Source organism: Chelonia mydas, chromosome 9, assembly GCF_015237465.2.
Source record: "Chelonia mydas isolate rCheMyd1 chromosome 9, rCheMyd1.pri.v2, whole genome shotgun sequence".
Lineage (NCBI taxonomy): Eukaryota > Metazoa > Chordata > Testudines > Cheloniidae > Chelonia > Chelonia mydas.
In genome coordinates, this window is record NC_057855.1 from 30,353,253 (window position 1) to 30,497,431 (window position 144,179).

Consider the following 144,179-nt stretch of genomic DNA (forward strand, 5'->3'; position numbering starts at 1 on the left):
ATGTGTGTCAGGCCACATAGACAGGGTCAGTATCAGATCTGGCATTCAGACACTGGAGCTCCTGCTTTGTAATCTTGGCTGAGATCAGAGATGTGTCTTAGCCCTACCCGCTGATACTTGTCTCTCTTTGGCCTTCTGCCTGACAAAGCCTACCATCAACAAATGAGGTCCCCACGCTAGATCTATTAATGCTCCACACCCAAATGCTATCAACTCAGGACTTCAGATCGATCTCTCTCTCTCTAAAATAAACAGATAAGTTTTATCCCAGGAGACTTGAGAGGAGGAGGTGAAGAGAAAACGAGATCCTTGTGTGTACACTTTAATTCCGAGAGGTGCTAAGATGTCAGTGTGATGGGAGTTGTAGAAGAACCTAGAAACCAAGATGGTCAAAAACATGGGGGAGGGGTGAAAAGGAGATGGGAAAAGGGGGAGATTTTTAGCACAAATTTTCATTCACTCCATTTTTCTGTCAAAAGTTTTGGAAATTTTATGACCAGCTCTATGATAGCTATATAGATAGTCATCTCCTGTACTGTCTGGAAAAACAGAGGAGTGATTCACACCAAGAACAAAGTATTTTAATATGATGTGATGTCACACAATGTCTATCATGTCAATTCCTCTCCTCCTCCCTTACCCAAGTCGTTGACAGTCTACAGTTCATTTGAGAAATTAGGCCAATTGTTTAGAATCTTGGTGCAGTAGTCTTATTACGTATTCCCTTTTCTTCTACCATGATCATTTGTGTATTATAGCCCAGTTATGGCTATTGTGACAGGGTTGGGCCTGATGGCTACAGAAGAATAATAGAAGGCAGATATATTAGCCCCAGGCTAGTAGGTCCCTTTTCCCTGGGTAAGGTAACAGGGAAGGTTCCAGAACAATCAGGAGACAATTAAGACAGGTTGATTAGAACACCTGCAGCCAATCAAGAAGCTGCTAGAATCAATTAAGGCAGGCTAATCAGGGCACCTGGGTTTTAAAAAGGAGCTCACTTCAGTTTGTGGTGCGTGTGTGTGAGGAGCTGGGAGCAAGAGGCACTAGGAGCTTAGAGTGAGAACACGGACTGTTGGAGGACTGAGGTGTACAAGCATTATCAGACATCAGGAGGAAGGTTCTATGGTGAGGATAAAGAAGGTGTTGGGAGGAGGCCATGGGGAAGTAGCCCAGGGAGTTGTAGCTGTCGCACAGCTGTTCCAGGAAGCACTCTAGACAGCTGCATTCCACAGGGACCTGGGCTGGAACCCAGAGTAGAGGGCGGGCCCAGATTCCCCCCAAATCCTCCCAACACCTGGTCAGACGCAGGAGTCATCCACCTGGACTGTGGGTTCAGGGAAACAACCAAGCTGAGGGCTGCCGTGAAGCTCCAAGGCGAGCAAATCTGCCAACAAGTGCAAGACCCACCAAGGTAGAGGAGGAACTTTGTCACACTATTTAGGAATTTTGCAATTGTCACTATATTTCACCCAATTGGCACTCATGATTTTATGGCGATAGTGGGGATAAACCCTCCTGCTCCAAAAGCAATGACCCTACCACTCAAACTTAAAGAAAACTCCTTAGTTCTAGGGCTATGCCTGCACTGAACAGTTAACCCAGGTCTCAGCACCCAGGTTATACTAGCCTGGGTGTGAGCATCCCCTACAGCACCCTATCTGTGTTACTCTAGCCTCATTTTTACTGCACTTGCCTGTGTGTTTCTGGAGGTATGTCCCATGGTTCTTTGTCTCTAGAATTCTTTCCCAGTCACTTGTGTCAGTTGTGGGAGAAGTTATCGGTCCTTCACTGGGAATTGCAGGAAGGCGTTGTGCACTAGCAGAATTCAAGTGACTTTGCCTGTGTCCATCCTCACTAAAGAATGGGTAGGTTGCAGCCAGATTTCTAACACTTTCCTCTATACACTCCTGAGTAAGCTAGCCTGGGCTTAAAGCACTGCCATAACCAGTCAGAAGTTATTCCTGTGCTCATGGTAGGGGGGTTAAGGCTAAACCAGGGTAAGAGCCTGGTTTAACTATGGAGTGTAGACGGACCCTAGCTATAAGAGGGCCTATAAAGAAGTGCAGTTCTGATTCCATCTAGTAGAAGGCAATACATATATACAGCCAGTTCATGGCAATGCAGCTAATGCCTAAAGAGACTCATCCAAAAGAGGGCTCAGACTTTTTATTAGCTTGCAGCACTCTTCTGTTTCCATCTTGTTTAATAATCCTTCAGAAAGAGTTTGAAACCCTTGACAAACCAATTCAAGCATGCAGAGCAAAACATTTGATGACCAGATGGCCCACGGTCTCATACTTCAGCATCCATATGTTTCAAATGTATTTGCAGATTGTTGTTAACAGACTTGTGGTTTAAACTCACATGGATCCTGCTTGGCAGGAAGAGGCCTTACAGATGATGACAATCTCCGTATTGCTGTAGAATGTATTGTAATGGAGATTATGCTGATTTGCTGCATAATACTGCAAAGTAGCAAAAGATTTCTCAGTTATCTGTGATGTACTGTTGAGGAAAAACTGTTTTTCTTTAAAGAAATGAGACAGCCTTGGAACACTATAATTTAATCTCAACTCTAATTTAATGAGTGCTTTCAGACTCAAATTATTATGATTAAATCTGGTTCTTCTGGCTGAAAACACTGGATACTTTGAGGAATTAATTATACTGAAAAATAACAATAAACCCAATGCCTGCCAGTATTGATGATCCCTTTGTAGCTTGGAGAAAAGATGCCACCTATGTTGAAGCAAAAATGACTACCATCCCTAATCACAGTGCAAAGTCATGTTAGAAATCTGAGCCATTTAGATTTCTGTGTGGATGACAGAGGAGTTAAGGATAAAACCCAGATAAGAGCCCAAGTTAATTTTGCAGTTACAAACCCTTCCAGTATCCGGGTCTATGAAACACACAGAGGTGCAAGTTCTGATTCCATTCAGTAGGAGGCAGTACACAAAGACAGCCAGTTCATTGCACTATTAAGTTACTTTCTGTGCAGGACTGAACATTATGCTGTCAAAGCATCATGATTTGAAGGAAGGTGATTTTAAATGTCATTAAATCACAATGGAAAAATCCTTTTTAACAAAATGGAATACTTGAAAAGCTGCCTAAAACTTAATTAGAATAAAGGAGCATATCTGGATACAAATTAGAGGACAAGATTTGTTTGAATTATATAGCTCTTATGTTTGATAGTTTGATTAATTTCTTCCTTTTTATTTTTCATAGTGTCAATTACATTTTGATCAAAATTACAGCAAATTTAATTTACACTGGTCTGAGATCAGAATGTGATGGATTGCCTCTGTAGCCTGTAATATCACAACAGTGATGGAATAGCCAATGGAGCTATGCAGAAGTAAATAATGTCACTTAAACAACATCTTAGCCTCAGGGTTAATCAGAAAAGACGACGGAAATAGCTGGGAAATGTGTTAAGAACAAAGCTGACATGTCTGCCATAGCAGGCGTGCCATTGGGCAGCTGGAGGAACACATAAAAGGGGATGACCGAAAGAATCCCTCTGATGAGAGGCACCTATGGGGGAAAAGTGTGGGACTTAAAGAGGACCTGCAAAGAGTCCCACCATAGACTGGAATGACAAGCCTTATTTGTGCTCTAAGCAATGTCTGACAGCACAGGAAAGATGCAGATTCAGGCTATTGTGCATCTTCGGGGGATGGGATATTCTTGGTCATTGGACCTCAACTCTGGAATACTCTTCTCTCTCATCATGTGGTCCTCCAGATCCTGGATTTGGTGACCTTCAAGTCAGGTTACAAAAATCATTTTTTCCCAAGTTAATTTTGGGCAGACTGGGTGGATTGACTAGGGTTTGGGGAGCAGTTGGTTTCAGTGGGTGTCGCAATCCCTTTCACCTAATATTTGATAATGATTAGAGAGTATACTGATCACTGGATGGCAATTTTCATACATCAAAAATCATTTTCATGACATTTACATGAATAAAGTTGTTGATACAAATTAATAAAAAGACATGGCTTAAACTCAGGAGCCTTTTCTGTATCACATTGTTAATTTATACTGGAAATTTGCAATATGTTTCCACTGCATTCAGGGAACAGTAGAGGAGTTATTAATTGTAAATTCCCATTCACGGTACTGAAATATTCTATTGCAGAAAGCTGCTTCAAGAATTTTTTAGTAATGCTAACAAATATTTGGCCAACCAAAGTAACTCAGGCCTAAATTCAAATATGGCCGATGTTTCCTACACTATAAAGGCCGCACAATTAAAAATATTATTCACCATTCTCTGAGATTTAAGACACATGATCAAATCTAATCCCTAGTCATTTCTCTTTGGTTGACAAACATTCTGCAAGCAATAATTAGAAAGTCAATACTATAACATTCTTGTACTTCCATTGCAGTACTTTTACTTCGTATACACTGAACCATTCTCTTCTCAATATTCATTTCTGTGCAATACGAATACCTGAAAGAGTGCTTTCCGACACAGGAATTTGGCACGTAATCAGCTACTGCCCTTCTACAATATCACGCATTTCAGTTCTCCTCATTGCACATCAACACATCCAGAAAGCAAGGACGTTAGTATTTTAGTTCTTACCTGATTTTTTCCACCTTACTTCAAACCACATACTATTATTTGAAGTGTGTCAATATCTTGCCTGTCTTCTTCGTGGGATTTGTGCTTTGGAAGTTTGGGCTTGTATTAAAGCTGGTCATAGATTTTCCATCAAAATTGCTTTTTTGACAAAAAATTTAAAACAAATAATTTTTTCTCAATAAGTATCTGCTTTCTGCAGTTTGATTTTTCATAAAAGAAGAGACTTACCCAAGAATTGAAATAGGATTTAGAAGTACCGTCATGGTGCCCTGTGAGAGCTGTAGTTCAGTCACCTCATCCCCATTCTCTTCAATAGATTGGGCTCCCCAGTCAGGCTACATCTCCCGTGATGCAACTGCCTCCCTTTACTATTGAGAGGGACCATGGCACATGATGAGAAACGTAGTATGACCAGGGAATCTGGCCTACAAAGAATGGGAGAATAAGGCAGCTGAGCTACAATCAGTATTGCCAAAACAAAATAATTTCAGTTTTCAGCCAAAATATACAGTAACTCCTCACTTAAAATCATCCCAGTTAACGTTGTTTCATTGCTGATCTATTAGGGAACACGCTCGTTTAAAGTTGTGCAGTGCTCCCTTAGAACATCGTTTGGCAGCTGCCTGCTTTGTCCACTGCTTACAGGAAGAGCAGCCCATTGCAGCTAGCTGGTGGGGGCTTGGAATCAGGGTGGACCGGCAGCCCCCCATCAGCTCCCCACTCCCCTAAGTTCCCTGTGCAGCAGCCGCCTAGCAGGCTACCAATTGCCGGCAGTTCAGCTGTCCCTCCCCACCACTGCCACGTGCTGCTCCTGCTCTCTGCCTTGGAGCTGCTCTCCAGAGCCTCCTGCTTGCGCGGGGGGAGGGTGGGGAGGAAGGGAAGAGGCAGGAGAGGGGGGGCTAATGTCAGGGTGTCCCCTCCCCCTGCTCCTGCACCCCGCTTATCCCATCTCCATAGAGCAGGGGGGACGGACGACAGGGCTCAGGATGGAGTGAGCTTCCTGGCAGGCTGCAGTCTCAGCTTGCTGATTAACTTAACAAGGCAGTGTACTTAAGAGTGGGTCAGCGTACTTAAAGGGCAAATGTGCATCTCTCTCTCTCTCTCAAACACACACACACACACACACACACAGGGTGTGTCTCTCTGTCTGCCATGCTATCTCCCCTCCCTCCATTCGTGCTGCCTTGTAGAGTGTGAGGCTACATTAACAATGAGTTAACTCTTGAGGGATCAGCCAATTGCTAGTTCATCATTTAGCAGAAAGGCATTCCCTGGGAAATATCCCACCCTCTGACTTCACCACCTCAACCAAGCTTCATGATCATCATCGCTGTGTACAGTATTAAATTGTTTATTTAAAACTTATACTCTGTGTGTGTGTGTGTGTGGGGGGGGGGGGTCTTTTGTCTGGCAAAAAAAAATTCCTAACCCCCCATTTACATAAATTCTTATGGGGAAATTGGATTCACTTAACATCGTTTCGCTTAAAGTCGCATTTTTCAGGAACATTTTTCATTTACATTTTTCACTGAAACATATAAACTGTATGTACAGATTACAGTACATTCCTTTGTGTGTGTGCACATGCGTGCATGTGATTTTCTTTATACAGTTCTTTTATGTATTAAACTATTCAAGGCCTTTGCAAAACAAGAGATTGCATTTACTAAATGGCATCTGTCTGGAAATTGTATCTCCTGGTAGAACACAGCAATATTGAGAAAATTAACCAAGTGAACCCTCACCTTGTTTATGTTTCATCTAATTAGGCTTATAATTATAACAATGACATGCTGTCATAATTAGGCTGGCTTCTGGCTTTACCCTTGCTCTATCCAGAATGGCTTTCTGGTCACTATTTTAAACATGGTAGTAGACCATATATACACCTATAAATAAAAAATGTCCAGTTATGGGAGTTACTTCACTATTGGCTGATGTAGCTGTCCCAGTAGAGTAGCTAGAGTGCTTGTAGAACTAATTTCTTTATTCTGTAGAATAGAACTACTTTAGCTAGAAGTATATGGAAGATATAGCAGGCCAAAACCTTGGGGGTTCATTGAGGTTTTTAATCTGCAGCCCTGTGTAGAGTGCAGAAGAACACTGGCGAGATCGTGCCACTGTAAGGAAATCTCTCAGGGTACTGTTCTCCTTGTGCATAGAGGCCAAAGAAGAGTGTGCAATCTATTCCTTCTATGAGGTTGGAGAAGTTGCTTCTTGTCAGTACGCTGGCCTCACTCCAACAGCTGGTACGGGTGTCGATGGAAACAATGACCTTGCTTCCAACTGCTGCTGCCTTCTCCAGATTCTGGATGGACTGCTGTTGTGTGCAACTTCTACACAGTCATCTTGGGGTGGTTAGGGAGACTTCTGGATTACCCCAGAGCCACTGTGCCCATTCTGGTGCTGGTCACAATCTATCGCTTCGCATAGTGAATACCTGGGTGCCAGGTGAGGCACTGTGGAGGTTCTCAGAGCCACAATCTGTCCCTCAATGTTTCAAACAGCCTAACCTTAGGGTTGGACTATTTTTTTTTAAAACAGAAATTGTACATCACAACGCATATTCTTCAAATATCTGTGGCAAGAACAACTTTGTTTCAATTAAAAACACCTCTAAGCAATCACTTCTTGATAAATGTCATCCTTGTTATGGAATTAGTGCAATATTTATCAAGATGAGTCTTATTTGCATATATGTCCTTAATTACATTTGCATATGCATCACTCTAATTAGCCCACTTGCTTAAATATTGAATTATATAACTGATACGTGCACACCTTTTAAAAAAGTTACATGGCTGGTACAATTTGTAATTAACTCTCCTTTCATGTGGACCGACAGGTCTATATTTTCATTTCACTGACATGGGAAATAAGGTGGACTAACTGTGAGGATCAGGAATAGGATTGTGCAAAAACCCAAAACCAGGACGTGGCAGCCAGAATGCTTCACTGGGCATACACTAAAGCACCTGCCACGCCCTTTGAAAAGGCGTATTCCTAAGCCCAGTGCTGACTTTGGCTTTCTAAAAAGAATCTTTTAGGAGACGTTTTACATAAATGCAGCTAATCCCCCATCCCACATTGAGAGGAGAAAAAGCAGACTCTTTCCCCCTCTCCTATCTTTCTTTCTCTTCTCTCTTTCCTCCTGCATTCCTCTTCCCCCTAGCCACAAATCATCTCCACCATCTGTTTAGCCAGGATTGAAACATGGTCCCCGACTCCCCAATATCAGACCAAAGGACTTGGGTTTCTTTCAGTTCAAAATCTGAGCCCTTTTGCTCTTTTGCTGGATTGTACAAAATACTGGGGAAAGACCATAAGTAAACCTTACTGGCCAAATGGGTGTAAATTACTCAGAAGAAATTTGCCAACTCGAGAACTGGCTGAATACTGTGTCAATAGATGTTATCATTTATTCAATCAGTGTCACAATTCTTTGAATAAAGCATTGGACAAATGTTATTCAATCAGCCATAGTGTCCTTGGCCCATGACTCTGCAAACCTACCTTTTACAAAGTAGGAGGCAAATGGCAGGTGAAAAGTTAACATTGCAGGGCCTGATGAGGGAGCATATAATTTTCCACCATCCAGATGGAGTGGTTCGTGTTGGTCTGGCTTAAGAAGGAGCATGTGCCATCCCTTCATAGTCCTTGATTGGTATTATGTACTTCTGTACCAGATACGGACTGGCTACAGAGCTTATAATACACACCAGATGTGTTCATCATAAGATCCTTTAATACTCTGCCAGGTACGGCTTAGGAGAGCTTATATCAACTATTTTACACACAGTGCCTCCTAGTGGTGGAACAGTATAATAAAGTTTAGAGTTCCATTACATCTCCCCCTTTAAGTTCTATGTTTCTACCACTTACAATATTTATACTAGCACACTATCTTTGAAGTTCAGTACAGATCAGTCTGTTAACTATATCTGAATCATACTGATTTTCTAATTACACACCCTGAACACACAAAAACTTGGTCATCTGTCTGTCCATTAGTTTTGATGACTGGCTGTGGCCACTTTGGAAACCTTGAATCTTCTTCTTATTCTGCATCCATCTGTAGAGTTTGCTATGTTGATTGTTCTTTCTGAACAACAAACTGTAGATGCCAATGGTTCCCGTTGAACTCTCCACTGTTGGCTTCGATCACAAATGATCAGGGCCCCAAATTATTTTTCTTTGTGACAGCTGGAGTCTCCATCCAATTTGACGTGAACCTGGTTACCAGGTTCTAGGCCCAGAAGTTCTCTAACTGAATGACATCTGTTGTAAAAGTATTCATAAGCTCTTTTAGGCTTTTTATCCGATTTGGCTACTCTCTTCATGTCTGGCAACTTTGGAGACAGAACTATTGTTCCCACTTTAGAAAAGAATCTGAGGTGTGTTCCCATTAGAAGTTGTGCTGTACTAGCAGTAGCTTTTATTGGTGTTTATCTGACTCAGAAGAGCAAGGAATGGATCTCCCTGCTGTAGGATTTTCTTGGCTGTCTGTACAGTTCTCTCAGTCTCTCTATTTGCTTGTGGATAATGCAAGCTGCTAGTAAATTTTGTTTGGAATGACAAATTCTGCTGCGGCGAATTGTGGCCTGTTGCCTGTCACTAGTTGTTCTGGAATTCCAAAATTAGCAAAATTGCACATCAGTTTCTCAATAACACTGCAACACGTTGTGTCTTTCAAGTACCTTATTTCTATATACCTGGAAAAATAGCCCACTGTTACCAAGCAATGATGTCCTCTGAATTTGCATAAGTCTTCAGCTAGTTTCTTCCCGGGTCTGTCAGCTAGAGATGTTTGCACACTGCATGATTCAGCATTGGCTCAAGTTGATTTGTAAATCGATCTCCTTTCCAATGTCCAATAATCATCAAATCCTCCATGGAGTTCTTCCACCTTTCTCACTAGGCCCACCATGGCTGCCACACAGGGCTGTCCCTAGCCATTTTGGTGCCTCCGTGGCTGGGGGAGGGAGGGCTGGCCCCAGACCATGGGGGGCAGGAGGAAAAAACTGCCCTCTAGCAGGAGCCACCAGAGTGAAGCGGGTTGGGGCTGGGTCGCTCCACTTACCACCACTGGTGAGTGCAGGCCCAACCCCTGCTGCACTCCTCAGAGGAGTGGGGGGCGGGGCTGGGGCGGAGCAGCGGTGGGAAGAGGCGGGGCTGGGGTGGAGCAGGGGTGGGGGCCATGGGGAAGAGGCGGAGCAGGGGCTGGAGCAGCACCAAAATTTCCTGGTGCCCTACGCAGCTGCATACTTTGCATATGGTTAGGGACGGCCCTGCTGCCACACTGCAGCTGAGAACACTGTTGGTCTTTGATCACATTCTCTCTGAATACATAGCTTTTGTCTTTGTAAGTGGTTTCTGTGGTGAACTGGCCAGTGCAGTTCTGAATACCTCCAGGGCTAGTCAGAGCTGTATCAGGTGATTTCAACTCTGGGAGGGTTCAAGGTGATTTTAAGTCCCTTCTGAGATGACTGACACATCAGCTCCTGAGTGAAGTTTAAAGTAAAAAATCTTACCACAAATATTCAGTTTCACACTCCAGGCAGGTTCTGTGTAATCACAAGGATAGATCCCAGAACAAAGGCTCTTGATTGTATGTAATATGAGTCAACTCCCTGCCTGCTTTGGTGAGGCAAGCAGCTGCAAAATGTCCATATTTCATGAATGTATTACACAGTGTGCCACTGGCTGGATAAGCAACATCTCCTGGGATATGACTTTTTCCACATACTGTGCACGTAGGCTGGAATCTGTCCCTCTTAGCCTGGGGGTTCTCACTCCTTGCCTCAGGGGTTTTCTGAAAATGACTTAACATTCAAGTGTCTGTTTACAGTTTGTAGCCTAGTTTCAGGTTTTTCAAGTTTGTCAAGTTGTTCTAGGTTTTTCTGTTTCACCAGTTCAGACTGTTTTGCAGGGAGCTGCACGGCCAGCATTTGGGGCAGGCGCAGTGTGCAAAGCCCCCTAGCTGCCCCTATGCACAGAAGCCAAAAGGTGGGGATATGCCGCTGCTTCCAGGAGCCGCACGGGGCCGGTGCTGACCAGAGCCAACAGGGTCCCTTTTCAACTGGGCGTTCCGGTCAAAAACCGGACACCTGGCAACCCTAGCAGGAGAGCATTCGGCCCTGGCTACACATACTACATATATAAATGAGGTAGAAGGATCAGTTGGATAGTCTTTTCTATACAGTATCATGTGCTTTGTTTATATATTACTGATTACATACTACTGCATTTTAGTTTACTTGATCAAACTGTTGATCAGCACAGCTTTTCTTCCCTATCTATAAGCATAGGGTTCTGGTCTTACAAAAAATCCATTCCTCCAAATAACATCCCTGGGATGTGACAGTGTTCCACTGACAAACTGTAATTGTTAGTTTTCAAAAACAAGAGGCAACCACACACCTGTTAGCCCTCCACCATACCCATCTGCCAGTCATGCTGTTACGGTAAATTAGAATCTTAGTCTCAGTCTCTTGCATCTAATCTGACCATAGGTGAAGCAGGCAAAGATCAGATGTCCACAAGGAGGAAAAAGCAAAATGCCTAGCAAGAGAAATAGTGGTTTTATCATGTGACCCGGAATCGCTCCAGAAAATCATGTGCCAGAAAACAAACAAACAAAAAAGTACTGAGGAGGTTATAAATTATAACAGATCAGGACTATTAACCAATATATGTATGGGTATGTGTGTAGCACATTTGAAATACATGATGGTGTTGTATAAACATTTTATTAGCATGGGTTTGGAATGGCAGCATTATTCACAAGGGTCAGTATAGCACTACAGCATCATGAATTTTATATATGCAACATATTTTATAGAAAAACGATTTCAGAAATCTCTTTCATACAGAGTTTTGGATTTTATTAGTTATGGATCAACCATAAGCTCTGGCCTTCCACATGTGCTGAGTTACTTCCTTAGAGAAACTGGCCATACTTCTTGGCCTGCCTCTCTTTTAGGCCTTTACTCCAGACTTTCCATAGACTTCAGCTTCTCCCTAGAGAACCCACTGGCAAGCTCTTGCTAATGGAGCTAAGCTAGTTCCTATAGGTCCTACCCAGACATTGTTACCTCCTTATTGCAGCCACCCCGACACTTCCAGCCTCTTCCCTGAGTCTCTCCCAGTTAAGGAAAGAATAGTTTGCATTTATACCCCTTCATCTCAGGCCTACAATCCCCTGATCTGGAAGGAAATTAGCCACAGATGGGACCTGGGACATGAACCCCTCTTGAAGGCCAAGTTCACTGTTAAAATACAACTACATACTGGCAGCGACGTACAGGGTATGTGTCCACACTGTATGTAGCTACACGCAACAGTGAAAGGCTCAGGCAGTGGGACACTACACTTCAAAAAATAGTTATACAGGGAGGCCCTGCTTGGGTGTGCAGAAAGCCATGTACTCTACACACCTGAACCCTTAGGGTATGTTTTTATTCTATTCACTAAGCTGTGCCTCACCATCTACACTGCTATTTATACCCATACAAGGGGAGTGTGCAGCATATGTACTCTACATGGTGCCGTAAGGAGTCTGCAGTGTAGACATCTCCTTTGATGATGTTATCACCTGTGGGTGAATACTAATGCTACCTACCTCTCGCATAGCATTTTTCATCGATAGATCCAAAGCGTTTCACAATCTTTAATGCGTTTATCCTCATAACGATCCAATGAGGTAGGGAAGTTTCATTATTCCCATTTTTACAGATGGGAAACTGAGGCATAGAAAGACTATGTGACTAGATCAAAGGTCACACAGAAAGTCTGTGGTGGAGAAGGAAAGCAAACCCAGGTCTTCCAAGCCCTACACTAGTGCCCTAACTCCTGGACCATTCTTCATTGTCTATCTTGCAGCTCAGACCAATGTAACGTGTTCCACACCAGGGACAAGGGGCAGGAGAGAGAAGAAACCACCCCTGCAAATTAAACCTGTTCAGTGTTTGAAATCTGCTTAAACCCAGCAGAGATGGATTCTCCAGCAGAGTGCATGTGAGGCAAATTGCATAACAACTGCAGTTTGTCACATGGTTCCACAGTGATGTCCCCCAGGTTGCATAGATACGCCCTGTCCCAGAGCAGCTGAGCAGGGCCACCTCCCTGCTTTTTCCCCCAGATGTGACCAATTCCAAATAATTGGGCGTCTGTGGAGTCTGGCTGTAGGTGATAAGAGGTTAATGCAGCACTCCCTGATTTTATGGCATAGAGCAATATTTAGCTCTTCAATAAAAATGAAGAAAGAAAGAAGCTATATCATGTGTCCCTTGGGGAAAAAATGAGACTGAACAACATGATTCCATTCTTTGTTTCACAAAATGAGGGGCTTGATTGCATTTACTTACTGCTTAATCTTCCAGATGCTTCAGTGGGGAGTGGATAGGAATAAGACCTTACTGTAGCTCAGTGGGGAATCCCAGATGCATCAGAATTCTACAGCATCTGGACCCGTGGAGTAAACACATCAGATCACAGTGTAATTTAATACTGAGGCTGTAGAAAGCCAGAATGGTTTTAGATGAGAATATAAATGCAGAATCACAAAAACTTGCTTAGGATTCCAAATAGGAAGTACAGCCAAAGCTGAAGACTAACAGCTAGATTCACTGGGCTTTGGATTTGAAGATACTGGGCCAGCATATAGAAGAAATAAAGGACAACAGGCAGATAGAGAATCTCTTTCTAAAAATTCTTATATTTTAACCATGTGGAAAAGCTAAATTCATAATAAGCAGATTTAAGTATGTTTACTTAAATTTGTGATTAGATCAGCTTGAATTAATTGAGGTACAATGTTAGAGCAAAAATCACCTGCATTATTTATTGTAAGGCATGTGATCCCCTAATACAAACTTAAAATAAACTCACATACGAAACAAACATTATAATTAGATGTTATTGAATAATATTCATGAAGCTTGACCATTCGTCAATTATTTGTGCATTCTTCCCAACCATTTGCCAGATATATAGACGGTGGAATGATTTTCGTCAAATACATTATACAGTATATACATGTATGTGTGTGTTAATATTTTAGGATTTTTTCTGACTATTCAACCAACTCAAATTCAAAACATTATCAAGATTATGACTTATACTGACAAATACAAGAAAATGCAGGCCAAAGAAAGAAATTTACCAAGTCATCCAATATACAGGCCAAATGTGTTGAAATCTAAATAGTCAGCTCTCATTATATGTTTCGTGGTGATTAAGTTGATAAGGAATTGGTGGGAAATCTGATACATTTCTATTGTATTTCCTTGCTTTCGTAGGTTCACATTCACACTATAGCTACTTTAATGGAAGTTTCAGGAGTCTAAAGCAAGTTTAAAAAAAAAAAAAACTTTAACAACCATTACAGCATTTAATACATTCTTATTCTAAATCTCTTTAACTCCATGTCACTCTACAGATGACCACTGAGCACTGTAAGTTCAATTGGTACAGGGTTCACTATAAATCTAATTGGTATCCTGGATGATGTAGTAGACTTTAATGTTTGGAGGCTCATAAATTGCATAAGGGATTTATTGCATTGAGGAACAATAGAAAATAACTTCACTATTCTCTCTTTGACCACTTGTTTGCTTCTTTGAAAACCTACAATCAGTTATATGCTTCAGCAGGATAGGTTGAAACAGATGCAATATAATAAAATAAAGGTAAACAGATTAATTTTAATAACATACAATGCTGTATGTTATGGCTCATTAAACTATATTCATTACCAAGCTGGATCCATAGAAAGTTTCCTAGAGTTTTAACAATGTACCAGATGTCAGATGTTTTGTTCCGTCAGAAGCTGTTATCCTTTAGCCACTAGACATTTAGCACCAAACCTGGCTTAATAAACAAATGAATCTGGTGCTACCCACCAATATTTCTCATGAATGTTTGTCAGCATTAAATCATCAGAGAATAGGCTCTGTTTCATGATGCAACAGCAGAGGTTTTGTAAGATAAAGGAGAGCACTGGCAGCATTGTTTGAAAGCATATATAATTTATCTTGCAGCATGAACATCTCTAGACAGTATTAACAAAGCCAAATTCTAGCCTCATTTATACCAGTGCATCAGTAGGGATATATTAGTGTAACAGAGTTGAATTTTGCTTTCCATCTTTTACATTCATAAACATTAAAGTGCATGAAAACAGAAACTGGCAATAATGAACAACCCTCATGGAAACATTTGTTAAATCTTTAGTGACGCTTGGTGTGATGCAACTTGATTTTTTTTTTTTTTTTTTAAAGACTTGACTACCCTCAGTATTCTTGAAATCAAATTCTGATACTAGAACTGTTGTCCCAAGAATGGCTCTATCATTCTCAATGTGATTCCATTCCAGGTTTGGATTCAATATAAAATAAAATTGTGTTGTAAGCAGCAATGTCTTTCTTATATTTTAAATTACTCTACTGCATATTCAGACATTTGGTAGTAATGTGTTACAGCCAAGGCTTGGATTTGTCAATGGTGCTAAACAATTACAATGATAAACTCCTAATGGCTAACTTTATTTTTAACAGCACCTTGGGAAAAATGGAAAAGGACTGTTGATCTAAATCATTTAGGGTAGTATTTTCAAGAGAGTTTCTTATTGGCCTAACTCTGTTCCTCTGCCCCTATTAAAGTCAATGGGAACAGAGCTAAGGTAGCACAGGGTACTTCTAAAATCCTACCCTTAAATATGAAATTAGATATGCATGGAGGGAACTGTTATTTTAATAAACTATGAATACCATCATAGAGAACGTATTATATGGCTGAATTCTCAACTTAGGGTGTAGTCAATACATACAAACCAGTCAAGCTCTGCTTTCACAGAGATGGAGGTTGGGCTTAGTTTACATAGTATTACAGGCCATAGCAACTGCAGATGGTCACATATAGTCAAATTTTCTGTGCATCAGGGCTGGATGATCCTAAGGATGGTCAATCCTAGTTTAGAAGGGTAGGAGGGTACTCAGACCAATTCCTTGAGCAACTTCTGAGAGTGCTGATGTGGGAGGAAACCAGGCATATGGCTAACCCACTTACGTAGAAGTTCTATGCAGAGCCTCCTCACTTGCCTCTAACTAGGGGTCGTAACAGTAACCCCTGTGTGGCTATTGCAAAGGGTAGAGATGAGACCAAGATCAGAGACTTCCTCATTCATCTCATAATTGCTGGGAGTGGGTATTTTCAGTCCAAAGGATCCTGGACCCTTCTGAGGCGGACAGCTTCATTCCAGAGCTGTGGTATCTTTCAGGAACTCTTTCTGACGGGTCAGTATCCCCAGAAAACAAACAGAGGGAACTTACTTGCTCCTTCCCCTATGTGGAACTGGCCCACCATCTCTGTGCTGATATGTCAAGCTGATGTCCCCCTTCTTAGGAGCTGGTCGAGTAGAGTCATGAATTCCACTCCTTATGATAGAGCAGTCTCCTCTACCCCTTCAGATTTGTGTGCTAAGAGTGTGGGGCATGGCAGACCACAGAATAAAGACCTTCCTAAGCATCTTTGGCTGGAGACTAGAAACTTGTTTGGTGTTCAATATGGTGTTCACATTCCTTCGTTAGTACTTTCCAAAGGAACTGCCACACATTGTTAATGAATCCAATAGTCACTTCAACAGTCTCCACATTAGCTTAAATAGCTCATTGAGTCTATCTATACAAACAATTGATCATCTGGAATCCTATTCCATTGTTTGTGGCTGCACTAATGATTTTAGACTTTCCCCAATTTCCATTGAAAAGATTTGTGAAGTGCTCCTGCATATCAATCTTAATAAAAGCCCAAAAGCTGATACCTAGAACCTAAGCTACTTACATTAGCTGCCAAAGCCAATCCCAGTCCCATTTCCTGATTATACAGCTTTTCTCTTGTGACTGGTGAATCACTTTCATTTTAGAAGTGATCCAAGATCACTCCATTATATCAATGTGGGATTAAATTCAATCAGAATCAATGTGACCCTGATTCAGTTCTGTTGGTGCCTCCTACATTCTGAGGCGATGAGAGGTCATTACACTTTGTATTGGTGTTAAAACATCCTATAAAGTTTGAGAACTCAACATTCTACTACTTTTGTCTTTTTTCATGTTTCGAAGGATAAATTTATGGCAATAAACTAGCATCAGTATACTGCAGTGTAGTGTCTCAGGTTATCGACAGACTTCCTGAAAAAATGCATTAAAATTCAGGGTCAAATTTTGGCCTCAGTTATACTTGGATAAATCCAAAGAAGCCAATATGCTTCCTCTGAATTTGCATGGATTTACTCTGGAATTATAGGAGCATACCATTGCTTGGATCACTATTATGGGAAGTAAATCAGGTTTAATGCCTCCACACAAGGTAAACATTTGCATAGCAGTAATTCCTGAAGTCCTATCCCAGCATTCGATGGGACTCATGTAACACTTTTTTTTGTTTGTTTTTTATTTTGGGGGGCAAATTCTTATTTGGTTACTACACATTTCTGATTAGAAACTTGGATGAAATCTTCCAAGGATTTTACATACTGCAGTTTCTATTGATCTGACGAAGCATTTGATACAGCAGTTCATCAGCTTCTTCCACAAAAGTTTACCTAAGGATCTTTACTAACCATTTATTTAAATAGCTTGGATTCAAGACTACCTTATTGAATAATGTCTAAAACCCACCACGTATAATTGCAGGTCAGATCTTATATCAAGAGCTAAGCCTGGAACCATTATTTTTCTCAGTTTTTCCTTGTAGCACCCTACTCCACTATACAAATGCATACACGCCCCTTTAACCTATCACATCAAGTTAATCTCTCATCCTCTCTTTCAAGGCCATGCACTCTCCATCCCAGCTTACATCTTCAGATCTTGCTTCTTCTCCATACCACCCTCACCTTCTTCATTCTACCAGCAATACCAGCCCCACCCTGCTTCCTTTCTCTGCTCCTACAGTCATACCTTCTTTCATGCTACTACCCATGCAGTGACCTAAAATATCAGTGCACCAAAGTCTCGGCCTCTCCTTCCCAAGCATTCACTTCCATGAAACTCACAAACACTAACCTATGACAGTCAAATGCCTTCTTCAACCCAATGTTATGTAAGGAAAGAAATCATTTTAAAACCCCTCTAAGTTAACACTTTATGGTCTTCCCATGCCTCTTGTCTTATTTTTGTTTAAGTTCTTCAACACAGGAATTATTTATTTGTGTCTCATTCAGTGCTGAGCATGTCATCAGTGCTTGATAATTAATCATTGGATTGAGGCCAAATCCAGGGAATTAGCACTCTGCTGAGTAGTGCACTGTCTGCTGGGTATCTCATTCTGGAGACGAGGGCAAAGGAATCTGCTCCAAGGCTATGGAGCAGAGACTAGCTGCTCCTTAGAGGCTACTTCACCCCAGTGTTTGAAGCTGCACTATACAGTCTTACTGCTGTTACATCATGGACTGAAAACCTGGAGCATGTACATGTAAGTGAAAATGCATGCAAATAATACCTTATTTTACTAATGTTCCCCTTCTCTTATCGGAGGCATCATCCATCCTTCAAACAGACCTTAATAGAATTTGGATTTATTATTAATTATTATTATTATACAGACTTACAGGGCTGGCCTTATGGGTGGGAGATCTGGGGGCCCGCCAGGGTTGTCATGGTGGTGGGGTTCACTGTAGTCAAGAGGCAAGGAGTGGAGTGAGCTGGAAATGCAAGGCCATGGAAGGGAGCTCAGGGCAATGGAGGGAGAGGAGGCAATGGGGCCCGGAGGCGAGGAGGGAGTTTGGAGCCCAGGAAGGTAGCAAGGGCCTTGGTGCCAAAACACAAGTTCGCCCAGGGTGCCATTTTCCCTAAGGCCAGCCCTGCAGATTTATTTGTTTTGAATTCTTTTCTAGCCAAAACTATGTTTCAAATTCCCAGATATTTGCATTATTTCTTCTATTCATAACATAATATTGGAAAAAAACAACTGTTCAGGAATATGAGACTACCTCAGTCTAGGAATGTTAGTTACAACATTTTCCAAATTTCTCAATCCAAGCACTGCCCAAGTGCCTAAGATAGGAAAGACATTCTCAAATGGTTGCTCCTTCTTCGCACTGAAAAAAAAAGATAAAATATTTCATACAGCACCTACAATGGTGATTTTTACCAGCTGGATATTTTATATAAGAAGATTTGAAGTCTTTAGTATGATTATAATTCCTACTCCTAGGATATATATGATAAAAATAATTGATTGAGCCCTTCTTTTACAGCCATTTCCACTGGCTTATATTAGAACTTAAATTCTCTCTCTTTTCCTGGACTGATCAGCCTGACCATTCCTATATCTAATGGTCTTCTGACTCCTTTCCATATAAAACTGAGAAAAAGGAGAAAAATATAGCAGGTTTTGTTTCAGCACCTGTTAGCTGGCACAAATTAGCAGCTCTTCTTAAAATATCACTAGTGTAGTGCTATTTAAAAAAATAAGAAGTGTATAGAGATTTACAAGGACCTGTTTATTGCTACCAACTTATCGCAAAGCTAAAGCTGTGTATAGACACACATATTTGTCATATGCATAACATATATGTGTATTTACATAGGGCTAAATTATGATAGTCTTGCTAATAATGAGTACCACCTTACTACAAAAGTATTCCCATTGATTTACTTGGGCTAAATATGGTGCAAGGTCCTATTCAATGTGAGTAAGAATATCATATCATCCATAGCGTATGTGCTACACAGTTACTATGGTCCTCAGGGCCAGGATCCTCCTGAAAATTAAGTAATAAGGATTCAACTGGTAAGAAAAAAATTAAAATACATTTTCCGCAAGTGGTTGTACGTGTTGATATGTAAAAACTGCACTGATTGAGTCAGAAGTATAGATTTCAAAGGCAGGAGGGGGCCATTATGATCTAGTCTGATTTCCTGTACACCATAAAATTTCCCCACTGATTCTTGCATCAAACCTAACAACTTGCGGTGGAGCGAAAGCATATATTTTAGAAAGACATCTAGGCTTGATATAGAGATTCAAGTGATGGAGAATCCATCATGTGCTGTTGGTAATTTATTCTAATGTTTAATTGGAAGGTTAGTCACTCTTCACTGAGGTGAAAGTGCTCTCTCTTCTCTTATGTCTGCATTACATTAAAAACAAAAATGGCATTAGGAAAAAAAAGAAGGATCAGAAATTCTAGGAGTCCAAATAAGATCCATATGCAGTGGTCCCCTCCACATACAAAACCGATCTGACTTGTATGAGAAACGTTCAACTGTCTTTGTGCCAGCATCGCCACAGTGGACATTTCCTGGGGATAGGCCAGGCGATGAAAGGATATGTAAATAAATAGCAATACCACCACCACTTAGCTCTTATATAGCGCTATTTTCATCAACAGAGCTCAGAGGTCAGTCTCGTTATCCCCAGTTTACAGATGGGGAAACAGGCACAGGATGTGAAGTGACTTGCCCAAGGTCACCCAGTAGGCCAGTGGAAGAGCTGGGAATAGAACTCAGTCCCAGTCCAGTACTCTATTCTCTAGGCCACACATTGTCCCCAAATGGGTTGATGAAGTTCCTCTCTGGCGGTATTAATTTTGAGTCCCCTGCAATCCACAGACTGAGGACTGCCCTTTAAGGGGATTACGAAGGCAGCTGAAGCTCAGGGGATGTGCTTGTTAGTAGGGCTCTGTTGAAGCCACACTGCAAGGGAACTGTTGTGAGAGGGTGCTGTTGGAATAGAGTTGGTGCAGAATCATAGGGCCTCCATACACATGGCTCTGTCCTTCCACTGGCCTCCCAGGTTCGAAAACGATCTGGGGGGGAGGGAGGGTTGTGGGTCAGCCACAGAGTTGAAGATGACAGAGAAACACGCAAGCCCACCACCTGAATGAACCTGTGGGGCACATTTCCATGTGGAAAACCTGTCAGATGTCTTCACCCTTCATCCCATCCTGGGTGTGAGGGAGGAGGAGTCCTCTCTATTTTGCTTTTTTACATGGTCTTTAATCTACTGTAGCAGATTCTTTATTGCCATGGAAACAAAACCATTGTAATAACCTTACATCATTTTAGCCCTCAATTGAGGAAACAGTTCTAAAGATCCTTTTGTGCCACAATTTGTTAAACAGTCCTGACTTACGCAAATAAATTTATTTTATTGCTCAGTAAATGTGCTGTTTAATATTAATGGTCATTCATGAGAAACAGTAACTCTTTCAGTGCCACATGACTCCAGTGACATTGTATCTGTACTTACATGTGGGGCACATGCTCTAACAAAGCAAAGCTGCAGAGTGATATGACCCAGTATTTTATCTGGCAGTGAAGACAATCATGTCAAAGAAAAAGTTAATGGAATTTTTGAACTTAGAAACAATTCTCCAATCTGAACACTCAGATAATATATTGGAAACCCATCATATGGTATTTTCAGTGCAAATACATTTTCCTAACGTAAAATATTCTAAATAGTTTTTGTATAGTTGGCATGCTGTGAAGTCTTCACAGATATGCCTGATTACAGCCATGGAACAAGCAGGTTACCTCAGGCAACAGCATTCCTTTCTGCACAAGATTATTCCTGTTGTTCAGGGCCTTACTATTGCAACATAGGAACTGCCATAGTGGATCAGATCCAATGTCCATCTAGTCCAGTATCCTGTCTGACACTGGCCAGCACCAGATGCTTCAGAAGGAGGAGTGGGAATCTTGCAGTGGGCAGATGCAAAAAAGTTCACACAGAACAACATTGATCGATCATTTATGACTGACATTTTTTTTTGTCTGCTCAGTTGTCATGTTAAAATAAATCAATATGGGTGAAATCCTGGCTCAGTGAAGTCAATGGCAAAACTCCCATGGACTTCAACGGGACCTGGATTTTACCCTATAAGTCTCAGCTATAAGATAATTACCAAGTTCAGGAGATCAAACAGCCTCCTCCCACATGGAAAGCTGTGAGGGGACATTTTACAAGCAAGTCTCTGGAAATAATCATGGAGCTTCCCTCATGGAAATTCCCTCTTGTCCCATTAGGAGAGTGATTGAGTCACCTACAGAAAATCAGCCTCCCCACCATGATCCATGGGAACCCAAGGCCATCTGTATGGAGACCTCTTAGCTGTTCTGGGGTCCAGTGGCTTCCTCCAAAGCTCCCACAATGTACTTCCAATGACTGTACCCTGGAGTCAGTCTCTCTGGCCATAGCTTCCCCTGCATCCACACAAGCATTTCCAATCTCAGATTGCAGTAACTTTTCCATGTGAGCTCCATGAGATTAGAAGAGGGACAGTGTGAATCCCCCATACCTGGTTCTGCCACCAAACTATCCCCTCTAATGCCCTGGCCCATCCCGACTCCAGACTTTTTGCAGACCCTGGATCACATGTGAAGGGCTCCATCAGGTCTGGGGATGGGAAATGGTGCCACAGAGGCACACAGTGCCACTGTTCAGTGTGCAGAAAGGGATATGATGGCATGGAGGGGCCCTCTATGTGGAGACCTGGGGGGAAATGATCAGGGCTGGGCCAGTATAGTCTGTGAGCTACTAAGTACGCTATTTTTAATCCAGGTGACCTGCTTTGCTTCTGTATAGTCTGCAGAAGTGCATTAGCTTAAGTAATCTGCTCTACTTAAACAGAGTTAACACAGAGAAACACAGACTAAAACCAGTTTCACAAACGAGAGCGGTTTACACAATAAGCTACAGGTGCACTTTCAGTGTGCCACAAAAATCTTTTCAATGGCTTTGTATTCTAGGCACCAGAGTCTGGAAGTCTGATAGTCTGATATTGATCCAATTATGGTGGCAAGGTAGTAACAACTCACAAAACCAATTCAGCCTTACCTAGGGATCTCCGTTTCAATAATATCAATGAATTATATTGACATTTCAACTGAAGGAAAAGACTCCTGTGGCAAAGTTACCACCCCAACACACCCCTCCTCGCTGGATCTGCCATTGTGTAGATCTGATTTAACATAAGTAACTTGCCTCATTTCTTAATGGCCTTGACTGGAAAGGTGAATGGAAGCTCAAGTTGCAAATAGGGGCTGAATGAGCAGTATACAGGAGTCAGGATGTCTGTACTAGCTAAGATAAGCAGGAACACCCTCATGCAAGGGACAATGGACAAGAAAAATGTGGAACATAAAGATCAGATTCTACATGAAAAGCACATGGATGGAGCATGCTGCACAGCGACTGGTTCCTGGAAAGTAACCATGCCAATCATGAAGCGTCTGATGCAATGTATAGTTAAGAACGTAATGTGTAGATGTATATAAAGGAAGTGTTTTTCAGTTTAACTTTGCACGTGTGGTACACCTTATACCCACCCTGTAGGCTAGTCTGATCAACTCAGCATAGCTTTGCTCTGTGCCAAATAAAGGAACCTGAGTGATTAAATCTGGAGTCGACCTGAGTTTTTTGGATCCCAGAGAACTGGATGAAGAGTTTACCAGAACTGGACACGGTGTTCTGAATAAGCCAAGTGGAAAAGGTCTTTGAGAGAATCCCAACACATTGCATCACCCTTGCCTCAGTTTTCCCCACTGTGTGTTGGCCAGCTCCAGCTACAAGAGAATTCTGGCTCTCTAGCTAGACCACTTTGCAGAGTCCTGCTCCTTCTGGGGCAACAGAGTCCTTTACAAAAGTCCAACAGAAACAGAACGAAAAACTAAGCCTTCAGCCCAGGTAGGCTCATATGGCAGCCACCTTGTCACAGGTGTGCCTCTACTGCTTTAGACTGTCCTGCCTACCCACAGGCTTCTGTGCCTTGATTAACCCCACAACTGGCACATTCCTCTCCTCACTCAGGGTGTGAAGCTGCTCGTCAGGGCCCCCGTCTCCAGTCCAGCTTCCAGCTCACCCCAGAGAATCTTGCCTGCTCTGTTTCTCAGGCTACTTTCCCAGACAGCAGGAACACTCCACATCCTCCCCTCTCCATCTGGGTTCACCAAGCTCTTTGGGGAGGGGGAAGCTCCTAGCCGGGCATTATCTCTACTTAGGCCTAGCAAACCCACCAGATGCACCTAGGCTGGTTAATTAGCCCAAACTAACCCTTTTCAGGGTCTGTGGAGGGGTAAACACCCCACCACAACTCCAACAGAAATAATGTAAGTAGGTGAAACAGAAAACCTGTATTTCCCTTATTACAGTCTCAGTTTTCCTGAGACCTGGTGCTGAGAGCTTCCTGCCAGATCCTGGGTACCATCTCATTTCACTGAAAGCACTAAGCACTGTTGTCATAAATATAAAGGGAAGGGTAAACACCTTTAAAATCCCTCCTGGCCAGAGGAAAAACCTTTTCACCTGTAAAGGGTTAAGAAGCCAAGATAACCTCGCTGGCACCTGACCAAAATGACCAATGAGGAGACAAAATATTTTTCAAAGCTGGAGGGAGAAACAAAGGTTCTCTTTGTCTGTGTGTTGTTTTTGCCAGGAACAGAAAAGGAATGGAGTCTTAGAACTTAGTAAGTAATCTAGCTAGATATGCGTTAGATTCTATTTTGTTTAAATGGCTGATAAAATAAGCTGTGCTTAATGGAATGTATATTCCTGTTTGTGTCTTTTTGTAACTTAAGGTTTTGCCTAGAGGGATTCTCTATGTTTTGAATCTGATTACCCTGTAAGGTATTTACCATCCTGATTTTACAGAGGTGATTCTTTTACTTTTTCTTCAATTAAAGTTCTTTTTAAGAATCTGATTGCTTTTTCATTGTTCTTAAGATCCAAGAGTTTGGGTCTGTGTTCACCTATGCAAATTGGTGAGGATTTTTATCAAGCCTTCCCCAGGAAAGGGGGTGTACGGTTTGGGAGGATTTTGGGGGGAAAGACGTTTCCAAGCTGGCTCTTTCCCTATTATATATTTGTTAGACGATTGGTGGTGGCAGCAATAAAGTCCAAGGGCAAAAGGTAAAATAGTTTGTACCTTGGGGAAATTTTAACCTAAACTGGTAAAAATAAGCTTAGCGGGTCTTTCATGCAGGTCCCCACATCTGTACCCTAGAGTTCAGAGTGGGGAAGGAACCTTGACAGCTGTTCAGGCTTAGGACTCAGAGCCTCCTGTCCTAGCAGCGAACTATGGCACCCCCCTAGTATCTAGTGCACCACAGGTTAGAAGAGTCTATTGAGATGACTAAACAGCTGCTGGCAGACTTGTAGGTTACGTATTTGCATTCAAGCCCATTTCTGTATTCTAGGTGAATTAACACAAAAAAACAATTTTAAGAGCAACATAAACTGACCCCCAGCAACGCAGGGATAAGGAGCTAATGTTGAAAGCTGCTAGTCTGTTAGAAATAAGGGAGAATTCAATCACAGCACTATCTAAAAAAGTAATTCCAAACACATGTTGTCCTTGAAAACTCTTCTTGCTGTTAATGAATTATCATGTAGTTTCCCCAACCTCAAATGAAGCCTAATTTTCATAATTCACACATGATGAAAGCCTTGTAAAATCACTAGAGAGGAAAAAACTAATTTGCATCCTATTGCAACTTAATGTCATTTAATATCCCATACCTTTCTGGCCAAGATGTACTGAACAGTTTGTAAGTAATTGTATGCTGGCAGCACACTGTGCTCAACAGGGTGTGAATGGAAATTGTATAACCGCCTTGCTGATCAGTGAACAATAATTTTAAGCATGCCAAGAAGATTATGAAAATCAAACCAGACACTAATATCACTAATCAGAAGTTTGGACCCAATTCTGATCTCAGTTACACCAGTGTAGATCAGCAGTAACTTTAGTCAGAATCTATCATTTGGTTTCATCAACATTCCATATATCCCCCTTCACCAGCACCCCAGTGTACTTTCAATAAGGTGTTTGCTTTGCATACTGAACCCTTGACCTGAATTTACTTAGCTAATTAGCACATGGGTGCCATGGCAGAAGCAGGTATCACACAGAGTTCAGTACTTGTGCAGCTCTGATTATCCTTTCTTATTATAAACCACACTATCCTTTGTTATGTTCATCCACTGAAAAGTGACAGAGCCTGACTTCAGATTTTGAATTTGATATGATGAGGACAGCGTAACATGGAAAAGTGTTCTGGGAACATGCACTCTCTTCATTTCAAAGGATGGAGGCCTGCTGCATTTAATTAAGGTATAACTGACCTACATTGACCCAGGGAGTACTGACGAGATCTATTGATGGCATGCGATGGTTTAAATTGGATCTAGGTAGAAACAAAAATGGTGCTCAAATATTTTTGCAAATAAAAGCATTGCATTTGATTTGTTACAATTCATGGGGTGAGAGTATTTTTTTATTTGAGAATATTTGTGAGGATCACTGACTGTTCATTTAATTTCATGCTAATTTGTCCAATTGTTTATTATTATTTGTCCAAAAGTCCATTGTTTATTATTTCTCAGTCTGCTTAAAAACTTTGTCATCCAATCAGGGAGCAGATGTAACATCATCATGTGACTTGGTCACTGAAAACACAACAAATGACAAATGGATAAAGTAAACATTTTGTAAACAATTTTGACTTTATCAATTTAGATATTGTTGGAAAATACTTATGAACAACAAATACACTGGCAAAAAATAATAGGGAATGGAATCTAATGCACAGGACAGGGAATTACTTCATCTCCAGTCTGTGCGTGGATGAGAGGCTCAGTTGTCACCCATCAATAATTCTAAGTCCACCAATTGGAATCTTACTCCTTCTCCAGGACAAACCATTCACTTTCTTTCACAGAGTGAAACAGCCATATTTAGTTCAACTGTATCAATTAGCTTGTGCCCCTGCAACAAGACCTACATAGTTACTTCAAAGTCCAAAAAGCATCCAGTCAACTCAATGAGTCACTAAATTCCCTGGTTCCCTGACATGCAGTGCCATACCACACCCACACACTACCTAGATAATAATTTGCCTATATGGATCAGAGGGTGAGATAATTATGGCAGTGAGAGCAGAGCAGGAAGAAACACCCACTTCTGGACAGTACTAGCTACACTCTGCCACTCACAAACCAATCCCAGCTCCTTTTAAAAGACCCTGGCATGGAGCAATGGAAACCCCTTAGGGATGCAAAGGGATTTCACTGGCCAGTGGGTGCTGAAGTACCACCCCAAGAGCGGGTTCACCTGTTTGTCTCTGTCCCACAATCCAGAGCTGGTTGGGTGGCACCCCTTATTAAGGTGTTAACCCTTTTCATTTCCAAATCACTTTTTGATTGCCTAATATAAAACTTTCAAGAGCTGATGTAGGAATTACATTTGTATAATCCATGCTTAGTACTCAGACCCCCACCTTCCACTCTGGAAACATTTTACTTTTTTAAAGAAGGAAAACTGAAGCAGCCATATGACACAAAATGTTGTTTTATCTTGAAAAACAAACCCAATAAGAATTCTATTCCTCAACAACAGACTTCCTTAAGTAGAAGTATTCAAAAGAAAGAAAATCAGAAAGACATATCAAGGGACAGCAATCAGCCATTTTGTCAAAGAAATCCCTTTGATTCTTTATTCCTCTGAACCACTCTCCCTGAATTTCCATAGCTGCTTCTCCTTATATACTACCCATTTAACTGGCTGTTTCACTAAAGAACATCAATCAAATCATTTTTTAAAAAAACCCATACTATAGTTACTGAAATAAACCTCTACCTTCAGTTTCGAACACAAATCACTAATTCGTACATATAAATATATCTAACACTAAAAAAATAACTTATGTAAGCAACACAATTAAAATGCATGATCCTTCTGAAATATTATCTTAGATGCATATATACATTGCTAATAAACTACAAATGGAGAATCTTTCAACAAGAAAGAGAGGGCTAAAATCAAATATTACACACACTTTGTTCTCATCTGAAAGGAACACAAACAGAATTGTTAACTCACACAAAATATAAACATGGTGAGTGGCTGAAATTAAGTGACCAGATGAGGCATGATAAAGCCAGAGAAAGCTCTCTTTTGTTCTCACATTTATTGAAACCACCTGGAGTGCATATAAAAACAAAATAAAACAAAGCACATAGTCCAAAGACATCCATGTTTGATTAGATTCTAATTTATACAAAACTATTGATTGCATTCTTTAAAGTGTCTGTGTTTTTATTGTACTATAGTAAAAAGGATCAGCAAATAAAACAAAGGCTACATATCCCTTAAAACTCATGACAAATGAGGCACTTTAGCTGTTGTAAAATAATTTGCAACATAATGACAAATTTCCCCCATTGTGTTTTTATTTCCACATTCAGCTCCCTTATATAAAGTGAAAAAACAATGTGCTTTCCTCATTTCTAGCATCTGATACTAGCATCTATTTACAAGTTTATCATTTTTATCAACATTTTGTTTAATTGCTCTGCACTTAATAAAACAATACCCTGACATATTTGCTTTTGCTCCTCTATACCTGCTGTTTCCTTATTCAAACACTATAGACTAATTGGCTCATTCACTTGTTAAGAATTCTTTTGAAATCCCTATTATTTTCTTGCTTTGAGACAACTAAAAAGGGATACAAGCAACGTAATACTTTAACGGAAGTTCAGAGGCTGCAGGTAAAAACAGCTGCTTTTTTCAAAAGCAGAATTATGGCTTTATTAATGATTACACAGAGGTCTTTGACATCTCAGATGATTTTGAGGAAAGAACATTAGATACATTTGAGTACTTTGCCAAACAAACAATCTCTGATACAAACTATCAAAGAAAAGAGACAAAGCAGATGTAGAGGGTGACGCTATTTGTTCTGATTATGCATGATACAAGCTTCTCAGATAGAAGTTAAAAAAAATTCCTCCCCATTGCCCAGACTAAGCATTAGAGCTACTTTGGGGTGCTGTGTAAATAACTATGAATTTGGAGATAGTTCGTTGCGTAAGGTACATGATAATGAAGGCGAATCTGGCCCAGAATAATATTTGCACTTTACACAAACGGTTTCATATAGTCTTCCTCTACCGTTTGTTACCAAAACTTTTCCTCTGATTCCAGCACGCTAGCTTCCAAGATAAGGGAACAAGTACAGCAGGTTAAATACCTTCTTATTGAAAGGCTTTGTATGAATTTCTAGCACTGCTGATTAGGTCAAGGATTGCAGCTATGATGAGTAAGTTTCAAGGTTTCAAAGTATCAGGCAGATAGATCAGTTTTCTCTGCAGCTAACATCACTGAATTAGAAAATGTGAAAGGATGGTATCTGAATGGCTGGGTGCCATTAGTCTCTAACAACAGCTGCTTGACAAGCTTACAGAGCTCTGTATGGATTTTTGAAAGTGTGCAGTGGTGCAGCTTCCTTCTACCAGCTGCAGGGGATATAAGCCCACAAACAATGGATTCACAACAGGTGAAATTACACATTGCATTATTTGGCAGGGGAGAGGTCTCTCCGAGAATGGCATGCTGACCAATATCTGAGACTTTCTGTACTGTGGTTAGTGTGACAAATGTAACAAGAGCACTTGCAGTCCAGAGGTCTTGTCAATTCTAGTCAGCGTATGCATCAACCCTTCAGAACTAACCTCAGACCCACCTTTAAATACATCTCAGTATCCTAAATCTCAAATTCAATCAATCACAGGACATTTAAACCTGTGGTGTATTTCCCCTCCAGTACCAAGTGCTCAGTAAGAAAGGGCGCGCCTAATCCTCTCAGATGTGAATTTTTCAGATACACAAATACTGTATGGCAGTAGCAACACCTGATTTGCACATTTGTCATTCCCTTCCAAGATCCCTTCCCTCTTCCAAACACTAAAGGCCAGACCATGGCCAGGGCTGTGGAGATCCATAAATGGAATCATTCCCCACCCTGCATCTCCATTGCAGGTTCAGAGAGAGAAGCAGTGGTGCATCCATTACTTTCCCTGCACCTGAGCAGGTTAATAGATGGTGGCACGGAGGTGTGGGAAATGGGAAGAGCACTGGCACTGCTGCCAATGTGTGTGTTAGATCGATGTGGGGGTGAATAGGGATCTGTTACTGGAATGAGCCAATTTTACTAGCTCTATGGAGCAAGGAGGGAGCAGGAAAGAATCATGCCTCTCTGAGGCTACGCTTTGTCCCAGTCTCAGGGTTTAGTGTAATCACGAGAGCCCCAATCTTGAATTTTGGAGATGAGAAGTTATTGGATAATGGAAACAAACAACTGGAGGTCAGTCAAGGCTGAGCTCAACCTACAGGCCAGCAGGCAGGTACTCACATAGGCACAGAGCATGTTCAACACCTCTGGTGTCCCAGGGGATTTGCTCTGTGAATATTTCTTCCAATGAAAGTAGGTCAGTGTGGTCAAGAATGCCATCTGAGAAACCAGGAAATACTGTAGTTCATATTGATTAAATAAAACTTCCATGCGTTCCCTCTGCAAAATAAGCTCCCCTCAAGCAAGATAATCTGTAGTGTCAAGCTCTGATAAAAGATGTGCCCTCACTTAGCTTTGAACTACTATACATGGAACACCATGCTTATAACCTCCAAATGTGACCCATTCTGAAATGTTTATAGTCTAGTGTGGTGTGTTCTCTGAAACGCATATATCAGTCCTTACCGTAGAAAATAATGAGCAAATTTCTATTCCAAGGGCACTTTTCACGAGAATTCACAGTGTAGCTTTAACAGAGATTGAACGCTCTATGAAGGAAATAATGGAGCAACTTGAGAAATATAAGGGCAGTAAATCGCCACCATATGGTTTGGATGTTCTGAAAGAAATGAACTATGCACGAGCAGAGTTTCTGAGGGGCTATGCAATGTGACCTTAAAAAGCAATTCTTCCCAAACATAGAGAGTTTCCTCTTTTACCTACGTTCTCCAAAGGAGCCAAGAAAAATCCTAGGAACTAGAGAGGCATGAGACTAACCTTAGCCTGGGGAAGCTACTTAAGAGTCTAATTAAGCATAATATACTGTGATTATATCCTAATTGGCTCAAATTAGAACAACTTCTATAAGAAACATTAATGCCTCTGTAACCAATTAGGATTCTTTGAGGAAGTTCGTCCAGTAGATAAAATAGGCCCAGTAACCCATACAAAGACTGCATCTTTACGCTCTGCTTACCATCAAGCCTGTTTGTTGGCTAGAGGAACTTGACAGTGGAGGTTACAGAGACAAATACTGAAGCTGTATTTTCAGAAAGCACTGGATAACGTTGTGATCACTAGTAGCAAGTAGCTATGCCAGTTGGGATAATAAGGGTGATAACATTCCAAACTCCACACAAGGTCAAAAAGAGATTTTTCCATTGTAAAACTGATACCCCAGGTGGGTTATCTGGAGCAGGGACTGAAGCTGAGATGTCAGGAATGTAAAATATGAGCCTCTATTCCCTAGGTTCAAACCCCCATCTCTTTGAGACTGTAGCAGGCTCATCTATCTCCAGTTGGCCTAGCCAGCACTAGGGGAACGGAGCACCACAACAAGCAGGCACAGCTTACATGTTTTTCCCCGAAACATCAGATATTGGCTAAGGCACAGATGGGATGCCTGGCTAGACAGGTGAACAGTCTCAGAGTACAGCAAGTCTATGGACCATTTGCCTGTCTATGTAGGATAAAACCACGTAAGGGTCAGAAAACAGAATTTGCATTTATGGAGTTTCCATCTGATCGTTCCACTGGTGAATTCAGCAGCATGTTAAGGAACCAACTTGATATGCACAGAGGCGTTGGTACAGCCAGAGAACCAGGGCACCCAAAGGGCTGCTGCCTTGGTGCCCTTGTGCTCCCTAGTGGAGATCCAGCTCTGCCTATGCTGATATTTCAGCACATACATACAGAGGGGACTGTTTACACCCCAGGCTCCCAAATAACTCCACTTTCCCCCCAAATCCAACCCCTATATCTTATAGCCACAATTACCCCTATCCTCCACTTTCTTAGCGCATAAAGTCTCAGCTCTGGTTCAGCTGAGACATATTATACAGTCCTGCTTCTCTCTGATCTCTACACGGAGCACCATTCCCTACCCCCCGCACAAACACAGCTCTACATGGCTTGCTGCTCCCTTGTACGTCTGCTTCTCTACTTGCATTAACTGTATGCTACTCCTGTGTGAGGGGAATTCTCCATCAGTCCCTTGTGTCTTCTGTGAAACCCTTACATGCCACTCCAGCAGCTTCTTGGAGCCGGGCATTGGTGGTGGGGGGAGGTGGTTGTCCCCATTTTATTCGGGGGGAAATCTCACAACAGTTTCATCTTTAAATGCTTTCTCTGCTAAACAGAATGAATGCTTGATTTTTTAGAATGGATTATTCAGTACTCTTTTGAAGAGCAAGATTGATATTTTTGTAGACTAACTTCAAAAAAATTAAGTGTGAAATAAAGAGATCTGAATCCTACTTTATGTGCAAATCTGAATGCAACCTTAACTCTGGGGCTACTTAAGCATGGTACATGATTGTTTGGTAAGTACCAGCAAAAGTATTAGGAAATCAGATAATGGTTGCTAGCACTGATTAACGTAATGCAGATAGATAAGTCAGCTCTGTTTATTTTCCGTGAAATCTCAGCAATCAATGAAAAGTCCTTATGGTTAAAGAAAATGATACCAAAGTACTAGAGAGAAGAGACTATATAAAACATAATATCTGAAAGTTACGATAGGGAGGAAAAAAAGGGGGGGAAGCATAAAACACATGAAGTACTTGAGATTTTCAGGATACCATTTAATAGTTGCAGCAGGTATATGATTCAGGTTGTATCCCACAAATGCATTTACATCAATGAATTTATCTTTAAGGACTATAATATTTGTTAAAGGTCTTTGCACTCAGTAATGGTCACAGGTTCAGTTACCAAAATGTCTGGACAGTTTAAATGTTGGGTTGTTTTGTTTTTAACTGCTTGATAATGATTAATTTTGCAATGTGTTTAATATTCTCTTTGGAAACTTCACAGAGCTCACTCTTCATTTGAAATGTTTGAATTTGCTCAGGAAGACTGGCCAACTTACTGCTCTGCTAATTTGGAGTCATCTTTTTTGCGGCATCCCTTTATCCACATTTTCTGACTGAGTCAGACTGTTATTAAAGCTACCGAGGCTAGTTGACAGGTGCATGAGCCAATTATGGTACACTGCTATTGAATGAAAAAAAAGGTGACAGTTTTACTGTTAAACACTTGGTTGCACATGATCATTAAGAGCTTGTATTGATCCTCTTGCAAACTACAGTGGTTTTTACCTGGTTAGAAAATTATGATAATACACTTTTTTATATATTGGTCAAAAGCGTAACTTCATACAATATCAGTGGAACAGACATCCCCAAAAATACCACATAAGAAAACAGAAAAGCTACAAGGTTTCTATAGTGATATGTAATACTGATTTGACTATTCTTCCTGAATTATCCTTTACAAATATCATCTCAGAGACCAGGGAGGTGCTAGTTCTTGTCCACAGGGCATTGGTAAGAAATGTCTAGAATACTCTATACGCTTCTGGGCCCTGAGAATAAGATTGAGCAATTGGAGAGAAGTTAGAGAAGGACAACAAAAATACTTCAGGGATTGGAGTGATTCATTTAGATAGATTCAAATCCCTAGGGTGAAATCCTGGCTCCACTGACCTCATTCAAGCCAGGATTTCATCCCTAATCACATCAGCCACACTATCAGAGGCTTGTTCACCTGCACATCTACCAATGTGATATATGCCATCATGTGTCAGCAATGCCCCTCTGCCATGTACATTGGTCAAACTGGACAGTCTCTACGTAAAAGAATAAATGGACAAATCAGACGTCAAGAATTATAACATTCAAAAACAAGTCAGAGAACACTTCAATCTCTTTGGTCACTCAATTACAGACCTAAAAGTGGCAATTCTTCAACAAAAAAACTTCAAAAACAGACTCCAATGAGAGACTGCTGAATTGGAATTAATTTGCAAACTGGATACAATTAACTTAGGCTTGAATAGAGACTGGGAGTGGATGGGTCATTACACAAAGTAAAACTATTTCTCCATGTTTATTCCCCCCCACAGTTCCTCAGACATTCTTGTCAACTGCTGGAAATGGTCCACCTTGATCATCACTACAAAAGGTTTCCCCCCACCCCATCCCCCTGCTTTCCTGCTGGTAATAGCTCACCGTAAGTGATCACTCTCCTTACAGTGTGTATGGTAACACCCATTGTTTCATGTTCTCTATGGATATAAATCTCCCCACTGTATTTTCCACTGAATGCATCCAATGAAGTGAGCTGTAGCTCATGAAAGCTTATGCTCAAATAAATTGGTTAGTCTCTAAGGTGCCACTAGTACTCCTTTTCTTTTTGCGAATACAGACCAACACGGCTGCTACTCTGAAACCTACGTAGATACGGTTTGGTTAAACAGGGACAAGGTGGGGCAATATGGAAACACAACACCATGTGAAACTCCATTGCTTTGGGGAATTAGATCCACTGTGAAAATGACTAAGACCTAACCTTTTAATCACTCCTCTCCGCTGCTCCTTCCCCTGCATTCCCTTTGCAGGCTACTGGGAAAAAGTTTTGATCATATCCTATACATTTTGTTAGCGTAGGATTTCATTATGAAACGCATCATTGAAACCACTGAAACTCACTACTTGCTCTTATAGTGTCATGAATACATGGATATCCACAATGGGTGATAATTTCCCCCCTTGGCATGTGATCTCAGAACTTTCTAGAAAGCAGCAGGTTTCCATTCATCCCAGAGCTATCTAAGGGGCTCCAGGCCCAGCAACTACTCAACAACATCTGACCACCACAGGCAGCGAATATGAACTCAGTGATGCTTGTAACCATCACATATCCGGCCCCTTTGGGAAATTTTATCCTATTTAATCATGTGTGGTGTGGGGGGGGGGGGTTCCTCCCCTCCCCCCCAGTGTACCGTAGTTAGCCACATTTCTGGTCCCATTTAGCCTTTGTTTTTCAAGGGATCTGCTGAGCTTTCCCTGCTCTATCACTTGGCTTTTTGTCCATAGCTTAGGCAGTTTTGATATGGCGGGTGCAAGATCACAAGCAGGGTATGCACGCAGTCCCATGCAGCACTGCTGTCCAGCAGGCTCCAAAATCACCCAAAGGCACATGCAGCAGCTAGAATGGAAATCCATCTCGAAGGGATCACAGCTATTACAGTAACCATTCTTTTTTTGTAACAAATCTGAACAAACATACAGTTTTTCCAAGTCTTGCACTGAATTTGAGGGTTCAACCAAACACTTTTACCAAAACTGGTAGCTTGTTAAACCATGTGGTCAAGTTTGTCCATATAATGAAGGCACCGTCATGTACTGTAGACACTGAACTTCTGCAAATTATATCTCTTCCCCCCCCCCCCTTTTGCTTCCCTATTTGTTACATGATTAACTAAACCTCCAGATCTGATCATTATCAAAATTTGGAAAAGTATGGATCCAGAATCCACTCAGAACTTTAAGGCTTGGGCCCATTTCTAGGCAGCAAAACCTTTTAATTTACACAATATACAGAGTTTTGTAACGTAAGTGATGCAGTCTGATTCTAAAACTTTATCTTGAAGTTTAATTTGCAAGGACCTCATGATCATTGCAAATTTGAAACAAGTTCCTGCTTGTCTTTTTTATACTCAGTCCAGCTTTGAGGAACATGCCAGGCCATATCCCTATTGCAGTCATTTAGGAGTGGGAGAGAACAAAATAATGGTTACTATAGTACAGTAAATCCTGCCTTAGAGAGGCAGAGGCCACGGACCACCACCTTTGAAGAGAGACCGCCTCTTACAAGAGACCATTTTTATGAAGTGGTTGCTCTTGGCAGGTTTTACTGTAACTAGTAAGAAATTAGATAAAACCTGTGAGCCAATTCTTCAGCTGGTATAAATCAACATAGCTTCACTAACTTCGGTGGGACCTACGCTGATTTACACTAGTTGAGGATCTGGCATATGTTTGAAATATAGTACGTCACCATCAGGACATCTATGGTCAAGTAACAGTTTCTTCATTCTCAAATTCATATTCACCTATCAAACCTTTCTGCTTTGCATCGAAAAAGACTGCAACCTAGTCATGTCTACTGGTTTCCTTGGCCCACTTGATGATTGCGATATAATACCCCAGAAATATCAGAAAAGCCTACTTGTCACGGATTCTGAAAGCATGAGGAGGGAATACTGGTTTAGCTAGAAAGTTGGAGCCAAGCTTCGTTGCCTGACAGAGCAATCTGTGGCCATGAAGAATTTTCTTTTAAAGAAGGGTAAATTATAAAAGTGAATTCTTCCACACAAAGCTGGTGATATTTGTATTTAGCTGAAGCTGATGTGGCAGTATTTCCATTCCAAAGCAGCCGTATTAGTAGCAAGGTTTTCATTGATATTATAAGTGGTCACAGAGGGTGACTCCAAGTAAAAGCCTGTTTAAAGCAGCCATCAGAGGGAAACATATCGCTACATAAAATAACGTTGAGTCAGCATATAAAAATGGTGCTTTTTGCTGTTTTTGTACTGAAGATTACACATTCTAATCCAAATATAACAATGTTAAAAACCTTGCAGAAGAACACAATGATCATCGCTGCAGTGACAGACAACAATAGCAAAGGAAAAGACTGCGGGATCAGTATCTCTAGAAACAGAGGACAGCTATTCAAATGAAATTCATCTATGTTGCCAAGCATTTGCCCTGTTGCACTTTGCTTGGGAAAGGGAACGGCTGTTTGGCACAGAAGATATAGCCTGGTTTGCAACTCAGGCTCCAAATCAGTGAGGTACTTCAGCATATGCCTAACTTTAAGCCTGTGAGTAATCCCACTGAAGTCTAAATTTTTCCCCATCCCCACATACTGTCTCTTCCTGCACAACAATCTTCCCCATAGAGAACATAAAACAAAACTGGAAAAAGACTCAAAATGATTCCTAATAGAAGGCTCCTATGCACCTCTCAGAGCCAGTAATGTGCTGAGAAGCAGGTAGTGCTAGAAAAGCACTGGGCAGAGAAAACGAGGGAGGACAATGCTCAGAAATTAGATGTTTCCTTCCCCTCACTCCTTGTGTGCTGACCTTTTGGTGCCATAGAGCATATAGGGGTAAGCAGGGCCTAGAAATGCCCCCATCCTTGCAGACAGAGCTACTCTCTGCATTGTACAGCTCTGCTGGCAACACTAGTTATTCATTTGGCTGACATAGGGGTGGGTGCAGAGGCCAAAGTGATTGAGCTCCTTGAGCCTTCTCCCAGTACTTGGTCAGGGACAGTCATAATAGGACTTTTCCTCCACTGCTTTACCTAGGGAGGCAGCTGCCATGGGCAGAAATTAAAGGGTTGAAAAACACAAATAGGAACCAAGCAGAGAACTTAGTCACTAGGAATGTTCCTGTTCAACCTAAAGTTTTGTGCCATGAATACTCTTGCTGTTTAATGGAGACCATTGGATGTGACAACTAACTTCTATAGGGCCTGGGTTAGAGATTCATATCTGAAAGATCAAACTAGGATTTACAGCGTCAAAAGTGATTTCAGGAAACAGACTCCAGTAGAGGTTTTGCAGGCTAGGTCTATGAAAGGGCAATACATTGTACTCAACATGATATTAGGGGCTGTTCAGAGGGAGAGTTTACTGCACACTGAGTTGACATGCGTTAGTTGGTGTGAGGTACTAAGCTGCAGTAGTAACAGGCACATGGGACAGCTGTGCCCTGTTTCAATTTGCATCACTGTGACACATGGCAGGGGCTTGGTGTGCACTAAACATGCAGTACTCTGGGAGGGTACCCCATAATCTGCTCGTGCTGTATTTTGCAATATTTGTAAGAGTAAGGAAGAAAGCGATAGGTGGGAGGCGGAGGTGCAGAGTGGTATGAACAGCCAGCAAGGGATCAACTACAAAGTATAAACCACCAGAGCAACAATGTAAGGGTTCCCTTTTGTTCTTACTTGGAGGCTGGTACCTGAAAACGTGCAGCTCTCATCCCAGAGTCGGGAGTGACACAGGATTTTGAACATTGGAGTTTTCATGGGTGCTAGAAATGGCAGGTTATGTTACAAAAGCACACACACCGTGTGAAATAAAGAGTAAAAACTTACAACACTGCTAATTTGAATATTGGTGGGTTTGCATGTAGCATTCATTGTAGATGCTTTGACTTTTTATGTGGTTTTTATTGCACAAATTATGCCAGTAAATATAAAAAATAAAACTTTGAAAAAAAACTTAATCATTGTGAGTAAAGATGTTAAACATGGAGACACAGCTAAAGAGTGAACAAGGGTGACATTCACATATAGTGAAGTGGAAGGGGCAGCATACATACAGTGAGGGGGAAGAGAGGAGACTCATGTTCACAAGCAACCTTACATTTTGCCATTGCTGCTTCTGCCTTCTGGGATTGAGTGTCGGGGCTCAAAACTGCAAGATACATTGGATAGCTTAAAAATGGTGGGCTCCCACGTGGTGGTGTTCTTGCTGCCCCTTGCTGGGCAGTTGGGGCTATAGCAGGAACATCTGCTGGTGTTCTCAGTACCCTGTATACTCCAGGAGCTGCAAAGCATAGCTGGGTCTTGGCTTAATGTACTGCATTGTCTGCTGGCGTATTAGCAGCACGTTCTGCCTGTTCATTGCCTCCAGGAGATGCTTCTGCATGTCTCTGTCTTTCTCTAAAGTGCCTTTGGTCATGGCAATGCTGTCTTGGGCCAGTTCAGTGTCATTTCTAGATAGCAGCCTTTCTTCTCTCAGATATCCAAAATACTCTCCAGTCCTCTGTAGTTTTTCCTTGATTCTGTAAGGAGGGCTCCAATTATTTCTTTGGACCTCTGATTCTTCCATCTCAGGTTGGCCTGCTGCTCAGCCATTGATAAAGATCCTGTCCTTGGGGTCTCACCACTGTAGGTATCGTGGCTAGGGAAGCAGAGAAAAAAAACAAGCAGTTATTGCTCAGATTAGTACTGATTCCACAGAAGAAATTGCAGAAATTTTTGTTATCCTCTTTTTCTGAATACCATTCAATGAAATTCATCCCAGCTGTTGGGAGACCTCAGAGATGGTAAATGGTGGGTGCATAGGGGCTATATTGGGATGCTGGGATTTATATTCCCAGTTTGGGGGGTTGCAATTTATGCTATGCCTTGAAGGATATGGGTGAAGGGTGTTCCTAGTTTGGGGCGGGGGAGAGGAAGATTGTAAAGCAATCTCCTCTAAATTGCCCTGACCCTCGATATTACATCAAGACAGGTGACTACGAGGCAGAGAAGGTGCTTTTTCAAAAACACAAAGTGCAGACCAATCAGATATGCTGTGATAGTATTTACTAAGATGGTCCCCTCTCCCCCAGAAGTGCTGCAGGAGTGGAAGGGAGTCACAAGCTATGCCTGGGCAAAGATTATGCTGCCATGCTGTTGAACATCTGTTCTAAAATTGAGCAATTTCTCACTTGTAGATTCTGCTTCATCACCCCTGCAGAAATTATAGAGAAAAACAGATCAGGTTCTGCACTGATTGTCTGAAACTTTAATGGATCCCAGTCTGGTTCTATGAAATAGGTAAGGCTGTGAATCATACTGCACCTTTGTTTGCTTGATTGCAACAATGATGAACATCAGCCAATTGCCTTAATAGCTGTATTACTATACTATCCCTAACAGTCTTTTCATGTATGAATCCCTGTTTGAAATGCTGTTACAGGTACATACACTTCATCTGAGACCACTGGCCTTACCATCGGTATAGGCAAGCAATGCCCATGCATGTAAACTGTGAAAACTAACCAGCTCCCCACTTCCCCCCCCCCCCGTAACAACCGTTTCAATAAACTTTTGAATTTCACACAACTACATAGTTTCATTATTTTAATCTGCTGTCCAAGGGGAAGGGAGGAGCAGAGGTTGTAGCTGCACCATGAGGCCAACATTTTGAGTAGGCAAATGGGGTGGGGAACATGGGTATGCGCCTTCTGTGGCATAGGTTTGTAGACAGCCAATGGTTAGGTTATCAGTACAAGATAGAAGCCGATTACCTGGCCCAGCCACCATTTTGAAAATGTACTTGAGGGAGCTCAACTGGGGGAGAGAGGGAGGGAGGTGGAGGTTGAAGAGGCTGCTTGCTCACATCCTCTCAAAACACTCATGGTCAGTGGGCACCTGGATCTGAAGTTAGCCCAGCTGTATAGTCTAATAAATTGTAAAGATAGAAACATACTTACATGCCAAGGTACCTTCAAAAGCATCCTCTTCCTCTCCCCTGGGCTGGATTTGGAGCTAGGAAGCCAGCCTGATTCCCACATGGACACCCTCAGGGTCCCGAGTTCTTAAGAGATCTGGCTGTACAGGGAGATCTCGCCACTGTCTTCCTCCTCCTCTGAAGAGCCATGGTCAACCTCAGTGGCAAGGAATTTGGGACCTTTAATGGCGTGTCACTAAAAAAATCCTGTCCAGGTCCTCCTCAAGGAGGCCACATGGGCACCACCAGACTTGTTTTTGGAATCCCTTCTGGTCAGCATCCTGGCTGTGACCTTTTTCAGTCATCTGCTTAGGGATGTTCTCAAAAAATTTCTTATTGCAGTGGTTGGTCGCAAGGACTTTCTGCATTGTCGCTTCTCCCCAGATGGTGAGGAGATCAAGGATCTCACCACAGCTCCGAATGGCTGCACAAGGCATAGAATCATATAAGAGTAGGACTGGGACCTTGAGAGGTCATCTAGTCCATCCCCCTGCACTGAGGCAGGATCAAGTAAACCTAGCCCATCCCAGACAACGTTTTCTTAACCTCCAGTGGTAACCTATTCCAGGACGTTGTAAGGCTAATGGAGTAGTACTGACATGTTTCAGAGTAGCAGCCGTGTTAGTCTGTATCCGCAAAAACAGGAGTACTTGTGGCACCTTCGAGACTAACAAATTTATTAGAGCATAAGCTTTTGTGGGCTACAGCCCACTTCATATCTATCTATCTTACTATATGTTCCATTCTATGCATCCGATGAAGTGGGCTGTAGCCCACAAACACTTATGCTCTAATAAATTTGTTAGTCTTGAAGGTGCCACAAGTACTCCTGTTCTTTTTGTAATGACAATATATTCAAACCCAGGAGCAAATGGGCTAATCATAGCCCTGTGCCAGTTTTTGAATGGGGGAGAGGACAGCTGGTCAACTTAACCCCAGAGCAGCATGGATAGAGTCCAGGTATGAAGACAAGTTGGTCAAAGCAGTGTGGGATAGCAGTTGGAGGACTGACAAAGCAATGCATAAAAGCATTATGTGCACACAAACAGTAGTCCACACTAACTCAATTCACAGTGAACTTACTCCACTTTGAAATTGGATTAAATAATTCACAGCAAATAAGGAGTTAATGTAATTCAAGGGTTTGCTTCATCTTTATGTTGGCACTTTCAATGCACATTAGCTCAAGTTAGAACAAACTAAACCACCCCTATGTAGATAAATGCCTGAAGTGTGGTGTTTACCAGTAAAAGCACTTTAAATTTGAATACAATAAATTACTATACTACTTTGCATTTACATGGCACTTTTCATTAATAGCTGTCAAAGTGCTTTACAAAAGGTAAGTACCATTGTTTTTCAGTTTTACAGATGGAGAGAGAGGCTGAGTAGCTAACACAAGGTCACACAGTCAGCATCAGAGTTGGGAATAGAACCCAGGTCTTAACTTCCACCCTTGTGATCACTCCGTTAGGCTACAATTCATAGCTGTTGCCTGAAGGCTATTATTTCCTGTCATGAGACCAGAAAGCTGTTTTCCGCCCAGCTCTACTTAAGAACGGAATCTATTTTTGCTTACATCTGAAATGCAGAGAGCAAAGCTACCTACAATACTACACAAAACTAAAACTGAAATGGCAAGGGAATTACATCACGATGCCACATACTTATGTGGTACTTAGAAAAGCATGCATATGAATGACTGACAACATCTCCCAATGAAGTTGTTGAATTAGGATCTAAAACTGAAGTTGATAAAGTAGAAGCTTGTCAGGAAATTAAAGGAAGTAGAAGATCCATAGCCTAGATGCAATGTCTTTCTGTAGCCCTCATTGGGCGGAGAGGGCAAGAGGAAAGAACTAACTTCTGTGCAGTGTCTTGTCATGTTTTGGCAAATCTTCTAAAAAAAAATCTTCATATTTACATATCTGATCATTTGAGATCCTTTGGGGATGCTGTACCAGTCATTTGATATTTTGCTAACTAGATTTAAATGTACAAAGCAATGTGACCTGTGTAATATTAATGAATTATCTCCATTATTAAAATGAATAATTATGGATGTTAAACTAATGGACCTTATCGTTCACAGAGAGGTTAATTGTTATGAAAGTTTGTTTCAATTCTGGAAGATAATCAATGAGCAAGGATCATCATAATTTTGCTTCTGCAGAAAGTTAAACCACTAAGGGAAGGAATAAGGCTCAATCAGGGAACGTTGGCAGTGCAGATGCAGGCATGGATTCTACAGAAAGGGATCAACAGTAAAATTATACGGCAGGAAGAGCATAAGCTGCTGCTTGCAAAAATGGTGACAAAAAGCAGACAGCAGTAAGTGACCAGGAAAGAATGTGTCAATCAGTACTGTGAGAAGTACAGCACAGATGGGTTAACAAATGTACATGCTTGTCAGAATGTGAGATGTGTCAAGAGAGTGTTTAAAACAACTGTAAAGGCAAGCTTAGGAGTAGTATAAGCACAATATGCCTGATGTGGTGTAATGTTCTCTCTTCTCTTCAGCTAGAACCCTGAACAGTGTACACATCGGTGTGAGATTGACAGTGTGTTCATTGTTAAATATGATCAATCATTGATGAAACACATTAAGGAAAACCTATGACAATTAAGAGTGACAATGACTGATGGCAACGCCAAGATGATACAAAGCTTTGTCCCTGATTTTGTATTCAGGAATTAAATGAGAAGATCAAGGTCAGAGCAAATACAGAGTGAGATAACAATAAAAAACACATTACATTCTACGAATGAGAAGGACAATTTAGCTGTAAAATGATGCATATCTGTATTCATGCAAAGTACTTGTTTCAAAGAGAAATAATTGTCTGAAGGAGTGTAGGGTTAAGAACATGAGCAGAACAACATGCTTTGTGTCTTCCTGTTCTGTAGGTGGTACTAATGTAAAGTTAGTGAATTGACATCAGGGAAAGTTAAGTTTGGCTGAAAACCCTATGCAGTTAAAGAGTTTTCTTTTCTGCACTCTTCCCGTTTGGGCTTGACTTGTTCCTCAAAGCATTCTAAACAGTTTTTTACTGTGAATTATTCCAATACCTGTAAAAGCTAGACTTGTTTGAAAGAAGACAGTAAATGCTATTATCTGAGGAGACTCAAAGCCAACCTTTTCAAAGATGCAGATGTCTGATGTGATTACAATGATTAGTGTATTTTCTCAATAGTCCCAATTTCACAGACAGATGTTTATCTATATTACAGAGGGAATTATCCCTTTTTGGGTTCAAGAGCGATACTGGACTTCCTCTAAATCTAATAAGGGTTATTGTATTCCTTCAAAGAGGCAAAAGACAGTAGGAGGTGAAACTGAATTCTGAATGTTTGTAAAGTACTGTAAACAAGGTCTTCATGTTTCTGAGCAAATATTTTTAGCCAATAATTTAAATTTTCAAGCCTGTGTTACATCACACATTATTAGGGCCCTATTAAATTCACATTGCATTTGGGTCAATTTCACGGTCATAGGATTTTAAAAATTGTAATTGTCATGATTTCAGCTATTTAAATGTGAAAATTCAGGTGTTGTAATTTTAGGAGTCCTGGCCCAAAAAGGAGTTGTGGGAAGGGTCACAGGATTATTGTAGGGAGGTTGTGGTACTGCTACTCTTACTTCTGCGCTGCTGCCTTCAGAGCGGGGCAGCCAGGGAGCATTGGCTGCTGGCCGGGAGCCCAGCTCTGAAAGCAGAGCTGCTGCCAGCACCAGTGCAGAAGTAAAGATGGCCTGGTGTGGTATTATCACCCCTACTTCACCTCTGCTGCCTTCAGAACTGGTCTCCCCCCATGAAATGTGTATAGTATAGGATAAAAGCAAACAAAAGACCAGATTTCATGGGGGTGGGGAAGGGAAGACCAGATTTCACAGTCTGAGATGTGTTTTTCATGGCTGTGAATTTGGTAGAGCCCTAAACATTATACATGTAATTTCATTTTTATTATAAAATGAAAAAAAAATTTTCATTTGAACCAGGCCTATTAGTGCTTTTCTGAGCTCTCTCTCGCTCTGCTGTTCCAGCCATTTTAGTTTTCCTTGTATATGTTAATATATTCATAGCTGGTGCTTGAAGGTTATGATGACACCTCACATTTAAAATAAAGGACTGATCATTTATATTATAAAAAAACATCAAAACCATATGGTTTTGATGTTACATTCAACAGACTTGAATATAAAATTATTGATCTTAAATGTACACAGTCACACTGTAGCAAGGCAAAGACTCACCACCGCGGCGCCTCCTGCTAGTCGTCTTGGAAATTAGCTCTCCAGCATACGGAGTGCCTCCCCCTGGTCAGTGTCTCGCCTCCCACTGGCCCTGTGACCCCTCCAGACCCCGGTGCCCTTTACCTTGGGGTGCTGCCCCCAGCAGTAACCCACAATCCGGGTCTCCCCTCCCAGGGGAACCCACAACCCTCTATCCCCACATTGCCTCAGTGGCTACTGCCAGTCATCATCTAGCCCCCACTCACTGGGGCAGACTGCAGTCTGTAAACCACTCATCACTGGCAAGGGGGGTTTGGACCTGCTGCCTTTCCCTGCAGCCCAGTACCTCTCTTTAGGCCTTGCACAAGGCTTGCAGCCTGGGGAGTTGCCAGGCTGGAGCTCCCCAGCTCCTTTCCCCATCACTTCTTTACCTCTGGTAGCCTGCTCCCAGGCAGCTAGGACCTTCTCTCTCCACTGCTAGAGAGAGACTGACTTAGCACCTGGCTCACAGCCCTCTTATAGGGCCAGCTGTGGCCTGTTTGGGGTGTGGCCCCAGCTGTGGCTGCTTCCCCATAAGCCTAGCCTTTTCTCTCAGAAGCAGGGTAACTGCCCTGCTATACACACGTACAATAAGATAGTCAAAATTGTGAAACTTGGGAGCCAAAAGTTATGTACACAATAAGTCGCTTGATTTTCCGAGGGCTGAACACCCACAACTCCAACTCTCTTCAGCTGGCATGGAGTCCTCGGCACCTCTGAAAACATCAAAAGACCCAATTAGGCACCCAAGTTTGACAATACTGACCCCCATGTGCCTATATATGCCTATATTTAATTACCAGCATGTACATTCATACAATCCTTGGGGCCTAATCCTGCAACCTGTGTAAGGAATGCAGAACCAGGCACTAGAGTTAACTCTTCATCTTCTGTCTGTCTGCACTGAAACCTCTTTGCCAGGACAGTAAATCACTTCAAAGAAAAGAAATGGGTACTCTTTGGACATCTTACATTTGCACGAGAACGCTAGAAAACTGGCTGAGATTTTCAAAGAGAGGAGTTAGGCATCAAAATCCCACTGAATCCTAACTAGAGTTGGTTGCCTAAACATCTGATGGTCGCCATCATTGTAAGTATACGATGGTCTGGGATTCACAGTTGGTGATTTTATAATGAAGTCAATATTCAGTATTTACTATAATGGTATAGTTAAAATTTGTAAAAAAAAAAAAAAAAAAAGAAAAAGAAAAATAGTATAAAACTCTTTAGTCATTTGTTCCCCTTTAGTTCATAAGGCCTTATGTCAAAGGATCAAGACATTAAGATGAATGGAAAAAGTAGGATTATTTTCATAGGTAGATATGAGCAAGTGGATACTACCCATTGGTACTAGGAGTCTGACTAGGAAATGAAAATATTGGATCTCAGATGGGTGGATCAATTCAGATTTAGTCACTTTTTTATTTTTTTATTACAGCTTTAAAGAAATTCTCTGTAATGAGTGACAAAACACTGTATGCTCATTATTATTATTATAATAGAGAGTGGGTATTAAAATTTATGATTAAAATAAAATTGTCCCCAGGCTACAGATCTTAAATCTAATAGGTATTCATTTGTTGGGTTCTTCTTTTATTGATGAATCCAGAAAGTATAGGTTAGTGTGAATTACAAGCATCTAAATACAGAGAGGAGCCTTGGAGGGCATAGAAAATAGAAATTAGAAAATATTTTTATGACGAACACAGCATAGATACACTTGTGCACAGTTTGTTTTTCATGTTTTGCAGATTAGTGCAATTTTAAATTTAAACTGAAGTTGGAGCAATATTGAATTACAATTTAATAAAAAAGCAGATTTCCCACTTTTCCTGTCTGCATTGTGAGATTCATAATTTATGGTTTTGACACAAGAGCACAATTAATGCATATGACCCTATGTATTTCAAATATATCTTTATAGTAATTTATTATGCCTTATAAAGGAAATTACTTAGATCTAAGATTGCACTTTTCTAGTAATGCTATACATAACACTATTTTTTACCAAAGATGCCTTCAAAAAAGAAGGTTAAGAAGAGTTATGTCTGCCTATAAAAGAAATCCTTCCATATCACTGCTAGTTTGAGATACAGGCACTTGCTGAAGAGGATCTGGAGGTTTTAGTGGATCAAACTGAATATGAGCTAACAACACGGTACACTTGCAAAAAAGGCTAGATTGTATTAACAGGAGCGTCATATGTAAGATATGGAAGGTAACTGCCCCATTTTAGTGGGTGTATTTAGTCTTGAGAAGAGATGACTGGCAGTGGCAGGGAGACCTGATAATAGTCTTCAAATATGCTAATGGCTATGATAAAGAAGATGGTGACTAATTGTTCTCCATATTCACTGAAGGAAGGACAGGAAGTAATCAACTTAGTCCGCAGCAAGGGAGATTTAGGTTAGATATTAGAAAAACCTTTCCATCTATAAGGATATTTAAACACAGGAAAAGGTGATCAAAGGAGAGGAATCCCCATCATTAGAGGTTTTTAAGAACTCATTAGACAAATCCCTCTCAAGGAAGGTCTAGGTTCATTTGGTCCTGCCACAGTGTGGGAAGATGGATTAAAGTATGTCTCAAGGCCCCTCCCAGTCTTACATCTTGATTCTGTTAAAGGTAAAAACTGTACCTTGCACCCCCAAAGAAACCTCAAATTGTACCCTCTTGACCAAATATCTCCTTCATATCTTTAAGTAAACTTCCTTCATAACTTCTACCAGTGAAACTTTTTTTTAAAAAAAAAATGAAAAGTCTTTCATAGCAACACCTAAACGAGAGAATTAACTTCTACAAAGTGAGTGTTAAGTTTGGCTCTTAAATAGACTCTCAGAACAGAGCACAGCTGCTACACCCCAGTAACAAACTTGTTTTTTTTTCCCATTTAGAGAACCCATCCATGAGATGGAAACCTACTGCCACCTCATACTGCTGTTAAGGTGGATTATTCATGTCTCTCAGTCAGCTACCACACTCCTTTCTTCTCTGTGCTGGGATCTTTTTTTTTCCTTCCAGATAACTTCTCCCTCTCCCCACCCATGGGCTGAATATATTAGGCCAGAAAATAGATAGAAGCCTGAGTTTTCCTACTGCATACATATTTTCTTTGTGTCTGAATAAACTGCACATTCTCCCCCATTCTTTTCCCTATGCTGGTGTCATCATGGACTCCTTGTTCTTGACACCGCTCATAAGTTTGAAACTCAAAACCACTTAAACAAAAAAGAACTCATTAGCTACATGTCAGCATCAAACTGTCTTCTAGGGAAAAAAAATCAACCCCACCTTAAGATGGTTGTTGCCATACCAAATTGTTAGTCTCAACTAGACTATTTATTTCATGGAAAGTCGCACAAAATTAGGGTGACCAGACGTCCCAACATGAGGGGCTTTGTTTTATATAGGACCCTATTGCCCTCCCATCCCAATTTTTCACACTTGCTATCTCGTCATCTTGCACAGAATGACAATACCTAACAAGAGATGAAAGTCTGTCATCAAGGGAGGCACGCATTTGGGGAGAAACTTCACCTCCTTCACAATTAAAGCCAGAATTCTGTGAGGTCTTAAATATGGAAACAGAAGCAGCATTGTTATAACCACATGCCCATTACTGGCTGTGTATTTCGGACTGGTTATATGGATAGTTCAACAACAGAGAAAAGTCAGCTGAACCTTGGCAGAATTCAATGACTACGAAGGAGGAGGATGTGTTGTTCATACATACTTGTTTAAGGTAATGTCATATTCCTCATTTGTGTTCTAGTCTGGAACATTATTTTACAGCATCCAAAAGTATTCTAGGTTCTTCATTAAAAAACCCAGAAAGACACAGTATCTGAAGAAAGCTTCCTCTCTAAATATTAGTATGACACAATAAAAAGGAAGTTATGGAGTATAGTGGGAAGAAAATTTGAAATATATCATCTAAATTTAATCTACTCACAACCGTTATGAGGATTAGAGACTTCCTAGAACAAATGAAATATTTGTGTCATGCACCCGTGGGTGCAACAGAGCAAAGGAGAAAAACTGCACTGAATGCAAGATTATGCAGTAAAAATCAGGTGGCTGTCACTAAGGGAAAAAAAAACGTGTCTCTTCATAGATATAGCTGGGGTTGGGGGGAGCAGCTCGGAAGCTAATGCTCTGCAAATTTTATGAAACACCTTCTCCAAATCTAACTTTTCTTCAATTTTTAATGAAAAGCCAAGGTTACCTTGGTAAGGTATCAATGCAGGACTCAAAATGCAGTAAGAACTGTGACAGGGTCGGGCCAGATGGCTATAGGAGAGTAATTTTTTTTTTGAAGCAAAAGATTTTTTTTATTTGCATAACACACTTACAAAGTAAAAACAGCAGCATATGCAATGTGTAACACAGCAACCAATCACAATTGTTTTCTCATTAGCTTCAGGGGAGGGAAGTGTTCAAGCTTGCCTGGGCCCAGAGCGGGGAGCTTCCTCGACTCTCGTGGTCTTCCACCCTTCCGAGTTACCTGGTGGCCCAGAGCGAGGGGGCTTCCTCGACTCGAGGGGGCTTCCACCCCTTCGAGTTACCTGGCGCCACGCCTGAGTGTCACCAACAATTCCCTCCTCTGAAAGCACCCAACAAGAGGGGCAGGCTGTGGGGTGGACAATCCCGGGGGGGGGGGGGGGGGGGGGAAGGCATGTGCACCCACTTGTGAAAGGATCCCTCTAAGGTGGTGGTGTCCACAGCAGCAGTGGCTGGGGCTGGGGCCCCTTACTCTCTCCCCCAATCAAAGGGTCAGACAAAGGGACCCGGACAGGGACACCGAGCAGAGCACCTCGGACAGCACCCACCGCTCCTCAAAAGCATCAAGGGAGTCAGTGGATGCCGCCCAAAGGAACTCCGCCCGGATACGTGAACGGACCGAGGATCGGAAAACGGCCCCACAGTCATAGGAAACTCCATCGGCCAACCTCCTCTCTCTGGTTTTATAGATGGCTGTTTTAGCCAGGGCCAGGAGGAGGTTAACTAGGAGATCCCGCGACTTTGTGAGGCCATGGATGGGGAGTGCATAAATAAAAAGGTGACGGGAAAAATGCAAACAAAAACGTAATAGGAGATTCGTGAGGAGCTGGAACAGGGGCTGCAGCCTGGCGCACTCCAAATATACGTGCACCAGGGTTTCCCTCACACCACAAAAGGGACAAGTATCTGGCACGGGGGTGAACCGTGCCAAGTACGTGCCCATGCTCACAGCTCCATGAAGAAGCCGCCAACTGATGTCCCCGACGGGCCTCGGAACCAAGGTGGAATATAGGCTGGCCCACCAGGGCTGCTCACCCTCCAAAGGTGGCAGAAGGTCTCGCCACTTTGTGTCGGGGTGGGACACTAGGGTGAGGGCGTGAAGGGTGTGGAGCACGAGCGTGTATAGATGTTTCCTTGGCGCGGTTTGGAAGCGTACCAGCTGCAGTTCATGCAGCCGGCTCGCAGTGAAGGGGTGAGGGGGTCGATTGGGTCTGCGGGGCAGGGGTCCAATTAAAAGGTCCGGCGGGCCTGGGGTAGAGGGTGGGTGGGGCGTGCCCTCGAGCAGGACCCGGTCGAGGTAAGCTCGAGCAGCGGGTGGCAAAGTGGCCTTCGCCTCCTGAAGTACGCGCCGGGGGGGGGGGTGCGAGGTCTGGACAGCCCCATGCGCTGGGCGAGTGTCAGGGGATCCAGCCAGTCTCCCTGGTCGTAGTCCAGGAGGTCTCCGACTCTCGTGACTTCTGCCAGGATCAAGCTCTGGCGCACTGAGCGGGACTCCGCCACCTGCACATGGAGCTGGGGGTTGTGTAGCAGGGGCTCCGCGAGGAGATCTATCCCCTCGGTGGCCGCCATGGACCTGGTCGCTAAAAACAGTTTCCAAGTCCGGAGGAGGTCCTGGTAGAAGACCGGCAGCCCCAAGAGGTCTCACGGAAGACCTCCCGGACGGAGATAAAAGAGCTGCTGGTCATATTGGAGCCCTCGGATGTGGCACAGGATGGCGTGCGCCAGTGTGCTCCACGCCGAACTGCCTGCACCATAGAGGAGCCTCTGTAGGGCCTGGAGGCGGAAGACACGGACCTGAGTGTGTAGACACTTCAGGCCCTGTCCTCCTTCCTTCAGGGTTAGATGAAGAACCCCTACAGGGGCCCAGTGCATTCCTGACCAAAAGAACCCCAGAATCTATGTCCTGGGGCCGGGACCAGGGTGTTGAGCCGGTACCAGAGCATGGACAGGACTAGTTGATTAAGCACCAGCGCTCTCCCTCGGAGGGAGAGACATCGGAGTAGTTCCGTCCATTTCTGGAGCTGCTCTATCACCCCGCCCTCTAAATTTTCCCAGTTTTCCAGCGGAGAGGGATGCGTGGCAGAAAGGTGAATGCCGAGGTAGAGCAGTGGACCCATGCTCCACCGGATGGTCTGAAGCGCGGGTGGGAGGGAGCTCACCTGCCGCCAGTCTCCTACCGCCAAGCCAGAGCTCTTGACCCAGTTGACCCGGGCGGAGGAGGCTGCCGAATAGATGGCCTGGCAAGCTTCCACCCATGCCAAGTCGCCGGGGTCCTGGATCACGAGGAACACGTCAGTAGTGTACGCTGACAGGACCAGCTGCAGCTCCGGTTCCCGCAGCACCAACCCTGTCAACCTCCTGTGGAGGAGACAGAGGAAGGGTTCGATCGCCAGAGCGTACAGTTGGCCCAAGAGGGGGCACCCCTGCCGTACTCCTCGCCCGAAGCTGACCGGTTCGGTCAGGGTCCAGTTGAGCTTAACCAGACACTCTGCGGAAGTGTACAGCACCCGGAGAAAACCCACAAACTGGGGTCCGAAGCCAAACGCCTGCAGAGTGCTCAGGAGGTACCCATGGTCCACCCTATCAAATGCCTTCTCCTGATCTAGGGACAGGAGGGCGAACGACAGACCATCTCTACGCTCGAGTTCCAAAAGGTCCCGAACCATAAATAGGTTATCAAAGATACTGCGGTCCGGGACGGGGTAGGTCTGGTCTGGGTGGATCACGTCCGCCAGCACAGACCCTAGCCACAGCGAGATTGCTTTCGCTAAGATTTTGTAGTCTGTGCTGAGGAGCGAGACGGGACGCCAATTTCGTAAATCACGGAGGTCCCCCTTCTTTGGCAATAAGGCGAGCACAGCTCGCCTGCACGAAAGAAGGAGGACCCCGATCTGCAGAGACTCGGCCCAGACAGTGACTAGGTCTGGGCCGAGGGCGTCCCAAAACACGCGGTAGAACTCCACAGTCAGCCCGTCCATGCCTGGAGATTTATTAGTGGGCATACGACGGAGGGCTTCAGAGAACGCGGCCAGAGTGAGAGGCAATTCTAGCCGGTCTCGGTCGCTCGTGCTGACCGTAGGGAGCTTCTCCCAAAGCACTCTGCAAGCACTAGGGTCGGTCAGATCTGGGGAGAAAAGACTTGCGTAGAAGGCTCGGGCCCCCCTGCACATCTCCGCCGGTTCCGTGAGGGGGGTGCCGTCTTCTGCCAGGAGGCAGGTGACGTGTTTCTTAGCCCCCCTCATTTTCTCCAGGGCATAGAAGAAGCGGGAGCTGCGATCTATCTCCCGAAGGAGGCGGATGTAGGATCGAACAAAGGCGCTCCGGGCCCGATGGTCCTCGAGGGCCTGGAGCTCCTCCCGCTTCTCCCGGTGCGCTCCGCAGAAGAGCGGGTCTTCGGGGCTGGTGGCCAAACACCTCTCCAGCTCTAACACCTCCCGTTCCAACTGCTCTATTGCTGCATTTCTCCATCGGCTGGTGCCCCGGGTGTAGTCGCGGCAGAAAAGCCGGGCACGCACACCTTCCCCAGGTCCCACCATCGCCACGCCAATGGAGAGGCACGCCGCTGCCCTCGCCAGGCCAGCCAGAATTCCCGGAAGGACGTCACGAAGCCTTCATCCTCCAACAGGCTGTTGTTAAAATGCCAATAGGCTGGCCCCGGCCTCTCCGCACAGAGGGAGGCTGTCACGGTGGCTAGGTGATGGTCAGAAAATGGGACCAGCCGAATGCTGGAGGAGTAGGCTCGTGAGAGATGGAAGCATGATAAATAAACGTGGTCCAACCGGGAGCGGCTCGACCGACGGGCTTCCATCTGGACAAAGGTGAACGTGGAAGTGTCATCCGGGTGGTGGTCATGCCAGATGTCCACTAGGGAGTGATGTTCAACTATCTCCCGGAGGGTGTCCGTGGCGGCCAGGCTCTGCTCGGTCCCCGAGCGGTCTCACTCCTCGAGGGTGGTATTAAAATCCCCTCCCAGGACCAGGCACTCGTGAGAATCTAAGGTGCCGAGGAAGGCGGACACCTGCTGATAAAATTGCAGCCGCTCCGGGCCCGATGTTGGAGCATAGATGTAATGAGGTTAACCACGAGCCCCTCTATACGGACCAGGAGATGCAGCAGGCGACCCGGCATGGCCTCGGCGACCCCTAGCACTTCGGGCCGTAGGTCAGGGGAGAACAGGGTCTCCACTCCAGCCTGCCAAATCATGGAATGGTTAAAGTAGACCCTGTCCCCCCACTCCAGCCGCCAACTGTCTTTGGCGGTCGGATCCTTATGGGTCTCCTGCAGGAAAATCACACAGTACCCTCCCTCCCGAAGGAAGGAGAGCACCTGGGATCTGCCGAGAGCCATCCTACAACCCCGGGTGTTCAACGTTGCAATGGTGAGAGGTGTCATGGGGGGGCCGGGGGAGATCCTCACTGGCAGGGACGCTCGCATCCCCCAGCGGGCCGTGCAACAGTCCTTGACCCATCCCGTAGGTGAGTAATTGGTCAGGGAAGATGTGGACCCGACTGTAGGCTGCGGCATCCTGCTTCCCCGTCCCTTTACCTTCCCTCATGAGGGCCCTTGTGGCCCGGAGGATTTGAAAAAAATCCCCCCATCGCTGGAGAGCAAGCTGTACCTTGTTGCGGGAGCCACTGACATCCTCTAAAAACTTCCGCAGCTCTTCTCGCAGCTCATGGGGGGGTGGGGTTACGGTTTCCCGGTTGTTCCCCTGCAAGGCCCTTGGTGCAGCCCCATGGTCCACTAAAACGGACAAGCAGATTGCGGACCCCCGACAGGGTGCCTGATGAGCTGGAGCTTCTAGGCCCGCCTCAAGCTCTAGGGCAATAGGGGGCGGTGGAGGGAAGATAGCAGCTCCTAATGGGTCGGGGCAGGAGAACACAAAGGCCACTCCCTGGGGGTCATCAGTTGGGAAAGATAAGGAGACAGCCCCGGTGGCAGGAATAGCATTGCAGGAGGTAAATTGGACAGGGGTAGGGGCAGGGGCAGAGGCGAGGTTCTGGGTTTCGGGAGGCAAGCAGCTGGATGGTGGCGCCTCCCGATCAGACTCGAGGGTTAAGGGGGTGGGGAGGGAGCTCTCAGTGATACCGGGCATGGGCTCTATGGTGGATTTAGCGGCCACAGCATCAGGAGGTGGATTATCTTCTGTTGGGCCCCCGCCCGGGAAGGAAATCGATTGCTCCGCACCAACGGGGGGTGCCTCTGGCGACTCGTGTCCCGGCCGCATGGCGCCGGCTGTCACCTGGGCAGGCTCGGTGGTTGTCAGCGGGGTGCCATCAGCGGCCAGGTCGATGGAGGAGTCCAGGGGCTCCTCGGAGGTGGGAGCAGAAGCAGCAGTTAGGAGGAGGGAGCATGGGGAAAAGAGGGGTGGAGTGAGGTCACACAAATCGAGGTTTGCTGCCAAAAGGTCGTCCTCCCCCCTGGGCGACCGGGGACAGATCTAGGGCCTCCATCTCCTCGAACATGGAGAGGACACTTTCCGTCGCCCCGGGGTTCTCCCCGCTGGCATCCGCCACGATGGTTGCCTTGGGGTTCACGGGGGCTTCGGGTAGCGTCAAGACAGAAGGGGCTTCCTCAAGGGTCTCAGAGGGGATGGTCTCCCATGGAGGGGAGACACTACCTTCCAGTGCTACCACGTCTTTCCCGGCTGACACCGGTGGATGGGACGCACTCTTGGGCAAAGCGGAAGGTTCAGCATCGGTGCCCCCCTTCCTGGTCTTCCGGGGGGCCTCCGCCTTGGGTAGATGAGGCGGAGCTCGAGCCTTCCGCTTGCCTCGCTTCCCCTGGACTAGGGCCCAGCCCTCCATGGCATCATCTGGGGGCTGGTTAGCAGGGGTCGTGTCAGGGGGTAAAGGCGATGGCTCAGGGACTTGGGGGGGGGACGGTGGGGCAGCATAAGGGACGGAGGATTCTTTCTGGGGCAGGCTCTCCCCCACGCCTGGTGGTATCTCTGCTACACCCTCCTCCATAGGCCCCGCCAGATTGTCAGCAGCGAGGGCGGGGCTCTCCCACTCGTCTGGGCATTGTAGGGGAGGTGCCCGTTGGGCCTGAGCAGGAGAAGTGGTGGACCAAAGAGAAGGGGGGGCAGGTTCAGGTATCAGGCAGCCAGGGGCATCGGCAATGACAGGGCTGATGTCCTGCCGGGTCTCGGGGATCCCAGATGCCCCTCCTTGCCGGGCTAAGGGTCAGTCCCTCCGGACATGCCCTGACACCCGGCAGAGGTAGCACCGGGCTTCCCCTGTGGAGAAATACATGCAGTAACGGGCCCCCTGGTGCGGGACTAGGAAGGACCCCTCGAGTGCCTCTCCGTCATGCGCCGCCGACGGCAGTAGAAACTGCACTTGCCGGCGGAAGGAAAAGATGTGATGGAGGGTGGGGTCCTTGCAGCCCAATGGGAGAGGGCTGATGACAGAAACAGGTTTCCCCAGGGTGGAAAGGGCGGGTAACAGGGCAGCATTGGGGAGAAAAGGAGGGACAGAGGTCAGGACCAGGTGGCTACCCAGCTCTAGCGGCTCTAGGGGGACAAACATCCCCCCCACCGCCAGGCCCCTCTCCACCACCTCCTGGGCAGCAGCCTCTGATGCTAAGACGACGATGACCTTCCCATACATTTTGGAGGCCGCCACAATGGCCAAGGGCCTCACCACCCTTGCCAACGCCCGCATGTAGGTCTCCACGTGGGGCGAGGTGGGCACCAGGAGGCATCAGACACCGTGATTCCTTGTCATGGTGGGGAAGGGGCCCCGGCCGCTGTTGATGGTGGCAGAGGTGGTGGGTGGGAGAGATGACAAGGCGGCCAGCGGGGGGGCTGCCACTGCCCGGGGCATACATCCTGGGGGGTGAGGGAGGGACACCCTCAGAGCTGGTGAAGGGGGCAGCGGGGAGGGATGCCGTGGTTGGTGGCGGGGCTGCAGCAGTGGGGGTGGCCCCTGCCACGGAGGGCCTGGTGGTTTTAGCGGGGCCCTTCCCCTTCTTCTTGCCCTGGCCTTTCCCGCCGGCTGGGGGGCTCCCCTAGAGTTTGGGGAGGCGGTGGGCATGGCAGCAGCGGAGGTCACGCCGGTGCCCTCCATTGCCGATGCCCCAGGGGGGGCGGTGGCAGGTGGTTAACAGGAATTGGGGTCAGGTAAAAAGGGACAGGCTGTGGGATGGGCAGTTCGGGGGCTGGGGGGGCCACATGAACCACCGTACACTTGTCCTGAGAGTCCTGTTTGGTTGGCTGGTGCTTCTGGCCCACACGGTGGAATCAGGGCGAGCAGCTAAGTCCAGAGGCAGATGTTGAACAGCCAGCAATGACTGTGGAGGAGGCGGCAGTTGTGAAGATGGTAGTGTGGGGGTTGGGAGGACACAGATGGATCGGGGGGCAGCTCCGTGCCACCCCCCTGTGTCCCTACAAACACAGTCAAGGCCTCCCCCCACACGAGAGCACAATTCGAAAGTTACTCAGTCTTGGGCCCCCTCCACAGCGATTTGTAAGTTCCCCGGACGGTGTTCCTCTGGTAGACGGCTGTTTCTCTGTCTGTTCTGGGTTGTCTTTTTTGCATTCCAGAAATGCCGGAGCAAGTGATAAAATTCCTCTCAACTGGAGACGGGTCCGCAGACAAACAGCAAGCGGCTGGGTCTGGGGACTGGGGCCTTCCACTCCCCCCCTCTGGGGAAGCGGGCCGGCAGGCCCCTCCTCTCTTGGGGGGGGGGGGTCAGCTGGAGTGGCAGCAGCGTCTGAGGGCGGGCCGGGGGGGGGGCTAACAGCCGGCCGGCAGCCGGCCAGCATTCTAGCAACAGTGGAGAAAGAAAAAACAACAAAAGGAAAAGAAAGGGGGGAGAGCATCTGGCCCGGTCGGAGGGGAAGCTGAAAGCAGGGGCAAAAAGCAAGGAAAGCCCAGGCCAGAGGGCAGCAGCAGGAGAGCAGGCTAAGTAGGTTCCTTTTCCCTGGGTAAGGTAACAGGGAAGGTTGCAGAACAATCAGGAACCTTCTGGAGACAATTAAGACAGGCTGATTAGAACACCTGCAGCCAATCAAGAAGCTGCTAGAATCAATTAAGGCAGGCTAATCAGGGCACCTGGGTTTTAAAAAGGAGCTCACTTCAGTTTGTGGTGTGCATGTGAGGATCTGGGAGCAAGACGCACTAGGAGCTGAGAGTGAGAATGCGGACTGTTGGAGGACTGAGGTGTACAAGCATTATCAGACACCAGGAGGAAGGTCCTGCAGTGAGGATAAAGAAGGTGTTTGGAGGAGGCCATGGGGAAGTAGCCCAGGGAGTTGTAGCTGTCACACAGCTGTTCCAGGAAGCACTCTAGACAGCTGCATTCCACAGGGCCCTGGGCTGGAACCCGGAGTAGAGGGCGGGCCCGGGTTTCCCCCAAATCCTCCCAACTCCTGGTCAGACACAGGAGTTGTCGACCTGGACTGTGGGTTCAGAAAAACGGCCAAGCTGAGGGCTGCCATGAAGCTCCAAGGCGAGCAAATCCGCCAATAAGCGCAAGACCCACCAAGATAGAGCAGGAACTTTGTCACAGAACTTAAGTGACACTTTTTTAATATGACAGCTATTCAATTATTTTGAGTTTGTTTACACCTATAGTTGCGTCAAAATGTACTCAGAAGCACATTAAAAAGGGTACTCCCAAACTGAAACACTAACAGTGTATGAATGGCACGGGACTTCTATTTATTTAGGTGAGGGATTTGTGGAGAACTATGTATGGAAGCTTCCTTTCACTTCTAACTTATCACAAAAAGAAAAGGAGGACTTGTGGCACCTTAGAGACTAACAAATTTATTTGAGCATAAGCTTTCGTGAGCTACAGCTCACTTCATCGGCATGCATCCGATGAAGTGAGCTGTAGCTCACGAAAGCTTATGCTCAAATAAATTTGTTAGTCTCTAAGGTGCCACAAGTCCTCCTTTTCTTTTTGCGGATACAGACTAACACGGCTGCTACTCTGAAACCTAACTTATCAGAAGCATTTTTCCCTCTGAAGGTGCCTCTCTCCAGTGTTCACTGTATACAGCATCTATTGAGCTGCCCAGCTCATGTGTTTAAAAAATTAGCTCAGAAGTACTGGACAAGTAGGACTTCAGTGAGCTGTTGTTTTGAGATAGGTTTTAAAATAATTTTGGGCTAGATTGTAACCCTTACAGTGTGTGCACTCAAGCAGAGGTGTAAGCCGCTCTCTTGTGCTTGCTTCCCACAGACCTCAATTCAACAAGGAACTTAATGCAATACAGAACTTTCAGCATGTGAGTAATGTCAGTGACTTCAGAGACTTGTTGCCTAAGTAGCTGTGGGTACAGGTGGGAAAGAGAGGGAAACAGAGAGGAAGCCACTGCTGCCAGGCAGCTACTTTGCCTCCTGCACAGGTTTGTGCTCCTTACCCCTTTCCACACGTTGGTCAGCACAGCTGAGCCAGTGCAGAGGAAGAAAAACTGAGCCAGGAGACGGACTGGCACAGATTACTTTTCCCATGGAACAAGGGGGAAGCAGGGACCAAACTGTGGCATGACTTTCTTAATTCAGTCCCTGCTGTGCTGCAGGGGCAGTACAGCTATGCAGTTCCCCTCACTTGGCAGACTGAGATTATAATCCAGTCCCTTGTGCTTTTTTAGATAAAAGTGCATTTATCAAGTAACACAGAATACCTAAACTAAAACCAAAATGTGCTTTTTACTTAAGGGAATGAATTTCTTCAGTGTTTCCATACGGAAACAAGAAAAAAATGAATACATTACAAAACAGCACCTTCTGCATTTGACTATATTTCCACGTTCCTTTTGGTCCCCCCAGTTCTCATTGCCTCTCATCTTTAAAAGTTTTTATTTTTATTAGCTGGCCCTCAATTTTTTATTCACTTTCATGACTGAACTGTCTCATTCACTTTCTTCTCATTCTCACTTCTTCTGTCCCCTTTTAACTTCATTCTACTACATTCCAGCTAGTAAAAACAAAGTCTATCAAAGGCAGAAGACACAACAAGAACAGGAAGCAAAGAACAAAAAACAAACAAAAAAAACAACTAGTGCTTTGATGCTGAGATTAAACAGTTTCAATAATGCTAAGAAAAAAGCCTGTCAGAATTAAACTGCCATTTTAAAGAATAGATTATTAGGATTGTGCCATCTGTTATTCCAAATGCCTTTGTTTTTTGTAGTCCTCATTCCTGTAACTCAGTCTTCACTCCTATAAAGCATCACTAGCAATCAGCTTTTCAAGCACCTCTGACAGGCTCTGTTCTGTAGATTTCAAAGTTGGACTAGGAAAGAAGGAATTTCTAACGCAGTTCACTTCCTGCAACACTCAGGAGACAAAGTCCAGATCAGCTACTCCAGGTTATCAGATCATTTCACACTTACAAGCATCAGTCCTGCACTCACTGAAGTCAGTGGAAATCTTTAAACTGACTTCCATGGAAGCAGGACTAGGCACACAGAATGCTGACAGCAATGGATATAGAATAGTAGATATTATTTGCATTAGGTAACCACTTCTCTAAATCTTATGATACCTTTCAGGGATGGGTGAATCAAGAACACTTTCCAAACATTGGCCATCTTTTCAGCTAATATACATCCCATTGAGTATCTACCTCAGTCTGATGCTTTGAGGATAAATATTTACAAAGAGCAAATACAAGAGGGGTGTGAATACAGGAGACATGAATGTTTGAGAAACTGAATAGTTGTTGGTGGATTTTTAAAAACTATTCACTGAACTTTAGTTTTGATGCTAAAGGAGGCTCATCTGAGATAAATTTGCAATGAGAACCTACATACACAAAAAGTGACACCACCACTCTGGCCAGATCTATGGTACAAGTTCACTGATGCCACAACAGCTGAATGCACCAGATCCCCAGGGGTGGTGAACATTGGCATTGTCACTTCACTAACTTCAGTGGAAGTATGCTGATTTGCACAGGCTGAGGATCTGACCCCTAGAGTACATTCATTCCCCTGCCCCTCCTCCCCCCCCCCCCAAAAGGAAATAACCCACTCTCTGGAAGCCAGAGATTTCTGCCTGCTCAAGAGTGAAGATTAAGTAATTAAATTTACTGCTGTTTCATCCAACTATTGATGGGGAAAGAGCCAATTCTTTATCATTCCTGTAGACAATGGGCCAAGATCTGAATCCAGTTACACTTGGGCAATCTCCTTGACAAAGGAGTCTTTCCATTTTCTTTTAGTCATGACAACCCCCCCCCCCCGTATTTTCTTTCCTTTCACCCTCCTTCTCCCTGACACCCAGCTGTATGAAGATTAATAGGTGCAGTTGTTTACATACCTGTAACAGAGTGACCTTCAAGGTGATTATGAAATGGGAGTCAAGAGCTCTTTCATCTTCATTAGCTTTATCTTCCAGCTGATCTGTCTTTTCTACAGTTAGCTTTGTTTTAGTACAGCTGTTATAGTGTCTCTTACTTCCTTTACCTTTTAACACAGAACTGGTATTTTATATAATATATAGAGTCCCTCCCTTCTCAGAGAAGAATACACCTTTTTATTTCTGACTGGGGGCACTGAATGTGCATCACTCTCTGGGGCAACTCTGCCATATGCCACGAGTAAGTTGGTAGGTCACACTACCAAATAAAACTAAAGTTTGGATCTTTTCCCCTGGAAAACGTGACATTTTAATTATAAAGGCACTGGACATGAAGGGCCAAACATGTTGTGGTTTCAGGGTACTTATACCACAGATCTGGCCAGTGTTATTGTCACACTCTGTTTGTGCAAGTTCTCATCTATGTATTCTTAAAATATTAAGTTATTTGGTGTTATGAAGGGGAGATAATACAAACAGGCTATGGTGCATGAGAGCACTCACCAGTACGTACATATCCCTACACAGGTTACATAGAACACCCCAGTGTATTTACATGCCCTTACAATAAGTACTTCTCCCATTAGCAAAGCTATTTTCAAGGCTAATACTTAATGAGGTCAATTAATTACTGTTGGTACAAAGGGCTGCAAAATTGCATATCCTGCACCATTCAGGCTATTTAGCCACAAGGGGGAGGGTATCTTTAATTTCTGGCCCAAGCACCATAAGAGCCTCCTCAACAGAGGCTTCCTGGGTGTATAACCATGTCAGTGCATTTTCTGGTTACCCCCTCCCCACCTAGCACTACCCACTGCACTGACAGGCTGTTCGCCCCACGCGAATGAAGCAGATTGTGGGAATATCATACAGACTTTCCATCACAAGGGTTATCATTGGTAAAAATCAAGCCCATTCTTTTTTATCGGGGGGGGGGGGGGGGGGGGGGGGAGAGTAATTCTCCAAAAGTGGTTGTGGACAAGTTCTCATGACCACGTATCAATCCATGAAGATTTTTCACATCTAACCATGTATTTTTATTATTTGTGTATCAGTGTTTACAGGACAGTTTGACATGGCTCACATATGCAGTTTGAATTGAAAATGGATCCTTTCAATAGCAGAAAACGGTCAAATTCCAGCTCTGTGTAAAGAGCCAGTCTAAGGTGGGAGTCTTGAGAGGTGTCTGCAGGTCTTGGGAGCAGCAAACCAGACATTTTCAAAGAACTAATAGGGTGATCCATGAACAAAACAGCACTGGAGCACCTAGAAGCCTTAAGATTGGACTTTCAGATCACACCGAAAGTTTCGGTTGAGGTGGCAGACAGCTAAACTCTCTTAAGGTGTTATTTTTGGTTTGTTTTAACTCAGCAAATCCGATCTGGAGTCACAATGTTATATAGGAGATCAGACTATATGATACAATGGTCCCTTCTGGCCTCAAAATCCATGAGACAATAACCATGGAGTCCCCTCTGCCAAATTTACAACATCACTTTTCAGAGCAAAACTTCACTGTAAGCTATCAGTCTTATTGATGACTGATGTTCTGGTTCCACTTCCGCCCATTCTTAGGCATCTGTCATTCCAATGCCTGCATGAGAGGGTGTCAGATTAGCCCAGCCTGATCCTCCTCTATTCCTGCCTTCATGGATGGATGGGAAGGGGGCTACTCCCAGCCCAAAATAAGGGGAGAAGCAAGAGGGGGCCTTGTACAGCTCATTATATTGGAGCAAATACCTTAGAGGGTAATGGCTTTCGGCAACTTAACACTCCTTGCAGGCTAACTAGGTTAGCGGGAGGGAGACTGCTCAGGGTCAGTTTTGTTTTCTTCTAGCACACACGATGGGGGTTTTCCTTTCTACCAGAAGCTGAAGGTCTCATTCTGAAATGAGTTCAAGGAACTTGAAAATACAATATTTTATGGGAGGAAGGAAAAGGCAAGAGAAAGTACAAAAATACTTTGTAATTTCATTTGTAGTTTTAGACAGGCTCCTTTTTGGAGCAGATGAAAACAACCCCACAGAAAACAGAGCTGTGACACAGTGTATAATTAGCTCTTGCTGAGAGCATAACAATAACATTGCCTCTGCATTCCCAGGGCACAGCCAGTATCGCTTATTAACAGAAGAGAGATTTGTTACTATAAGCAGCAGCATCCCCTCTTCATAAATTCACAGGTAATCTTTTGTTGTTGTGGTTGCAGCATCTATGCCTGTGCAAGCTTTATGTTGCTTATAAAAATAGTTTTTATTAGTCTATCCTCAGTGAAGGTCAAGGAAAAGATAAGATTGGAGACTGAAGTCTTTTAAATGAAGACAGTATACATCACAAAATGTTACAATACAAATGTCTGTGGTAGAAACCTTGACCTGGCTTTGGGGGTTTAGAAATAATTCACTCTATATGCTAGACTTTACCGAAGCCTTTTCTGACCCAGACCATAAAGCCATTTATTCCAGTAAATTGAGATGCTTTCCTTGTATGGACTATTTTCCACAAGAGACTACACTGCGACCAAACTTATCTTATGTAAGAATCCAGGGGAAGAGTTGACAGGCTGTGAAAGGGAAAGGCTTTATCCATTGCAACTTGCCTGTGCAGTTGTCTAACTACAAGTTGCAGATTACAAGGGCAGAAAAAGGGAATTCTAGTCAAATGCAATGAAATGTGTTGATTGTCTGAAATAGGGTTTGGTTTGTTCTTTGGGGGTTTTTTGAGCATTCTACAAAAAAAGGAATAAAATGCTGTTTGTCTTTAAGAATGTTACCTACATGTCAAATGGTCTCCAAGGAACAGTCACTTAATATACCCAGTAAATTTATTTTTGGTGGGGGTCGGGGGAGAGAGTCAGGCTCAAAATTACCCCCAGTGTGTTAATATATGAAAAACAGCAGAAAAGAGTGTTGATTGATTGCTGTGAATTTCTGGCAGCTGTAGCTTTTGAAGCATGAAATACATTAGCATTGTCTCCTAATGTCTTTGATAATTGTTCTGAGTTGATGCCTGTCTTCTGAACTAGGCCTATTATTTATTCACAAAGAAGTTAGTGGCTGTAAGAATTAAACATGTAGTAAATAGAATGACCTCTATTTCTTCAGGAAAATGACATTTCTACAAAGGACAACAGAAGAAATAACTTACACAGTTAGTAATTGATACAGGTCTAATTTAATCTGCATTGTCCAAATACCTTTGCCCTTTACAGCTTAACTATAACAAGCTCCTGGTTGAATTTATTGCATCATTAGCCATCCAGTGTAACGGTCTTTTTGGTGTTAGAAAGTCCGACAGTGAAATATCGACACTGTTTAAAGGAATGTTTCTGTGATATGGTGTCTGGTTTGTAAGGCACAATGGATCACTTTCTTAAGTCGCTGTCTGGAAAGGACCTTAAAATAATAATAATTAACTTCACACAGATGCTCAAATGCCACACTTAGGAATGTACGTAGCACACCTCAAACATAACTGATCAAAGGAAGGTAGCAAAGTATGTTTATTCCACGTAATAGAGGGGAGAAAAAGAATGTTGATAAGGAACGATTCGTAAGACAACGCACCTGTCCAAATGATAAAGAAAGGACTCCGGCATTCAGAGCTTTATCATCTGCTACTATTTTTATTGCCATTGTGCCTAGAACCAGAGTCATAGAACAGGACACATTGTGCTAAGTGCTGTACAAACACATAACAAAATGGGCCCTGCGCCAAGGAGCTTACAGTCCAAGCATAAGACAAAAGGCAACAGATGGTAAGAGACAAACAGGACAAACAAACAGGGGTGTAAAAGTGAACAATGAGACAATGATAGGCGGGGGTCTTAGCGCACTTGCAGTAAAAGTCATTTTTTGTAGGCATCATGGCAATGGAGTTTTGAGGAGGGATCTGAGGGATGAGGTATCTTTGTAGATGTTTAAGAGTGTGGGACAACTCTGGAGAAAGCACAAATTTTGTTTGAAGATTTAACAAGTGGGCAGTGGAGGCTGGCATCATTGTCCGATTGCAGGTGAGCAGACAGCTCAAGAGCAAGACAGCTTGGCAGTATGGAAACAGACTATGAAGGACCTTGAAAGTGAATACAAGCAGCTTATGGCAGATGTCAGAGAAGGGGTAGTCAGTGGAGGGATTCAAAGAGAATAAGGATGACAGGGTCAAAGCAATGGTCTAGGGAAAGGATTTTAGCAGCAGCATTCTGAATGAATGAAGGAGGCAAGATTGTATTTGTCAAGGCCAGAGAGAAGGATGTTGCAGTAAATCAAGACACAGGATGAGGAGAGCTTGGATGAGAGTTTTAGTTGTGTGCATAGATAGGAAAGGACATATCTTAGAGCTGCTACGCTGAAAGAATCAGCAAGATTTAGATATAGCCTGGATGTGAGGACTTGTTATTTATGAAGAATTCTACAAAAGCACTCAAACAAAATGGAGAAGCTAGAACAGGTTTATAGGATTTCAAGAAAGGCACAGCTGGCAATAAAAAGCAAGAGCAGATACCACTGCTCCTTTTATGGTACGAGTAATAGAAGGTGGCTGAAGGCCTAATGGCAACAAGCACATCAACAGTCGATGTAGTAAGTGGCAGAATTAGCTGCAGTGACATTAACTACTCTCCCTTGATTTTGATTCAGTCTGTGCAAAGAAACCCTCCTCCTAAGAGTAATACTATAGGAGTTGATGAGCCAGGCTTTTCTCCCACTATGACGTGGAATATACATTAGCATCAGAAAGATCACACACAGAGTATCCACTGGAGAAGTAGAAATAACAAGCAGTGAATCCCCTAAATAGGCAGAAGCTATCTTCCACATGATTTTGAATTGGCCTTAGCCCGTGTTATTGTTGGTTTGTAAGTCTAATGGTATGTCTTCACTGCACAGTTGACCTAGGCTCTAACCTTCCTTCTGTCCACAAAGAACTGACCTGAGCATGAACTAGCAGGCCTGGCTGGGGCACTAGGCTAAAGATTGAGTACTGCTTTCACTCAGGCTGGTACCCTACCCACTGTACAGTCAGAATAAATCACTCAAGTGCTTATAGTTCTGCAATGCCTTCCCACAATTCCCTCTGTGAGCCCAAACAGACGAGTTCTCTCACAAATCACTAGGGAAGAATCATAGACCAACGCAATTTATTGTAGCACTAACAACCACTGTGCAAGACTCAACAGGTTTCAAATCCAGGCCCACAGAGCTGCCAGGCATCAGACCTCTCCATACCTTCACCCAGTGGCAGTTGTAAGCAGCTCACACTCCACTATCAATGACCCTCTGTTGACAGACAACAAGAAGTCCAGCCTCAAGGCCTCTGATTGGATCCCCACCATATATAAACCTAAGGGGCATTCCAAAACGTGTCTTGGCAAGAGTGTGGATCTCCTGTAGCTGCCATAACCATTCCTGCTAATACTCCAGGCTTTGACCTCTGCTTAATTTGGACATTGAGTCCAATTTCAGGAGTGGGTCAGGAGGCAGACTCTGATCCTTGGTATCGACCCCAGCCTCGAACTCGACTATGAACTTCTCTGCTACTCTCAGCTTTGGGTTTTACCCTGCTCCCAACCGGACACATGGGATGTGCCCCTAGAAGTCCTAGCAAGACACATGGATGAGTGCAGCCACCAGTGAGGAAAAATTGGCTTTACAGAGTGTCTGCTCACACCTAGGCTCAGTTAAACCCAGGTACCGATCACCCCAGTTAATGACAAAGATATACCTTAGTAGAGGATGCATTGCTGATGCAGGGACACGTAACAGGCAGTTTTGAAATAATGATGCAGATGTTCCTGCAACCACACTGGAAAGTAAAACTTTCAGAGACGGAGCAGGCCTTTTCTAATAGTTGTCTAATAGTTTAAAATTAAGGATTGTTAAGGGACAATGCCAGGGGAAGTAACCTTAATGGCTCCAGCCCATGCTTCTTGGGGGATCACTGAAATCAATTAACAGGGTAGATCAGGCGGAGGACTGCTCTGCACTGGGAACTTACAGTAGCATAGCTAAGTCTTTCAGCAGTGTGAAAAATCCACACCCCTGAAAGACGGATATACCAACCTAACTCCCAACATATAGACAGTACTAGGAAGAATTCTTCTGTTAACTTAGCTACCATCTCTTGGCGGAGTGAATTACCTATGCCAATGGGAGAACTCCTCCATCAGCATAGGTAGTGCCCACTAAAGCACTACAGCAGTGCAGCTGCACCGCTGTAGCATTTTATGGGTAGCCATAACCTGAGAGAACCAGATTGAGAGTCACGCAGCCACAGCCGGAATCTAGGCTATGCTAGGAGAATGTAAATTGTGGCAGTTGCGTTCCTATAATTTAAGGCAAAATTATAGCTTAGGTTGTAGTCAAACATAAGAAATATGGGCATAAGCGGTTTTAAAAACCCTTTTTTCCCCTCTAGTGCTTTGTTCCAACTACTAAATGAAACACATTGTTTTAAGCAGACTATTGGTCAATCTCTCACAGGTTGCATGTTCCCAAGGGGAGGAAATGCAAGTGCCCCAAATTCATTTGGATCTGCAGGATGATAAACTATTGGTATACAGGACAGCACTCCTGGGTCCCAATCTACAAGTGGAAGAATCATGCGAGAGCTAACAGCAAGAAGCTGAACTCCTACAGGGGTGCACTTGGAGAAATCAGAAAGACCACAAAGTTAGATGCAAGTTATCTATGATTTGCCAAACAGACACTGGGCTAGATTTTGAACCCTCTGCTCATACTACTAAGCAGCTACTCACATGAGTAGTGCCCCTGGAGTCAGTCGGACTGTGTCTCTGTCAATACCTGCTCATTAATGAAAAGTAGGGTTTTCAAAAAAATCAATCCCATAGTAATTTGTCTTTGCCACAGACACCACCATCTTTCCACGCTGAGAGCAAGGCCGGCATTCAGAGCCCTGCACCTGCTCCTTTTGAAGTCACGGGGGCCAAATCTTGGTCCCCACTTTGTCTATTTTTCACTGGTCCCAGTACAAAGAAGCCATCAAGTTGATGAACCTAGCTAAGAGTTGCCCTGGAATAAGGGAGTCCTTGGGTGCTGTTGTAGCAGCTCCTGTCCCATTACCGCCCCCAGCATAGAGGGCAAGATTAGGAAAAAAGGGGCATTGTCAGAGTACCATTACATTCCAGAGATCCTCAGCTGCTTGAACAGTCCTCACAGACAACTGGCATCTGGTGGGATTTAGAGCAGGCCTGGTGCTGCCTCAAGTTGCACCAGGTAGAAGTGGCTTTCAGCTACCTTTACACAGAGCCCTTCTGAGCTGTGCCAGGTGCAAGAAAGTCAGCCCCAAAGATGTGGCCCATGGGAGATTTGTCATTGATTTCAATGGAGCAGGTCAGAGCCCTAGTCTCCTGTTCTCTCACATACAGAAAAATTAAGCAATTTTCCTTAAGTGCACTTATGCAACCACCCTAAACATTAAGCTTTGTTCATTTAGTAGAAGAATAGATACTGAAAAGAAAAAAGCATCCAGTATCTGTAAGCAGGACATGGTTGGAGTTGCATGGCCGTTGCTGATGCAAAGGCAATGAGCAAAGAGCTACAATACCTTATGATAGTGCAGCAAATGATTCTGGAGAGAACTAAAATAACTGAAACAGACATTCAGGGAAAAATAAAAGCATGTAGAGACTCCTCTCCCCCCCCCCCCCCCCCCCGGCTCCTTTTTTAAATTAACAGTGGGGCCTGGAGAGCTGTAACGTACACTGGAATTCACCAATCTCCATTAGTTCATTTATCTTTGGGTGGGGTTGTTTTTTCTCCTCCCTGCCCCTTTGTTCCTACTGGGCTTAAATTTACCCTTTAACTTACTTTCTTATCTATGATTGTTTATTTTTTATAAAATTAAGATTATGAGGCAAAATATCAAATGGATTTAATCAACTGTTACACTTTATCTGCTGCATGTCACAGGTTTGACAGTTGCAAGAAATATCAAGACTAACACTGGTTAAAAAAAAATCTACTTAAGACTTTATTATATAAAATATAAACACAAAGCTTTTCCAGATAAAGGATCCAATACTTCAAAGCCAAATGGGATTTTGTATGAGCAAGGACAGCATCAGCCTAAAAGTATTATTTAAGAATATTTTCCTTAATCCAGAAAGTAATGTTCTCTTATTCAATAAGATACAGAAAAGAATAAGAGTGCACAATGAAATTTAACAGATATGTTTAGTAGCAGGGGCTTGATTCTGATCACATTTACTCTGGTTTAACATCAGTGTAACTCCATTGACTTCAGTGGATTTACTCTGGAGTGCAAGCATGATCAGAATCAGGCCCTGTGGCAATCGTAGAACAAGTGTGCAATAAAACTCTACCAAAGACACTGTACTGCACTTTACATCACTAACTGAAAACTAATTATAACTCTCGGTTCCTAATAGCCTAACAGGCTTATTATCCCAAATCACTTTAAAATGACAAAATAAAACCAAAACACTGGTCTTCTCCTGCCTTTATCTGCATTTAACAGCATTACACACAGATTCAGTAAAATATACTTACAAGTGTTGTGACCAGTTATAAAATGTTGACAATACAGAGTGTTTATGTACTGTAGTGTAGTAAAATTGTCCCCCTGTTAACTCTAAATCAGTCTCTGAATAGGTATTGGTGGTTTTTCAGCTATAGTGGAGCTCAAAAGAAAATGTCATCTGTGATGTCTGTAGCAGCATTTCTGCAATGACGAATGTCGTGGCTGAATTGACACATTCTATTAAGGTATAAACTTACCTGATTTGGTATAACTGAATTCTCGAGACAGATCATATTTTTGTAAGATAGTCTTTTTGGTTTTTTTAAAATGAACAAATCAAGAATTGTAAACTTCAGTTTGATTAATACACAGTGTCATCTACACACAGCAGCCATATCAGCTCATGCTGTTATCTCATCAGATCTCATAAAACAAAGCAGTGCCAGGACTTGTTAGTATGTGGTAGAGAGACATAGAAATACCTGCCTGCTGCAGGATTTGGCCTTGTTGATTTAGCAGGTGTATTCCTCTGAGTCAGTACTAAACGAATGCCACAGTAGGTTGCGTGGGATCACAATACTGTGAGAGATGCCACCTTTTGGATGAAGAATTGACCACTTGTGTTGTTGAAAAATCCCACAATGCTTTTAGCAGGACAGGCATTATCTAGAACTGTGAGATACACAAGAGTTCAGGTTTGCAAGGGTTCATGCACATCTACTTTTTTCAGTTTTGATTCATGGGTATGTGTCTTTCCTTTGCTCGCTTTGAACAAATCAAAGATTTCAAAGACAAACAAAACCATCAAGTTTCACTTAGGCTTGCTCTACACTACAAAGTCTTACTGGCAGAGTTACGTTGGCTAGTAGTATGAAAAAAAACCACACCCCCTAGTGACACAGTTGTGCTTGCAAAAACCATGTTAGTATAGTCACATCTATCCAGAAGAGAGGTTTTTTTCCCCCCAGCATAAGAGAGTCACTGGGGGAAGTGGTGTAGCGATGCCAGAACTCCTTTTGCTGACATATGCCGTGTCTCCATTAGGGGGCTTTGCTGCCACGACTATAACAGCATAACTATATCTGTAGAGGTTACTAATGGGCTGTGCTTTTAACTACCCCATGTAGACCTTGCTGGAGTACTCTAAAATGGACCTGTTTCCTGTGGACTACATGAATGTAAATTAGGTATCTTTTAGAGTGCAAAACACACCCCTCTATGGCACTTTGAAACTAAGGGCTTGTCTGCACAGCACCAGCACACTGCAGTCATGATCTTAAAAGTCCATAAATGAGCACAGGTTCACAAACCTTACCACAGCTTTTGGCAAGCAAGGGTTAGACTCTGCCTCGCTCTAGATTTTATCCATGTTTCCTGGTCATATTTCAATCTAGTAATTATATTCCACCTACTTAAATATACTCTACAATGGCAATTAAACCAAATATTCCTTCCATTCTGCCTTGAACTGCTCTTTAGTGTTGTATGTGGTTTGATATCCGCCACATTCCTTCCCAGCGAGGCAGAATTTAAGTAATGGGTTAAGCAATCCTGTACTATATATAACTACAGTGGAACCTCATTCAGTTACAAATACCACAGGAATGGAGGTTGTTTGTAACTGAACAAAATGTTATGGTTGTTCTTTCAAAAGGTTACAACTGAACGTTGACTTAATACAGCTTTGAAACTTTAATATGCAGAAAAAAAAGCTTCTTTTAACCATCTTAGTTTAAAATGAAAGTGCAAAAACAATTTCCTTACTTTTTAAAAAAGGATTGACCTTTCCCTTTTTTTTTTAGTAGTTTATGTTTAACAGTGCTGTATGTGTTTTGAATTTTTTCGTCTCTGCTGCCACCTGAGTACTTCCAGTTCCACATGAGGTGTGTGGTTGACTGAGCAGTCTGTAACTCTGATGTTCTAATGTATAGGCCCTGATCCTACAATCCCATTAGAGAAGGCTAACTGCTGTACCAAGCCCCATTAACTTTTAAGGACTCCAGTCGTGCAAGGTCTTGCCTGCACAGTCCCAATCAGCCACATAGTATATAAAATATGCTGAGCTCTTGGGTATTTATAAAAAGAAAAGGAGCACTTGTGGCACCTTAGAGACTAACCAATTTATTTGAGCATAAGCTTTCGTGAGCAACAGCTCACTTCATCGGATGCATCCGAAAGCTTATGCTCAAATAAATTGGTTAGTCTCTAAGGTGCCACAAGTCCTCCTTTTCTTTTTGCGAATACAGACTAACACGGCTGTTACTCTGAAACCTGGGTATTTATAAATATTGCTCATGAACAAATGAATTAGTTTTCAAAAGAACAAATCTCCTCCAAATCTCTTGCAACAATTTGGTTATGGGACTCATAGTTCCTGAAACTTAGGACAAATACTTCATTTCCTTATTGCTGTGACCTAAACAGACAAAGTCCACATTTAAGTCTTATGAAATCTGTTTAATAGCATATGTATACTCTACCTTGTAGAAGCAATGAGATACTCTACTACATCTCAACTAATGCGAGAGCATTACCGATAAGGAGGCGGCTCATCAGAAAAGAAATTTCTGATGATCAAATGAAATTTTTTATATTATGTATTATGTTGAACAAACAAATATGGGGCTACTTTTAGATGAGCATACAAAGAATTGCCTCCAAAGTTAAGGTTTGTACCTGTGAGATTGTTTTAGTCAACAGAAATTGTTCATTGCCCATTTAGAATTTAAGAAATTAGTCCTTTCGATGCTTTAATACTTTTCTCTGTTAGTTTCCAGTCTTAGCAGTCTCCTCCTCTCTTTTTAATGAGAAAACAATATCTTTCCACTCTCTCCGCTAAATACTTCAGGTCCCTAAGGTTAGAGGGGATTTTAAGCCGTATATTCTCATTGTTGTATACAGTGTGTTGTCTCTCTAATACCCTGGAACTGATGTGGTTACAAGGTGGGTGAGGCAATATCTCTCTCACTCACTCACCAACAAAAGTTGGACCAATAAAAGATATCACCTCACCCACCTGGTGTCTATATATTCCCAAGCATTTTTCTAGTCTCCTGTGCTCTAATAAGCTTCCTTTTCTGTAAGGTTCATAGGGTTCAGTAATGGAGAAAGTGTTACTGTGTGTTAATGGTACCAGCTGCCAACAATCTTTCATTTAAAGTGATGGTTAAGAATTTCAAAAGTATAAGCTGCTTTTTCCAGAGATCTGCTATTGATCTTTGGGTCACCAGTTCATACCTGGCCCAGGCTAATAGGTGGCCAAAAGTTACTACCTCCACCAGTAATGAGGAATGCATGCAGACAGGCATCTACCCCAATAGAATCACCCACCCAACTGGCACTAATTAAAACCCATGTTAACAAGTCACAACAGATCGATTAGAGGCCCAATTTCTTTTTTTGCTCTTGTGGGTAATTAATCCACATCGGAGTTGAGGTGAATTGGCAAGAGAGTATAGAGAAGCCCATGTTGCTATATTGTACCTGTTCTGTGGGTAAACAGATTATTTTCTCTTCCAAACCTTTTAAATCAGTCACTTTTCAAAAGTACTAAAAGTCATTAAAAGTAAAATATGATACTATATTTTATTTATGGTATGCATCATCTACTCATATACTAGGGCTGTCAAGCAATTAAAAAAATTAATTATTAATCACACTGTTAAAGAATAATAGAATACCATCTATTTAAATATTTTGGATGTTTTCTACATTTTCAAATATATTGATTTCAGTTACCACACCAAATACAAAGTATACAATGTTCCCTTTTTATTATTTTTGATTAAATATTTGCACAGTAAAAAACAAAAGAAATAGTATTTTTCAATTCACTTAATACGAATAATGTAGTGCAATCTCTTTATCATGAAAGTTGAACTTATAGATGTAGAATTATGTACAAAAATATAACTGCACTCAAATAAAACACTGTAAAACTTTAGAGCCTACAAGTCCACTCAGTCCTACTTCTTGGTCAGCCAATCACTCAGGCAAACAAGGTTGGTTACAATTTGCAGGAGATAATGCTGCCCAATTCTTGTTTACAATGTCACCTAAAAGTGACAACAAGTGTTTGCATGGCACTGTTGTAGCCATCATTGAAAGATATTTATGTGCCAGATATGCTAAACATTCGTATGCCCCTTCACGCTTCAGCCACCATTTCAGAGGACATGCTTCTATGCTGCTGAGGCTCGTTAAAAAAATACGTTAATTAAATTTGTGACTTAACTCCTTGGGGGAGAATTGTATGTCTCCTGCTCTGTTTTACCCACATTCTGCCATATATATCATGTAATAGCAATCTCGGATGATGACCCAGCATATGTTGTTCGTTTTAAGAATACTTTAACTGCAGATTTGACAAAACGCAAAGAAGGTATTAATGTGAGATTTCTAAAGGTAACTACAGCACTCGACCCAAGATTTAGGAAAGTGCAGTGCCTTCCAAAATCCGAGAGGGATGAAGTGTGGAGCATGTTTTCAGAGGTCTTAAAAGAGCAACACTCTGATGCGTAAATTACAGTACTGAACCACCAAAAAAGAAAATCAACCTTGTGTTGGTGGCATCTGATTCAGATGATGAAAATGAATGTGTGTTAGTCCACACTGCTTTGGCTCATCATTGAGCAGAACCCATCATCGGCATGGATGCATAAGAAAAAAAAAATCTACATTTGTAAGATGCACTTTCACAATAGAGAGATGAGATACACTACAGTACTTGTATAAGGTGAATTGAAAAATACTATTTCTTTATCATTTTCACAATGGAAATATTTGTAATAAAAATATAGTGATCACTGTACACTTTGTATTCTGTGTTGTAATTGAAATCAATATTTGAAAATGTAGAAAAACATCCAAAAATATAATAAATTTCAATTGGTATTCTATTGTTTAACAATGTGATTAAAAGTGTGATTAATTTTTTTGAGTTAATCATGTGAGTTAATTGCGATTAATCGACTGCCCTGTCATACACATGACCAAACTGTAATACAGCAAAAAGCTATGTTTATATATTTTTTTTGCATTTGCTAAAAATCTCACTGTGCCACAAACAGAAGAGAATCAACCTCATTTGTAGGGCTAGCTGAACAAAATATGGCTATTGTGGGTTGGGCGGATCTCTCTGACCAGAAATTCCATCCTGGGCATGAAAAGTCTTCCCAACAGAAGTTTATATTATACTTGGTTTCTGCAAAAAGCTTCAGTTTCAACACAGTGGCATTTTCCCAACTAAAAATGTTTTGTTGAAAAATTTCCAACCAGCTCTACTTATTTGCACTTGAAGTGTGAAATAGTTCCTAAAACAGATGGGATTGCTAATGAAAGCCAAGAATGCTGACACTGGAAGCCCAAAAGCAAGGTTACACCAGATAACAGGGTAAAACGATACATATGGAACCTCATTCTCATCCTGTGAGAGCCAGTTTTACACTGACGTTTGACTTCAGTAGACTTACTCCTGATTTATATTGATGTGACAGAAGAATTAGACCCATAGACCCTAGCCCACTAAGAACTCTGAATGTTGAAACAAAGGGCTTACCTCTGTCTCCATTTAAGTCGATGGAAATTCTGGCATCAACTTTAATGGGCTCTAAAAATCTTAGACTAAATCTGATTCTAACAGGCAGATAGTTTCTGTAGGCAGCAGGCAGGCAATTCTGTCCTTCCTCAAGTTCCATCATAATCACAGCCACAATGGAAACTAGCTGCAGGCTGTCTTTTGGCCAACAAAGTATACAGTGCACTATGGTCTGGCATAGATGAAAGAATTCACAGGCCATTCTGGAGACTATTCTGATTTCCACTTCAGCACAAGAACAACAATATCCTGAGATGCCAAAATGATAAAAACCTTCCTCGACTACTTGTGTCTCCTAATTACCTCACATCAGCCCATGGTCAGTCTATATAGCTGGCCTCTAGGGATAAGAACCCCGCCCCCCCCCCCCCAAATATGAATGTAAAATATAAGGGCAATGGGGGAAGACTATGCAGTGCTATTAGCTTCATCCAGGCATTATGTATATGGGAAACAATTTCATTATCTCATGGGTTCTTTTATAGGGATTTGTCAACACCAAACATGAATGCAAGAATGCATTAGTATGGCCATTGGCAACCATCTTAAACCTTCTTTCTGCAGAACTGCGAGATCCTTGTCATTAGCCTCTTACCCCTACAGGTTTGTCAGCAACATCTTATCAGGCACAGATTTGATGGTAACACAGTAATTAGGAATTTGCTTCCCTAAGATCACCACCTAGCTATGATTAAAGGACATTTAAGTTGATATCTTAAAGGATACAGTCTCTTCTTGCATCACAAGAAGCAGCAAGAAGACCGTATTCTCTGAGCTGAGGACAGACTTCGTTAAGTAAGGAAAAATTACGTGCGTGATATTTCAGTAAAATCATTTACTTTATGAAACACACACAGGCTAATAAAATACAAAATCTGTAACAGTATAAATGAAAAATCTCTCTTAATTTTTCAGAATACAAACAAACTACTGTCAAAGAACTAAGCAGAAATGTTTGAATTGCTTTTATTTATTTTTACCCCTCAGGAGCACTTTCACTTTTTATTTCCAGCAAAGCAAGATTCATATGGCCTTTAGCAGAGTACAGTGCGGCCAGCAGCTCCTGCCACATCACTGAAAATAAGGCCAGCTGACATCACCAATGACTTTCAAGCCGTTAAAATAAAATGCCTCCATTAAATATTAATGTCAATACACAAAGTGGCATTAAAATGGAAAAGGTTATGTTGCAATCCAATTTTGGAATTTTCTATTGATTTTAAAACATTTTAAACTATTAGGGTCCTGTCCTCCTACCCCTAACCCCACACATGTATTGAAAAAACACAGTAGTTAAAACAAAAAGAAAAGGAGTACTTGTGGCACCTTAGAGACTAACCAATTTATTTGAGCATGAGCTTTCGAAAGCTCATGCTCAAATAAATTGGTTAGTCTCTAAGGTGCCACAAGTACTCCTTTTCTTTTTGAGAATACAGACTAACACGGCTGTTACTCTGAAACCAGTAGTTAAAACAGTTTGTCAAATGCAGCAAGAGACTGCAGACATAAAAATAAAAATACCAAAAATCAGTGGCATCTCTTCTTTGGTTTACTTGCAAGACAGCATGGGTGAATAGATGTGCCACAAGCATGCTAGAGAGAACTACGTTTAATGTAGAAAGGATAAATCATGATTAAAACAAGCCTGCAGTTCTATAAATAATTAGAGTGATCTGTAGGGGGGACTGTTTAGTGACTGGCATTCTTATGTGTAACCCTGTAAAGCTAACTAGCAAGCTTTACTTCTACATTTTATTAATTAATTGATATCTGTTATCTGAATGTACATACTGGTGTATAACCCATTAGTACTTCCTCCTGGGATGTGCTAACTGAATGTGGAACATTATTTTGCCTTTAGCATGAATGCAGACAGTCATGTTGTTTATACCTAAGGTTAACCACAAGCAGCTTTTTTTAAAAATACATAACTGTCCTTGCACATAACTTTGCGAGGACTGGGGATATTTTATGTAGAGCTGGTTGAAAAAGCTGACAAAACTTTTCCTGATGAAAAATGTCATTTGTTTAGATGAAGAGTTTCATGGAAGCATACAAGTTTCAACAAAAATTCCATCCGGAAAGTCTCTCAGATCCAGGAGAAAATTTCTGGTCAAAATAAGAGACACACCAAGACCCATCCCAGAATAGCCAATAGCTCAGTGATCAAGACACTTGCCTCAGATGTGGAAACCCAGGTTCAAGTTCCTGCTTTACCTAATTTCCCTCTTTACCCATAAGATTCCTACAGGAAAAAGCTGGTTCAGTCTCTCTCCTGTGGGCCTCAGGAGAGCAAGAAGGTACAGAAGAGTTCTGGGAGGCCATTCCATAACTCCAGGTACTCTAGGGCAGTGCTATTCAAAGTGGTGGTCCGCGGACCGGTGCCGGTCTGTGAGCCATTGGCTGCCCATCTGCGCACACATTGGGGAAAAAAATTGCTGGTCCCTCACATCAAATAGCTTGAGAAGCACTGCTTTAAGGTATGCCAGGATTGTCAGCACTTTAAGGCAAGAACAAACATTTGATTGTATCTGACAGTGCGTAGCACAGCTGAGTCTTGGTCTGTGACTGGGGTCCCGTGATGCAACCACAATACAATACTAATTTTATTGCTCATTATTGTTTGTGTCCTGCAAGTGGCTCCAGGCATACAGTTCTTTACATGAAGCTCTTAACACAAGCGCTATGGTCTCCCTTAATCCTCCAATAGTCTGGAAACCATACAAGGCAGTAGGAGCAGAAGACATCCCCTCTGTACACCAACTCTAGAACTGTTGCTCAGGATTGAGAAGCGGTAGACTGAACCCACACTCTAGAAAACTACGAAGATCTATGGATGGTGGGCATCTCTTGCCCCTCCCCTTCAAAGGACTGGAAGAGCCACTGCCTCTTCAAGATGTGACATCAATTTGAATACCTTGAGAAAGGCTGCAGGACCCTTTCCCAATATTAGGGTAGGCCCAGTCTTGTAAGACATTTAATGGGAAAAAGGGGTCCCAGTTTTGAGGTGTACTGAGCAAAACAGAGTGGGAGGTAAGAGGTTCTACACCCCCTTCACGTGAACTAGCATCAGTTACTCTGGTGCCCTGACCTGTGAACCGAAACTTGTACATAGCTCTATTCACGTGCAACTGAGATCCACATTAAGACTTTGGAAAGACAATGATCCCCTGACTAAGGAGAAATGGTTTGGACTCCTGTCCTACATGGCTTTCTATGAGAACATTTAATTTAGACTTAGGAATTTCCATAGAGAATTCTTTGAGGACATTTGGGGGCTTTTTATAGATTATGGACCAAATTGAGACATGACGTATAAAGCCGGTGTTGCTCGTTTGAAAAGCTTCTAATTTATTACCAACTTGTACTTGGGCATGTTTGGACTAAGCCTTTCCTATTGTAGGATTTTACTTGGACTTTCCATTGTTTGTGAGGGAGTAACTTCTCCTAAATAAATGGATATCTAGCATCTAAAAAGGAGTGGGGAGGTAAAGGCTTAGGTTGAGATTTTCATTTTAGTTTGAATGTGGTTTATTTTTTTTTTTGGACTGTTTTAAGATAATAGTTAAAAATGAATATTAAAATAAAATTAGGTATGCAAATGTTTGTTTATATTGAAAACAAAATTATGCAGGCAAAAAGAGTGCTTGGATTTTTGGCCCCCGTTTTAAACCGCACACTGAAATATCTTTAACATTACCACCAGACAAAGCAATTGCATTACCAAGCTTTGTCATAAGTATTGATGACTGAGAAATCTCTTCTCTCTCATTTTCATTTGGATGAGCTTCATCAGTCACATTGTGGGTCCTTCATTTTTGATGTGTACTCATAAATTATGGACTGTTGTGCAGCTCAGACCTTCAGCTCTCACTGCACCTGTAACCTTTACAGTCAAAAGATTAGACTGAAGGCTCAATCTTCACTATAGTAATTGCAAGTCAGAGTAGTAAGACCAAGGCATAGAGTGCTACAAATAATTCACAACGCGCAAATTGTGATGTGCTCTATTTGGTTACTGTACTAAAAAAAACACCTAGTAATTAATGCAAAGTTAATTAATGCAATAGCTGTTAAATAACCCCCTGCCCTCCATGGGACTAGGTCTTCAAAGGACTCAAGGGCTTTCCACTGGAGACAGGGGTCCTTTCATGCTGGTTCAGGGGATCTGCCTGCTCAGTCACATCCCACCTCAGTCACTAATATGACTGAAGCAATCTTGACTGTATGCCCTGAGGCCATGATCACATCTCCTTAGCCCTTTCAGCTGCCCTTGCTTCTCCTTGGTTCCACCTATTTCACCAGAAGACTCAGAAATTGCAGCATCCTTCTTCCCACACCCTGAACCGCTGCCTACCCTCAGATGGCTGCCCCTCTTGAGATCACTCCATGACCACAAATTACTGCTGGATTTCTTGACCCAGGTGCCTTCAAGTTATTTTCCCCTACTCTTCTAGGCCTAGAACAACCTCTCATTAGTCTTTATTAAATGCCTTGGATGCAACTGTCATCTGATTAGCTTAAATGACTATCAACCTGTGTAATTATCCCCAAATAGGAACCCACATTGGGAACAGAAAGTTTTTTCAGTAACCAAATCATGAGAAATATAGGGAGGGTGGGATTTTCAAACTGTCTAAGCAAATTAGTGGGCCCCTAGCTGCCACGGATGATGAATGGCAGTTAGAAATCAAAATTCACGAGCATTAAGTGAAAATATTTTGCAAGCCTAAAGAAGACTATGCCACTAGCCTTGTTTATGCCTAGCTATTGCCTCCTTCTTTCAGAGTTCAGGGTGTTTATCCTAGGACTTTCATTACTAATGACAATAAGTCTGTGAAATGCTAGAGAAACTAATACTGTCTCTGAAGATTGCTTTGCTTTACCAGAAAATAAAGGTGTATTTTCTTCATTAGCCTGCTGTATATCTGTACTTCACTTTCCCCATCTGTGAAATGGGGGAAACGAGACTGAGTTTAGGGCTCTGTGTCTGTCACAGAAGTCACGGATTCTGTGACTTTCCACGCCCTCCATGACTTCTGCAGTGGCCGGTGCGGCTGACCCCAGGGCCGCCCAAGCAGCTGGCCCCAGGCACAGCCAGCCACACTGGTGCTGCTGGAGCGGCCCGGGGGCAAGCCTGGAGACCCTGCCTGAGGCACCACCAGTGCAGCTGGCCCCGGGGACCACCTGAGTAATGGTCCCAGGGGCGGCGGGAGCAGCTGCTGCTCTGTGGCCCCCGCAGCTCATGCTGCTGGACCCCCAGCCCCTCCCTCCCATTGCTGCTGCCCCCACTCCCAACCCCAACTAAGATTTAGTCAGGGGTATATAGTACAAGTCATGGACAGGTCACAGGCTGTGAATTTTTGTTTATGACCCGTGACCTGTTCATGACTTTTACAAAAAATATCTGTGACTAAATTGTAGCCTTATCTAGGAGAAGATTGAAAGGGATACGGTATGAAGATCAAAAGACAGACGTAAGTAATAAGGTACAAAAGAGAGCAGTGACATGTCTCCTACATTCAAAGAAGGATGTTGAAATATTTAATGGTGCATTTTACTTCCTTTTACCTAATTAAAAGTTGGCAGCAGGCTCCAGCCACAAATCCCATTCAACAGCAAACATGGTACACTCAAGCAGTGTCCCTTGTAAGACACAAAGTTTTCGGCGCTCTGGGGCAAAATCTGAAATTCAGAACCCCACCACAGGTGCAAAAACACTGAAGGAAGGCTCATGAGACGAGCCTGCCCTGCACTCAGCCCACAGCAGCAGCTCCTGATCCATGCGGCTGGGCCCGGCTACCCGGCATTGCCACCTGGCACATAGGGTCACAGTGCCATTTAGAGGGGCAGCCAGGCCAAAATTGTGTGTCACTGCAACCCTGTGTGCCGATCACACCAACACTCTGTTTGGGGACCCTCACATACATGGGGCCGAGGAAAGTCTGCCCCTTTTCCCTCTCTCTGGGTGGCCCTGAATGCTTATATTTATGCAAGTCATATCAGAGAGCACTGTGAGGAGATAATTGATTAAACGTAAGTCATTGGCTTGACTGCCTATTATAAGCAGGGCTGGTAGCACTGCCTGTTAAGAAAGACTTCCCATGCTAAGATGCTGTTTTCAGTTGATTATAAAAATTTTGCTGAATTTTAACCATTTGGACTGAAATTCTAGGTATCTGCCTTAAACCAAATATTTTTGGAATATTGATCACTCACAGTTACAACCAAAGTCAATAGGTGCTGTGCTTTGATCCAAAAGTGCAACATAATGCTAAGAACTCTGAAAATACTCCGGTCCCGGCCCTGTGTTTTCCTGCTGTACCAGAGAATATCCATCCTCTCCTTCTACCTTTTGGAATTTCTCAAATTCAGGTTGTTGGACTTTTTTAAAACCCTACTCTTTCAAAATATAGCTCTTGAAGAACAATAGTGCATAGTTTAGTTTCTTGCTTCAGGGAAGATACTTTTCTAGCATTGGTACTAAAAGATCCTTTTAATAGTACTTATAGTGGAATGAGAGACTTGTCGTATTTCTACATGTAAAAGTGTATCTAGTTGTAGGTATGTATTATTCAACACCAGCAATAGTGCTCATTAGAACTTATTCTTAGTTTCTTCAGGTTTCTCAGAACATCTGCTTCTTGTGGTAACTGTTTTCATACTTCTATAAACCAGACTTCTCTAGTGATACTCCTTTAGTTGAACCAACGAGACATGAGTTAGTTATTTTTATAGCTTTGAGAAACAAAATTTGACTGCAACAAAATTCCTTAGTGCATTTTTTTAGATATATTGTTTTAAACGTCTGAAAGACATTGCACTTGATTGGGTTCTTTTAATCCCATATTTACAGTAATTGGCCTATTTCTAAAAGAGCTCAAAAAGGTTTCATAGCTACTTGTATTTTTTCCATCTTTATAACATCCCATAATCTTATCATACTGCAATTCAAAGCTATAGGTCAGAAGTTGAACACAATGTGCAAAGCAGAAGGGTACAGCAACTACAATGTAGAATTATTGAAAAATTTATGGAAGTTTTTTATGCTTGATGATGAGTCCATTCAAAAAGCAGCTAGTAGCACCATGACAATGCATTTATATTTTAAAACTTTAAAATGTTAGTGATGTGGCATTAAAAGAACTTTGCATAAACCATACAGCCAAGACCAGAAAAACAGGTTTCCACAGAATCCATATAAAGGGAATTAGCAAAAGGACAACCTGTGCAATTTCCCTTGGATATCATGATTCTGCAGATTAGCAAGTCCACCAGACTTTTAGGGACTTAAGACTGGAAGGTAGATTCTAAATTCTCAGTTACATTGTGTTGGTCCTATTGCGTTGGTCCTATTGCTCGACTAAAACATCTTATGATGTTTCTGGTGTACATGCAGTGGCGGATTAGCCACTGGGACCCATGCCCAGGGGCCCTGGCCAACTGGGGGCCCTTAGAAAAATGGGCACTCCTGTGCCTCCACCTGGCCCGGTCCCCCAGTGCCCCTGCTGGGCAGCAGGGTCAGGGCGCATGCTGGACCACAGGGACTGCAGGCGGGGCAAGCCCCCCTGTAGCCCAACCCCACGCCCTGGAAGGAGCACCGGGCAGTGGGGCGACTGCAGGCAGAAGGCTTGGGGAGGCCCCCACCTCCCCGCACTTGCTCTGGCCCAAGGTCCCACAAAATCGTAATCCACCTCTGTGTACATGCTTCCAGAAACTACATCAATGTCTTGTTTCTGAAAGCAGATCTTCACATAAGGCTTCCTCGGCCCACATGAGCCTACTGACCTCTGCTTAGACTTAAGAATTCACCCACGTGGATTAGCTTCCAGGAATGGGGCCTTAATGTTATTTTTTTTTTCCATGAGTATTTGAACTTATGAGTCTAAAACTCAATCAATGCAAACACTTAACTGGTAGACCTCAATTGCTCAAAGGGTCACAGAAAGAATACTAAAGGTGCAAACTCCATTGAGGCAAATTCATTAAAAATGTAAACAAACAGTACAAGTATTGTTCTGTGAGTTTGCTTAGTGTGATGTGAGACACTGGCTATAATGGAGGACTGGTGTCAGAGACTGAAAGAGTCTGCTTCCTATTTTTAACTACCTTAGCAATCAAAATAAATTAAATGGTGAATAATTAAATAGACTTCTTAATTATTCACCATTACCATTTTCCTTCTGGTCGTTAAACCAGCATTACTGCACTTTGGAAATTAGTCTACAGTGAACTTCCACATAAACATGGTCACTAACGAGGTCACAATTTAGCAATATGCTGCCACTAGCAGAATTAAAAAGACCAGTTTAAAAATTTATTTCAGACTACACCTCCCAGGGTTATGATAAGAAATGCAAGTTACACTTTCAACATTTTGGGTCCAATTCCGTGAGGTCCTCTGAAATGAACTGGAGATGATGATGCACAAAACCTTGCTGATTTGGGCCTTCAGTTCAGATTGCTAAACTGAGCAAAACAAGCAGTGGTTTCATCTAAGTGATATTTTGATATAAATCTCCTTTTAACTAGCTCAATAACTGGTTTTAAGTAGGCCAGTGGCATAACCATAATAGTCAGCATCCCCTCCATACTGCAGTCATGTTCTCTGTCAATCAGTGCAGTAAGCACTCATTTACCTTGGTAGGTATATGGTATGGTAAATATGCTGTGCCAGAAAGCTAGGTTTGCACAACAGAGAAATCTGGGGTGAAATCCTGGTCCTATTGAAGTTAATGGCAAAACTCCCATTGACGTCAGTAAAAGAGGATTTCTTAATATTTATATCCTTCTCTCAGGCCTTGATTCAGCAAAGGCTGTGCATAATATCCATGGGATTCAGTGCAATTTAAGCACATGCCTAACAATGCTTTACTGAATCAGGAGCTCAGAAAGCATATACGATATATTAAACATAATTAAAAACCAACTTTTACCAAAAGCTACCATACCATGGGCATGAGATACTGCTGTGTTTTCTTACTCTATGAATAGAAACATAAAAGTGTGGTATTTGCGGTAACTGATGAATAGAGTGTTTTTAAATGTTGATGCTCAACCACTGCTTCTCCCAATAGTCCCAGTCTCAACAGTCCTGGCCTTGTGTCTGGGGTTTTCTGGCTACTTCTCCCATCTGCTCCCCCTACCCTGCGTTCCAGCCCAGGGACCCTGGTGGTAAGTGCTCAAAGTCTGACTGATTAGACCACTTGCTACTTCCTACAATGCATCCATCTTCTCCTCCCAGGGCTCATTCTCATCAGGAATCTTCCCTGAGGCCCAGCCCTAGTCTCAGCCTTCAAGGTAACAAGAAAATGAATTAATTTAACAGAAATAAAGAGAAGCTCCAGCTTCTTGGTCCTACTCAGAGATCCTCCAGTTGCCTATCTGATTCCTCTGTATTCACAGGCAACCCCAGGTAACAGGCTCTCTACCACACTCCTCTCTAGGAGCTGAGAAGGAGAGGTCTGTCCACCTCTTGTCTGGTGCTTTTTAAACTGAGCTTCTCCCTTTTAAAGGCTCCTCCTCCAAGACTGGCATGGTCTGCAGGTGCAGCAGGCAGGACTGCCTGAGCCCACAGCTGCTGCTCTTGTCTCCTGGTGTGGCATGTGTACACTCCCACAGTGCCTTTTCTCTAAAATTCAACAAGAGAAGTCATTTCCCCGCAATAAAAAGATTAATTGTACAATAGAAAAAAAAACTAACCTGGGAAACCCTGACGGCAATATTACAGGACTAAAGATGTGAGCTATGGTAAATGATTAATACTTATTCATTTGATCTGGGATCATGCCACTCATATTATCAGCTCATTTTTATCATAAGATTGTAATGCTAAACTAAGCACCACATTTTCAGAGAAAGAGAACCCTAATGACCCACTTGAGAAATGACAACTCTTACACCTGATTAAATGTCAAAGAACTAGATCTTTCAATGAAAACCACACAAGCTAATTAAACGTATTGGGTTTCTTGACAGAAAGAATCAGAGTATCCATTATGCAATCCTTCTATGTGGCTTTTGCTGATCGCTACTTATAAAAAGTGTCCATGGTGGTAAGAGATTAAATCAGTCAGCCTAGTGTTAGAGACACTTACTAGCCTCTCAAAGGGCACTCGAGTCCCTTTAAATACCCCCTACAATGCTCACTTCCTTTACTAATGATAAATGCTCAGTCTTCTCCCATGTCATGCCACTTCACTACCCTCATTAACTTTCATCCTCTCTATGGTTCTGATTTCAGAGTACCAGCTGTGTTAGTCTGTATCTGCAAAAAGACAAGGAGTACTTGTGGCACCTTAGAGACTAACAAATTTATTTGAGCATCCGATGAAGTGAGCTGTAGCTCACAAAAGCTTATGCTCAAATAAATTTGCTAGTCTCTAAGGTGCCACAAGTACTCCTTTTCTTTTTATGGTTTTGTGTATCTCAGAAGCTACTTGAAGAAGAATGCCTTCAAAAAGGATAAAGCCTTTCATTCAGATCTGTAATATTGAAATCCATTGCATAGTGTGCCCTAGTGTCCCATGCATAACTTGCATCACCATCAGCTGGAGCTCTGAATGTGGAATGCACATGCATTAGAACATGTATGAGAGAAATTAACTACAGACTGAAGGGATATTTTCTCTGGAAGTAGAAATGGAATTTGCAGTGGACATATAAATATATCAAGTATTGTATTTCCAAGGCACTCATCATACCGTCTGTGTTTTCATGGACACAGGATTGTTATCCCATGACTCTCAGTGACACTTCTTCCTGCTTGTAAAGAGTCTACCTATGCTAGGTGGCATATGCTCACATGAGTAGTCCCATTAAACTCAACAAGACTTCTTCCAGAGTAAGTAGTCAGAGTGACCACAGGTGGTACAATAAGGCTGTTAGATGTCTTCTTCCTTTTTTTGAGAGTCTTTCACATTATTTAAGTGGCTCAGGTATGCTTTTCAATGGATCTGTTTCTGTACCACTTGGCTTTTTAAGATCACAGCATAGTGCGTTCTTATGACAAGCACAGAAGAGCAAGAACAGTGAGGAAAGTTTTGGAGAAGACATCGGAGCACCTCCTTCAACAGGTTATCCATCACTGGGAAACGGGTTTAACTGTTCAAGACTGTTTTAAATGCAGTGTTAGGAAACAAACAAAACAATCTCTAACAGTAGAAAACATCTGATTGAATAGTTAATGTGCTCAACACTTTGACAGTTCAAATCCCTTTTAAGTATTTAAACTTTAAATTTTCCCACCAGGCTGCTTTAAGCTGATTTAATAGGAAGAGTGGGTCAAGATACAGCACCAATCAAACTGATATTCAGCTTAACTAAAAGACTGTATTCCCTCATCTCTCTAACAGAAGACATGTCACATTTCATGGGTGTTCAAAGGCCATTCCTTGGTCTCTATACCATATTAGTATTATGTAATAATGACTAAGACATAGCACTAAATTAGGTCATTCATCTTATGAAGAGAACTCTCAATTGCCAATTACAATCCAGTTTACAACATCCACATGAGACATGCTTGGGATTATACAATAGCATCAAAACACTTAACTACACTATATACACACACACAACCACAGTGAAATGTCACCATTTCTTGGGTGGAGAACAGAACAAAATTGGTATGATACACCACAAGCAGCACTGGTAGACCACTGACAGACACTGGAACATGCCTTGATATCTTTAGTGTCCACAAACAGTAGTTGGAGACTCAGACGTAGAATTGGTCAAAAAATTTCCTGAATTTTGAGTTTGATGACATTTTTAGTTAAAATTGTGATTTTTCAGGTTCTTTGCATTTTTCAATTGAAATATTTAAAGTGTTGACAGTCCATCAAAAAAGTACAAATTTAAGAAACAAACACGTGAATTAAACCCTACCATAGCTGACATCTCTTGATACTGGAATATATTATGTGCACTGAAGATGTGGGCAAGGAAGCATCATACCATATCTGAATATTTCCCCACCCACTTGTCTTGAAGAGAAAATCTTGAAAACAAGTAGGTGGGAGAGGGGGCATGCCAGTATCATTTCTTCTGTCACATGTTGAGATTCCATGCAACCTCACCCTCAGGTCACAAATTTTCACTCTGCTTCACTTCTCACTTTTACAGGCCAAAGTTCTCATTCAGAAGAGTCTAGTTTAGAGAAATTTTCCAAAAATTGCAGCTGGAATTAAGGGAGCATACAGCAGGATGCTCAGCTTGGGCCAGCCAGCGTGGAGGTCAATCATGAGAGGAGTCAGAATGAAAGTGGCCACTAGGGCTGGGACAAGCTAACAATGGATGCTGGTGTCTCAGCACGATCATTCTGCCTAGTCCTCTGCCTCATAGAATCCAGGTCCTTTCATCAACCCTGCATTGGGGAAGTTCTCAGATATTTCTGCTCTGCCCCCATCATGTTGCACAGGTATACTAGCTTTTCAAGTTGCCTGACTTGCTGGTTATATGATTTGTACTGCTACATGCTGAAGATGTTCTTGTATTGTATTTTTGAGTTATGACAAGGCCACCAAGAGTATATGGATGGGGATTCATATTTAGCATTTGTGTAAGTCTAAATGATATAGTAAGCCACACATGTAAATCAGACTCACTGAAATGGCATGTAGCTGTTGAAACAATAATATTGTTTTGATTGTTCAAATGGTGTTAAATATCAAGGCAAAATGAATAGCAGTTTACATTCTCTAACATTTGGGTACCGAAAACGGCATTGTTCAGCAAATGGCCCACATTCCAATTAGGACCAGCTCTGGGTTGTTTGCTGCCCCAAGCTCCGACAGCGCAACTGAGAAAAAAAAAAAGGGGGGGGGGGAGGTAGCTGACTTGTGCTGTCCTACATGGGGCAGCACATGACAGAAATATGAAGTCCATTTGAAAACCTTAGTTTTCAGATAAAATAACAACTCTTATGGCCTGAATATTTTCAGATCTTACACCAAGCCAAATGGATTCTATTTTCTTTAAAGCACAGAGTCCACAATTCACTAAGCAGGACTGGTAGGAAGAGGAAATTGCAGGCCAAGGACACAGCATGCTAATAATACATCATCCTTGGCACATTAAATCTGATGTACAGTGAAAACTGGTTTTATGAAAACACCTTTTACTTGTATTCAGGGCAGAAGATTTACATTTACATGTATCATAATAAAATGTTTGTCTACTTCTACGTGACATACTAACTAAAGTCAAATTGTTAAGTTACAAACTCTAGAAATAAACCATGCTTTAAGTCATATGGAAAACTCATAAAAGCATCTAAAAGTATTTCATCAAAAGAATTTGATATGGATGTTCATATGTACTCCACTACTTTATTAGACTGTAATTAGCTTTTTCACAAAGAACTTACAGTATCTGTTAAATAACATAAGCATGCAAGTGTTTGTGTGTTTAATGTGCAAATAATTAGCCTTTAAACCTGGTACAAGATTATTAAAAAAACTGTCACTTTTGTCAATATTTGGAAGAATTGGAGGATAACATTGCTTGACACTAAAGTTATTGCAGCTCAGATGTTATGGAGAAGCTTGTGCTGAAGTTCAAAGAAGAACAATAAAGCAGTGATCATTCAGTTTACAAAAGATTAAAAAAGCAAAGAGGAAGCTGTTTGTGGCTTGATCCAAAGCTCGCTAAAGTCAATACAAATGTATTGATTATAAACATTTTCTCTTTACAGCTCTCCAATTCCCCAGTGACTATCACTCACTAATTGTTTCATAATTTGAAGCTTGCTAACTTTATCGGGAGAATTTACACTTGGCAGTGATTCTCTGAATGAGGCGATTTAGCTTACCTAGGTTTTCTGTTTATGCCATCAGCCCAATGACAGGCAGAGGATAACCAACCTCAAAGAAATGAAGCATGGAAAAATCTCATTTTTACTGGATGCCTTTTAAGGTATATCAAAAGTACATGTTTACAATATGCACTGTAGGAAAATAAAAAAAATCACACCTGTATTAAAATGTATAATATATATTATATCTACATACACAGAACAGTATCTTGGTATTAAAACATCACTTACAATACATAAGTAGGTTACAGAGTAGCAGCCGTGTTAGTCTGTATCCGCAAAAAGAAAAGGAGTACTTGTGGCATCTTAGAGACTAACAAATTTATTTGAGCATAAGCTTTCGTGAGCTACAGCTCACTTCATCGGATGCATACAGTGGAAAATACAGTGGGGAGATTTTATATACACAGAGAACATGAAACAATGGGTGTTACCATACAGTACATAAGTACTATTGTGGTTCTTAGTCATAAAGGATCAATGCCTTCCCTATTTCCAATAGCATTCTGCAGTTTCTAACATATCTGATGCGACATTAGAAAAAAAGTAGTAAACCTAGACAGAAAAGACTTATCTGCACTGTAATAAATAATCTGAATCTGCCTCTCTGTGAACCATTCTGACCCAATATTGTTAGCTACAATCGTGTGGAATTATTAGGAAACATAGCTAGCCAGCCCAAACTCAGTAGTCAGCCAGACTCAACGTATGCAGGCGCACACACACAGCATAGCTGGTCTGACTTACGTTTAAGGCAGCCCAGGCACATGCCAGAGCTATCCTGGCTTAACAATGTCACACATTTATGCATTTAGGGGTTGATCCTGCAAGGTGCTGAGCAATCTGCAAAACTTTTAACTTTAAACACCTGCGCAGCTGCATTCCAGTCAATAGAATGACTTGTGCTTGTAGTTAAGCCGATGCTTAATGTAAGGGGACTGTTGCCCCCTTACTAACATTCAGTGGGGGTGTTTTAGTTGCTAGCTCCCAGTACTAAAAAGGGGAAGGGTCGATGGGGAATCAGGACCCTGAGACTGACAGCCCCCAGGAACAATGGGGAGAGCCCAATGCTCCAGGTCAGCCCAAATGACAGGGCAAGCAGGCTAATCAGGGAGTCAGGAGGCCAGGGAGGTCCCATCCTCCGTGTGAGCTGGATTTGCCTGGGTCAGACAGAGTGGGTCTGAGCTAAGGAGAAAGCAGGGGCCTGAGCTGAGCTGCAGCCCCAAAGCCAGAGGCACAGGCCAGAGAGAGCAGACTTGCCCTGGGAGTAGAGCTGCAGCAACCAGAGCCAGAGGGACCAGAAAAGCAGCCCAGGAAGCAGGTCAGTGCTGGGAGCAGAGGCACAGAAGCAGCCTGCAGAGCAGACCTGTAGCAACCAGAGGCAGAGGGGCCAAAGAAGCAGCCCAGGGAGCTGGAGGCAGAGCAGCAGCAGTGCAGAGACAGTGTGGTGGAGATGGGGCTGAGCAATACGGAGCTGGGTGCAGTGAGCAGCTGGGGAGAGCGAGAGGGACCCGGGCAGCGGGCCCAGCACAGGGAGACGCCTCAGCCAAGAGGCTCTGCAGGCCAGGCTTGGATCATAACCCCGACAGGGTGGGGGCAACACTGGGAAGAAGTGTTCTACCACTTCGAGCCTGAGAGCGTTTGGCCACCACCAGAGCAAGTGTCCAACCCACAGCATCCCTGTACCATAGCCAGGGCCTGAGAAGAAGGCCTGGGACTTACAAGGAACAGACTGTGAACTGCCCTGACATTCCAGAGACACTGTTTGTGATGTTCCCTGCCACAGAGCAAGTTGATGTGTTTCCTTTAACCTTTCCCATTTTTCCTTATTCTTTTTAAAATTAATTGTTGATTAAATAACTTGCATTTGCTTTAACTTGTATGTAATAGTCAGTGCGCCAGAGAAGTGCCCAGTGCAGAGAGAGTACCCAGGAGTGGGGACACCCTAGCCCCTGTCCTAGGTGACCACAGCAAGGTTGGGGGTCGAGCCCCCCAGAAATCCTGGGCACAGCCTTGTTGGGGTTACAAGGACTCTGCCAGACAGGAGAGCGGAAGGGGAGTCCTCAAGGGCAGGGAAGCCACTGGGTAAAGGAAGTGGGAGCGAGGACTCCGATCCTTTCGCTAGCCCACTTCACCGGGGTAGTGCAGAAGCCAGGAAAGTTCCCCACAAGAGAACTATTCCCCCGCTTACATTAAGTATCTTGCTGGGAAGGTGAGAGTGCTCAACACTTCGCAAGATCTAACTCAAAAAATAAAATATTTTTTGTACAGAGAGGTTTATTTCATATTATGTATCTTCTCTTCATGTACAATGAACTGAGACATTGGCAGATACAAATGATTAATCTGGTCTTCAGATGTGTTTCACTTGGATATGCATTATTTAAAAAAAAAAGACCAACATGTACTCACTTCCATTCTATTTCCTTGCAACATATTTGTTCCAAAGAAATAAGGAACTAGCCAATCTTCCAGAAGACCAAATGGCTAAATGCATGCCCTGAGGAGCAGTGTGTTTATTTGGGGGGAGAGGAGGTCTTGAATGGAATGAAAGTTAAGTGAAAATAGCGTATGTGTAGAAGAGGAAGAGGGACCATAATTTTTAAGGACAGTTTGAAAATGTAAGCCAATATTAAATGACCCTCTCTTTATTTCAAGGCCAGACTGAAAAAGTACCACCTACCGTCCATCTAGTGCCTGACATGCTGTAAAACAAAAGTTTTACTCTATTGCAGTGAGAGAATTATGTGCACTAAGAAACTAAGGAAATATATTCTAACTAAAAGCATATTTACTATATATTCTCAAAGCAATGTCCAATAATATATTTCCTTTTATATGTCTCTGTATATCATTGTGATATATTTATGGGAGTTTTTGAAATATGTTCCCAAAACTAGCTTTCAAGTTCCGATTTTAAAATGCATCATATTTGACTAATGTTTTGCAGGTATGTTTCAGCTAGAAACGCTCCCTTCTGTTCTCTCAACCAGCTCAACAGCAGCTCCTTTCCTGAATCTATTTCCCATTTCACCTCCATCCCTTTCTTCTTCCTCACTTCTGGCAACATATGCCCCCGATTAACCCACATCTACATTCACAGACACTTCCCACCTACCTCTATGTTCTGTCTTCCTCTGCCTCATAGCATAGCCTCATTATCTGCCTTGTCCCTTCCCTCCTCACTGCAGTTCACAACTTCTGTCTCCCACTCACTACGCTTCCTCAGTATCCGAGGCCCAGCTTTCCCCGGCTGACTCAGCCTCTCTTGCTGTCCCCATCCTGTCATAACCCTTGTCCAGAAAGCCACATTGCTGATCCTGGACTACTTCTTTTCCTCTTGTCATTTCCAATACCTTCCTTATTCCCCAGTAAACTCTTAAAGCTCCGGCTCCTGGAGTCAGATGATTCTGTGAGAATATAAGCTTTCATTCTGGGAAAAATAAAGGGAGGTTTCTAGCCCTCCTAATTTGTGGAAGGAAGCTTAAAAATGTGACGACTAAAGGCTAAGGCAAATAAGCAGAACCCAACACTGATTTTTAAAACCTCATGCTTTTAGAGGCTCTGATTAGGGATTGCTTGGTGCAGAGTGCATTGAAAGCTTGGGGATGGCAATTCTGAGTTCCATCAATCAACTATCATCCTCTTTATTTCCTTTAAAAAGAAAAGGACGACTTGTGGCACCTTAGAGACTAACAAATTTATTTGAGCATAAGCTTTCATGAGCTCCAGTTCACTTCATCGGATGCATGCAGTGGAAAATACAGTGGGGAGATTTATATGCATAGAGAACATAAACAATGGGTGTTACCATACACACTGTAAGGAGAGTGATCACTTAAGGTGAGCTATTACCAGCAGGAGAGCGGGGGGTGGGGAGGAAGAACCTTTTGTAGTGATAATCAAGGTGGGCCATTTCCAGCAGTTGACAAGAATGTCTGAGGAACAGTGGCCGGGGGGAGGGGGGGAATAAACATGGGGAAATAGTTTTACTTTGTGTAATGATACATCCACTCCCAGTCTTTATTCAAGCCTGAGTTAATTGTATCCAGTTTGCAAATTAAATTCCAATTCAGCAGTCTCTCATTGGAGTCTGTTTTTGAAGTTTTTTTGTTGAAGAATTGCCACTTTTAGGTCTGTAATCGAGTGACCAAAGAGATTGAAGTGTTCTCCAACTGGTTTTTGAATGTTATAATTCTTGACGTCTGATGTGTCTATTTATTCTTTTACGTAGAGACTGTCCAGTTTGACCAATGTACATGGCATAGGGGCATTGCTGGCACATATCACATTGGTAGATGTGCAGGTGAACGAGCCTCTGATAGTGTGGCTGATGTGATTAGGCCCTATGATGGTGTCCCCTGAATAGACATGTGGACACAGTTGGCAACGGGCTTTGTTGCAAGGATAGGTTCCTGGGTTAGTGGTTCTGTTGTGTGGTTGCTGGTGAGTATTTGCTTCAGGTTGGGGGGTTGTCTGTTAGTCTCTAAGGTGCCACAAGTCCGGCTGCTACTCTGAAACCTTTATTTCCTTTAACACTGATCATTCACTTGCCCTTAGAGTATTCATGGCATCAGATTTCTTGCAAAGTACCCAAGTGGCATACATCAAGTAATTGTTAAATTACCTTGTCTAGCATTCTGGAATCCCTGTGGTGTTCCCATTGGAATGTGCTGTAGGTCTGCACTGCCTCTGCACCTAAGGTAAGTAGCCTTGTAGAGCACTTCACCCTTTCAGCTTTCTCTTCAATACCCCTGGCTTGCAGGAAAATCTGGAAGCATTGCAACCAGCTCCTTCACTTTTCTGTCAGCTCCCCTCTTGGACTGAGGGATTTAGGGGGATTCATTTGATTTGTTTTTGCCAAATATTAAATTTTGTGCTACACAGTGATATAAAGGTGTGACTCACAGGATTGCAGGTATGAGACTGAGGTTTAATTATTGGTCCCAGTCACAAAGTTATGGGTCAGGTTTATAAAAGCTGAATATCAGACCTGGTCAAAGTTTTCCATATTATGATCTTGGACAGAAATTGCCAAAAAATAAATCATGAAAAAACAAAAAAAAAACCCAACAATTTTAGGTTTTTCAACCAACTATAAAGATGGTCAAATTTTCAGCCAACGATTGATGGCATTTTGAAGACAGGTACCATTTTTGAAAATTCCAGGGTTTTTTGGTTCTCTTTCATTGTGTTCAATTTCGTTTAAACCAGTTCTCCATACCCCTGCCACATGCCATGAGTCAGTATCAACTGATTCCAGTGGCTGTTGCTACAAGAACCATGACAATTTCTCTTTAGGTCGTACGTGACTGTGACCGTAAGTGCCCCTCAATGCCAATGGACCTACAGTTCTGTAGACTCCCATCAAGAGTGACATGCTTACTATAACAAATACATTACCGACATTGTATTTATCTCTAAAAAGGAAAGCTGGTGAGACACCAGTCAGTAATATCATTGTGGTATACATAGGGATGGTGTGTAAAGAGTGACATACGTGTGCCAGAACTATATTCCTAAAATATGTTTTAGGTTAATCACCACATTTGTCCTACACAAAGCATGTTCATTTACCTATCTGCCCAAAGCCAGAGACACTGAAAATTACATTTGCATCTGAGTCAACAGGAAAAGCAAATTGGGAGAAGGATGAAGACCACAGCATGGCATCCGCAAGCTGGGACACATAGGCGGGGAAGCAAACTTCTGGGGTATACTTCAAAAGAATACATGGCAAAGATTTACTGGCTTATAAGAAAGGGAGAGAACCATGAAGTTATCAGTCACTGAGGAAACAAAGAGATCAGTGCTCTTTGCATCTAGGTGGATCCTCAACCATGTGGGTTGGTGATGCTAAAAAGTAACTAAGTCAGAAAACTGCTTTAGACAAATTGTGGAGCCTGCTAAGGTTATATGCAGACTCTTAGGGAATGTCTACACAGCAAAGACAAACCCACAGCTGGCCCGTGCCAGCTGATTCAGGTTCACAGGGCTCAGGCTGAGGGGCTCTTTCATTGCTGTGCAGTCTTGCGGTCACAGCTCTGCAAGGTGGGAGTGTCCCAGAGCTCAGATTCCAGTCTGATCCCAAAAGTCTGCAAATTAAAGACTAGCACTAATCGCCATCATTAGTGTCCTGATCGTCACTCTAGAAATGTAGATTGGCACTATTGCTCAATATATATTCCCCCCCTTTCCAATATTTCATTAGTTCTGGAACCCATTTAGAAAACTCAGGGGTCAGTGCCTCTGCCAATAGGTTTTGACAGTACCTTGCTCTCCTTTCCTTGTTTCCAAATGAGATACACATTTCTCTCACTCTACAACATACTTGTCCCATATTGACAGTCATCTCTTGTTACATCTATCACTTCATCTTGTAAGAAGAGAGGCAATGAAGATGCAGCTTCCTTCTGCAGCTGATGTTTCAGTAAATGGCTTTCCTGCTACAACTCATTTGAAACTTTGCTGAACCTTAACAGAGTAACTAAAGCACTGAAGATTTTATTTACTTTTTTCTGAATACTGTGAAGAAAGCCAGTAATGAACAAGTCCTAACACTAATCAATGCAGAGTTGAATTAAATACTTGTTCATTTGAATATTCCCAGATAAACATATGAGAGAAAGAAACTGCTAATGGCTTTCTTCAATCATGTGTTTCACTTCTCCATCTCTTACTACATAGATATTTTTAAACATCAATCACAACAAGCACAAGATAAAGTTCAAAGAAAGATGTTCAGAACTACTGCTGGCCAAATTCTTCTCTCAGTTGTGTGCGCAACCCCACTGAGGTCTGTTCCAGCAGTCTCTCACTAAATAATAAAAGGGCACTGTAAATCCATGGTGTAACAGCACTGACTTCAAAGGATTTAGACACTTATTTCCCCCAAACCCAGAGGTAATGAGACAGGGATTTGCTTCACTGTAATACGAAGATGGCCCATCTGTGATCTGGATCTATGTTTTTCTGTGCAGTTTTGAAGGTTCAAACCCAATAAAGTATTAAAATCCATGTGTAAGATCAAGCCTCGTCAACTGCTTTTACCAATCTAATTTAGGTACCACTAACTTAGCATTCTGAGAACATTTGGTGAGAAAGATGCAATCTCATGGTGCAGTCACAAACATGCACATGATGATTCACAAAACACAGATCCCTGAAACTGTACTTCCAGCAATGCTCAGACTTTGGCACTCCATCCCTCTTGTATTCAGGCTGCTCTTGGGTAATTCAGTTATTAGCTGCACCCGCAGGCAAGCCTTTCAATCCCACCTCAGCTCTATTTTTAGCTCATAGCATGCTATTTATAGCTTACAACAGCATTTTTTAAACATTTTTTAAATTTTTATATTGTGAATCTGGGACATGAAGAATATACTCTATAGACAAACAGTCCACTCCACAATCAATCTGTTGAAGACAACAGAAGATGATATTTTGGACAACACAGCCTTTATTCTGGCTGTAAAATAAGATAAGGAATGTATTAAATCGCTGAGTGGTGTTGTAAAAAGGCAAGCAAGTGAGATTCAGTAACTGCCTCTTAGGTAGTAACTGAAATATCTGAGACAGATTCACTCCACTGGTGCAACAGCAGACTATCCTCCTGGAACAGAAGCTCAATGAAATGAGATCAGCAATCTCTCCTCTACCAGTGGCCCAAAGGCAACCTATGCACCCCAAAGGTAGGCAGGTACAATCCAAGACAGGACAGAACTGGACATTTGTAATTGTCTGACAAATGTTTTTTCATTGTAATATGCCAATTTGCTGAAACAAACTTCTTGGGGGAACAGGTCAACTTTTATTAAAGTCATTGGGAATATATCTCAGGTCCATGATGGAATTTCTGGTCAAAATCAGAGAGACAGACAGGCAACCTAGTGGTTAGGGCATTCATCTGGAATGTCAGGGTCAGTCTCTCACTCTCTTTCTCTAGCTCTCCAGCTGGAGCGGTTCCGCTTTGCATAATAATTAAGTATTCATTAGGGCAGGTAGAGTCTAACTCCATAGTCCTGTGGTTCTGGGATTCTCCTAGGATATGGAAGACCTAAGTTCCAGTCTCTCTTCCAATTAATTATTACTGATGCAAAGCAGAGGCTGAGAGAGCCCCAGCTCACAATAGCCTGGTGGTTAGAGGACTCATCTAGGATAGGCAGATCTGGGTTCAAGTCAGGAAGCTTGCTTCAAATCAGGAAGAGCAAGGAGTTGAAATTCAGTCTCCCATCTCTTATGTGTGTGCCCTACCCACCTAGCTATTCTCGAGGTGGGTATCTTTTTTTGGCCAAAATCAAAACTTTGAAAGGTCTTAGTTGTGTCCAGCTGCAGAACAAGAAAATGGTGAAATCTAATAAAAAAATTCACAAGTTGGCAAACCCCTTTCTTGCCCAACTCTACATGGAACCAAGCAGGCCTGAAGACCCACTGTCTCAGTGCTTCTCCCACTCATTTTCCACAGGCAGGACTTCTGTAAAGGACAAATTGGATTTCAAAGCTGCCCCACCCCAGTAGACATCCAGAAGGCCCCACTTCTGCAGAGTTACCCCACAGGCACACTTGTAGGCCGCATCTGGCAGCCTGTATGAATGTTACGCTTGCCTAAGTACAAATCATTGTTGCACCTTTTGTCACTTGTAATTTATGCACATTTTTGTGACTGAATCAATTGATGGAATGCCAGTATTTTCAGAAAACAACTGCTAATGACCCTCTCTCTTCACCCCACGGGCAGGTTTCCATTATATGACATACACCAGAGAACAACTAAATAGTTTCCTGACAGAACATAAGAGCATAAGAGTGGCCATACTGGGTCAGACCAAAGGTCTGTCCAGCCCAGTATCCTGTCTACCGACAGCGGCCAATACCAGGTGCCCCAGAGGGAGTGAACCTAACAGGTAATGATCAGTGATCTCTCTCCTGCTATCTATCTCCACCCTCTGACAAACAGAGGCTAGGGACACCATTCCTTACCCATCCTGGCGAATAGCCATTAATGGACTTAACCTCCATGAATTTATCCAGTTCTCTTTTAAACCCTGTTATAATCCTAGCCTTCACAACCTCCTCAGATAAGGAGTTCCACAGGTTGACTGTGCGCTGAGTGAAGAACTTCCTTTTATTTGTTTTAAACCTGCTGCCCATTAATTTAATTTGATGGCCCCTACTTCTTATATTATGGGAACAAGTAAATAACTTTTCCTTATTCACTGTCTCCACACCACTCATGTTTTTATATACCTCTATCATATCCCCCCTTAGTCTCCTCTTTTCCAAGCTGAAAAGTCCTAGCCTCTTTAATCTCTCCTCATATGGGACCCATTCCAAACCCCTAATCATTTTAGTTGCCCCTTTTCTGAACCTTTTCCAATGCCAGTATATCTTTTTTGAGATGAGGGGACCACATCTGTACACAGTATTCAAGATGTGGATGTACCATGGATTTATACAAGGGCAATAAGGTATTCAGTCTTATTTAAAAAAAGGATAGAGAATGATTCCTAACATCCCATTTGCTTTTTTGACTGCCGCTGCACACTGCGTGGACGTCTTCAGAGAACTATCCACAATGACTCCAAGATCTTTCTCCTCATTAGTTGTAGCTAAATTAGTCCCCATCATATTGTATGTATAATTGGGGTTATTTTTTCACAATGTGCATTATTTTACATTTATCCACATTACATTTCATTTGCCATTTTGCTGCCTAAACGCTTAGTTTTGTAAGATCTTTTTGAAGTTCTTCACAGTCTGCTTTGGTCTTACCTATCTTGAGCAGTTTAGTATCATCTGCAAACGTTGCCACCTCACTGTTTACCCCTTTCTCCAGATCATTTATGAATAAGTTGAATAGGACTGGTCCTAGGACTGACCCTTGGGGAACACCGCTAGTTACCCCTCTCCCTTCTGAAAATTGACCATTTATTTCTACCCTTTGTTCCCTGTCTTTTAACCAGTCCTCAGCCCATGAAAGGAACTTCCCTCTTATCCCATGACAACTTAATTTATGTAAGAGCCTTTGGTGAGGGACCTTTTCAAAGGCTTTCTGGAAATTTAAGTACACTATGTCTACTGGATCCCCCTAGTCCACATGTTTGTTGACCCCCTCAAAGAACTCTAATAGATTAGTAAGACATGATCTCCCTTTCCAGAAACCATGTTGATTTTGCGCAACAATTTATGTTCTTCTATGTGTCTGACAATTTTATTCTTTACTATTGTTTCAGCTAATTTGCCCAGTACTGACGTTAGACTTACCAATCTGTAATTGCCAGGATCACCTCTAGAGCCCTTCATAAATATTGGCGTTACATTAGCTATCTTCCAGTTATTGGATACAGTAGCTGATTTAAAGGACAGATTACAAACCATAGTTAATAGTTCTGCAATTTCACATCTGAGTTCTTTCAGAACTCTTGGGTGAATGCCATCTGGTCCCGGTGACTTGTTACTGTTAAGTTTCTCAATTAATTCCAAAACCTCCTCTAGTGACACTTCAATCTGTGATAATCCCTTAGATTTGTCACCTACAAAAGACGGCTCAGGTTTGGGAATCTCCCGAACATCCTCAGCCATGAAGATTGAAGCAAATAATTCAATTATTTTCTCTGCGATGACTTTATCATCTTTAAATGCTCCTTTTGTATCTCGATCACCCAGGGGCCCAACGGGTTGTTTAGCAGGCTTCCTGCTTCTGATGTACTTAAACATTTTGTTATTACCTTTTGAGTTTTTGGCTAGCTATTCTTCAAACTCTTTTGGGGCTTTTCTTATTACATGTTTACATTTAATGTGGCAGTGTTTATGCTCCTTTCTATTTACCTCACTAGGATTTGACTTCCACTTTTTAAAAGATGCCTTTTTATCTCACACTGCTTCTTTTACATGGTTGTTAAGCCACAGTGGATCTTTTTTAGTTCTTTTACTGTGTTTTTTAATTTGGGTTATACGTTTAAGTTGAGCCTCTATTATGGTGTCTTTGAAAAGTGTCCATGCAGCTTGCAGGGATTTCACTCTAGTCACTAAAAGAAAGGGAGTACTTGTGGCACCTTAGAGACTAACAAATTTATCTGAGCATAAGCTTTCGTGAGCTACAGCTCACTTCATCGGTGCATCAGTGCAGTGCATCCGATGAAGTGAGCTGTGGCTCACGAAAGCTTATGCTCAGATAAATTTGTTAGTCTCTAAGGTGCCACAAGTACTCCTTTTCTTTTTGCGAATACAGACTAACACGGCTGCTACTCTGAAACTCTAGTCACTGTACCTTTTAATTTGTTTAACTAACCTCCTCATTTTGCATCGTTCCCCTTTCTGAGACTAAATGCCACAGCGTGGGGCTGATGAGGTGTTTTTCCCACCACAGAAATTAAGAGTTTAGTCCTGCTCTCTCCTGAACCAAAAACACTTTTGTTAAATCATTGAGAGTCAAATTAGGCTGCTTGTTAGAAAAGCCTGATCATTCATTAGCCATTTAGACTCCTGCAAGGGACTAAATATTTCACCATTTGCCTGCCTGGATATTAACAGCTATTGCCTTTTGTTTATATGTAAATACCTAGAATTTGTATTAGAAACCTGTTACAAAGAACAATATATCAAACTATAATTTTGTTTTTGTACAATTTCATGGAACTCAAAGTATTCTTGTTAGGTATATTTTTAGAAAAAAACCCTCATCTGTCCCATCACCCCTGCCACAAACAGCAGCATCCCAGCCATCGTCCTTGTAGAAGAAAAAAAATGCACACCTTTGCCCATCATCGAGATGCAGTAGTTTTTCCTTGAAGCAGTTGTAGATGTGCTTGCCAGGAAAGGGAGGCTCAGAGGCAGTTGACTTTGCTAAAATGCATAGAACTGGATTGTTGAATTTGGCTATATGGTGGATTTGTGCCAGCTGCCTACAACAGCACAGATAGTTATTCAGATGCTGGGGTGGCATAATTATGGCAATTATCAAGGTAGTGAATAAGTAGTGGAGGGACTGTGGTTACCAGGGAGTTACCAGAACTAAGGCTACAGGCTAACCAAGACTGATCCCTGCTTCACAATAATAAATGCTAATACTTGGTCTTATGTAGCACAATCCTTTTTGCAAACATTAAGGAACTGGGCCTTAATACACAAATGAAGCAGTAAGTATTATCTTCACAGAGAAATTGAGGGCTAGGTTGTGCCCTGGGCAACATCAGTGGGGACAGATGGGAGCAGAGGGGTTGCAGCTAATGTCCTCAGGATGCATTCTCCTGACTCAGAAAACCTTGCAAGACCTGCTAGGCAACACATACTGCCATGCTTTCTGTGCCATCATTGAAGAGGATGCAGGGCATTCCCTCTGTCACGTTACAATGGTAGAGTCATAGAAAAACCCACTTTCTTCTACCACAGAACAAGCATCAGATGCTCTGTCTCCCACCACCACACTGGGGAAGTTTAAGCAGAAATTCTTCAGGGAGACAGTTTGTGAGATTGGAGGTAGGACAGGAGCAGAGGGAATCAGTGCACTTGATGTTGCCTAGGGTAACGTTTGAGCTGTAGCCAAAGATAAAAGGTATCAGATATATTTAGGATGTAGAGATGAAATTTACTATTAATTAATGTTGTAACCCAGGGCCTACAGGCCTCAGGCCTGTAAAATATTTATTTTAGCCAAATTAGGGCTTAGGAATGTGAGCTATATTATACAGGTAAATTACATTGATCACAAGCTTGCTGAGTTTGTATGTATGTTTGTGATATGCTGATGTTTTGAAAATAACTGCCGAGTTTAGATAATGGTGCCTACAGGAGACCAGTAGGCACTATTATCCATGACGACCAGCAATAGGTGGGGTGAAATGTTAGAGGCTTCTTTAAAATAGCCACTTGCAACTATGGTGATAAGGTGATAAAAATATGAATCAGTATAAGGAACTAAACAAGTTAGCCTATGGAAAATGGGGCATCCCAAAAGTGGTGGGGTATGGAAGTTCAAATAAAGAAAAGGCATGAAATGAGCTCCAGTGGACATCAGTGGAACACATTATAAAAGCTATATCTCAGCCTGCATACCTTGGGAGGAGGAAGACACCAGGATGACAACTGGTGGTGGTGGATGATGAGGAGGAGGAGGAAGATTAACTTTGGATTATTGCACAAGGCATAGTGTGAGTAATGCAAATAGTATGCATTCTGTATTAGTCGCGCTCTCCTTTACCGGACTGCAGTGTGTGCATTGTTTGGTTGGCAAATAAGACTAATTATTATAGAAAGAGAACAATGTAGTCTGTGGTACACTAGGAGGTCTCCCTTCTATTTGTAACCTCTCTATTGTAGTGGATCTTGGGGACTGAACTCTGATTAAAGTAGGTGTAAATGTTCAACTTGTGGTGGGCAATTAGTTAAAGTATGGATAAGGCTACAAAACTATACCTTAGCCTTTAAACTGTGCCTCAGTTTCCCTATGGAGATAACAATGCTTACCTACTTCACCAGTTTGCTGTAAAACTTGGATCATTAAAGTAGTCCACTCTCTACTTGTCTCTCAGACACTATTTTAAACAAACAGCTAACACATCATCTCACTCCACCCCTTCCGTGTCCATCCAGTTCTGTTGTACAGGTACTGAGAGGGGAATAAAACTATGGCCTGGCTCTCCACAGCCTGTTTCCTACTTCACCTTCCAGAGGATGCAAGGGGAGAACAGAGATTCTGCTCCGGACAGCCCCCATGCAGGGGCATAAGGCGAGCTGAGCAGGTAACTCCATGTCCAACATGTGGGGACATCACAATCTGTCCTTTAAGTGATTTCACCAACACAACACAGCCAGCCTGGGACAGAGCCAGTAAGAGATCCCTGACAGCTTGACTCTCCATTCCATGATATATATGGTGTCAGGGCCTTGCCATACCTCTACTATGTCATTCAATGTAGAAATTTTGGAACAAAGTAACTGACCAGTCTCAAAAATGAACAGAAAAATCATTCAGTTCATGTCAATATCCCAGCTAGCACATACTGCCTTGTGGAGTTGCTGGAAGGAGAGCTCAGTCAGTAAAGCCTGAAGCGCATTTATGGGGAGAAAAGAGGCAGTCAGGAACCTGTCATGATCATAGACAGGTGCCCACGTGGCATGGCTGGAGTCAGGAAGATGCAGATATAATGAAAATGCATCCCGTGGCACAAAATATACTCTTCGCACCCTCCTGGCCTCCACTGCCCATTGTTGCACAGATGTTTTCCGGGCACATACATGTGAGTTATGCTTCATGGCAGTGAGCCAGCCCTGCCAACCCCTGCCACAGTAATTAACTCACCGGTGGCATTCTCAGCTGATGCTCACATGCAAATTTTCTAAATGCTTTTTTCTTTATCCAATATTTCCCACTATAATTACACACAGGGAGAGAATAATAAAGCTGTGTGTGACGAATGTGTCTCCGTTCATCTAAAACTATTAAGACATAATAAAAGCCAAGATGGAGTAGTGCTGATGCTGAAGGTCTTTTTGCCCTTACAGTAACAATTGTTGAAGGCTTCTAGATTAGGAAAATATGTTTTCTGTATTCCTGGGCTTGGGAGCTTCAATGACTTCTACAGCTCATTTGCTGCAGAGGTCAAATCCAGTTCATGAAAACTCTCAAACTTAGCTTTAGCTCCTGCAGACTATGAAAGAATAATCCCCTCTTTGCCTATCTATAGAAGATGCAACACACCTGGGGTGCAGCATAACGAAGAGGGATATAACAAGGACAGAGTGAACGAGAGCCATTTCCAATGTGTCAATGACAAAGTCAATTTGAAAATATCCCCACATCATCATACAGGCAGATCTGCCCTCGTGTTTTGCGGACAGTCATTTCCAGGCTCTGAACCCCATAGGGAACATATTCCAAATCTATTGCATCAGTATCCTTTCCTCCTCCACGAGGATGCTATGGAAGGCCATGCATCTATGAAAAGGACACAGGAGTTTCCTGGAAGCTTGCAGCATTTTGGGAAACTTTTATTGACAAAGTATTAATCACAGTCTCCTCCCCCATGCATCCCTAGTACTTCTCAGTGGCCAACCATAAGGGTGGACCATGAAGGGGCTTAGGCATTGTGACAATCAGTGTTGCAACAACTAACTTTAAGGTGCCTAGAAAAGTGACATGAACAACAGTGATCCACAAAGCCTGCGTGAGGAGCCTATACAATAATGGAGACAGATAGGTGTCTTACATTGACAGCCAGAAAGCCAGCATGCTAGATGGGGAGCTTCCTAAGCTAAACAATGGAAGATGCTAACCCCCATCCCCTCTCAAAGATGGGCACCTAAGCCCAGGTTGCACAGAGGTGGCTAGCTTTGCTAGTGATCCACAGAGCTACTCAGCCACCTAAGCTGCATGTGAACCCCCCAAAAAAACAGCCAGAGGAGGAAGAGGAGCTCCCCCATAACCTTTAGTCTAGTAGATAGGATACTGAGGGAGACCCCCAGTTCAAATATCCCCTCCTCCAGGAGATAGGCACCTGGCTGCCTAGAAGGAGGCTTCAGTACACATGCCCAGAGGAAAACAAACTTATGCACTGGGGTGTGGATCTCAGTGGTGCCTAAAAAGGGAACTTGGGCAACTAAATATCTTTGTGGCTTTGACTATATGTGAAGGAGCAATTTACCGCAGAAGCTGCGAAAGCCCAAAAACGAAGGGCTAGCAAAACAGCTAATCCAAAAGAAGTATCCTCACTGTATTAAAACCTTCCCTTGAAACCTTTAAGGAGGGAAAGGCTCAGAAGGATATAAATGCAGAGCTGGTTTTCTCTTATCATATTATAAAGCCTAAAGCCAGCCCTGAACTCCAATCCATACAGGTGCAGGGACCAACCAGCACAGACTTCATTACAGGATAAAGGGATGAAGAGATCTAGGCACACTTACCTCAGGGAAGTATTTTTTTATTTATTTATTTTTTAGAAACTGTACTGGGTTTCCTCTAGATGAGCCTACAGCTGTTTTATTGATGGACTCCATGTATATAGATCATGTGAGGCACCACAGGAATGGAGCAGATTTATAGCCTCACACAGCACCACATAGTGGAAAAACATAGCACTGCAGCTTCACATTAAGGTGACTGGGGAAACTGCCAAAATGGCAATTAATGTACCTAATTTTAATCTTGTTGATTGCTATCTGTGTGTTTTCATGGATGACTGCTGTTCGTGGTCTCTAATTAAAAATAACCACCCATGCAGTTAAAATGATGAAAACCATGACAAAAAAGATGGATGAGTCTGATTGGATGAAGGTAAAGGGAGGAGCTGCCAATGAACCCACAACACTGGTATCTCACCAGTAGCTCAGGCAAGAGCCCAATGCCTCCAGGAGCTCAAGAGAGTATGTGTGCCAGCCTGACATCATCTCTGAGGGGGAAGATTTACCTGCATTTAGTTTCCTACTGTATTAGGCTTAGACTTGCATGTTTGTGTTTTATTTTGCTTGGTAATTTACTTTGTTCTGTCTGTTAGTACTTGGAACCACTTAAACCCTACTTTTTATATTTAATAAAGCACCCTTTACAGCATGCAGGCTGTCCTCCTCTCTCAGTTCTGCTGCCCAAACGGTGAGGTGTGAAGCCACGTCCTCAGGGATTCCCTCACATTTTGTGGTGGCTATGTATTACTCTCACATTAACCTTGCTGTGTCCTTTTGCTAGCTGAGTACAAGGACTGCCACTATGCAAGGGGGGAGATTCCTTGAGCTCTCTCTCACTACTGGACAATATATGTGCTTAGCAGGACACATGTTGGGTCAAATGATTCCCTTCACATCCCACTCTCACCTCCTATTTGAGCCAACAATGAAGTCAGCGTGTTGACTGTGACATTAAGATTTTGCTGCAAGAATTTACAGAAGGTGGATTTGAAGTGGAAACCTATTGTTTTAATATCATCACAAAAATCTCAGAGGGACACCAGGAAATACTGCACATGCACCATATTTTTGGTGGTTTTGTTCCTGGGTAAAGGGTCTTCCTTTCAAGCGGATTTTATTCCAGAAAGAAAAAACGTTGTCCCTGAACAACTTCATACCACATTTGTTTATTAAAATTACTTCTTCTGAGTGGGACAATGCTATTTCTAAACTTCTGAAAAATCAAAAGGATAACGTATGAATCCATTTCAGTTGTATTTGAAAGAGTATGATCTTCCAGGCATTATTAATGAAGGGCACCTTTAAATCTCTTTCTACATCTATTTGGTCTTACTTAGTCCTGTGTTAGTCAAAAGAGTATGGACTTCAACTGGAGTCTTGCCTGATTAAGGATAGAGATCTCAGTCCAATCCCCACGGAAGTTGGGATTTGGCGTAAGCACATTAGTAGCATTGCACCCTAACTGCAGGTTAAAAAAAATGAAGAGTTTGTAATGCATTCAGATGACAAGAAATTAAACCTGAGAGTGTCTAGGGGTGTTGAATGCATACATACAGGCATTTTTTTTAATCTGTACACATACTGGATTTAGTCATACAACTCCTATTAAAACTAATGGGAGTTTTCCTGGGTGCACCACTCACCTCTTGTCTGGCACCTCCTCCTGGTCACTCCGGGGATTAGCTCTCCAGGTGAACATGCCTTTCCATGGTCACATGCTGTCACAGATCTACAGCTCCTCTCTTGTCCCAGGAACCAGTGTCTTCTACATGACCCAGCTCTCCAGCTAGGTCAATCAGCATTTTCCCCCTTCCAGGATATAAGTCCTTCAAATTCTCCATGACTCCCACAATGACCCAGGCATTCTTCTAATTCACTGCCCAGTTGGTCTACATACCATGCCCTCAGTGGCAGACAGGCAAACCCAGGCCCACCCATTACTCTGAGTTCCAATCCGAGGACCCCGCACCCAGCAGTTCTGGGCTTTCTTCTCTCAGCCATCACTATTCCTTCCCTGGACTGCTTTCTACAACTCCTGGTTCCCTTCCTTGCTCTGGTGTACCAGCTCCAAACCCTCCTCCCAAGGAGCAACTGCCTTTTCCGCAGCAGCCATTGGCTGGTTGCCAGCTTCCTAGCTTTATAGGCTCCACCTGTTCCTGCACAGCTGAGCCTGCTTGCAATCAGTTCCTGCTCCCTGGCTCTCCCTCCAGGTGCAGCCTGTGGAGTTAATAGGCCTACCTGGCCATCTTAACCCCATCACAGGGAGTTGCATGAATAAATACTTACAAGTGTAGCTGGAAACATATCTTGGTAGTTCTCCCAACTTGAATCCCTCACCAGATCAAAAGTTGATGCAAGCACCAATATAAAGTTTCAACTGAAGAGAAGTGAAAAAGCAGTTTCAAGGAAGATCACGCTTTCTCTGTGGAAAGCAAATAAATTGTCTGACCAAAATTCCCTTATCTATCAAATGCCAAAAGACACTTTGGCACCTAAGAAACAATCTTGGTTCATTGAATTCAGGTTGCAAGTAGTAGAAATATTTGAATCTGCTAATTTAAGGCAGAACACTACATTGCAATAAATTATCAAAACCAAAGATAAGTCATTTGTCCATAAAGTATAGGTTTGGGGGGTTTTTTTAACAAACCAAAACAAAATCTCTTCTAAAGGGACTGTTATTTTCACTGCCTTTTTAATGAATCACCATGTGTTTTTTTTTTCTCACTGAAAAATAAGTTTTCACTAATGCAACATAAATTGGCAATCCAAACTATACAGTCTTATCTGAAAGAACATGAGAATGTTGTTGTTTTTTCCCTTGGAGAGTTGAAGTTTCCAGTTTTAACCCTGGCTATTTTGAATCTTACATACTTCAATTTTATTCAAGTAAACAAACTTGGAATCCTTATTTATTTTACTGTTCAAAGAAGTGTTACTGCATTTACAATCAGTCTTAGAAGCACCTTAAGCTCTCACTGGACTTCTATTTGAATACATCAGCAGCATTTTTAAGGAGTAAAGGAGACAAAAACAATCATTATAATAATATTGACTCCAAAAAGAAAGGGATCCCGAATATTTAATTCCTAGTCTTCAAAACAGATTCAAAGTTACGTATAAAGCAAGTCTATGATTTCTTAAAGCTATTCACAGTCTGGTGAAAGTCCCTCTAAATTGTAATTTAGAATGAAAGTAATTCCCAGGATACTATTATTAAAATAAATTCACCTCATTTTAATTTACCTCCCAGAATAATGGAATATTTCATATTTACTATGCACATCCACGAGATATCTCAATTTCTCCCTAACATGCTTCTCTCATTGTCTAAAGCAGGTATTTAAAAGCATCTAAAGGTTATTGTCAAGGCATGAAAACCTGTTTGACCAGGTTCAATCAATGTAAGGAGATAAATCACAAATCTCCCCACTAAGATCTTCATTCAAATCTTTAATCAGCACTGTGGAGAGCTATAAGATTATACAAACTACAATAATCTGGCTCTAGTCTTTGAAATATAAGGGGGATATTTGCACATTTAGTAGTTTGCTTCCAGATAAAGCTTAGTTGAATGTCAGCACTTCTAGGGCAGTAAGGGAACCTATTAGTTTGCAGTGTTCTGCTCTATGTACTATCAGGCAGAATGCTTTTCTATTTTTAGCCTTCAGTCTCATTAGTTTATTATGAAGACACACGGACTACAGATTAATGAGCTTCTCTTTGCCACTGATAACTTAAAACATAATGGGCCTGATTCTCATTTAAACCTCTCTCCTACAAAACCCCAGCAGTGTAAAAGTTCCTTAATATCAGTAGACATGTAATTTATGTCTACTTTAAGGTCACTTTACACTCCCAGAATGGTTTAAAGAAGCTTAGTGTAAATGAAAATCAGGCCTGAGGTCTTATCAGAAAATTTTAACCTGAACATGACAAACTTGTTCTTAGATTTGTAGTTTTCAGAAACTACCCTTTTTGGGGCCCCAATGGACTTGGATTCAGATCATTAGAAAACAATAGCTTATTTTCCTGCCATAGCAATAAAAGCCGAAAGTATAGCTAATTCAAATTCCATTTTGAGATCCTGATTCAAAGCTACATGATGGGCCTGATCCTGCAAGGAGTGGAGATCCCTCAAATACTATTAACAGATCTCAAGATGAAATGTGAATTAAAGGTCAGTGATAGATAAGAGCATTCAGCACCTCGCAAGACGTGGATTGAGTCCTAATTCTACTTTAGGGTCAACTTTAGAGCAATTGTACATTAAATGAGTTAGCATTAATTTGTTATCACACTCCCAGCAGGTATCTTAAAGTTTATATGGCTCATTCTATTGAGTTTTGTTAAGATTCCCATACATCCTGTGAGCTTACTGAGATGTTCAGAAATAAATTTAATATTTAATTTAATTTACCAGAAGACATTATTTGTCCCTGACCTCTCTGGACAGAATAAAAGTGCGTAATAATGATGCCATCCTCTTATAACACAAAATATACAGGGCCAAATCCTGCTCCAGCAAATGAAGTCAGTGGGACAACTTTTCATAAGTCAGGTGGCCAGAGTTGGATTGTATCTATGGTACTGGAACCATATACTGTAAACTGTATTTTTCATGTATAGCTCTATAAACTCTCTTACACTTTCCTGTGTTTGTGTGTAATATCAGAAAGATGGTTTTAATTAAGTAATATCACTATTAATTTAATTATAATTAATCAATTAAGCTTTCGTTGAAATTGAAAGCAAATATCTATTGACTACATCTGGAGTGGGGCCATTACGAATATATTGAAAATGGACTATAGAGACTTTTTTTCTACAAATCTTGTGTTCAGATCCTACCCAAGTATGCAGGGATTGAAAGTCATAACCTTCTGATGTTGTTTAATGGTGTGCAAAATATGAGTTAGTAGTCTAGTTCCACGTCTTAGTGGGCAAAATCAGACTACACAATCATAACTACCTTTTTGGCATTCTCTGTAAAGAGGTCAAAGAATGAATAGATATAGAGACTGAACTCTGCTCTTGTCCCCAGAAATGACTGTTCTGGGTCAGAGATGAGGCACACTGGCAGGATATGGAGAAGCTTGAACTGGTAGTGCTCTCATCTCTTGTCTATGGGTAAGTAGAGGACTTCATTCAGGAAGGATGTCAATCTGCAATTTTCACAACCACAGCAATCAGTTCAATACATACATGTATATCAGGGATTGGATACCTTTGGCATGCAGCCCATCAGGGAAATCCGCTGGCGGGCCGGGACGGTTTGTTTACCTGCAGCGTCCGCAGGTTCGGCCACTCGCAGCTCCCACTGGCCGCGGTTTGCCGTTCCAGGCCAATGGGGGCTGCGGGAAGCAGTGTGGGCCGACGGATGCGCTGGCCGCCACTTCCCACAGCCCCCATTGGCCTGGAACAGCAAACCGCGGCCTGTAGGAGCTGAGAGTGGCTGAACCTACAACGCTGCAGGTAAACAAACTGCCAGTGGATTTCCCTGATGGGCCGCGTGCCAAAGGTTGCCGATCCCTGATATATATAAATATGATCAGCCCAATTCCTGCCTACTTGATTTATAAAATGGGTATTTGGGAAGAGGACAATCTGAGAAATTGATCTTTTTATAACTGAAAATTGGCTTTTCTTCCATGTTCAGAGTGACAGTCATAGTTGGCCATACTTCAGGAAGTCTACCACCCAGCAACTTGTTCTGTGCTTGAGCTTATGAGAGATTTGTAAACAATTTAAAAAATAACAATGGCCCAAATGGTCATAAATGGGGGGTTACATTTAGGTATCTAAATCCATATTTAAGCTTCTAGAGCAGCGGTTCTCAACCTTTTGGGGCTCAAGACCAATTTGTAAATGTTTATGGCCTGTCGTGACCCAGTAAATAGTTTGTGGGTGGAGGCCTGGGATGGTTTTGGTCAGATCCTGCCCTCTGGGGGGGGTTGGGTCCTGCCTGGCACTCACCCAAGAGTGGCATCTCCTGTAGCTCCTGTGCTGTGGGGTTGGCTGGGCTTCAGCAACGGAACCTCTGGGGTTGCAGCACTGTTTGGATTTGGCCCCGCCTCCCTGACTGGACCAAATTTGTGTGAGTAGAGTTGTGACCTGTCTCATGGGATGCAGTGCCACTCACTCAAATTTGGCCTATCTCGACTCCCATCATCATGACAGCTGGGCCAAACCTGAGTGGTGCTGGGACCCCAGGGTTTGCAGTGCCTGGAGCAAGGAGGTGAGCCCAGCCAGCCCCTGGGACAGGAGTCACAGGAGCTGCCACGTGACCCTTTGAAACATTCTGGTGACCCAATTTTAGGTCCAGACTCACAGGCTGAGAAACCCTGATCTAGAGAACTGGCTGGGTTTTAAGAGGCTTTATCCGTTGTGCTTTATGGTATTCTTCAGTGAGCACACATTTCCATATGGTTCACTATTTTACATTAAGCATTCCTTTCTCTTAGTATAACAATTAATGGCGGTGCCTTCTGCAGCACTGCAGCTTCAGTTTCTGTTAGAGAAAATAATCGTTGATTACAAATCAACAATATTTTAACAAAATGTCAGAAATTCAAAACTAGAAGAAAATGAGTTCTTCTGAATCACATATATACCAAAAGACCAGCTCCACATATGGAAATTATCAAAAGGTCAGACATAAAAAGCATCAGTTCATAAATACTAATTAGTGCCTTGCCAGTGATTGCATGATAACATTTACTGATGCATAATTGAATACCAGAGATTTAAAAAAACAGAGAATGTGGGTAGATTTAATAATTCATTCCTCCCACACTAATCAGGGTTTCTGTTTATTTCATCTAACACAATCACAATTAGGTATTTATTCTTCCTTTCTCTTCTTCCTTTGTGAGTAACATGATTATGTTTCTTTAATACTTCCATGATTATGTTTCTTTAATACTCCCATGTTAAAAGCTAAGGTGGAGAGGGGGGAACATACTCACTGTAATGAATGTAGCAAAAACGTTTGAAACCATATTAAAATTAAAATTGTTTCTGTTTATATATTTTTGCTTCACTATTTTGTATCACTGAGGTTCTTTGTTTTGGAACGCAATATAAGCTCCAAAATATCCTATTCAAGTCTACATTTTTTCAAAATGATACGCTTGGTATTCAGTCCATTTTTATTTTGGTACTTTTGTATTTCTTTATATTAAGAGGCATCATTTGCTACCACTTAAGCAGCATCATAGGTAGTTTTCTAATGGGTGTAAGAATTATAAAGAATTGAGTCAATACAGTCAGTTAGTTGTGCAGTTTATAAGTCATGCCAAGTCGTAACTGTGTGGGCTGAAGGACCCAGATCTGGAGGCAGACACAGTGAGCCCATTAGTCTTTTTACTGCGGAAAAAGGATGTGAGGAGAATAAAGTGCATTGAAAAGGAGGCTAGGCACATGGGTCACTATGCCCCTGAAAAGCATGGCTGTAGATAGTGCAGCAAGGAATCTGAGGGGCCCACAGAAGAACTGCAGGATGGCCATGTGGGGCAGATTTTTCAAAGGGCTCAATACCCAGCAATTCCCAATAAATCTGCCTGAGTTTTTTTGAAAACTTGGCTTTTTTATTTATGTGCAGAAATAGGAGTTTAACATTTGAAAAGCTGGCCTCAGTTGTGAGTTCTGAGACCTCCCCAAACATTCCGGCCATAATGGCAAAGAGACCCTACTCATTGTGACTTTTATGTAACCAGTTAACAACTAAGCAGCACAACTTACATTTCAGATTCTGAATTTTGAGTTGCAAGGCATAGAACAAACAAAATGGACAAAAATGTTGTTGAATAATTTGAAATAATGAATAACATTTATATATCTGTATTGCAAGTGATTGTGAATTTGCATTTTGTGAACAGAAAAGAATAAAAACTTGATTCAATGAATTTTGTTTTCAACAATTACTCCCTCAGCTATGCTCTCTACATTCATGATCTCTATCACAACAGTCTGACACCAGAACTGGGACACCAGGGATGTCTAATAATCCTGTCAGACATGTAGCAAAAGTAGTAAGCCAGTATATCAGGTACACCAGGAACCTGTGACTACACTATCATAGAGGCATGTCTGTCTTGTACTAAGGCCTAGATCTTGCAAACCTCTATGCATGTTGTCATAAATATAAAGGGAAGGGTAAACACCTTTAAAATCCCACCTCTGCCACCATGTCAAGGTTCCTTCCCCACTCTGAACTCTAGGGTACAAATGTGGGAACCTGCTTGAAAACCCCCCTATCTGTGATTTGGGGGGCGTCATAAATATAAAGGGAAGGGTAAACACCTTTAAAATCCCTCCTGGCCAGAGGAAAAACCCTTTCACCTGTAAAGGGTTAAGAAGCTAGGATAATCTCACTAGCACCTGACCAAAATGACCAATAAGGAGACAAGATACTTTCAAAGCTGGAGGCGGGGAGAAACAAAGGTTCTCTCTCTCTGACTGTGTGATGCTTTTGCCGGGAACAGAAAAGGAATGGAGTCTTAGAACTTAGTAAGTAATCTAGCTAGATATGCGTTAGATTCTGTTTTGTTTAAATGGCTGATAAAATAAGCTGTGCTGAATGGAATGTATATTCCTGCTTTTGTGTCTTTTTGTAACTTAAGGTTTTGCCTAGAGGGATTCTCTATGTTTTGAATCTAATTATCCTGTAAGGTATTTACCATCCTGAGTTTACAGAGGTGATTCTTTTACTTTTTCTTCAATTAAAATTCTTCTTTTAAGAACCTGATTGCTTTTTCATTGTTCTTAAGATCCAAGGGTTTGGGTCTGTGTTCACCGATGCAAATTGGTGAGGATTTTTATCAAGCCTTCCCCAGGAAAGGGGGTGTAGGGTTTGGGGAGGATTTGGGGTGGGGGGGAAAGACTTTCCAAGCGGGCTCTTTCCCTGTTATATATTTGTTAGATGCTTGGTGGTGGCAGCAATAAAGTCCAAGGGCAAAAGGTAAAATAGTTTGTACCTTGGGGAAGTTTTAACCTAAGCTGGTAAAAATAAGTTTAGGGGGTTTTTCATGCAGGTCCCCACATCTGTACCCTAGAGTTCAGAGTGGGGAAGGAACCTTGACACATGTGCTTAACTTTAAGCATGTAAATAGTCCTTTTGACTTCACTGGGACTAGTCACATGCTTAAAGTTAACCACATGCATAAGGGTTTGCAGGATCAGAGCCTTTGTTTGCTTTAGTAAATGACTGAGCATGGTGCCTATACAAAGTAATAAAACAATAATTAGTGACAAGCATTGTCTGCAACTGCTGAGATGCTACTTGTTCCAGGATTGCTCCAGGGTCCACCCCCTATTGTCTGCAATCATTTGTACTGTCAGCACACTGCAATGCTAGCCACACTACTGTTCTATGCAGGGCCAGCTCTAGGCACCAGCAAAACAAACAGGTGCTTGGAGCGGCACATTTCTAGGGGCGGCATTCCGGCGCCGGCCATGCCACCCCTAGAAATGTGCTCCTGCCACCCCAGCTCACCTCCGCTCTGCCTCTGCCTGCTCCCCTAAGCGCACCGCCGCTGCTCCGCTTCTCCCCCCTCCCTCCCAGGCTTGCCACACACAAAACAGCTGTTTCGCATGGCAAGCCTGGGAGGGAGGAAGGAGAAGCCGAGCAGCGGCGTGCTCGGGGGAGGCGGAGGTGGTGGAGCAGAGGTGAGCTGGGGTGGGGAGCAGTTCCTCTACCACCCTCTCCCCCGTTACTTCCTGCTCTTCCCCCCACCCTCGCTCACCTCCATTCCGCCTGCTCCCCTGAACGCGCTGCCTCTCCCTCACCTGAGAGGGATGGGGGAGAAGCGGAGTGGCAGTGTGTTCAGGGGAGCAGGCAGAGTGGAGGTGAGCTAGGGTGGGAGTTTGTGAGGGGGGGAGCTGCAGGAAGCAATGGTGGGGGGAAATGTGGCACACCTAGGGGAGGAGGCGGGGCCAGGGATTTGGGGAAGGGGTTCGGAAGCGGGAGGAGTTGGAGAGGTGGGGGGGCATGAAAAAAAAGCGGGGGCGGCCAAAAATTTTTTTGCGTGGGTCAGCAAAAATCCTAGAGCCAGCCCTGGTTCTGTGGAAAGTAGGCCCACTGTTTATGCTTAGGGTTATGGTTGTTGTATTACACACAATGTCCTAAACTCTCAGGTAACTCTGAGATCAGTTGAATCTTGACAGTTTAACCATTGTGTGACGCTGGCAGGCCAGATGCTAGCTCTTGCCAAGGCTGTAGGCATTAGCTAAAAACTGACAGACTCATAGCTGGAGACCCGATCAGTTCACTTATATATTAGTGTTGCTCAAAATGGGTATTAATCTTATAAGAATGTAATTAGTCTTTAGACTTGATAGAAAGTTTGTAAGTTGCTGCATGCGTTAACCTCACTTTTAATGTCTATATTCCATGCTATAAGACAATATGTACGTTTTGCTTTATAACTCTAAAAATATTAGAGTTGTGGGAGAATCGTCCCGCCCATCCAAGAGGACTATCAAAATTTAAGTGGGCCATTATAAGACAAAAATTTTAATTGGCCCATCCACCCATGGAGAAGTACATGCAGTGGCCTTGTCATATTGCTTTGAATGCTGGAAGAGGGAAATAAAAATAGTTGATGTGAAGGTTTTTCATCTTTTTGCTGTTTGAACTCTCACAGGGCCAGAGAGACCAAACTAAAGCCAGACGTGCCCAGGGGTTTCCTCCTGGTTCTGCCCTGAAAGATACTTTGAATTGACAGATCACTACAACTCTGTCACTCTTAGGGTTTAGATGGTAAGTCATTTGTGTGTATATGTTTCCTTTAACCTGTAAATAACTCTATTTCTTGTTCCTCGTTAATAAACCTTTAGATTGGCTATGGCATTGTCTTTGGAGTAAGATCTAGGGTACCAATTGATCTGGGGTAAGTAATTGATCTCCTGGGACTGGAAGCAACCTGAATATGGTGTGATTTTTTGGTGTAAGTGGACATTTATCATCATGTCAAGTTTGCTTGGGTGGCAGAATAGACTAGAGAGTCTAAGCGGACTGTCTGTGACTCCATGGTAAGAGAGGTATAGTGATCCAGGAGTTCACATTTCTTACTGGCTTGGTGAAATCTATTTATAGAATATACCACCAGTTTGGGGTATCTGCCCTATTTTTGACAGTCTGCTCTGAGGAAGGCACTCACAATCATGAGCCAGTCCAAACAGTGTACCACATTATATTTCAGGGATTTAGAGGGGGCCTATATTTTATATAATAAATGGGAAACAGTTTTATAAACACTCATGGAAACTGATTTTTGTACCCAAAACAGAGCCATGATTTGGCAAAAACAAAACAAAAAGTGAAAATTGAAGGGGAAAAATATATCAGCACACAAATAAATATGTCTAATAAATCCAGGGTGAACTTCACTTTAAATAGTTTTCAGAGTAGCAGCCGTATTAAATAGTGTCGATAAAATAGTTAAAGTGTCAATAAAATCCTATCGAACAAGAAACAATACTATGTACATTTCAGCCAAATGTTCTGGAATGAAACTCACAAGTGTATTACATGTGAGATGCAGCCTTGGTGGCCTCTACAAAGAATGATTGAGGTTCAGAGATCAAATTATTGAAGTGTTCATTCTCTACACTCATAGTCATCTCTGTGGGCCTCCAGCAAGATGCTGCAATCTCTACTGGCTCATCTCTAGTGTCACAAGTGAGCTTTGATGTGGGTTAATTAAGTAAAGAGACTTCAGAACCCTCTGGCAAAAAGCACAAAGCAAAAACAACCCTTCAAAATCATTACTTACTGTTTTTATAACTATGCATGGTCTGATAAAGGATGCATTGGCTATAGGGGAGGCAAACTCAGATACTAACACTTCACAACACCCTTTCTCCTAAACAGAATAGCAACACTTGTACCAATAAGCACCGCCACATCAAAAGAATTTTCAAATGACACCACTGCCCTGCCCCCTTCAATTTACCTTCCATGGCCTTGCTCCAATTAGTTCAGTTAAAACTAAACTCAAAAGAGTTGCGAGTCTAATACAAGAGGTTCACGGTATTTGTAAATTAATCGGAACTATACAAGTAGAAAGCACTGTAATGAATTTGATCAAATGTGTCTCTTTTTCTTCAGTTGAAACACTAAAAGCTAGTAATACAGATTTGTAAATTTTCTAAGCTACTAGTAAAAGCGTCATACCTGGCACTGGAAAATACTTTATAATAACCTAAAAGTTGGCTGTCTTTTATTTTATCATTACAATGATTCTGCTTCTCTGTTCCAAGAGGGCACCATCTTCTGAGCAATTCATCTTTTACCTTGCACCTCACCCTGATGATGTATTAATGTAATACATCATCAGTGAGAGCTGTCACTGCAATGATGTATTAGTATAACACATCTCCATTTTGCCCTCCAAAGAGACACTATTCCCCAGATTAAATTTTATTATCTTGTGAAGGAGGAGCCTAGAAGTGAACTGAAGGATGGGAAGGAATGTACCCTAGACACCAGATGTCACCACATCTGAATATTTTGAGTTAGGGTTGAGAGCAAACTATGACTATGTATGTAGTGGTGCCTAGTTGGGCTTCCCTAGGAGAATCCCTGAACAGCAATTGTCACACATGGCCCCTAAGATCCTGGGTGGAAATTAAGGGTACACCTGGGAAGGTGCAATTTAATTTTACTAGCTGGTGACCAGGGGGAGAGAGGTAAGCAAGGCTGCCTGTTCCCTCCTGCATTTCCTCACCCACTTACTTGTAGGGGGCAGTACCAGATACCATGTAACCAGTAATGGTCTGCACCAGACTCAAGATTCAGGGAGCTCTTACGTGTCTGAAGACAGGCGTGGAGGACTCTGCTTCCTTTTACTCTCCTGCAAATAAGACAAAGTCACATCCTAATCCTTAGGAATGCATATCACCATCTTAAGGTTAATTGTCTCAACAAATGTATTGCCGTTTATCTAATGGCCCCATTCTCGGAGCACCTCACAATCGTCAGTTTATGTAACGTCATAGCACTGCTGCACATTAAGACAGTGCTGTTATCCCCATTTTACAGCTGGGGCACTGAGGCACAGACACACTTGCTTCAGGTCACTCGGTGGCAGAGCAGGGAATTGAGCCTCAGTCTTCCAAGTTGCCAGCTAGTGCCCTAACTGTTAGACCATCCTTTGTACTATTCACTTGAAAAAATATGGGTAGATACCAGGCTCAGGACCTGTGAAAGGAATAAAGGGGAGGGCAGAAATAGTAACAATGTGGTGGACCAAAGCTATGGAAAGATACAAATATATTCAGGGCAAAATTTCTTGATTAAAGTTAAAAGCAGGCGATCATCAAAACTGTTCCATCTAGTTGACTTTATATCACCTGGGACTGTCAGAAGGAGCAAACAAGCACAACGCCAAGAGTATTTCTTAAAAATCCTTTTCTACCATGATGTTCGGAGTAGAGGTCTTTTGTAGGGCTTAGAAGCAGAAAAACACTTCAGCCTGCCCAGCACCAGACTTCAGCATTTCAGAAGCAAAGATGTTAAGGAGAAACAGAGAAAAAATTATGATGGGCCAAAAATTCAGCTCTTGGTTCTGTTAATCTGACCAATTTAACTCATCCCTGCAATTGCTCTGATTTGCACTAGTGTAATTCAGAAGAATCTAGCCATTTGTTTTGCAATGGACTCCTATGAACAGGTTTCTCAATTGTATTAATAGAACTCCTTGGCATCCGAAAAAGAAAAAAATCAGCATTAAGAGAAAAAATTGCTTTGCTTTGCTCAGTTCTTCATGCCTTCAAACATGATTTAGTAATAGGTTGCCCCATATTGCTGATAAAGGGCCCCAAAGTCAGCGGTGCTGAGATACTCCACAATGATTTTAAGCAAGCTATGTTTTGGGTTTTGTTTTCCTTTTTTTTTCTTTAAATATAGAATTGTTTGGCTTGTACGACATTTTCTTAGTATAATAGCACATCACGCAAGTGCCACACATTGCCTCTGGGCAACATCATTCAAGAAAATCAACTTCTGTAATAGATGACTAGTTGCTAATCTAAAATATCTGTCCATGATACTTATACAGCCCCTGTTATTGTAGTATCTGTGTCTCTCACAATCTTTTATGCATTTATCTTCACAACACCCCTGTGAGGTAGGGAAGTGCTATTATCCCCATTTTACAGATGAAGAATTGAGGCACAGAGAGGGTAAAACGCAGATCCACAAGGACTTAGGCATTGCTTCTGGACTATAAAGTGATTCTTACTCTTTCTCTGAGCCATTTAATTAAATAATATTTAATTATTCAGTGATTTAATTAAAGTGGAACAGCTTCAATAAGAGAGATTCAGAGAGCCCCATACAACAGAAAAGGAGTACTTGTGGCCCCTTAGAGACTAACCAATTTATTTGAGCATGAGCTTTCGTGAGCTACAGCTCACTTCATCGGATGCATACTGTGGAAACTGCAGAAGACATTATATACACAGAGACCATGAAAAAATACCTCCTCCCACCCCACTCTCCTGCAACCTGGATTTGTGCTGGAAATGGCCCAACTTGATGATCACTTTAGATAAGCTATTACCAGCAGGAGAGTGGGGTGGGAGGAGGTATTGTTTCATGGTCTCTGTGTATATAATGTCTTCTGCAGTTTCCACAGTATGCATCCGATGAAGTGAGCTGTAGCTCACGAAAGCTCATGCTCAAATAAATTGGTTAGTCTCTAAGGTGCCACAAGTACTCCTTTTCTTTTTGCGAATACAGACTAACACGGCTGTTACTCTGAAACCATACAACAGAATATCCCCTAGTCCAGTGATTAGGGCACCCCAGTTCAAATTGGTGTCTCCTCAACAGGAAGAGGGGAGAATTGAACCAGGGCCTCCCACATCCTGAAGTACCCTAACCACTTAGCTAAAGGTTATGAGGGAGGCTGCTACTGCCTCCTCATTGTTTTATGTGGAGATAGGCATGCTCTGAGCATGCCTACTGGACCAGGCCCCTCAGGTGAGGTAGGTGCTCCTCAGCCTATCTTCCCCCAGTGTGTAGATCGCATTGGGGCCCAAAGTGAGACAGCAGTACACATGATCAGAGGCAGAAACATAGGTGCCTAGAGAAGTTTTACAGTGGAAATATAGACACTGAGTAAGCTTAGATGCCTACAGTTTAGGCAGCCATTAAGCAAGGAATTGTGGATCACAGTAAGATCATAAGAACGGCCATACAGGTCAGACCAAAGGTCCATTTAGCCCAGTATCCTGTCTTCCAACAGTGGCCAATGCCAGGTGCCCCAGAGGGAATGAACAGAACAGGTAATCATCAGTGATCCATTCCCTGTCACTCATTCCCAGCTTCTGGCAAACAGAGGCTAGGGACACCATCCCTGCCCATCCTGGCTAATAGCTATTGATGGACCTACTCTCCATGCATTTATCTAGTTCTTTTTTGAACCATGTTATAGTCTTGGCCTTCACAACATTCTCTGTCAAGGAGTTCCACAGGTTGACTGTGCATTGTCTGAAGAAATACTTCCTTTTGTTTGTTTTAAACCCTTCTGCCTAATAATTTCATTTGGTAACCCCCTAGTTCTTGTGTTATGAGAAGGAGTAAACAGCACTTCTTTATTTACTTTCTCTACACCAGTCATGATTTTATAGACCAGGGATCGGCACTCCTGGGCACACAGCCTGTCAGGGAAATCCACTGGTGGGCAGGGACAGTTTGTTTACCTGCAATGTCTGCAGGTTCAGCCGATCGCAGCTCCCGCTGGCCGCGGTTCGCTGTTCCAGGCCAATGGGGGCTGCGTGAAGCAGCGCAAGCCAAGGGATGTGCTGGCTGCCACTTCCCGACACTGCAGGTAATCAAATCGGCCTGGCCTGCCAGCAGATTTCCCTGAAGGGCTGCCTGCCAAAGGTTGCCAATCCCTGTTATAGACCTCAGTCATATCCCCCGCTTAGTCGTCTCTTTTCCAAGCTGAAAAGTCCCAGTTTTATTAATCTCTCCTTATACAGAAGCCATTCCATACGCCTAGTCATTTTTGTTGCCCTTTTCTGAACCCTTTCCAATTCCAATATATCTTTTTTTGAGATGGGGCAACCACATCTGCACTGCGTATTCAAGATGTGGGCGTGCCATGGATTTATATAGAGGCAATATGATGTTTTCTGTTTTATTATCTATCCCTTTCTTAATGATTCCCAACATTCTGCTTGCTTTTTTGATTGCTGCTGTACATTGAGTGGATGTTTTCAGAGGACTATCCACAGTGACTCCAAGAGCTCTTTCTTGAGTAGTAATAGCTAATTTAGACCCCATCATTGTATATGTATAGTTGGGTTTATGTTTTCCAATGTGCATTACTTTGCATTTATCAACATTAAATTTCATCTGCCATTCAATTAAATTTCATGAGACATTCATTAAATTTTATCCCTAAAATTGGGATTTAGGCACTTAAAATTGGAATTTAGGGGCCCAAATCCCTGTGTTGATCTGGCACTAAAAGACTTGCCCAAGGTCACACAAGAAGTCTGCGGTAGGAACTCTGGTCTTCTGAGGCCCAGGCTGATGTTTAAACAACTGAGATCTACAGATGAAAATTGCTATACAAGAGCTAAGTATTATTATTTACACTAGAGCCACTTTACACCTCTCTTTTTGCGGATACAGACTAACACGGCTGCTACTCTGAAATGTTAAAGTGGGAGTTAATTACAATTTGTACTCACGAGGCACCATTACACTGCCAGATGTGTATAAAAAATAGCTTTATGGTAGATGAGAATCAAGTTCTTGGTGAGTTTACATGTCAAATAAGTAACGATTTTGTTCACCCACAGTTTTTCATGATATCCTTGGACATGACTGCTGATCTCGTTGTCATGTTTATCTTGCACAGCAATATTAAGGTTGAGATTTTTGGTGGGATTAATGCACCCAACTCCCTGAGGCTCCTTAGATAATCCCAGGACAGCTACCCTATTAATACTGTAGTGCAGACTAGCTGGCCTGGGCTAATGTAGAGAAGAAATGATGTGCTCTTTTTTTGGAAGTTATTAATTCTTTCCCCACACAGGAATCTTATTACTGAACCATTATTTTCATAAAACAGTTTAGGAGACTTCACAAGCATCTGTCCAAAATTGCTTTGGATCTTTCCCCGTTTAATTGGAGAATGTGTGGCCAAAAATGCTAGAAGTAGAGAAATCTAACAGACCAAAAACGGATCACAGCTCCATCACTGATCACCAAACCTTTATTAAACTAGCAAAAGAATCAGAAATGCAAGCTAACTCCCAGACCACCTGCATTAGATTCACTAATACTTACACATGCCTATTATTACAAACAGGGTTGGCAGGAAGAGGGGGAAGAGTTGTGGAGGGACTGAACTAGTCTCCACCAAGCAAGTGAAAAGAGAACAGGAAAACAGAATCACTAATGATACTTCAATCTTCCATGAAAAACAAATCACACTGGATTTTTTGGAAATCAGCCAGGGTGTTTGGAATTATTGCCAGCAGATTTAAACCTGTAAAGCATTCTCCTGAAATGAAAAAGTAAATCCCTGTTTTTCATTTTTTAATAAGACGACTTTTTTATCTTACCAATTTTAGACAAGGCAGCTAAAACTAAAGTTAGAGAATGACATGTTGACATCTATTCCATAATAAAAGCAATTAAGATTTACAAAATGGCAAAACTGCTGGAGCAGATGGTCGCTGTCTAAGTTTTATTGAAGCCTCTGTAATTTCTACAAATAGGCAAGCTACTCGTCTCAGAAACTCGATCAAAAGGCAAAAATAAAACCTACAGATTAAAGTCTAACATCTCGGCCTTGTTTGAACAGTTATAAACGGAGGTCTAGCCCCTCTGATCCCTCACCACTTTTGCAAACAGAGGTCTAGGTCCTCTGTTGTTGTTTATCAAGTTCCAACAGCATGCTTGATGCTTTACATACAAATAAGAGCCCAAGGGTCATAGTCCCTGCTCTAAAGATCTTACCAACTTGTTCATTTACAGACAAAACAGATCAGACAAAACAAGTAAATTATGTGCCATCGGGAGTCAGAGGTGACATTAGAACCTAGCAGTGGGCTTGCTGCTGGACTATTGCCATTTCATGGGGTCTGTGGCAGTGCCTCCCACCACCTCCTACCCCTCTTAAACCTCACCCACCTAGTCTGGCTAATAGCTATGAAACTATAAATTACGGAGACCTTTCTTCTTTATCCTCATCCTAGATACCCTCACAAGGAGTGGTGTAAGCAAGAAAGACCACGTGAGGAATGTGTATGTTAGAGACATGCTCAAAGTAACAGCCATAAACAACAAAATGAGGGGGGTGCAGGCTCAGGTGGTATAGCCATATAAAGCAAGGTCCTGACAACTATGTGGGTAAGAGAATCCAGCAGATCAAAATTTAAGGGAAAAGACAGAGGCCAACCCAAGAAGCAGCGGGATGTCACAGAAGAAGGAATGTTAGCATGTGGGGTAATAGAGGATATGGCATCCACCGGAGCTCTTTGGAGGGAGAAGACTCTAAGAGCAGACCCCTTTTGATGGGATTAATGCAAGGAAGCAGCAGCACATAGGGTATGTCTATACAGCCTGTTGACACAACCTTGCATTGACAGACTTGGGCAAGCAGAGCTTGCGCTAATGCTCGGAAAAAATAGCTGCACAAACAGCACTTTGAAGTTGTGGTTCAGGATGCAGCTTGGGCTCTGAAGCCCACCCCTTCCCCCAAGCTTCAGAGCCTGAGCTGCAACTTCAATGTGCCGTCTACACAGCTGTTTACAGAGCACTACAGTGAGCCCCTCTAGCCCAAGCCTGTTGACCCAGGCCGGGAGGCTCATTGCCATGCGCTGTGAAGACCCTTAGAGGGCTGAAATGAAATCATAACTACACTGTGCTGGGTGCTGTGCAAACAAATAGCAAGAAAACTCTGGCCCAAAGAGCTTACAGTCTAAAAAACCAAGACAGGATAAATGGTTATAGGGAAACAGGAGTACGAGGCTAGACTCAGCAAAGCACACGCTTAATTCCATGCTAATTTATCAAAGCACCTAAATTCCATAGACATTAATGGGACTTAAACACATATTTAAGTAATTTGTTAAATAAGGATGGACTTAAAGTGGAGCCAACAGAGATGTGAAATGACTTGTCCATGGTCTCACAGCTGCTCAGTGGAAGAGCTGGAAGTAAAACCCAAGTTTCTAGAGTCACAGGCCAGTGTCCTATCTACAGGCTCTAGTGTTAACACACTCCAAAGTCCATTTCCATCACAAAATTGTACCTTTCTCTTCACCAGACGAGAGATGCAAACACCAGTTTTAGAATGGCTTCTGATGTAGAAAATAAGCTGTGCTCTCAATCTAAAATATTTTGAAATATTTTGTATTTAATATTTGCAGTTATAGAATTTCAAGGGAGGTATTTTCCCTCCTGCACTGGTCCCTTTTAAATGGCCATAGCATTATGAAGGAACCATAAATATTCTGATGTGACTGGGAGAGAATTCCCCCAGCACAAGAGCTGAGTAAAATAGCCTCTGCCGGCTCTGGTCTAGGGGGTTGTACTATGTACGACTGGGAGCTGGAGAAGAAAATGACATAGCAGAAGCTGCTAGAACAGTTCTGTACAGTCCTGTTGTCCATAGGCTGCTGTTACCTAAGTTAGAATGGGGGCAGTTTCATACTCCACAGGTGCCCAGAATAGAGAAGGCACAAAATGTAACTAAAAAGCATCTCAGCCCCTCTTCTCTTGGACTGTGAGTTGTTTGTTGTGTGTTGTGCTTCTGGGAGTCCCTACAACCCCCCCACCCCCACTCCCACCCCAAACATAATCCAATATTTTTAAAAAATCAGAAATAAATATTTGTTCTTTGTTACCAATTTTTCATATTTAACAATATATCAAATTGAAAACATGGAAGTCGATGATCTAATAATAAAGGTGCATGATACTGAAGATACACACCCCATAACGCAAAACTCCACTCAAAATATGCCTTTTTATTGCAAGATATAGTATGAACAAGCTTTCGCAATCCACTTCAATTTTGTTGTGTTTTGTTTTTTTGTCTATGTGCAAAGTGATCCCAGTGAATGTGGAAATCATGTAGGCAACAGAGCCAAGTGAATGGGAGGGTAAATGCTGCTGACAATTAGATGAAGTGTTTTCAAACTGGATAAGATGAGGGGGCATATTTAATATTGCAGCTGCTTTGTGACAGTCCCAATTTACACATCAAAAGAGTGGTGTGTACTGTGAGATTTTGTCACCATTATGACTTTGCTATTACTTTAACTAGCAATTACTATACAATGCAGTGCTTGCTGACTACAGCTATAAAAGTCAAGTCCCACCATCCAAACTTCCTAAGCCTGTTATTTCAGTGTCTTCCATGCTTTGGAGGAAGAGCTGAGTAAGACTAAATTGCTGAAATTAGAGACAACTAAAAATACCTGCTAGCAATGTTATTTTCTACACTTCATTAAAGGGGAGGAAGGTCGGGCTAGGAAAGGAAAGATAGTTTTGTAACTGTGAGTCAGGGGAGCTGGATTCTCTTCCTACTTCGACCATCAACTGCCTGTAAAAACTGCTGAAAGCTGAAATCCGGCATACAACAACTTCAGCCGACATTGGGAGAGTGCATTAGCTTCAGGCAAGCACACTGTATCCTGGATCTGTACTCTCAGGAGTGCAGGAGGAAACATAACCACTGCTCAACCCTTGGAGAGTGTGCACCATCCCCACATCTCTGCACCCAACGAGCACCACACTCATTATGGGGTTAGCAGTGGTAAGGCTCTTAAAGAGTCCATCTGATTTAAATATGGCTGGCCCCGTGCAGAGGGATGCAAAGTAATGTGAAGGAAAGGCGAGGTTTCTGAATCCTTTCCTTCCCTTGCTCCCAGGGGCTAGGGAACAATCTCTCTCTCTGTACTTTTATATTTATATATAATGATAATTCTACCTCAAAGGAGCAGTGTGAGGCTTTACTTATCAGTGGTCATTCAGGGCTTCAGTACCATTGGATGGTAGAAGCTGTGGCAATGCAATGTGTTATAGTTTGATAATAATGTTCTGCAAAGGGCCATAAGGATGAAATTTTTTTTATGGCTTGTTGCAGTGGTTTCTGTGAACAGTAGGGGCCAGACCGTATCAGAAGCGTAGCCTTTGACAGGGGTGGTGTGGAGCCACCTCACCCAGGGGAAGCTCTGAAGGATATTCAGACTCCTTGTTCTCCTAGGGTGTGCAGCTGCTGAACCTCCCCTTAGCAGAGTGTGGCATACACTCTCCTCTCCCACTCAGTTCAGAGCAGGCAGCAGAGCCAGGGCCCTATCTTCTCCACATCTCTTTCGGGAAGGGGAAAGCCCTGAGTAACCTGTATTCAGGGGAGTAAAGGCCAGGTCCTGTGCAGGGGATGCAAAAGTGAAGGGGCTCTATGCACCCTGCCTCCCCTAACACATCCATGCATGCCAAGTCACAGTCTGGCTCAAAATGTAATAGTGTCTTTGCCAGTTCCAGGAACCAAATCCAAAGCAAATGTTTAAGAACAGTCTTTCATCTGTCCTCTGTTTGCACTCAGCCCCTCTGTTTGTTATGGAATACATGCACAGCCAGAACTCTTTTGTCATGAAATCAAATATGGCGGGTTGGGATTTTTTTTAACAACACGAAAAATAGTAATTAAAATACAAAAAGGATTATTAGAAATGGCATAATAACTCTGTTCAGACATTAATGGAATTGCTGTAGTCTGAAGTCTCCCCAGGGCTTCCTGATGCTAAACTGTCACAGAGACGAAGTGTGATGCGGGAGTGTTCATTCTTTTTGCGTTGCATCTGTCGAGCCAGACTTTGGATTTTGGCAGCCCATCTTTGATTAGGATGAAGATGGAAATTATCCATATCCATGTACCCATAGCGATCCAGACTGATGAAGTTACACTAACTCAAGAGAGCCATCTCTCAGAACACACCTCTAGGAGGGCTTTGATGTTTGCAATCAACTGTGCCCATATGTTTCTAATCATAGGCTCATTGGGTTGGTCTACATAGGAACTAGACACCTGGAGCAACTAGACTGGTGGTTGTAGGGCTTGGGTTGCAGAGCTGGTTCATTGCTGTGAACAAATTCCAGGCTCAGGCTGGAGCCTGGGATCTAGGACCCCATGAGGGTCCCAGAGCTCAGACTGCAGCCTGAGCCCAGAAGTCTGCATAGCAATGAAACAGCCCTGAAACCTGAGCCCTGTGACCCCAAGTTGGCTGGCACACTGTGTAGACCTACCTATTGTGGATAGACTCATAGACTTTAAGGTCAGGAGGGACCATTATGATTGTCTAGTCTGACCTCCTGCACAACGCAGGCCATAGAATCTCACCGACCCACTCCTGTAACAAACTCCTGACCTATGTCTGAGCTACTGAAGTCCTCAACTCATGGTTTAAAGACTTCAAGGTGCAGAGAATCCTCCAGCAAGTGATCAATGCCCCATGCTGCAGAGGAAGGTGAAAAACCCCCAGGGCCTCTGCCAATCTGCCCTGGAGGAAAATTCCTTTCCGACCCCAAATATGGCAATCAGCTAAACCCTGAGCACGTGGGCAAGATTCACCAGCCAGACAACCAGGAAAGAATTCTCTGTAGTAACTCAGATCCTACCCTATCTAGTGTCCCATCACAGGCCATTGGGCATATTTACCGCTAATAGTCAAAGATCAATTAATTGCCAAAATTAGGCTATCCCCTCATACTATCCCCTCCATAAACTTATCAAGCTTAGTCTTGAAGCCAGATATGTCTTTTGCCTCACCTGCTTCCCTTGGAAGGCTATTCCAGAACTTCACTCCTCTGATGGTTAGAAACCTTTGTCTAATTTCAAGTCTAAACTTCCTGATGGCCAGTTTATATCCATCTGTTCTTGTGTCCACATTGGTACTGAGCTTAAATAATTCTTCTCCCTCCCTGGTATTTATCTCTCTGATATATCTGTAGAGAGAAATATCTCCCCTCAGCCTTCTTTTGGTTAGGCTAAACAGGCCAAGCTCTTTGAGCCTCGTTTCATAAGACATTTTTCATTCCTAGTAGCCCTTCTCTGTACCTGTTCCAGTTTGAATTCATCCTTCTCAAACATGGGAGACCAGAACTGCAGACAATATTGCAGATGAGGTCTCACCAGTGCCATGTATAACGGTACTAACACCTCCTTATCTCTACTGGAAGTACCTCACCTGATGTATCCCAAGGCCTCATTAGCTTTTTTCACAGCCATATCACACTGGCGGCTCATAGTCATCCTGTGATCAACCAATACTCCAAGGTCCTCCTCCTCTGTTACTTCCAAGTGATGCATCCCCAGTTTATAACAAAAATTCTTGTTATTAATCCCTAAATGCATGACCTTGCACTTCTCACTATTAAATTTCATCCTATTCCTATTACTCCAGTTTACAAGGTCATCCAGATTTTCCTGTATGGTATCCCGGTATTGGCAATACCTCCCAGCTTCGTGTCATCCACAAACTTTATTAGCACATTCCCCCTTTTTGTGCCAAGGTCAGTAATAAAAAGATTAAATAAGATTGGTCTCAAAACTGATCCCTGAGGAACTCCACTAGTAACCTCCTTCCAGCCTGACAGTTCACCTTTCAGTATGACCCGTTGTAGTCTCCCCTTTAACCAATTCCTTATCCACCTTTCAATTTTCATATCGATCCCCATTTTTTCCAATTTAGCTAATAATTCCCCGTATGGAACCATATCAAATGTCTTACTGAAATCGAGGTAAATTAGATCCACTGTGTTTTCTTTGTCTAAAAAATCTGTTACCTTCTCAAAGAAGGAGATCAGGTTGGTTTGGCAAGATATACCTTTTGTAAAACCATGTTGTATTTTGTCCCAATTACCATTGACCTCAATGTCCTTAACTACTTTCTCCTTCAAATTTTTTTCCAAGACCTTGCATACTACAGATGTCAAACTAACAGGCCTTTAGTTACCTGGATCACTTTTTTTTCCCTTTCTTAAAAATAGGAATTATGTTAGCAATTCTCCAGTCATACAGTACAACCCCTGAGTTTACAGATTCATTAAAAATTCTTGCTAATGGGCTTGCAATTTCATGTGCCAGTTCCTTTAATATTCTTGGGTGAAGATTATCTGGGCCAACCCAACTTAGTCCCATTAAGCTGTTCAAGTTTGACTTCTACCTCGGATAATATCTACCTCCATATCCTCATTCCCATTTGTCATCCTAGCATTATCCCTAAGCTCCTCATTAAAGACTGAGGCAAAGTATTTGTTTAGATATTGGGCCATGCCTAAATTATCCTTAACCTCCACTCCATCCTCAGTGTTTAGCAGTCCCACTTCTTCTTTCTTTGTTTTCTTCTTATTTTTATGGCTATAGAACCTTTTACTATTGGTTTTAATTCCCTTTGCAAGGTCCAACTCTACATGGCTTTTGGCCTTCCTCACTTTATGCCTACATGTTCTGACCTTAATAAGGTAGCTTTTCTTGCTGATCCCTCCCATGTTCCACTCCTTGTAAGCTTTCTGCTTTTTCTTAATCACCTCTCTGAGATGCTTGCTCATCCAGCTTGGTCAACAACTCCTGCCTATGAGTTTTTTCCCCTTTCTTGGGATGCAGGCTTCTGATAGTTTTTGGAACCTTGACTTGAAGAAATTCCAGGCCTCCTCCGCCTTTAGATCCACAAGTTCTTCAGTCCAATCCACTTCCCTGACTAATTTCCTTCATTTTTTAAAGTTAGCCCTTTTGAAATCAAAAACCCTAGTCACAGATCTATTTTTGTTTATCCTTCCATTTAGTTTGAACTGAATTAGTTCATGATCACTCGAACCAAGGTTGTCCCCTACAACCATTTCTTCTATGAGGTCCTCACTACTCACCAAAACCAAATCTAAAATGGCATCCCCTCTTGTCTGTTCAGCAACTACTTGGTGAAGGAATCCATCAGCTATCGCAACCAGGAAAATCTGAACCCTATTATTATTACTAACACTTGTCTTCCAGTCTATATCTTGGAAGTTAAAGTCTCCCAAGATCACACAATTCCCAGTATTTACTTCACTGAAAACACTAAAGAGATCTCTATCCTTATCCAAATTGGATCCTGGCGGTATATAGTACTATCCTGGGAAGAGCCTCTAGTAGCTTTCTTCCCCAACGTGATTTTTGCCCAGACAGACTCTGACTTATCCATTCCATCACTTCTGATTTCTTTACAGTCTACCTCATCATTGATATACAATGCTACTCCACCACCTTTGCCTTTATTTCTGTCTTTCCTAAACAGCACATACCCTTCAATACCTGTAGTCCAGTTATGACTACTATTCCACCATGTTTGTGTTATCCCTATAATATCTGGTTTCACTTCGTGCACCAATAGCTCTAATTCTTCCATTTTGTTACCTATGCTCCTCGCATTAGTGTACAAACATCTTAATTTTTGCTGTTTGGCTTCGCTCACATTCTTTACCTGATTAGGCACAGACATTCTACCGCCAGTATCACCTATTAGACTGGTATCTACACTACTCTTCCTCCTTATGTCCATTCTCCTACCCACGGCTGTATCCTTTCTTACTCGGTTTTCTTCTTTCTCAATGTTAAAATCCGGCGTGGAGATTACCTGGACATCTCCCAACCATCTCCCCCAAATTCCTAGTTTAAAGCTCTCTTAATCAGTTGTGCCAGCCTCCATCCTAGAAGTCTATTTCCCTCCCTACTCAAGTGAAGTCCATTCTGAGAGAACAGTCCTCTGTCCCTGAATGCTTCCCAGTGGCCATACATCCCAAAGCCCTCCTTATAGCACCACTGCCTGAGCCATCGGTTGAGCATCATAATCTTGTAACACCTTTGTTGCCCTCCTCTAGGAACAGGCAGAATCCTGCTGAAGATCACCTGAGCCTCGATTTCCTTAAGTGTTGTCCCCAGTCTTGCACAGTCTTCCTTGATACATTCCAGCGAGAATCTAGCCCTATCATTTGTTCCCACATGAAGGACAATCAGTGGATTCTTTCCCGCTCCCGTTAGGATCCTCTTCATCCTCAGGTCCACATCCCGTATCTCAGCACCCGGCAGACAGCACACCCTTCTGTTCTCTGGATCAGCCCTGGTTACAGGCCTGTCTATTCTCCTCAGTAAGGAGTACCCAATCACATAGACCTGCCTTTTCCTGGCAATGGTGCGATTCTCCGGTCTATCCCCTGTTCTCTCTGGCTGCAAGACCTCTCGATTCCTATTGTCCCTTGCAATCCTCTGCAACCCATCCCATATCCTCCTGGGCCTCATATTTGGTTTTGTTATCTCCATTGACTCTTCCCCTCTTCCCTTAGGACTAGCTGCTCTTCTCTTCTTCCTTGCCCTCTCACCTTCAGTGACCACCTGCTGTGCCCCTTCTTCATTTTCCAACTCCGCAAACCTGTTCTGAGCTCTATTTCTCCTTCACTAACCCATCTTTTCCTCCACCTCGTTCTCTTAGTCACATGCTTCCACTGTCCACTCTCCTCACCCAGCAGTCTCCCCTCAGAGTTCTTTGGTCCTGTTTCCATCTGCAAGTCTGAGCTTTTCCCTTCAGCCTCCTCATGTCTTTACTCCATCATCCGCTCGAACCCCCTTCTAAACTCAACCAGAGTTTCCACCTGCATCTCCAATTCTCGGATCTTTTCTTCCATCAGCTCTATCAGGCAGATGAAACTCTTTTCAGGTACCCCCTCCAGGATCATGTACAGGCTGCAGATTCCACATCCAGTCATCTTCATTGTGTCTTCCATTGCTTGGGTCACTACCACTGTGTCTGTCATAGCCTTCTCACCTAAGTCCTGTTAGTCCGGGAAACACAAACCAAATCAAAACACCACCACCCACAGTAAAACCACCCCCAACAAGCACCAAAACACTACCAGAACACACACACTCCCTTCACTAGCCTGTCTGATCCTCTGCCTGGCTCTTATTCTTCCCCCCAAACCTCCCTTGCAAACTCCCACTCAAACTCCTCTGTTTACAGCTCTGTTTGCTGGCTCCTGTGCTGCTGAGGCTGCCTATGCCGCTGTCTGATAGGGTACAGCTAATCAATTTTTTCTAGTTTTATTTTCAGTTATGTCCTTCACAATCAACTATCACCCAATAATATTTGCTTGTAGCCCAAAGTAATACACCCTAACATAGAAGCCAATTTCAATTATTCTGATTGGACTGGTTGCCTTCTGCTCTTATCTAAGGTGCAGCTCTGTATCTTCAGCACAGCTGCATTCTCTCTTATAGGGTTTAGATTGTTTCCTTATGCCAAGATCAGCTATGGGGTTTTTCCCCATTAAATGCCTCCTGACAACACTTATTTATATACCTTAGACAGATCCTCACCTGTTGTAAAGTAGAGTTCAATTGAAATTCACTTTAATGAAGCCGTATCAATTTTCTTTAATCAACAGACTTAAACGAATTTGTAACAGCTGAGGAACTATTGCAGAATTCAGCCTAGTTTCAAAAACACCTACTGCAAGAAAATGTGACACATTGTCAAACATGAGTGTCTGTGATCTCCGTTTTCCTTTCCTCCAGTTTTCAGATATTTTTTATCTTAGTATGCTAGTGTCACCTGGTGAGAAGGCATGTGGTACCATACAATGTTCCCTCTAATTTTTGACAGGCCGTGTTCGCAAAAAATTTCTTCTGTGCAAATTTGTTCGCCGTGTGCCCGGGTTTTAGGATCTGTGTGCGCGCACACACGCACACAGCTTAGCGGGAACAGTAGGTAGCAATACTTCAGTACCTTTACAGAAATGTCCACCACAAGCAGTGGTATTAGGAGTAGTTATACAGGCTATTCATACACACCCTTAGTTCATCTTTCATATGCAATTTTGAAGGGTTGACCTTGAATTTTTAGTGAACACATTTTCCAGGCTATTTGGTGGGATAAGGGAGATTTACAATACGTTGACATCAGGGAAGACAGCAGTGGAAGAGTTGATGGCAAAGGAGATCCTATAAAGAAAACAGACTGGAAGAATATTTACTGGAGGTACTTGACATGACTTGACTTACTGAAGTATTTTATTTTTACTGTATTTATTTACAATTAAAATAATAAATATGCTTATCCAAGGCTCTGAAAGCTTTCACATAAATATACAATAAATAGCAATAAATACCTGCAACAAATAACGTGCAATGCAGTTAGTGAGTTATTAAAATACCTGTTCCAAGTCCAAACAGAAAATAAACTCTTTCCATCTGCATTAACTGGTGTTACTGGAGAGGAAGACATCCAGGTTCTCCTCTTAGGGCATGGCCACACTTGGAACTGGAGGTGTCATTCCCATTTTGAAGAGCTACACATGTGCTAGCTCTGATTGAGCTAGCGTGCTAAAAATAGAGTGTAGCTGCTGCAGCGCAAGCAACAGGAGGGGCTAGCTGCCCCAAGTACCATCCCACCCACGATGCTAGATACATCCTGGGGGCAGCCAGCCCCTCCCATTGCTCATGTTGCTGCAGCTACACTCTATTTTTAGGTTTCAGAGTAGCAGCCGTGTTAGTCTGTATCCGCAAAGAGAAAAGGAGTACTTGTGGCACCTTAGAGACTAACAAATTTATTTGAGCATAAGCTTTCCTGAGCTACAGCTCACTTCACTGGATGCATGTACTATTTTTAGTGTGCTAGCACTACCAGAGCTAGCGTGCATACGTCTCCTCGAGCTGCGAGTTACATCTCCAGCTCAAAGTTCAGACCTACCCTTAGAGGTAGTAGAGCTCATCATTATCATTAAGGGCCTCATCCACTTCAGTCAGTGGAAAGATTGTCACTGACTTAAATGGGCATTGGCTGAGACCCAGAGCAATTTTACAGCTGCAGCTACCTACTTATTGTTGTGTCCTTGCTGCCCACAATCACCTGCACTGTGCTTTTCATTATTTTTCCACAGAAGACTCCTTCACCTCCGTTTTGCTTTTTCAGGCCACCTCCTGTGTTAAATTTCTTTTATTTCTCCTTGTGACTGCCTGGCATTCATAACTTGGGGCAAAGGTGAGTCCTGTGAGTAGGCATAAATATGGACAGCCAAAAGATCATACATGTGCAATATACTTTTTTTTCCCCACAAGAGTAGGGTTTCAAACAGAAAACATCTGAACAGCTATCAATCCTGAGCTTGCTAGCTCATGGGGACTATAACAAATATAAGGAGAGCTCTGGGCCCATTTGAGTCAGGCAAAATGACACTCACTCTGAAATCTTATTTATTTTTGTGTGAATCCCCTTGATTTCTGGCCAAACAAGCTTTTTACATTTGGTGTAAGAGGAGCTTCTTCTATGGACTTACTTGCATATAAGAGTTAGTATTTTATTTTCAGAGGAATATCTAGAGATATTTCTACACCTTTTCGCCCTAACACTCAATAACTTCCCAGGCTGTGTATATATGTATATATATATATATATATATATATATATATATATATATATATTCCTCCCCTCTTTCTATTTTTCTGTGGTGTATCTTGACTTCAGTTAATTATATTACAACACATTATTACTTCAATTTATAGCTTCAACACAGGTTTTTTCAAGTGCAAGAATTCAATCCCTCCCTAAAACCAGAGCTAATTAGCTCTCTCCCTCCCCCCACCCCCACCCCCAGGAAAAGTATTTTAATTTTAAAAAACTGAGGTTTTGTCAAAAACACGTTTTTCCCCCCAAAATTATTTAGACAATATTTTTTAAAAATCCATTTGAAATGAAAAATTTGGGGGAAAATGATTTTTTTTGTTTGATATTTTCAAGTTTGGTGGTTATTGTTGTTTTTAAATGTTATCCTCACCTCCTTCCATTTGCTACTAGAAAAGAGTGGAGGTGAAGGGGTGGAGTGAAGGCGAATAGAGAAGTGAGAGAAAGTAACATGTTAACTTTTTAAAGGTAGCACTCTGGCTCACTTTTTAACTTCTTCCTTTTTTTAGTAGTAGAAAATAATGTAAAGTAATGTTGACTTCTTTTTCCACAGACCAAAAATTTCAAGTAAGAGAAAGTGGGGGGTCTTTCTTGACTGTCTTACTTTGCTTTACCCCACTATCCACCCCCATTTTCCAGTGGGATAAACACACACACACACACACACAAAGTGGGATTTTCCCCCAAAACAAAATGAATTGGGGAGGAGGGATGGGAGAGAAGTGATCAAAAATGAATTTTTTGCAAAATATTTTAAATTAAAATTATTTTTTTTGTTTGGTGTTTTTTGCCAAAATAAAAACAGGCCAGTTTTGACTAGTTCTACTCAAAACCAAACTCTCCTCTGATACCTACCAGAAATCAGCCAGCCCACGAATCAGTCAAGACTAGCTGGAATCATTTACTTACAAATGATTCTTGAGAAACCATAGTCCTTCAATAGCTGTGTAACTCTGTGATCCTGCCTTTCATTACTGCCTTTCTCCTTCCTCCTTTCCTTTCTTTTCTTTGATACACTCACTTCTGGTTTGTCTCAAATTAAACTGTAAACTTCTCATGGCAGGGACTGCCTCTCATTCTAAGTTTGTACAGCATCTACCATAATGGGATGCCAATCTAACAACAACAAGAAGACGACATTTCCTAATAACTCTATAGTATTTAAATTGAAAAAAACAACCTATTTCTTGAAGCACTAAGATCACATAAGGAATGTTTTTTTCTTGATCACACAATGCCACCAGACTAAAACCAGTCCCAAATATTTTTCTGAACCAAGATCCATTCAGCACTCTGATATAGGAGCTGACCATGCCGCTTTACGCCAACTGACTGTTGCCCCTACATAGAAAGAATACTTATATGGATTGTAAGCGCTGAGTGACACAGCAGGGCCAGAACTGAAGCAAGATTCTTGCCCTTTGAGAATAACATTGGTTCAGTTATGCCCGTGGTTACTCCAATGTTATGCAAAGCAGAACATGGCCCATATTATACAGAACTTTTGCTCAAACAGCTAAACAAGGGTCCAGTTGTACAGAGTAGTTACACACACACAAGTAGCCCTGTTAAGTTCAACAGGTCCACTCAAAGGAATAAAATGTTTGCAGGGTTTTGGCCTGAGTCATCAGGATACCTCAGTGCACTGTTGTCAATTTTACTGCACTTGTGAGACTCCTGTTTAATTCTCAGGTCTGTCGGTCAGGTTTGGAAGTTACAACTGCTACAATAAAAAAGTCAGCAAAGGAATTATTAAATCTTACAGAGAATCTCTTTCTAAAGTGTCAGTCCCAGAGCACTAGAGAGTAGAAGAATGGGAAAATCTTTTAATTCTAAACCCGAGAAAACCATAATTTGAAGAACTGCATTAACAAGTGTGTATAAAATATGACCATACAGTACCTGGGAGCCTTGATCATGAACAGACAAGATTTAAAAAGTCAATTTTCTATCCTTATTCTCTACATAAACACATTTTAAAAGGCTGTATATTCTCATAATAATACTTTTTTATTGCACTGTAATTCAGTTATGCATTAATAAGTGACGAGGTGGTTTTCTGGGGGGGTGTTGGTTTTTAGTATATTTAAATAATTGATTTTTCATCAATTTCATAAGTCATTTTTATGATTTATTAAGCATTCTTACTGCTGTTACATTAAATAAAGTGCAGGAGAAATTAACAATTAGGAGATAATACTAGGAGAGCCTATCACTGTTGTCCAACCAAACTAATTTTATTACAATAGATAATTAAAATAACAACTTGGTGGCTGCTGAAATACCATTTTAAATAAACACACTGTACTTTTGCTAAATAATTTCATTCCTAATATTAACAACAAGAGAACAGGAAGAAAAGAATGTAATTATTTTTCTTGTTGATGTAAAAAGACACAAAATAAAATACTATTGTAAATTTGAAATATCAGCAAGTTATTTTACACAAAGTCTGGTGCCTGCTTAAGGCTGATATGTATGTATTGTAAGTTACAAGGAAATTCATGCAGTGAATCTCCCTTATGTAATTTACATAAAATAAATATTCATCAACATGGCTTTTTCATCATCCATTATTATATTCTGTTCAGAAACTTATAATGTGCCCATCATCATGGTTCCTGTTTCCCCAACCAATCCTTCATCTGATCCAACTTTCCTAGTTCTCCTATAATTATTCCTTTTCCCATGTTAACTTTTCCTGGAAAAGCCCCTTTTCCTTTTCCTTCCAGACGTGCACCATGACCATACTAAGGGCTTACCATCTTGCAAGGAGACAGGGAGTACTTGTGGCACCTTAGAGACTAACCAATTTATTTGAGCATAAGCTTTCGTGAGCTACAGCTCACTTTATTGGATAAATTGGTTAGTCTCTAAGGTGCCACAAGTACTCCTTTTCTTTTTGCAAATACAGACTAACACGGCTGCTACTCTGAAACCTGTCATCTTGCAAGGATAAATTTCTCTTGGACAATTTATATTGATATGTGGCATATATAGCCCCGAAACTGTGATGTACTATTCTCTGGGTAATGCATCTTTCAATTTCTAAGACTACTGTCTCTGCAGAGAGACAAAGAATATTTGCCGTCATATACAACCATCTTAGGTCTCTCATAAAACCACCATTACCACACTGCAAGTAACATGGCATTGTGATGAAATGATGCCACTTTTTGCGTGTCCTTGAAAAACCATTGGAAACATCTCAAAGCTAGAAAATATTTTTACCTCAAACAGGGCTTCACCATAAATCTACGCCAAGGTTCCACCCATTCACCCCTCTCCGCCATCTACTCCTTCATCAGTAACAGGAATAGTCTGAAAAACTCTGATTGTCCTAAAAAGGAAGATAAGTTCCTTTATCGTATTGAACAACAGAACTTGCCCTTTGAATTATTACTGTTATAAGAACTTCCTGGCTCTCAATTAAAAAATAACTCTCCTAATAGAAGAGATGATTCAGCAGCAGATGAACAACACTGATAAAAATAGACTGTCTCATATGTTTTCTTTATAAAGAAATGTGCAAGATGTTTTTTTCTGTAGAAGTGACATTATCACTCTTTAACTCTACTTTTTGATGGGAGATTTTGTACTTTAGAAAACAGAGGGATTCCCCCTGCAATTTCCTGTAGCCTCAGGTGAGGAATACTGATCAAACTATCCAGTTCCCAGTTGTATTAAACGAGTACATGACTTCTTTGCCTCAGCAGCATTAGCGTAGTTCAACTTTAGCCACATTCCCAGGCTCCAGTGAATGTCTGGACTGACTGGTGAATGAAAACCCTGAGTTTGTCCATTTCAAGCAAACACATCTTCATCCTTCAAGAAGATAGTCACTTTACAAAATATTTTTTAAAAGTAAAATAATAAACTGTGATTCTCAGAGGGAGCCCAGTGACTAAGTGCCACTCAAATGACTCATCTTGAAAGCCCAGCATCAAGATATTTGGAACTAGATTTCAACTTTTGGCACAGCCTGCCTAAAAACCATCAGTCAAATATTGATTTGAGTTAGTTAACATGTGTGATCCCACTAACTTACATTTGGCTGTGCATTCAGAGCCTGTTTTTCAGAGGACTGAAGCACCTGTAGACCCTCGCTGACTTCACTTGGAATTGTGGATGCTCAGCACCTCAGAAGATCAGGCTAAAATGGAAGAATTTGGCTCCTACTTTTGGGGTGACTCCACTCCTCACTGCCCAACAGTGAAGTGCTGAGCACCCCTAATTCCATTTTAAATCATTGACAGATGACACTCAGCACCTGACAGAAGTGCTCAGTACCTTGCATTATTGGTACATGCTAGGATAATTAACAACCATTCAATAGAGCAGTGTTTCTGTCATTGATATTAAGAGCCCTCTTCTAATTTCCATAGATTTTATTACAGCCATCCCGTCCAAACATTCAAAGTGCTAAAAACCACACATGCAGGAAATAGATTTCTCTAGAGATAATTCAATACAAATATTTTATTGGAAGAGGTTAAACTGCCTAAATTAGATTTCAAAAGGAAAGAGATGACTTTGAGCCAGGGTTATTAAATAGGGTAACCAATAAAAACAGCACTAAAAGGCTAGTGAGAAATCCTTAGCTGTATGTTCCTGCTGTAAATAGGAATATTGTATAGGGTTTGGTTGCAACTCTTTGGAAACAAAGAAATATCCTATGCATAATTCATTACAGGATTTTTTGCATGTTTCCCTTGTGCATTGTTTTATTAACTTATCCTGATAAGATGCATGTAAGTGGATGTTTGAAAATGAGACCTTGGACCCAGATCCTGAACTGGGTTTAGGCATCTAATTCCCGTTGATTTCACCCAGCTCTTTTTTAACCCAAACGGACATACAACCTATTAATATTAAGGGCTTCATATCTGGCAAAGATAAATTGCTCTTGGACACATTCAATGAAAGACAGGTACCTAAATACCTTTGGGAGTTTTGTCTAGGCTCCTAAATCACATAGGCACCTTTGAAGATTTTAACCTAAATCTGGATTTAGGTGATCAACCCTAGGCACCTACATTTGACAACATTAGCCTTAACGCTTAGTGAATCATTTGCAGTCTCCATGTATTTCAGATATTGCCAAAGACAAGAATAGCACCTTTAAAGTATTTTTTATTAATGTAATATAAATCCCAATAAGACAATATAATAAAGGGGAATAATGATCCAGATTCTGAGCTGTGATCAAGGAGCACTGACTACAGTTCAGGAATGTGGTTATCCTGACAGCCTTAAGTAATATTTGTGCTCTTCTAATGCCTGTCTATGAGTTGAGCCAATCCCTTGAAAAATTTAGAGCAGCCATCAGATAGCTCCAACTTAATGTCAGCTGCCAAAGGCCCCAAGAGGCTGTTGGAGGCCTGGGATGACCAAGTCACACAGAAGCCTTGGCTATGTCCCCTTTCTTCAGACATACCACTATGCCAGTAATACACCATAAGAGCCACTATAAATCACTACACCATTTGAGGATTACCCAGTGCTAGGGAAAACCCACCAGCAACTGAATTTAGGGTAACTTTGAACTAGCAGAGCATCTTAAAGCAACCCAAATGCACAGAAGGACCAGGCCTCATCTGTTTATCATGGACTACATCATGTGAAATCACTTCTGTTTGATGCATAAAGTCCTCTGCTAACCACCTCAAATTCAAGAATAGAATAGCCACCCAAAGAATGAGCCAAAACTTCAAAGTATACAAAATATATAAATTCCAAGAACTGTGGAATTGAACTAGGTGGAAGAAAGGAAACATCCATAAGCACATTTAAAACTCATAAGTGGAAATGTTTTATTCCTCAAACATAACTATGTGTTGCTTGTCACCACTTGCTAGACTGGGAAGACATTCAGGACAGAAATTAATTCTCCAACCCATTTTAGAAATCCCTGTCCTGCTATGACATTCTATTTGGATTCTTTCACTATGGCCATCATAATCTGAAACGCACACTCATTTACTAAATACACTGATTAATGCATTATTATGTGGCTTCACTGGTACTATTATTCCCATGCAAAACATGCAGTTAGTACCTACCATGTGACCAAGTAGGTCTGTGAAGTCAAAAATGTGATGTATCCTGGAATGTGCTTAGCAAACCAGGAAGTAGCATCTGATTTCAGATATGAGAGGAGATATATATTTCAATAGAATAAAAGGATTATTTAAAACTTATTTCAGTTTTGAAAGCCAAGACTTCCTGCTGTGAGCTGGTCTCAGTAGAACAGAGTCAGATTTCATGATGTTACACCACATAAAGTGACGTGACAACACTTCAAAACCAGCACGTTTCCTAGAAATATCAGCACACCACCAGCATTTCAAGTTAACAGTATTTCAGGGCCCCCCAAATTTATTTTGGAACTCCACGAATAACCTGCATGAAAATAGATAGTCCTGAAAATATCAGGACAATGCTGTAAGACAAGAGCTGATAAATGGTAGACACCAGAAGATATTTCTGACCACCACACAATTTTCATTTTAGCTCAGCAGATCACCATTGGAGAGGAACTGCAAACAATTATTTAAAAATTGGGTGTACAGATTTTTTTTTAAAGAACCGTACAAGCTTTCTTTACCTGTTTTAAACATACAAGAAAATAAAGTGGGCACAACCCAGTTTTTGTTTTCTGCTGCAGGTTAGCGTTAAAGTTATAAAGTGTCCATTAGCAATAATAGCAGCTGGTTTTAGATTGTCCATGGCTGAGTTCACAATTGAGGCACTGCTGTCATTTGTAAATGGCCCAGGCTGCACTGTCAGTATAAGAATCCCTAGAGTGAATTCCATTCTTGGATTCATTCTGGGGATCCTCTATAACAAGGGCTCTCAAACTTCATTGCACTGTGACACAAAGCCTGACCCCACCATCCTGGGTTGGAGGCTCAAAGCCAAAGCCTAAGGGTTTCAGCCCCAGGCAGGGGGCCTGTAACTTGAGCCACACCGCCCCGGGCTGAAGCCAGCCCCGGCCACCCCATTAAAACAGGGTCCCGACCCACAGTTTGAGAACTGCTACTCTACAGTGTATGGTAAGCTAATTCCTTAAATAAGACATATCTGTTAAAACTAAAAGCAGACTTTGCAATACCTACCTATTATATACAAGGTATTCAGATACTGTAGTTTGGCCCAAGGAGGAACACAGAATCCAGCGTCCTATTGTTTCATACCCTGAAGAGAGAGAGACAGTATAAAAGGCCCTGATACATATGTTAAAAACAAAGCAAAGAATTTAAGACAGTTGAGAGAATTAATGGTGCATATATAATTTCTTTCAAGAAGAAAGGACAATAAGTTAAGGAGGACAATAAGAACTGTGATTAGAGAAATGTTATTTTATGAAGTTCCTTGCATCTTTTCTTTGGCTGAATAAACCCAATCTCAACACTCGGGATGAGAGACTGTTCTGCACCTTTGAGTGGCACAGCATTGAACTCGCAGGGGGAGGGACAATATAGTAGCTTAAAGCCACCCTTGTGCCTTCTCAATTCTAGATTTTGTCCACAGTTCCTGGTGCAAGACAGACAGCACCGAGGGCCTGTCTAAGTTAAGGCAGTCTGTCCCTGGCTCCCTATGGGCCACAGTGCTGTTCACGATCTCTGTAGTGCTAAAGCCAAGCCCCAGACATGCCCCTTCTACTCCCAGCCCTGCCTCTGGCATGTCCCCTATACCAGGGCTGGCATGGGGGTCCTTGGAAGACAGCCTGCAACTGCCTTCTTCAGTCCCTGCACTAGAACAATCCTCCCCGAGCCAGATCCAGTGATTTTAAAGGCCCTTTATTGTCACTCTGGCCCTTTACCTAACATAAAGAGGATAGAACAAAGATGAGGATATCATCCTTCATATACAGCTAAAGTCGGTAGGCCTACTTATGGCCTCACTTACATGAGTGTATGTTAGAAGTAGCTCTGCTGCAATCAAATGATTTACACTGGTGTAAATGAAATCAGAATGAGGCCTCCTATTGCTTATAAAATCTCACATTATAACAGCCTGGGGAATTTAAATTAGATTTGCGTATAAATTGAATTCTTTGAAGCACAGTATTATAAATTTTATTCATTTTATTGTTGGTTTATTGATTACAAACATGCCCCACTTAAAATCCTTCTGATGAGAGCTTTTCCCCCTGGAATTTACATTAATTATCAGATAGATTATTTGATAAAATATTATACATTTTAACAAAACTGTGAACCTTAATTTAAACTTTTAAAAAATCCTTATGCAAATATCTTTTTTGTATGCTGATTGGATATTCACTTTACTTCATAAAATATACTCTGATGGACTAATATCTTAAAAATACCATGAGGGCACTTTTGTGTTGTATTCCATCAAGACTCAGTTATTACAGATAGCATTTTTACATTTTCTCAGGACATTACTCTTGACAATTTCAAATCTCTACCACTGAAAAGGAGTCTCTAGAGAGATAGGTTAAAACTGTAACAACTGTAAGCACCCCTGGATTCACACTCTACACACTGTTGTAATAATCTTTGTACAAAATATGCCTTGTGAGATATCATTTGAAAACTAGTAACTTGATGGTCAATAATATCTTGGTGAAATGTATGTTGCAACATTATGTGAAAAGTTATGAATTCCTGCTATATGATGTTGTTAGCATATGTTCGAACCCACACAGCCCGGACTAGGCAAAAGCTGTTAAACAGGTCTATCCTGAACAAAGGAATGTGTGTTTACCTCAAGTTATGTACAAACAGTAAGCAAGGTCCTTGAGACAGCAAGAGGGGAAAATGGCAGGAGACAAGGCAAATCTGCATGTCAGCATAGACAGGGAAGAAGTAAGAATGTGGAGCCACCTTCACCACCAGACTCCATGTCACCTTCTTTACTGTTTGAATAAACTGAGGATTACCACTCAATGCAAAGAAGAATCCATTTCATAGGGTGACTGGACTATAAAAGTGAGGGGCAAAACCACCCCCCAGCATTGCTCTCTCTCTTTCATCTAAGATGACAAAGGAACCAGCCCTTTGACTTTTGCGGGGGGAGACCTGACCTGAGAATTTGGCAGCCATGATGCTTGGAACCTATGATAAGGATTTTACCTTGAACCAAGTCTAGCTTGTTACATTTAGCTATTAGAAAGCATTTTAACTTTATTTCTCTTATAACCATTTCTGACTTTAACACTGTGACATTCCCCTGGTGTTATCTGGACTAGTCATCTGCTAGGTCACTCCAATCCTCGACTCTGGGAGCCAGCCTAATCCTGCCCTGCTGTGGGAACCCCCACCACTGACTGTTCATGCACAGCCTCTGGCATGTAAGCTGCTTGGATTGTGCAACTGAATGACACTAGCCAATATCTCCAGTCCAAGACACAACCCTAGGAACCTCTGTCTTGCAGTGTCCAGTTATGCCCGCTGGATGCTGCAAGCTTATATGAGTTCATCAATTTAACAAAGAAATTGATATGCATCAGGCTTGTTATATGAAGGGGAGTCTCTGACATGCTTCAAACCAAATGCACTGCTTCAGGTAGAAAAAACAAACAAATTTATTAACTACAAAAGATAGATTTTAAGTGATTATAAGTCAAAGCATAACAAGTTGGATTTGGTCAAATGGAATAAAAGCAAAATGCATTCTCTGCTCATCTTAACACTTTCAGTGCCCTTACAAACTTAGATGCTTCTCACCCCAGGCTGGCTGGTTGCCCGCCAGCCAGGATCTCCCCTTTGATCAGCACTTCAGTTGCTTGGTGGTGATGTCTGTAGACGGAGGTGGAAGAGAGAGGAAGAGCATGGCAAACATCTCCCCCTTTTATCATATTCTTTCTTCCCTCTTGGCTTTGCCTATCCACTTCAGGGTCAGGTGAGCATTACCTCATCACAGTCCCTGACCAAGGGAAGGGGGGGGTGACTCACTCGAGAGTCCAACAGCTGCCTAGGCGAGTGTCCTTTGTTCCTGTGAGGCTGGGCTAAGTTTGCCCCATCCATGATCTGATGAGGTGTGGACTGCCCTTTTGTTCCTGGAGAGTTTTGCCTGAGCTTGTTTTAAGCCATGAGGACATGTTTTCAACCTCATAACTGTATACATGAAATTACAACCTATAACATTACTATAAAAACAATGCTCAGGGCATCAACCCGACATGACAAACTTTGCATTGGATACCACACAATCATATTATAAAGATGAACATAGGGGTGCAGGGTGTTCCCCCAAGATACAGAGTGTCACAAATACCTGATAGTTGAATTCACTTAAATCTTATATTCTTTTGTTAATAAACTTATTTTATTCTTTAATCTGAACCAATCCAATGCTGTGTTTAAACTGAATTGTTTGGTAACTGTAGTTAAAGTAGCAAACTGTTGAATATTGACTCCTTACAGAGCAATGGACCTCTAATATCTGAACTGCCCAGGAGAGGGCTGGACAGTGCAGAATACATGTTTCAGGGAAAATTTGGGACTGGGAGTGTGTTGGAGTCACCCTGCAAGTAGTAACCAAGGCTGGTGGAAGCCAGAGTGTGGCTGGTGTGTTGCTGACAGGCTGCTGGGGTCAGAGCTGAGGCTATACACAGACACTCAATTGGAGTAGCCCTATATTCACATTCCAGCAAGGGACACCTAAATTATATTAATTGCAATAACTTTTTGATTCTGACAGTTTTGTGAATCTTCTCCCGACTAATTATCTTTTGGAGGTTTTTCAGGAGATATCTCTTGTTACGGTACAACAGTTTTCTGTTCAAAGTCCTAATGGGAGTGACTTTAAGATATTTTTCCCCTCAGATACAAGACCAAAGTTAATAGGATGAATAATATAAGCTTACACACATCTGCTTGAGGTTTCCCACCTGGCTGGCATTAATCAGTTTAGAACAGGCCAGCGTTCTTTCAATGTTTTTGATCATACAAAAAATGTAACATCAAAAGATGCCTTAAAGGTTACATTGTAATTACCTTAGACTGTTTCCCAGAAGATGATTTTACATATATGTATAATTCATGTGCCATTTATGCAAATGTTCTGCAACTGAAATGTGTGTGTGTGTGTATATATATATATATATATGTATCACCACAATTAGAGAAAATAATGTTACCACTCCACTGAGCATTTGACAAATGTTAGAAAAATAAAACACAATTATAAAAGGGTTGTCTAATTAAAAAGGAAAAAATATCTTCTCTAGCACTTCAGAGTGTGACAACATTGTACTTTACTATCTTTGGGGCCAGACTTTCAACAATATGCAGCACACACACAAGAGTC

General features: G+C 42.3%; 2 long non-coding RNA genes across 2 annotated transcripts; one reads left to right on the forward strand and one right to left on the reverse strand.

Moving 5' to 3' along the window:
• Positions 1 to 19,842: 19,842 nt before the first annotated feature.
• On the forward strand, positions 19,843 to 46,469 carry LOC122461760. The gene is made up of 3 exons (XR_006283923.1): positions 19,843 to 19,854; positions 20,323 to 20,325; positions 46,311 to 46,469. It is a non-coding gene; the product is annotated as an uncharacterized LOC122461760 (long non-coding RNA).
• Positions 37,733 to 105,523, reverse strand: LOC122461761. Its single transcript, XR_006283924.1, has 3 exons — positions 105,074 to 105,523; positions 87,531 to 87,582; positions 37,733 to 38,445 (listed from the first exon to the last, which is right to left on the reverse strand). It is a non-coding gene; the product is annotated as an uncharacterized LOC122461761 (long non-coding RNA).
• Positions 105,524 to 144,179: the final 38,656 nt, after the last annotated feature.